Source organism: Musca autumnalis, unplaced genomic scaffold (assembly GCF_047663935.1).
Source record: "Musca autumnalis isolate F117 unplaced genomic scaffold, ASM4766393v1 scaffold_3, whole genome shotgun sequence".
Lineage (NCBI taxonomy): Eukaryota > Metazoa > Arthropoda > Insecta > Diptera > Muscidae > Musca > Musca autumnalis.
Window position 1 is genome coordinate 131,821,921 of NW_027411866.1, and position 144,179 is coordinate 131,966,099.

General features: G+C 36.9%; 1 protein-coding gene across 2 annotated transcripts; it reads right to left on the reverse strand.

The window, feature by feature from the left end:
• Positions 1-876: 876 nt before the first annotated feature.
• dy (transmembrane protein dusky) lies at positions 877-85,494 on the reverse strand. 2 transcript variants are annotated; one of them, XM_073979529.1, is made up of 4 exons: positions 84,748-85,494; positions 53,213-53,314; positions 2,525-2,708; positions 877-2,446 (listed from the first exon to the last, which is right to left on the reverse strand). In XM_073979529.1, the coding sequence occupies exons 2-4, from the start codon at positions 53,261-53,263 to the stop codon at positions 909-911; spliced, it is 1,773 nt and encodes a 590-aa protein (XP_073835630.1). In that variant the 5' UTR covers positions 53,264-53,314; positions 84,748-85,494; the 3' UTR covers positions 877-908. The 2 variants fall into 2 exon arrangements, with proteins under 2 accessions (XP_073835630.1, XP_073835629.1); XM_073979528.1 differs by having other exon boundaries at positions 877-2,467; positions 84,748-85,491.
• Between the last annotated feature and the right edge of the window lie 58,685 nt (positions 85,495-144,179).

Here is a 144,179-nt window from a genome sequence, read left to right on the forward strand (position 1 = left end):
ATTTTTTAATTAAAATAGACGTAATAATGTCCAGCAAAACATAGAATCCACATAAGCCGAATAACCCGAATAATAAATAACGTAAACAAGCTACATTCTGCATTACCATTAGGCACTCAAATAATAACATATTTCTTGACATTTTAGAAGGCAAAACTATCTTTTTTAATAATTACTAAGTGTCACCTCTCACATTTGGCAAATATTTCAATGCCTTCAATGTACACAATCATTACCAAGAGTATGTGTAAAATTGAACATAAACTCCCCTCAATAATTCTAAAAAAGAAAATTTTTTCAACTTATTTGTCGACTTGTAGTGACCATAGAATGAATAACTTCTTATTAAGGGGGATACGTCCTTGTCAAAATAATGTGTACGTAGGTTGATTTGTAAGTTGCTGTGTGAATTATTGGAAAATAAAACTTAAACTTTGTAATTTGGTAATAACACGTATAGAATAAAATTGCACTTAAGATAGTTGAACTGTGATATAAAAAATAGCAGAAGTTTTAAATGAATATTCTGTAATATTTAATTTGTGGCAATAATAACACATTTAAAAAGGAGTCTCATCAAACGGAAAATATAGCAGAGGTTTGAAATGCTTTTGAATAGCCAGGAAACATTTTTTTAATATTTTTGGAAGTGTATCTGCCCGAAACCGTATTCAGGATAAAATTAAATCGAAAGTCAATAGTAAAGACCTAATTTCTCTCGCTCACTTTAAATCACCCGCCCCAATCTAATTGCCATGCCCAAAAACTATTGTTTAAGACTATCAAAAAGGTGGCTGTCAATGGTAGCAACACAGTTGCTTCCCGCCACTTTTCTGACTATAAAAACACCTTGATTTCTCGGCTCAATTTCTTTCGTTTTTTTGTGTGTTTTGTTTTGTACTAAAAGTCTATGTATGCGTTCGAGTCTTTGATAGAGTACCATGATGACTTGGTGGTGGTGGAGGTATTTGTATTACGGGTAATGTTCCTGTCAACTGAGGATTTGTAAAGGCTACGGCACGTTCTTTCTTGGAAATTGAAGAGAACGGCCTTAGTCGTATATAAAGTACTGCTGAAATGAGACACGATGTTACCAAAATACCCAGAAGTATGACGAGAGTTATCGCAAAACCAGGTGTTGTCATACAAATTAGACCATCTTCCCGGGCAGGGAAGACCATTGTTTGGGCAGCAGCTGAGGCGGTGGCATTGGCATTTTCATCAATGGCAAATGTTAAATCGCCTGAGGACACCACTTTAATGATGCGATTCAGACCAACCTGAGGTTCATTAGGATCGACGGCACGAGCCCGACGTTGAACACGACGTTCATCTCTTCGTTTACCAATGGAACTGCCTACATGATAGGTATCGACATGGAGTTGTGGTGGTGGTGGGCCATATTGAGATTCTGGGCCAACTTGTAAATGATGGACTTCTTGGAGATTGGGATCAGAGCATTGGTCAGGACATTGGTAACGACAAATTTGTATGGTACATTGGAAGTGGACCTCCATGGAATCGGGGAATTTGAAGGCTTGGAAATGGGCATAGGACAGTACCGAAGCTGAGGCTCCAAAGTTTTTGATTTTTGTAAAGCGCGACATGAGCTTAGGTCTGGTGACACATCCTCGTTGATCCACCAGTTGTATGGGAGCACGCTTACCATCATGGGCCACACAATTTCTTACCAGCATATCGAACTTGGAGTCATCATCTTTAATGGCCAACACCATGGTCATAGTTTGACCAATCTTTACCAAACCAGATACCTCAGAGGCCCAAGGTCCTTTGCCAACTTGGATTTGCATCCAACATCCCACATTATCACCGGCAAAGTCTGCTCTTACCACATCCAACATATCGACAGGGAATGGACGGAATGTTACACTCTTCTCGTATTGATCGTGCCAGGTACAACGCAGTTTACGGGCCTGATCCCACACTTCTTGGACTTGAGGATCATATTGGATGACAATGATATTTTCGAAGTAGGTACCCGATCCCGACTCATGGCCATAACCGTAAAGTCCATTTTCCGTGTTACCTGAAGTGCCACATTCATGCAGACCAATATCGAAAGTGGCCGAGGCACGTCCCAATCCCGAGGGCAAATGGACACAGTTCATGTTACTGTAATGACCCTTGGAAAAGACAATGCCATAGAAGGGTTTATCGAATTGGACAAACACTTTCATGCCATTCTTTTCACATTTCACATCTAGGGAAATAATTTTGGCCATATCTTGGACTGGTGAAGCCCAAATTTCATTGGTACTCGATGCGCCAACACTTAAATCGGGCAAGGCCTGGGGCACATGGACAGGAGCTGGTGGAGGTCTCTGTGGCGGTAATGGTGGTGGTGGGCCCTGATAGGCCAATTGTGATGGAGGTGGTGGTGGGCCGAAGGGTTGTCCCAATGCCAAGGGAATACCTTGATTATTGCCTGTAATAACATAGAAAGTGGCTATTATTCACAAAATTATCACAGTTCCGGTTGCTTAATCTTAAACAAACTCCTTACTTCTGGCCGGTCCGGGTCCTTGTGGCTGAGCTTGTTGTTGTTTATTATGTTGATAGTGCACCTTTTGTGGTTGTTGCTGTTGTGGCTCTGGTTCCGATTCTAAGGCAACTTGATCAACTTCATTGTCGTGATCGGATATTTCTTCATTACCCTTGACAACGTCACCATCATCGGCCAAGGCAATCTGAAAGGAAAAAAGAAGACACAGGATTGAAATAAGATATTACTTTTGCCAAATATAAAAAAGTGTACTAAAAGTCAATAAGACATCATTACGAAAATTGGTATTGGTATTATCTAAATTCCAAATATTTGTTCAACAAATACTTAATAATTAAATAAATCACACTTTTAAATGAAGGAAATTGATATATTTGTGTTGGAATGTTACTTTCCCCATTTGAACACCCCATATCGAAAAATATTCGCATAATAATTGAATGGCCATCATTCTCATCATACTCATGTACCCGACCATTATTGATTATCAGGTTATAATCAAATTTTTACTTTCTCAAAAATTCCCACGCTGTTTGTGAAACCCTTTCATTTTTTAAGTTTGATTTTTTCCTTTTTTGTGTGTAAATGTCGGCATCAAAGAATCCCCATTGAAATTGAAAACTTGTTTCCTCATTTTCAACCCACAAGGAAAAATGCGACGAATAACTTTCATTTGTGCGATTCCTTGGAAGAGAACAAACACAGCAACTGACCAAACAACCTGTTTCCATGAAAGCTGTTAAAATGTCCAATTTTTTACACACAATGTCCTAAATTAGTTTCGCTCTTTGGCTCTTCTCCGCAGTAAAATCACCATCAAATAAATCAAACATGAAGAATTTTGTGACAGTAGGTTGGTGGATGCCACAAAAACAATATTGCAACTGGCAATTTAGCTGGCGGCGATAAGTGAATGGACAAAACATTTGTTATTCAGGTTCTTATAAATTACCACATACATATTTATGTACATCATCAGAGGAATCACACACAGTGAAATACCATGAAATAGTATGAATAAAATATTTGGTTATTGCGAAAATATAATATACTTGAAATATATCAGTATTCTTTGGTATCCATGGGTCTGAACAGGAGAAAAAGGTGGAAAACATACTTTTAAAGGGTTTTGACCTTGGAGAAACATTCTTAGAACAAGTAAAAAAGTATCAGTCAGCTATGCTGACAGAGGTATTCCCTCTGCCTGCAAAAAACACAATAACACGATCGATAGACCTAAGTATCATAGCAGTAGGCCTCAATAATCAACACAGGATACAATTATAGCATGCACAGTGGCAAATTTCCCAAAAAAAAAAACTGGCCAAAAATCTAAAACGAATAAATTTTCACCCAACTTCCGGTACTTATGTTTTTGGGTCGCTGATTACATTTTTCATATTATTAAACTCATGCGGCTCATTAAAGAGGTCTTTGTGCTCCCTTCTCCTATAAAATGATCAAAATATTCTACAAATATATTCGCCAAGAAATTTCGCTATGAAAACTCCTATATAAACTTCAGAAATATGGTAACATGGGGAGGCTGTGCCACGTTTTTGCTCAAAATGTTCAACACCGTAAAGTTTTTTCAAATATTATTTTTGGAAAAAAATATAAACATATCTTGGCTATAAGTTTTGATATATATGTAAATGTCTATAATTTTGTTTTTACAATATAATTTTAGAGAATTTACAAAATGTCTAAAATGTGGCAAAGCTGCCCCATTCCTTCCTTAAATATCAAAATGTTACAATAAAGGAACGTTTTATCTATTGTATAATCAAAAATTATACTAAAATTGACAAAAACAAACATATCCTAGCATTCAATTGAAGTTGGTTTGCTGAATTTAGATCCAAAAGATATAATATTACATCAATACGATACGTTTGGCATAATATTTGATTTTGACTTCACATTTTTGTGTGTTATATCTATAACATAAACAATATAAGTTAAACCCGACATATTTCTCACATTAACCCACCCAACGCCCATCCTGGCATAGGCGCCCCATCCCCACATATTTCATAATATGAATAATTTTGGCATTTATAATTATTTTTTTAATGCAAATTATTTAGATTTCTATTCTTTAGAATTTAACTTTTAACGGTATAAAATGTATTTTGGATATCACCAAAGGCAAACAAGATGTAACAATATATACCTTTCATGAACTTTTTTCGCAATACCCTACAAAACCCAAAACTGCTTGCATCCTCAATCATATCTTTGATACAAATGCCAGCTTTTGGGATATGATAGATCTTCGCTAAACTAACAATTTTCCTTTTAACGGTTTTTTGTAGCATAACCGTCCCATGTTACTTACTTACTCAGATGGCTTTTATATTAAACAGAACGTCTTTTTCCATAAGCCGAACTAAGAATAGATTTCCAAACGCACCGATCTTTTGCTTTACTTCTCCAATTTTGGACGCCATGTTTTGTGATATCTTCTTCAACATTGTCTTTCCATCGGAGTTTTGGCCTTCCCTTGGGGCGTATACCTTCGAGTGGCTCGTATTCAAATACCTTTCTGGCGGGGGCATCTTGGCCAAGCCAACGCAATCGTTGGAGATGTGGGTCGGCTAGTATAATTCGTGGTTCATACGACGCACAAAAGTGGACAAAAATAGAAAGAGTTGATCTAGGTTGATGAATTTTTCCACAAGTATGCAAATCTGAACCGATTTTTACGAAAATCGGTGAACCTATTCAGGGACTTAAGAAAATATCTCATATCAAATTTGAAGGTTATTCGATTAAAATTGACAGAGTTATAGCAAAATCGGGGAAAGATATATATGGGGGCTATATCCAAATCTGAACCGATTTTTGTGAAAATCGGTATCGCTACTCAGGGGATTAAGAAAATATTACGTATTACATTTGAAAGCTATTCGATCAAAATTGAACAAGTTGTAGAAAAAATATATATGGGGGCTATATAAAATCTGAACCGATATATCTCAGAAGGTTGCAGGGATGGGCAGAATGTTTTTACACATTTAGCTTCGGAAGAGATTTCCAATTAACGAAAATCAAGAGCCAAGGTGGCAATCAAAAGATATACTCTACGAAATATTAAGAATTTATACTTTGTTTATCAAATTTAAATTTTTAGTTCTTGATAACGGTACTTTGCCCATGTGCAGTTGATGTCAACTTTTTGTACTAAATTTTTTTATTTATAGCCCACCCATCAAATCTCCATCCAAAACTTTTAATATTACACTATGCAACACTGAAAATGCAAACATCTTCTAGTATCCATTTATTGAAAGTACATATTTAGACTACAAAAACCCTAGTAGGGATTTTATGGCCTCATCTAAACCGGGCTAAATCTACACTTTTTTGCATTTATCAGGCCTTTATCTCAGAAACGAATAGGAATTTGGCGTTGCTGTCTTTAGCAATATTGTAGCCCTAAACAAGTAGAACTTATCTTTTGAAAAAAAAAAAACACAAGAAAAACTCCATCTAGGGCATCAAAATCTATAAAATATAGAAAATTTTGCATAATTGCTGAAATTCTGGTCAGTATCGGCTAAACTATTGGGAGTTGAACCAAGTAGCCTTTTGCAAAAATCTTCCAAATAAAGTTCTCAACAATTCTTTGGATCATTCTGAAACTCTAAAATGCTTACTTCATGTTGTTTCAGCGGTGTCTTGCATCGTATCTTTTACAACACGTATTTCAAACACAGTTCACACCAACAGTTTATTCTCGCATTTCGGATGTCGCCACATAATTTACATTTTTTTTTTAAATCGTCGTTGAAAAATGTACTGAACACAACGTCATAGAGGCTTTTTACAACAATGACATGTTTTGAAGAGTTGTGTATTACATTCTAAAAGAAAATATTCAGAAAAATTAACGGTTTTGGAGATACGGTGCGAAATGTATAAAAATTGTGGAATTTTTGCATATATTTTGAAATTTGAGGCAATAAATGTAGTTTTTCGAGTTCATCATTTCTCCAAATATTTTATTCTTGTCCTTATCTACAAATTTGCTTCAGAGGTCAGCAAAAGATTCACATTGATTTCAGATATATAGCCCCGAATTTCTTTAAAAACTCAATATTTAACCATAATATCCGAGCTGGATCTGACACAACAAAACCCAACTAGGGCCTCTTGTCGTTTGGGTCTGTACTTTCAAAAAATTCTCAGTTCGAATTGTTTGCACAAGATCACCTTAAAAATGTTGCCAGTGTTATCAACAAACTTTTTAGAAAATGTTATTTTAAATGTCGTCTAATTTTCATATGATTATCGCTTTAGAATATCTGGGAAATATTTTTTCATATTTAAAGAGCTATAACTTCATTATGGATGCCCATATCGACAAAATTCTTTCAGATTCGTTGTATCTGATGTTTTTACTGTAAGAAAAAAACATAAACGTATGTAAAGTTAACATCACATTTTTTATTTTTGTCCAAGCGGCAACACTGTGCGACGTCGGTATTCACCGTGAATGCATATTGGTCCATAAATATTTCGAAGAATTTTTCTCTCAAACACGCCAAGTTCTGCCTCATCTGCTTTCGCAAGTACCCATGCTTTAGATCCATACATAAGTACGTGTAGTATCAGTGTTTGGTAGATTGTAAGATTGTAGGCCAGAAACATTATATTCTTATTGTATATAGTGCTATTTCTATCTCTATACGTATATACATTCGCTTCTCATATGACCTTTTCCAATATGAAATAGGTCACACGATAGACAGTCACCTTGTCTGAAACCTCGTTTTGTTTCAAAAGGTTCCGAGAGGTTCTTTCCAACTTTAATAGCTGATCTTGTATAAACCAATGTCATCCTGCATAATCGTATAAGTTTTGCAGGGATACCAAACTCAGACATGGCTTGGAACACCTTTGATCGAATTGGGCTGTCAAAGGCGGCCTTATAGTCGACGAACAGGTGATAAGTGTCGATCTGTCGTGGGTCTTCCCCAGTATTTTGCGCAGTGTGAACATTTGGTCAATTGTCGATTTAACAAAACAAACATTGTTCCACAACATCCCATACGGGACAAGGGAGACTTCTCTCATATCAATGAGTGCACTCCGATTCATATTTAGCTCAAATGACGTGTCTTAGGACACCAATTGTGGAGAAGTTTTCAAGGCTGAAATACTCAGGAAATGTCGCCAACATTACTGAGGGTATTTTATTTATTTATTTATTCATATTTGTATAACATAAAGCCTTAAAGGCCAAATAATTTGTATACATGACAAAGAATACCTGAGTTTATATATTATATAATTCAAAACTTATATAAAACTATAAATTTTCTAATAATTCTTTCAATTTACACGAAATACACTCGTAATCTTGGCTCCCCAGCCAAAAAACAAAATTCTTAGAACAAGATAAATTTTGTCCAATGAGCTATAACTCGATTTATGTAATATAATAATAAAAACAAAATTAGTTTTGAGATAGGGAATGGAAATGCCTCAAAATTTTTAAGCGGAATGCATTATTGCTGTGAGAGAAAATTTCGCAGTTCTAGCGGTAAAAAATTCCAGCAACGTGCTACTCTAACGATAAATGATTTTGAAAAAATATTCTTCCAAATCATAGGAATGAATATTTGAGGATTTCTAGAAGAACGCGTAAAGACGAAGGTTCTTCTTAATGCTGGAGGTTTTTCACTTTTTATCATTTTGTAAAACGAAAAAGGTAACGGAATTTTATGAACATATCAAAAGAACAACCAAGGAATTTTATAACGTAGGAAGAAACATGACTATCACGACTTACATTGTATATGAGGCGCGTGATAGTATTTACGTTACGCTTCAATCTAATAATATTCATGGCAGTAGACCCCGAGTAAACTTCGAGACCATACAATATTTGTGAAAACAAACGAGAATTTGCCAGTGTTATCTTGATTCGATAGGGTAAATATAAATTGGCACCATAAATTCTATGTAATGAACCCCATACTTTGCCGGTTAAAGTATCTATATGACTTTTAAAAGATAGTTCAGAATCGATTATTATGCCTAAGCATCTATGTTGTTGCACAAATTCTATACTATCATTACCTATGAAGAGATCAAATGAAGGTAAAACACGGTTAGTAATGCCAAAGTTCAACGCTTTAGTTTTCGACGAATTGACTTTTAATGAGTTTTGTGTTGCAAATTGAACAAATGAATTTAAATGAGAATTAATGTTAATTTCAAGTAAGTTTGGAAAATGACGATTGCCATTGAAAAGCAAAAAAATATCATCTTCGAATATATAAGTGGAGCAAGTCGTAGAATTTAAGAGACGCGGAAGATCATTCGAATATAGAATGAATAAGAGAGGCCCAAGGACAGACCCTTGTGGTACCCCAGACAAAAAAGCAATTTTGCCACCTTTGAAAAATGTTTGATGTTGCCTGGCCGGGGAATCGAACCACCGAACTTCTGCGTGCAAGGCGGGCGTGCATATCATTGCACCACGGTGGCACCCCAATTGTCGATTTACCACGTCTAAAATGACCCGATTGTGTTATTGACCATGAGTTTTAAACGTTCACACAGTAAGCTCGACAGCACTTTGTATTCGATTGGTAGCAGACTTATGCCTCTGTAGTTTGTACACACCGTCTTGTCTCCTTTCTTGTGTACGGGACATAGGAGGTTGAGGTTCCAATCGTTGGGTATGCTTTCTTCCTACCAAATTTCGGTAATTAACTGATGCATACTCCTTATCAGCATTTCGCCACCGGTCTTGAACAGTTCGGCGGGCAGCCCATCAGCTCCTGCTGCTTTATTGTTTTTCAGCCGATTAATTGCTGTCATGACCTCGCTTTGGCTAGGTGAAAGACATTCAACGTCGTCGTTTGCGATTTGTTCTGGTGTATCATCGATACTAAGAGCTTGATAAAATGCTCCTTCCAGATCCTCAGTACGCTATCTGTATCAGTTACCAGATTCCCTTATTGATCTTTGCAGGAGAATGTGCCTGAACCAGACTGAAGGGTAGTCTGGTGTTTTACAATCTGGTGAAATTTTCGGACTTCATTCTGACTCCTGAACATCTCGAGTTTCTCGCGCTCTCGTTTTTCTTGCTCTTTCTTTTTTCTTCTGAAATCTCTCTCCTCTTCTCTCGATATTTATCTTTCGCGATTAGTGTTGCTACTGAATGCAGGGTTGCTCTGTATGCCACTCCTAATTTTTAGGTGGTGGTTTTTGGTACCCAAGCACAGATTTTGCGGCAGTTTGAAGTGAGTGGGCTATTCTTTGCCATGTTTTTTTTTCCGCTGCAAAATCGATCAGCCTCATTCCGATTCCTTTGCCGGATGTTATCTCATGAAGGATGAACTTTCCGATCGTGGCACCAAAGATATTTTCTCTCCCAATTTTGGCAATAAAATCTTCTAGAACAATCTTAATGTCATAGCCAGGGCAGCGGTCATATGCTCCCTCTAGGCGCTCGTAGAATATATACTTGGCCTGTTCATCTTTCTCTTCGGTCGGGGCATGGGCCCACATGAGACTAATGTTAAAAAACATTGCTTTTATACGGATTGTTGCAATTCTCTCATTAACCGGGGTGAAGCTGGAGACGAGATTTTTGAGCCTCCGATTTACCATAAATCCAACACTTAGCTCATGTTTCGTTTCATGACAGCTATAATACAGTGCGTATTAGTTTGTTATTTGTATGTCTGCCCGGTTCCATCGCACTTCCTGTAAGGCGATAATATCAGCTTAGTACTTACCAAGTACATCCGCCAGTGCGCAAACTGCACCTGCTCTGTACAGAGTCCTGACATTCCATGTGCAGATTCGCAGATCATTGTCCTTAAAACGTATTGCGGGGTTCGTCAAGTTTAGAGGGGTTTGTTTTTCTTCTTTTTCTTTGTTTTTCATAGTAGGCGGTGTTTTTACGGGGTGAGTTACTAGCCAACGCCCAACCCAAGTTTTTTACGTTCTTATGGGTGAATGCGCGGCACATGTTAGCTCATTACCTTTGACGGGAAATAATAATCTTCGAATTAACGGTGTGGGATTACTCATATCTCCAAATGCCAGAAAAGCTCTCATTCAACATAAGGCGATCTCTGACCGAATTATTGCTGCCTGGTTTCGAGCAAAATTTCGAAACATCACTGTTCTACAGGTCTATGCTCCCACCGACCCTGATGATGAGGAAAATAAAAGAATGTTCTACGCCCAACTTGAGAACACTTTATAACATAAAAATTCTTATTGGCGACTTCAACGCGAAAGTTGGCAATAACAACTGCAACCTCAAAATTGTAATGGGCAACCACGGTCTTGGACCAACCAGAAACGACAATGGAAAGAGGCTAATAGACCTATGACATATAATAGACATACACCTGGAATGAAAATAGGCGCATGCCTAGAAGAGAGATCTCCACAGCCACACCTAAATTTTCAGAAGTACTTGAAACATTATCCAAACTGATAATGGCATACCTGCAGAATTACTGAAATACGGTGACGAACCCACAGCAAAAGCTCTCACACCGATTATTAAAAATATCTGGGAGCATGAGACTATTCCAAGTTGCTGGAAGGAGGGAGCAGTCGTAACAATGCCAAAAAATTGAGATCTGAGACTATGCAGTAATTGGAGAGGCATCACCTTATTAAAAGCGGTCAATAAAATTCTTGCGTCGATAATTCTACAACGCATTTCACCTGCCTTGGATAATATACTAAGGAAAGAGCAAGCAGGCTTCAGACCAGGGAGATGACCACATCTACACAGTACGCATAATCATCGAGTAGTCTATCGAATTTAACAGCAGTTTATACCTTCTGTTTGTGGACTCATTCGCGAATTATATACAGATGCGAAATCCAGAGTACGTTTTAAAGGCGAGGAAAGCCTGCCCTTCAAACTATACTCGGGGGTGAAGCAAGGATGTGTCCTTTCGCCCACACTGTTTCTCCTACTATTGGATTGGGTACTCTAACAAACCAACACCGAGGCTCCACCGGGAATACGTTGGTCCGTAAACGACTTTCTTCATGACGTCGACTACGCTGACGACATCTGCCTCCGATATCGCACAAAAGTTAGAGCAACTGTCAACTATTGCAAATTATGTTGGCCTGAAGATAAATTCGAAGAAACCCAAACTAATGCGGATCGCGTCTAATAACACAGCTCAGTTATCGCTCCATGGGCAGCTCATCGAAGATGTAGACCGCTTCTCTTACCTAGGAAGCACTATCTGCAAAGTCGGAGGTTTAAATGCCGTTATTACCGACAGAATCAATAAAGCCCGGACAGCTTTCCACTCTCTACACAAAATCTGGAGAGCAAACAACATATCAACAAAAACAAAGCTCAATATTTTCAATAGCTGTGTAAAAACTGTCCATTTGAATGGTTGCAGTACCTGGAGTACAACACAGGTCTCTTTTAGGAAGATTCAAGTCTTTTACAATAGATGCCTCAAACAAATCCTGCGAATTTTTTGGCCTAACTGGGTAACTAATGAGCAAATTTACGTGATGGCGAACTGCAATCCAATAGAACATGGAATTCGTAGACGCAAATGGACATGGATTGGCCACATTGTGAGGAAAACTCCTGGTGAAATCTCAAGGCAAGCTCTATATTGAAACCCACAAGGCCAACAAAATCCTGGCAGGCCTCGAAATTAATGGATCCGTGTTGTGAAGAAGGAATGTCTCTCTTGCAATCTTCTCTGGAACCAAGCAAAAATTCTAGCTAACGATCGACAAAGATGGAGAGAATTTGTAGGCGCCCTATTCCTCGTGAACTTTTATATAATTTACATATAGGTGTGAGAAAGTAAGTCCGTAGTCACACCTACAAATTATTCGGAAAAGTAAATTGTATTTTTATGTCCTTTTACTAAATAAAATCAATTGTTTTTTCTTATTTATATTTTGGTAAGTACTTGTACAAAATGTCAAAAAAAGCATAAGCATTTCCGCCATTTTTATTTCCAAATTAATGGTGCTGACAAATTAACGATAATATCGATAGCTATCGATATTTTGAAATGAAATATCGAAAATATCTAATGTTGGGAATATCGATAGCTCTAATTTATAGTCGGACACACACGCTCTGTGCCACCGTATTCATTAGTTAGTAAGGAGTAATATAAGCAGTTATTTCTGTTTACATTACTTTGTAATGGGTTACATAATGACTAACGGATCCGAGTTTTTGCTGGGATATGATTTGAAAATCAGTTTTCTTAATACAAGTTAATTCATAACAATTTAAATTCCTTAGTGGAGAAAAAATACAAATTAATATTCCCACTCTTCTTCCAACATTTCCCTCTCACTTGTTTCTGACACAAAAGAAAGGAATAACAATTTCGATTTCACCAAAGAAATCAAGAAGTGACAAAAATTGCAAACAAGAATTCCGCTGGGATGAAATTAAAAGTAAAAACGACGACAAAAACAGTCTCACTTACACACCATGCGAAAGTTGTGACCATGGCCGTGACGGTAACATAAAATGACTGTCGATCTTTCTTTGCAAAAAGAACACAACAAGCAGCAGCGTCAACAACAACAACAACAACAAAATAAGGGTACAACAGTGCGAACAAAAAGTGATCATAAATTTTCAAAAAGTTGTTGTCGGCACAGATACGACATTTTTATGGCAGATGCGTGCCATTTGTAAGGCATGTGCCGGTAATATCAACTACTCCAGTCCCGAGCAGCATAAAACTTGTTGCAGACTTTTAGAGTGTGTGCGCGTGAAGTTGTGATGATAACATGGTGGGGTCGGTAGGTGCGTCTGTTTGTTTGTTTGTCTGTCAGTCTTTTAGCCTGCTGCTTGTTAACATGAATGAAGCTGAAAAATAGGGCAACCACTTTTTGTAATGTTTCGTATTGCTTTTTTTCAACTGCGTCCGAGACCAAAGACAAAGTGTTTTGTCCGCATTTTGGGGTGCTCTCAATAGGCGACACAATCAATGTCTACGTATGTACATCCATGCGTACATTGCTCACGTTATCGCAGCATCAGCAAGCTGAAGCTGGAGCAGCAGCTCTTGACCAATGCAACAACAGACAGCCAACAAATATTATACATTTATGTCGCGAATTGTTGTAAACTCCTTGAGAAGAGGAGTGGTATGTCCAGTTGCAAAGTGCGTCGTCGAAGTTAGTTGTTCGCCAATTGTAGCAATGCTGAAATGTCCCCACATTGAAATATGCTGGCTAAAATGGCCAGGCACTTGATTATGCGGATTTATTTCAAATAAAAATTAAGGAAAGCAAAAAAAGAAGCTATGTTTACGATCGACCGCAACTTTTACTTAGTTGTCATACTTGTCTGAAGTTTTCAGTCTGGCCGTCCATCGACCATCCATTTTTGGTCAAATTTGGCAGTAAAAAAACTTGTTTACGGAAACGAAATTTATATGCGAAATTTCTTGAAAACTATCAACCAACCACCACCTTAGGATGAAAAGTAAAAAAAAACATGAAAATGACAAAGATAAGACCAAAGGATCGCCTTTTTTCTTGAGAAAGATCATCAGAGTATTTTCACTTTTTTGTTTTGTTGTTATTGTCCAGCAGCAGGCCTTCGAATATATCCTCCTTTCTTTAGTTTGGAGAAATTTAAAGTTTCTTTCGTTTCGTTTTAACTTTTGAGACTAATTTAATCGATAAACGTTGTTTTAATTAACCATCCTCAGATGGCGGCTGGCAAAGTTACATTCTTTATTTTGACCAGATCGAATTACATTCCCACGCTGGCTAATTTGTTTGGCTGTTTGGCATTTCAAGCTATGGATTAAGAAGAACAAGTTTTGCATTTCATTTCGGTTGACATTAATGAGAAGCTGCATATTTGGGTATGCGAAGGCTTTTTTACTATCGAAGTAATATTTCGCGCATATCATAACAGCAATTTCCGCGACAATTTTACGAAAGGAGGGAATGTTATGGTGTATGCATATTAATTTATTGCATTCTATTAAGGGTGGCATAACAAATTTGACGTTTTTTGTGAGAAGTTATGGCGTGGATATGAGGGTCTCAGTAAGTAGTTCTCTTAGACTAGAAATCCGATAAGGGGCCCTATATAAAAGAAAGACTTCAAAGAAGTCCAATACCGAAAGAAGATAGACGACTGTGAAAAGAAGGCTTCTTTTTTTCGGAATTCTGTGAAAGTTATTTAAGGTGATCCGTTTACATAGAAGACTTCTAAAGTTCCTGTAAAAATGCACTACATCTGAAGTTATTTTCCCATGAAAATCCTCAAAATTGAGTCCATTCTGTTCTATTTTTGGTTCTACTTATCGCCGAGAGCAAACGGCATGTATTAGTAGTTTGTAGAAGGCGCTCTAGTCCGGGAATGAAACACAGGTCTTCTGCGTTCGATCAGGCTTACCACTGCTTACCCTCTAAGTATAGAATATTTATTCAAAAAGACTTTTAAGGATGCTCTTTGCGTAGAAGTTCTACAAGGATTCGTCTGTGCAAAGAATACATCTACGAGGTCCCCTATGGATGAAATCAGTGTTTACCGCTGCTCCCCCGAATGGAGAGGAGGCACCTAAAAACTTCCCCTATGGATTTAACGTTTAAAATATGTTTGGTTTTTTTGTGAATTTCTATGGATTGGGAGATCGCTAAAATGTCCTATAGAAGACTTCTAAGAGGTCGTCTGTGAATAATAGAAGATTTTTAGGGGAAAGTTTAATACCAACGAAATTAGATACGAAATGTCAGTCATCATATCGGTATGGCTACGAGGTTAAATATTTGAAAATACCGAAAATAGAACATTGGTGGCGTTTTTTATAGGGATAGCTGTTTCAATTTTGTTTTTTTCAAAATAGTCTGGCTTAATCCCATTGTTGTTGTTTTAATATTTAAAACAACTAATTTATTAGTGGAGAAGGTTTGGCATTGTTCACCAAGAGGTAAAGCAGGGAAGACTAGTTCGATCCTTGCCACAGGATCTCATCAGTTCCCTTGTTTCTTGTTTGTGGATACTCTCCACCGAAGTTATTTTTCAATAACTTCTTCAACAAAAAAAAAACTTGTTATATCCAAACATCAATCGTCAGCTCGAAGTATAAAGGTGAACCAAGAAAAAACTTCAATGAGAAGTTTTTTTTGGCAACCTCACACAACCCCGACGAAAGTGTTTGCAAAATAGGTATTTCTGGTAAAAGCTTAAAACTTCCAACTAAATGCCAAATTTCAGCCAATTCGGTGTGATAATGAGTATAGAACCTTGAAAATACCGAAAATTGGGCGGTATAGTTCTGTGGGGGCTATATCAAAACGAAGACTTAATACGAAATTTCAGCCACTTAGGTTTGATAATGAAGCAAAAACCTTAAAAATACCGAAAACCTGGAGGGACCATTTCAAACTGTGCACCTATACTGACAAATTTCAGGTGCAAAGTTTTATAACCCCAACAAAGACTAAATATCAAATTTCAGTTATTTCGGTAAGATTATGTGGCGGAAAAATTCAGAATGCCGAAATTCGGGAGGTACCATTCTATGAGGGCTACATCAACACGCGGACATATACTGATTAATTTCTGGTGGACAGTTTTGTGGCCCCAATGAAGATTAAGGACCAAATTTCAGCCCTTTTATGAGATATTGGAGCTAAAACCTTGAAAAGACCTAAAATCGGGAAGTACCGTGCTATGGGGGCTACACCCATATATAGCCCATTTTCAATACCAAACATTCTAGGTGTAATATAAACTTCTGTACCAAATTATATGTGGATGGACGATTTTTAAGTAGTCCTCCGAAGAGTCAAAAAAGACTTCTCTTATATCAATGAGTTCAGTCCGATTCTATTTTTTAATTCTTTTAATCCCCGACAGGAAACGGAATGCCGAACTAGTACAAGTATTCTATGAATGGGAAGCTATTAAGTAGTTTCTGTGTATACTCGTAGAAGATCTCTAATAGGTCTTCTAGAATTGGAAGACTTCTAAGATGTATCAAATGTATAAAAGACATCTAAGGGGTCATCAATGCATTGAAGTCTTCCAAGAGAAGACTTTTAAGTAATGTTCTACGAATATAAGACTTCTAAGAGCTCCTCTGTACAAAGAATATCGATACAACATCACTTAGATGTCTAAGAAGTCCTATATGAATAAAAAGTTCCTATAAAATGCCCTATGTGTGGACGGCCACTCATGGTGGGAAAGACGATGCCCTCTATGGAAGAGGGCTATAAAAGGACCTCACTGAATTGAATACCATTAAGAGGCCTTGTGTGGTTGGAACTTCTCTTAGAGCTTTTCTGTCATGGAAGCGTCCTCTAGTAGATAGAAGGCCTAAAAAAGCTTCTCTATGAAAAGAAGAGATCTAAAGGGATCTTTTCTTTTTTTAGACCACTATTGACCCCAACAGGTCCTCTATAAAATATGATACTTCTAAGAGGTACTCTACCCTGATCGGGATTGAACTACAGACCTTTTGTGTGTGGGGATGCTAATCACTGGTCCACTGTACAGCCATTGTCATAGAAGGCTCCAAGAATGTCCCCTGTGAATGGAAAGTCCCTAAGAAGATCTCTATGAATATAAGATTCCTTTAAGAGATATTCTATGGAACTGTTCCTTTGTGCAACGAATACATGTAATAAGTCCTCTATTGGTGAAAGGTATCCCTCTATGAGTGGATGGTCTCTAAGAGGTCCTATAAGAGCAAAATACTTTTGTGAAGTCTTCTCGGCATGTCAAATCTCTGTGTTTCTTTCCTAAAAAGTTAAAACCATCCATGGATGGCTGAAAGAGGGTTTTTATAGACAGAGTACCTCTTAGAGATCCTCTGTTCATAGAATACCTACATATAAGATTTTCCATGAATAGAAGACTTCTAAGACGTCCTGTGATAAATAGAAGAAGAGGAGTTTTTACCTGAGGCTATATATGGACAGCCCTATGGACGGAGGTCTTTTAGAAGGTAACCCAACGGGTCCTCAGTAGGAGACCCGTAAGAGGTATTCTATGGATGGACGACCTTTATGGTCCTCTATAGATAAATAAAAAACCTCTAGGATGTCCACTGTGAATATAAGACTTCTAAGGGTTAGAGGATTTATAAGAAGTCTTCTATAGATTGAACACGTTTCAGAATTCATCTACAAATCCTCTGGGGATATAAGTCCTCTAGAAGACTTCTAAGAGGTCGTTTATGAATAATAGAAGATTTTTAGGGGAAAGTTTAATACCAACGAAATTGGATACGAAATGTCAGTCATCATATTGGTATGATAATGAGGCTAAATATTTGAAAATACCGAAAATCGGTAGAGTAATCGGTTAGAGGAATTATAAGAAGTCTTCTATTGATTGAACACGTTTCAGAATTTATCTACAAATCCTCTGCGGATATAAGACCTCTAAAAGATCCTCTGTGCAAAGAAGGCCTCTACGACACCCTCTTCCGATTAAAAACCTTTAAGATATATTTTATGGGTAGAATACCTCTAAAGCGCTCTCTATGGTTAGGAGATTTTCTTAGAGGACCTTTATCAATAAAAGACTTCTAAGGGGTATTTGTCAGACAGGGCAGGGAAAGATCGTGCATCGTATGCGTTCCGTCTAAAGTTTACTGACACATCTTCCGCAGCTTTGGTCTAGCGGGGGATCTCGTCATTCCTCACCAGCTTTAATTTTCCTCACAAATTAAATTTGCTATCATCCAGAGAATTTCAATTGGGCCACGCCTCTGCAGAATGTGGTCCAAGTTTTTTGGTTGACCATTTTCTCAATGATTTGCCCATGGTTTTTTGTAGCCTACAAGACCCTCTACTGGTATTAATCGCCGCATAACACAACAGCAAAGTTCGCATGCGGGACGGATGCAACATTAACGTGTCCCCATTCAACTCATTGCTGAAGATTTCAATTGTTGCAGGCCATTTCCTCAATAGTTTGCTGATGGTCTTTATGTTGCCTACCAGACTTCCTACTGTTGTCTGTCACCGCATAACACAGCTCGTTCCCGTATTGCCTCTTGACTATTTTGGCACAAGTTGATAGTGATAACTTTCCTGTCCCCACGACCTCCTTTCCCATCTGAAAGGTCCGGGATTTCCTATCTATGAATATAAGATTCCCCAGTCATTCAGAAGACTGAACGGTCGTGTTCACCTTCTTCATATCCAACCTATCTTGGATACTTAGAGTGATTTTCTTTCCGTGGATCTTGACGAGTTTTACTCGAAGCATTTGAAGGCGAGCAGATCCTTTTCTTGTTCGGTGGATTCTCGGGAATGGAGGTGGTGTTCTTGATCTTGATACTTTTTCAAGATCATGTTTTCTATAGATAGAAATCCTCATAAATGTATTCTATTCCTAAAATTCAAGGATTACTAAATGGTTATATGCAAATGAAGGTCCTCTGAAGATATTTCATAAATACAATACCTTATTATGGTAACCTATAGAATGGAGACATTCAAATGATCTTGGAGGTAGACCGAAATTCTCCTAAAGTTCTTGTAGAATACTACTTAGGTACATTCTAAAAGTTGTCTACAGACAGAAAGGAATAGCTACATAGAAGACCATCAAAAGGAGACCTAGAAGTGTTCTTAGTGATCTTCTCTAGACAAAAAAACTTTTTAGAAGAACTTTTCTATAGGTATATGAGTATATGAACTGTTCTGACCGGCTACCTCTTTCATCTCAAGTGGGCACTGACCTCCCCGTAGTGTCACCTGGTGAGCTAACTTTAACACGCGTCAAAGGTAGTGCGTTCACCCATAAGAACGTGAAACACTTGGGTTTCGGCGTCAGGTTAGTAACCTGAAAAGAAAAACAAACCCCTCTAAAGTTGGCGGACCATGTTTTAAGAGAAGGTGCACTCTTTATAGAGAAGGTGCAGGTTACGCATTGACAGATGTACTTGAAAAGTACAAGGCCGACATTACTGCCAACCTGGAAATACGATGGATTGGGAAAAGCGTCACAACAACACCCAAAGGTGACGCACTGTATTATAGCTGCCATGAAATAAAGCATGAGTTTGGCTGCGGATATGTAGTTAATCGGAAGTTCACACATATTATCTCCAGCTTCTCTACAGTGAAATAAAGACTTACTACAATACGGATAAAAGCAAAATTCTTCAACATAAGCTTTATCTGCCCTCATGCTCCAATTGAAGACAAAGACGAACAGACCAAAGATATATTCTATGAGCGCTTAGAAGAAATATACGATCGTTGTCCTATCCATGACATTAAAATTATTCTAGGCGATTGTAATGCAAAAATTGGAAAGGAGAATATCTTTGGCCCTACAGTCGGGAAATTCAGTCTCCACAGTGAAACATCTGACAACGGAATGAGACTGATAGACGTTGCTGCGGCAAAAAACATGGTAGCTAGCAGCAGCAGATTTAAGCATCTCGACATTCACAAGGGCACCTGGCTGCCTCCGGATCAGAAAACAAGAAATCAAATTGATCACGTTGTGATAGATGCGAGACATTCATCGAGCGTGTTGGATGTACGTTCGTTCCGAAGAGCAAACATAGACTCGGTACGTACCCGGTCAAACGTAGCGAATAAAGTACGAACAGACACAACACGAAAGATAGACATCGGATACCAGAGACTACCACAGAGGAATCCATGGTATGACCAGGAGTGTCGTGCTGCTACCGAAGAGAAAAATGCGGCATATAGGGCTTCTCTACAATCAGTACCAACGCGTAGAGCACCGGAGAGATATCGGTAGAAAAGGAGAGAGGAGAAAAGACTTTTCAGCAGAAGAGAGATATGACAAAGCGAAAGTGTGAAAAAATCGAGATGTACAGGAGCAATAGTGAAGTCCGAAAGTTCTACCAAAGAGTAAAACATCAAACTGATGTCTTTGGTACAGACACATCCTCCTGTAGAGACCATCCAGGTAATTTGGAAATTGATAAAGATAGTGTGCTCAGGATATGGAAGGAGCATTTTTCCAAACAGTTGGTGTCCAGCCCCAGAATATGGTATTGAATGTAACCGCCCAGCCAAGATGAGGTAAAGGCAACAATAAACCGGCTAAAGAATAATAAGGTAGCAGGAGGCGATGGCTTACCAGCCGAGCTGTTCAAAACCGGAGACGACACGCTGATAAAGCGTATGCATCAGCTAGTTAGCACCATCTGGCAGGAAGAATGCGTACCCAACGATTGGAACCTTAGTATCCTGTGTCCCGTTCACAAGAAAGGAGACAAGACTGTATGATCTAACTATAGAGGCATAAGTCTTCTCCCTATTGCCTATAAGATAGTGTCAGGGATATTATGCGAACGGCTAAAGCCTATGGTCAATAAAATAATTGGACCATACCAATGCGGCTTTGGACCTGGCAAGTCCACCATTGACCAGATATTTACCCTGCGGCAAACCAGAAGAAGAACCAAGAAATGCAGATCGACACCTACCACCTTTTTTTGTCGATCATAAGACAGCCTTCGACAGCCCCTACGTACAAAGGTATTCCAAGCCCGCAAAGCTCATTCGGCTTTGTAAGATGACTTTAACTGATACTAGGTCCTCAGTTAAAATATGAAAGAACCTCTCCAAATAATTCAGTACCAAAAGAGGTTTCAGACAAGAAGACAGCCTTTCGTGTGAGCTGTTTAACATCCTGCTGGGAAAAGGTAATACGAGATGCAAATGTCAAAAGAAATGACACAATATACAGCAACAGCCACATGTTACTTGCTTATGCTGATGACATTTTCATCATGGGACGATCAGTAAAGGAAGTAACTGATACCTTTAAGAAGGTCGAAGGAGAATCAGCGAAAGTGCGTCTGGCAGTAAAGGGCGAAAAGACAATGTTGATGGTGTCGACGCGCAATGCGTCCATAGAGGTAGGACCAACAGTGGAAGTTGGTTCCTATAATTTTGAGATAGTAAAAGACTTCGTCTACATCGGTACCGCCAAAAACACAACAAACAACATCAGTTGTAAAATAAAGAGAAGAATTGTGTTGGCCAACAGATGCTACTTTGGCTTAAGTAAGCACTTCAAAAACAAAGCAACAACTCGTCAAACAAAAATAACGCTTTACAAAACACTGCTACTACCTGTGCTAATGTATGGTTCCTAAGCCAGGGTACTTGCGCAAGCAGATAAGGTAGTATTGGCATTGGCTATGCCACATGTTAGAATGAGCGATGATGAACCCGCTAAAAAAGGCGTTTAAATACCAGTCACATTGCGGTACACGCAGAACTGGCAGGCCAAGGCTTCGATGGAGCGAACAAGTGGAAAAAGAGATAGAAAGTCGCGGTATTCCAAAAAGTGAAGCAACAAAGATAGGGAATTGGAGATCTTTTCTTAGGTCGGCTTATGGAACAAATGTTCTGTAACAGCCTTGATATCTTCCGCAAGATGTAAGCGTATTTTCGAGAATTGATTACAATAACAAATGTACGTTCTTGCGTGAAATTTAACTAAAATGGAAGAATAACTCTGAACTATTTTTCCTATATTTTCTTTAACTAACTCAAAAAAAATTAAAAAAAATATATTTTCTCTTATACAAATTTTAAAAATTTGCTCAATTATTTTTTTTTGTTTTTTTGCTATAATATGCAAACATAACAGAATTGTATAGTTTTGATTTCATTTGAGTCTTCGCAATGTTTAGATTATATACATATTTTTTAGTATTTATCAGATGCATAAACATCTTGAATTTTATTAAAACAAGTTACAAACTTCTAATTGTTTGAATTCTTTTTAATTTCCGCGAAAAATTACAATTTTTTAACGAAAGTTATGGGACCTCAGCAAACATATAGTATATAGGAAGCCATAAATTAACAATGTTTCCCAATATATTGAATAGAGTTTTTATATGATTTTTTTCTTATAATCTGAATTGAAACCGCCATAACTTTTGCGCGCAAGATTTCAGAATGGGAGTTTTTTCTCAATCCATATACCAAAAATCTTTCATCTAGCTTTAATTTTTTTCAAGTGGAATATTTAAAAATTTTGGCTTTTTCTCATATACGCATTACTTACATACATAGCTCATCTGACGTATAGAAAAACAAAAGTCCCTGTTAAATCTTTTCTGCAGAGGTAGTCTATAAATGCAAAACCTTCTGTAGATATGGAAGATGAAGTTTGGGGCCCTCTAATGTCTACAAATCCATACATTTCGACATTTATACATCAATAATCACAGCTGTTTGAAATTAAGCAGGCATCTTGATTTTTTGTCTTAATTCAATTTCAATTTGTTTTCAATTAAACATTTCAACTTTCTGTACAATTGCCAGGCAATTTCCTTTACCATTTGCGAGAAATGGGCCTGTCTAACAATTCTCGGGAAAAACAACGAACGAAGAAACCTGCACTCAATTTTCACTAGCACAGATAGCATCCATCTGCTATATTTGGACTAATTAAAGCAAATGAAAATCGTTTCAATGATGGAAGAAATTAAAATCCGTATTTCTAGTTTCCCCCTAAGCCTTGATTTTTTCAGCTTCTTCTTCGTACAATTCACTGACTGACTGCCTGAATGAATGAATGAGCATTGCTTGAATTCAATAAATGGTCCAAAAATGGTAACAATGACAAAGTCTAAAGTCATGGCATGGCAATATGAAGGCTTGCTGCTGCTGCAGTTTCTAAACAACTTTCCCGATATAGTTATATAAGTAAATGCAACTATTTGCTGCTATGCAATGCAATGATGCGACGACGAAGATAGTGGTGGCTGCGTTGCTGGGTTGGTGATGGGAGTTGGTGATATGCAAGACATTGACGACTGACTAACTGACAAACACCATGTATGGGCACAAAAAGAAAGTAAACTGTAAAGTAATCCGGTTTAGATACGGTTCCGTTTCAAATTAAGTTCAAGGCTAGAAAATAGAAATACACACAACGTGAAACGGTTCAGGCAGTATAAAGACAAAAGCAGCAGTAGTAATAGAAAAAAAAAGACATACAACAGCTTTTAATAACTTAACGTGAAAAACTGAAAAAGAATATTTTACCGCATGAATGAATGAATGAAAGAAGACGAAGTAGAAGAAGTAAAATATGAAAAGTAACCCTGGTGACATATATTTTCCCAACAGCTCTGCAAGTGTACAGCTACATAGCTGGTTATGTTTTTTACACTTTTTTCATTGTTGTTGTTATTGTTAGACTATGATCACCGAGAGTATTTACTACACCATACATATGTATATACATATATGAACTACATATTATAGTATGTATATAAATGTCATTGCAATTAACATTGTTTATTTTATATATAAAAGGGGAACGTATGGGAAACATTGTGACAGTTCCCAAAGAATACACCCAAAGAAAAATATACAAAAGAACCTTCTTTAAATATTGTTCATGAAGAAACTGCGGGGTTTTGACCTAACAAAAAACGTACGGGAAACATTAAGAAAATCTTCCTTCTATAGAACACGTAGGTCTTCTATCAATAAAAACTTCAAAAATATGTTCTAACTATAGAGGTCTTCAATTTGTAAAAGGTTTTTTGGGAGGTATTTTATCAAAAAAAAAAAAAAGACTTTTAGGAGGTCTGCAACAAGAAGAAATCGTTTAAGAGCCATTCTATCATTTTTATCCTTGAAAAAAGACCTATAGGAGGTCCTTTATCTATAGAAGACCCTTAAGTTGCCTTCGAGTTATAGAAAGCTTTAAGGAAGTTCTCCATCCATAGAAGACCTTTACAAGGTATCCAATCCATGGAACACTTTTAGGAGGTCTTCTATCCATAAAATACTGTTATGAGGTCTTCTGATCATAGCAGAACTTCAGAAGCTTTTCAATCCATAAAAGTCCTTTACGAGTTCTTCTATCCACGGAATATCGTTAAAATACCTTCAGGATGTCTTCTATCTATAAGAAGGTATTCCATATCTATATTTTCCATGCATAGAGTACCTGCTAGGTCCATAGCAAAACTTTAGGAGGTCCTCTGTAGAAGTCTTTTGGGAGGTCTTCTATTTGAAGAAGAGCTTAAGGACCCTGAGGGAGTCTTTTATCCATATCCGTAAAATACCATTAGGAGGTCTTCGATCCACAGAAGGCCATCGCAACGTCTTCTATTTACGGAAGACGTGAAGGTGGTTGTCTATTCGTAGCAGAAAGACGTTTACGAGGTCTTCTATCCACAGATGACCTTTAAGGAGCCTGTTCGTCCAAAAAAAGACTTTTAAGGGTCTTCTACACCAAAAAAAAACCCTAAGAAGCCTTCTTCCCATAGAGGGTCATCCATTCAAAGAAAGAGATCCTACGTCTAGAGGACCTTTAGGAGATTTCCTATTCGTAGTAGCCATATAGGAGGTCCTCAATCCGTGGAAGACTTTTAGAAGACCTTTATAAAATCATCTATACATTGAAGACCCTTAGGAGGTCTTCTGTCAGAAGAAGACATTTAAGGGGCCTTCTATACATTGAAGACCTTTAGGTGGTTTTCTACTCAAAGGTCTTTCGGAAGACTTTTAGGAAGCCTTCTATCGATAGAGGACTCTTAGAATGTATTCTAGTTATAGAAGTCCTTAATCAGGTTTTCAATCCCTAGAAGACCTTTAAGATTTCTTCCATATCTAGAAGACCTTTAGGAGATCTTCTATCCCTAAGAGTTCTTCCATCCCTAGAATACCCTTAAGAGATATTCTATCTATGGAAGACCTTTAGGAGGTCTTCTATCTATAAAAGACCTTTGGAAGGTCTTCTATCCTCAGAGGACTTTTAGAAGGTCTTCCATCTATAGATGACCTTCAAGAGGTCTTCTGTCCACAGAAAACCTTTACGATAGGAGGACTTCTATCCATAGAAGACCCCTCTTCATAGAATAACTGTCAGAACTCTAAAAGTGGACAATTCGGAAAACCTCTAGATGGTCTTTCTTATATAGATGACGTTCAAGGGATCTTCTGTCCGCAGAAGACCGTTATACCGGTAGGAATTCTTCATCAGCAGAAGAGGTCCTCTATCCATAGAAGACTTTTAGGAGGTCTTATTTGACCTTTGGGAGGTCTTCTATACTTAGAAGACATTTTGAAGGTCTTTTAGCCATGGAGGAACTTAGGAACTTCTATCCATAGAAGACCTTAAGGAGGTTTTCTATCCATAAAAGTCTTCTAAGAAGTCTTCTATACACAGAAGACCTTTATGCGATTTTCATAGAAGACGTTACGAGGTCTTCTATCCATGGAAGACCTTATGCAGGTATCCCATCCATAAAATAGAATGTCTTCTATCAATAAAAAAAACCTTTAGAGATCTTCTGTCCATACAATACCTTTAGGAAGACCTCTATCAGTAGAAGACATTAAAGTGGTCTTCTTCCATAGGAGACCTTTATGAGGTCTTCTGTACATAGAAGACCTTTAAAATGGTTTCTGTCCGTAGAAGATTTTTAGGATTACTTGTGTCCACGGAAAATCTTTAGGAAGTCTTCTATTCATAGAATTCCTTTAGGAGGTGTTATGTCCATAGAAGGCCCTTAGGAGGTCTTCCGTCCATAGAAAAATTTTAGGAGGTCTTCTATACCTAGAAGACCTTTTGGATGTCTACTATCCCTAGAAGACCGTTAAGAGGTCTTCTATCCATAGAATATCTCTAGAACACCTTTAACTGGTCTTCTATTCATAGATGACCTAAAGAAGATCTTCTATCCGTAGAAAACCCTTAGGAAGTCTTCTCTCCCTAGAAGACCTTAAGAAGATCTTCTATCCATAGAATACCCTTAGGAGGTCTTCTATCCATAGATGACCTTTCGAAGGTCGTCTATCCAGAGAATACCTCTATAAGGTTTTCTATCCATAGAAGTTCCATTGGAAGTCTTGTCTGCATAGAAGAGCTTAAGTAGATCATCTATCTATAGAATACCTTTAGGCGGTATTCTGCCTCTCCTCCTCTTCTGCCATAGAAGACCTTTAGGAGGTCGTCTGTCCATAGAAGACCTTTAGGAGTTCTTCTGTCCAGAAAAGACCTTTGGTTGGTCTTCCATCTATACAAAACCTTTAGAAGGTCTTCTCTCGATAGATGACAATTATGTGGTCTTCTATCCAGAGAAGACATGTAGGTGGTCTTCTTCTCTAATATCAATGAGTGCACGCTGATTCGTATTGGCTGAATGATATGGAGTCTGCTTTTTATCACCGAGTTTGAACGGCATGGTCTTACGACACCACTTGTGGATAAGTTTTTCAAGGCTGAAATACACAGGAAATGTAAGCCAAATTTAAGCTGAGGGCATATGCCTCTGCCGACATTTTTGATCTTCTGGTCAGGAATTGGACCGCAAACTTGCTTACCACTGCGCCACGGTGGCACCCGAAAAGGGAGTTATTACACTTAGAAGTCGTACAGAAGATCTTGATCTTGATGGAGTCTTCTACCCGTAAAAGATCTTTAGTAGGTCTAACATTCACAGAACCTCATGACCTGGAGGAGACATCTCTAGAAGAGCTTTAGCTGGTCTTTTCTTCCCAGAAGACTTTAAAGAGGTATTTATTCGATTCAGAGAAGACCTTTGGGTGGTTTTCTATATATATATCGAAGACCTTAAAAAGTATTCTCTAACATTTTTCTTTGGGTCTATTGACTTCTTGTCATAAGCCATATAACAGCATTTAATTTATGTAGCTGAGGAAAACACTTTAAACTCTGTTTCTTTTTTGTCACATCATTGTGTTGTGCCTGTTTGCAAGTCAAGTCTTTGGAACATAAACAATTCCTCAACGGCGTCATGACTTCGTTGTCATAACCCAAGACGTCAACATTTATTTTCCAATCATCAGCGAGAGATTGCAACCAACCAAAGCTACCAACAAAGTAGACTTAACCAATCTGTAACTTATTTTCTTTTCTTCAGAATGGAGACAATTTATCTTTTTTTCTGTCTTATTCAGGTTTCAGATGACAACTCTCTTATGACTCCTTTCCAACTCAGAATATATAGATTATGACCCATAATCCATCATAAGTTTAAAGAGTAACGCAAAACAAAAACAAAAAGAGACACATCAGAGGTAAATATTGTCTTGTGAATTAAGAAAAAAAAACGTGGAAAGAAAGCAAAACCCGTACACTTGACTTTGAGTTGGTCATGAACAACAACAGCTCAAAGGAGTCTGTTGTCTATTGGACTGACTGACAGACAATGATTGCAAAACTAAAGCAAGGAAAATAGACTTCTCTTTTTTTTCCTCTTCGTCTACTTCTTTTCTGAAAGATTATGAACAACAAAGTCCATAAGTCCGTGATGGATGTTAATGGCCACTCAGTCAATCAACAAAATGTTGTTGAGCTCAAAAGATAAACGATACGATGACGATGGCGAGCGACTACGACGATTGCCAATCACGTTGATAAGTAGTAATTGAAATACACTTTTATGGCATGAAAATGTGAACGAATAACAATTGCCCCGATCACGAATAACTATTTATCATACGGATATTGAATTCCGCATGCAATGATGAGAACTCAGCAACAACAACAATAACATTAATAACAACAAATGTGATTAGGAGAAATTAAAATTGCCCAAAGGATCATTTAGACGATAGTGTATGTAGCAGGTATAGTAAGAGTCCCCGATTTGGATTGAAATAGTTAATCAAGGACTATAAGAAGACCCGATAAGGACAATAAATGTAGACGTTTTACAGGGACCTGAACAAGATCTTCATTACATAACTCAGCCGTAGCTGGTCCCAAGCACGGTTGAGACAGCATATGGGATTTCAACGAGAGCGAAGGGGTGTACTTATGTACTGACTATTCGGCAGTCACCTTTGGTACAAGCGACATACATATACAATTTTAATATCAAGGTGGTAAAGGAGTTGTGCTGAGGATCTCAATACCCGACGAGTGTCTAAAGAAGTCTAAAGGACACGGGTCAGAAGTACTTGTAATTAGCCTAGTCTGCGCAAACCACTTCGTACGGCACACATATCAAAAATCATTGGTTGCAATCCGACAACAATTCTCAGGATGACCTCTTAGCAACTAGCCAGAAGCTAGAAAATTCACTGTAGTCATCACAGCTGACAGACTTCATCTGCAAAATACTAAAAAAAAGCAACGACTCTGTCCGTCCCGAATGTCCAAAAAAACAACAAGAAATGTCCGTACAATGTTCGTAAAGCCCTGTACCAAAAGTCAAAGTTCATTTTAGGCAAAATCACTGCTAACGGTACAGTGCACGAACGAAATGGGGCGGGCAAGCTCGCGTATACTAAAATTTTCAAGGATTATGAGAAACCCTTAATCTCTAAAATCAACAATCGCCCATCTAGGCCCACTAAACTAAAGCACAATACCACGGTCTCTTCAACAATAAAACTTCTCCTCAAGAAAGTCGTTAAAGACAACCTGGTTGTCGTGTCAAGAGACAAGAAGGGAAAGCTGTCTAAGCTTAGCGATGCTTGGGACGACAGCAGCCTTAGGCTGTCCAGGAAATCCCAATGAGACTTCGTTGTTGTTGTTGTAACAGTGTTTGTTATTATGTTTGTAACTTCGTTCTTCCGTTCAATCTGGCTCTGGGTCTATCTCCAGTTCCAGGAAAGTGGCTGCTTCGTTGGGATGTAACCACAGATCCACTGGAGTTAGATGAGTAGTTTTGGCTGGGCAGTTGAAAAGGTGTTTTGTGTCGTGTAGGCCCATGCCACATATGTCTTGCACGATGCGGTCGATTTCCGCTCAATAAGAATTTAGGCGACTGCAATATTCCGAGCGTAGTTGAGTCAAAACTACTCTAGTTTGTCGTAGCAGCTGACGCTCCTTAGCTCCAATAGATGGGGGATGTATTTCGAGGACTTTATTCACACTATAATTGCTGAAGGCCTTGGCAACTGCATCCGTGTGAATACTATTTAAACCTGCTTGATACGCTTGTTGATCTAGGAGTTCTCTCCTGTATCGTTGGACCTCTCCCTCTAGAGCATGTATATCCTTCCTGATCTGCCTGTATGTGTCGGGCCTACCCACAAGATGGTGATTGGGATGTCCCACACGGTAACAGCCAAACAGGTATTGCAACGAAAGCATCTCATTGTGTTGCTTTACTGGAAGAATCTTTGCCTCCTCATGTAGATGGTTCACTGAAGATTTGAGGAGGCACCCTGTAGCTGTTCTCAGGGCGTATCACATAATCTCGGGGACCAGACTGGCGCCGCATAGCTTACCACAGACTGACCTATCGCGTTATATGTGGTCAACAAGGTTTCTTTACCTGCACCCCAAGTACTGCCGGCTAGGGACTTGAGGAACTTGTTCCTACTTTTAAGTTTGTCGCAGATAGCTGTGGCGTGCGCGCATGACATGTGGTCGAAATTCTGCTACCGTCGACCACGACATTCAACTCACGTCCAAACTGCGCTGTCCATGTGGCGAACAGAGTGGCTGTTGATTTTGTGGCTGAAATCTGCATATTCCTCAAATGGAAAAAGGTGGTAAGATCGGTTAAATAGTTGTTCAGTCTCTCACAGATGTCATCAGGATAGGTACCCGACGCCAGGATCCTGCAATCATCCGCATACGTTACGATCTCGATGCCGCCTGGAGGGGGTGGAATACAGGAGAGGTAGAGGTTAAACAGTTCCGGAGATATCACCCCAGCTTGGGGAACTACCTGTTTCACTCTACGGGGTTTGGACTTCTTGTTCCTGAATTCCACGTACGACTGGCGTCCACACATATAATTGACTATCCAATGCTTCAAGCTTGGCCGGAGAGTTGTCTGCTCAATGTCCTCAAACAGCGTGGAGTACCTGACTGTATCAAAGGCTTTTGATAAGTCAAGCGCCACCATCACTGTTCTATCGCACGGCGGTCTCTGGTTGAGTCCTTGACAAATATGTGTGGTAATGGCGTGCAGCGCAGTTGTCGTGCTGTGCTGCTTACGGAATCCATGCTGATGATCGGAAACTTGATAGCTATTTCTTATAGTCCCTCACGTGGACAAGTCTAGAGCAACCCCTTAGATGCACCCATTCCTGACATCTATTGAATCTCACCGAAGGTTGGATGTGGGTGAAGATGCGGATGTGACAAACTAAGCACAGATATATTGGTCCTGGGTTTTCCTCCGTCCCGGCACGGACCAAAACAACCAACACAGAACAACGAAACAAATACAAACATATGTACTCTGAGGTGGCAGCCGCAGGTTGTGTTGTTTCGGGTCAATCCGGTACGAAAGAACCCGCTGCAGTGGGATTGAATGAGACTTCGTGGCACAGTTTGGTTGTCAGGATAGAGTTCAACAGCCTCACGCTGCTGAAAGGTTTGGCGAAGATAAACAAGGATATTACGACGAGCAAATGATTCGTTACTGCCACTGAGCCACCCAAAACCAACAGGACTAGTTTAGATGTCCATAAGGGAGACCAATGTTGAAATCCTACGCCCGTCTGGCCCAAATTGAGAAAACGACGTAGCCGAAAAGCCACACAAAAATTATGTTTAAGGTCGGGCATATCAATCCGAAGCACTATATAGTCGCTACAGATAACCTGTAGATCCTTCTGACTGAGGAGGATCTAGACATAGACATCATACAAGAACCCTACGTTTAGGAAAACGAAGTACACAGTTTGGATAACAGAGACTATAAAATCATATACAAACCTAGATCGTATTTAATTGTTAAAAATACCGTAAACGCTTTCGTATGTCCCCAGTTTAGCACAGCCGACTTCACAAGTGTGGTAAGTGTGGGCTTGGAAAACGGCATGTAGTTCTTTATCGAGTATTGCTACATGGCCCACTCGAGAGAAGGCCCACTAAGCGAGGTCTAGAATACTATGAAGGTCATCCAACCACAGAACACTATCAACATTGCCAAATACAATCTCATGGCGACCGGTACTATGCACCGGATTGACTTCGACCAGAGGCCGTCACCACAATAATTATGAGTTTGTGTTCGTATATTTTTTCATCCATGGCCGGATAGAGAAGAACTCCGGCCCATGAATCTGTTCCGTTTGCCAGATACACATTTCAACATCGGTGAGTTGTAACAGATGTACGGAATGGGTGCACTTCCGAGGCTGTTCTGGTCTAAGTCGCCTACAGGGTTACTGCGGTAGGAGTTATGTTGCTGATTGCTGCGCCAAATCATCTCCCAGCGTGTATCCAACTTCGTCGTTGTCAGATTACGAAATACCCATAAAGTCTGCCTAACAACAACAATAATCACCGCCGTATCTAATACGACATGCTGTTGTTCAGCGCCACGGATATGCATCGTTCTTGCCAGCGAAATTGTAGACTTTATGAGTCGGCGGAGATCCTGGAAACAAAGCTCACCGTCACTTGTAGCTTGCAACGTTGCGATGGTTACAACGTTCTGTGAAAGGATCGCACAAGAAACGGACGAGGAGGACTTACCTTCCTCATGCACCAGTCTGTCCGGTACAGACCAATCTCGCTTGAGCTTGTCTCTTGTTACCCATATATGGAATGTGTGAGGGTAGTGGTAAAGTGTGGGACTGTCGAGGTAAAGTTGCCTAATGTGTATATACCGCCGATGAGTTGTGCCGTGCGTTATATCCCTTTTGGAGGGCAACAGCCGTTTGGTGCTAGAGGACTTCATCCTCATTATGAGCTTTGGCATTCTGGCATAGGCAATGAACAGAGGGGTACAGCGCTGGCTGAGCAAATGCGTAGCTCCAGATTTAGCACGATGAAGGAAGACGCTGCTACGAGGATAAAGGCCTCGACACATAAGAAGTATTGCATTCTTCGTGAAGTCATATCTGATAAGTCCATATTTACATTAGGCAATTTTCCTTGCGGAGAGGCAAAGGCTTACGATATTCCTCACCCCACTCTCCATTAAACTGAAAATTGCCGCAAGGAAAATTGCCTAATGTAATAATGGACTAAAAGACTAAAGACCAAGTTCGACCTAATAAAAAGATTTCAGAATCATATTTGAATTAAGCCGAACTTGGTATTTTTTCATTTACCAGATATGACTTAAGCAAGAATGTCATGCTTCTTATGTGTCGAGGCCTTTAGAGGAGATTGCCACAGCTCTTTAGACATCACCATTATGGCACAGCGTGCCCTGATAAATGTCGTGACCTGGCAACCCGTCATTTCCCTTGGTTCAGAACGTCTCCTCGTTGTGCCCTGCATTACATGCCTGATATTAGTCCGCTTTTGGAGGGCAACAACCGTCTAGTGCTACGAGACTTCAGTGTTCAGATCGTCTTCCCCTCATCGTCTCCGAAAGCTGACCACCCGACTTCATAACCTCTGACCGCCGTTCTTTTCTAAACCTGATTGGCAAGGATTCATAGAATTTATCAATTGCCGTTTTAAAGAGCTGCACATTCTCTGAGATCCTCGAAATCATCACAGCTGCAGCCGCTCGCTACATACCTGCTGGTCGAATATCCGAAACTATACCAAATTTCCCAGCAGAGGCGACTGAACTAGAAAATGGGTATGTAGAGCTTCATCGTACGAACCCTAAAGATCCACGAGTTAGGGAAGTTGGTCTTCAAGTCAACTGGCTAATAGGCGAGGATAAGAGGAATAAGTGGATATACCACCTGAAGCAATTCAACGTTGATACAGGATTAAATGAATTGTAGGCAATGGTAAAATCACAGTCGGATCTGCTGTTATTTTCAAAGACGTTATAGTGCAATTTCTAGAGCACCCGAGAGTGATATGACGAAGAGGGACGTTCTACGCAGTAAAAGAGTCCTTCCAACCGAGGAGTTACAACCAAAATTTACAATGAGTAATGTTGCAGATGTCAACCGAAACGCGAAATCATCCAAAGAGATGGGACCACACGGAACTTCAATGGCAATGCTTAAGCACCTTGATGAACCAGGAGTTGTTTGACAAGAGACAAGGATGCCTGCTTGGATGAATGATACAGGCCGTCGCCAATAGCGACAATTCAAGAGGCACTACTCCTCCACATGATGAAAACCAGGTTCCCAGTTACCCATTGACCTATCGGAGGGCTTCGTTACCGTGAACCATGACAAGCTGTTCGAGACGTAGAGGAGATTTCCCACTAGCCGTGTTTGAAACGTTGGATAATCAACTATATGTGTCAACGCCAGTCATTTGTTGGAATCAGAAATAAGAAATCGAAGACCCATAGAGTGAAACAGGGAGTTCCCCAAGGAGGGGTAATATGTGCGGAACTATTTAACAGCTAGCTACCTTTCTGAAATTATACACCCTCCAGTCGTCATATAGATCGTAACGCATGAGGATGATTGTACGATATTGGCGTCGGGTGATTGGTTTAATACCTTCATAGCTGACTTAGTGCAGTTCGTCCATCTGAAGAATATGAAAATATGCGCCACCGAAGGCAGTCACTTTATTCAGCACGTGGACGATTGAATGGAACTCCCCCTGAATATATTGCTCGATGTTGTACTGATTCAAACCACAAACTTCGTTTAAATATTGGGGCTAACGTCCGACAGCATGTTTAAGTCGTCTGCTGAAGCCACATCATTTTCTGACAAGATCAGAATTATGCAAAAAAACCTTCTAGAACTCTTGTAAATTAATAAACCGGCTTGTGGCGAGCTATGCGGCACCAGTTTTGTATGTAAAGGCCTGGGTATATAAGCTGGCTCGCCTGATTGCCTTGCTTTCATGCTTCATTCTTGACATAAGCAAAATAAATGAATAAAGATGGCCGAGACAATTTCGACCTAGCCTTTTTTATTCTTTATCAGAAGCAAGCAAGGCAAGCAAGGGAGGCAGCTTATGCACCCAGGCCTTAAATGTTTGCACTACTCAATGGATGAGTATTTACACCTGCCAGAATGCCGCCCTGAAAACTACAACAGGGTGCCTCCTCTTGACACCAGAGGACCATCTATATAAGGAGACGAATATTCTTCTAGTGCAGCAAAACAATGGCATGTCCTCTTTGCAGAACGTGTTCGGGTCTTATCGTGTGACAAACTCATAAGCCATTTAGCTTTGACTGAGGACAACTACAAAACGGCATGGATGTTGCTTTAAGAGCGTTACAACAATAAGCGTATTCTTATATCAACACTGGTAGATCGTAATCAACTGTTAAGTTGTTTCTGCATCTCCATCGCCGTTGCTAAACTGTCGGATCCGCACGTGCCATCGTCAGCGTAGAAATTTTTTTGAAGTGCTGGTGCACCCAATCGCCTTTTAAGACATACGGTGCACTTGTTGTATCTGAACCGCAACAGCATTCCAAATAAATCTCCTAGAACCTTGGGACCTGAATGCGGAAATTCAACCAGATTAATCTTTAATCCGGTATCCAGAATCGCCTTAAACACATATGTAGCTCCTTACATTATTGGCCTTGATGGCTACTCGCGCGTTTGCTAGAAGTCTATTCGCCGATGCTGCTGTAGTTTGCTGCTGAGTTGACATTACTGCTGACTTCTCTTCGGCATGTGGCTTCGTGGAGATATGCAGAAGTGTATTGTGTTTTTGTTGACATTTCCTGATCCTGATCTTCCTTAAATCAATTCAGACACATTTTGTTTCTAGCAACCCATTTCTATCTTTCGGGCCAAGAATTGTTTGCAATGATAAATGCGATGGTGGCGTTTTTTTTTTTTAAGTTGCACTTGCTGTCAACTTCCACTGATGTTATGGACGAAACAGCCGTGTTTGAACCTTTCTGAGTTGTTGCCATCTTTCCAATCGATTTCATCGACTCAAATTGCAATTGCAAAACTGCCAACAGTTCTTTCATGGTAGGAACCTCCTTTGGCTTTGTTAATGATTGCATAAACCGTATGTACAGTGTATGATCCAACTTCTTCGTAATCAAGTGAATCAATAGAGCATCAAACGACGAGGTGTCGATATCCAGGTTATTCAGGGCTAGCATGCATTCTCTTGCCGTGTCATGCAGAGCCTTGATTGAAGCTGTGGAAGAGGTTCCATTTGGTTGAATTAGAATCCGACCTATCAGTGTTGAAACAAGAATGTGTTTTTTATTGTAACGCTCTTGAAGCAATATTCATGCCGTTTTGTAGTTGCCCTCAGTCAAAGCTAGATGGCTTATGAGTTTGTCAGCCTCGCCGAAAATAGAATAGTTTTGATGTTTCCGCTTCGATATTGTCCAAGCAGCCATTCTAACTTTTAACCTTCTGGCCAGTCCCTCAAATTGGGCAGATGCAGGTTCTTCAACCGGGGCCAATGCCTGGCTTTCTGAACCAGTTTCTGGCGATTTTGCTTTTGCGCTTTGACCTGGCTTGATCTTGACAGACTTCAGCTTTTCCAATTCCGCCCCGATATAGTCCAAAGTTGAACTCAACTTTTCTCCAATTGTTTTGTGTAGGTTCTCAGCTATGTATGGATCATCCTCTGGCAAAGACGGATAATTAAGGATATGGTTTTCCGCTTTTTCAAAAGTCTGCCAGAGTACCGTTAGCTCACTACGCTTGCCTATGTAGAACTCCTCCGTTCTTCTGTCCAGCGGAGCCTTCTTTATTGTCTCTCTTAAACCACTCCCTTCCACAAACAATAATTTAACAAAATATTCAATTAATTTAATTTCCTCTCTGTTCATTTGGATGGCAGACAAAATGATGGCAGATTTCGTTTTTCTCTCTACGTTTTTTTTTGCCACCTAACAATTCCAAGACAATGACATTGTTTTCTTGTGCCAGAAGGTAAATGGGTAACTTAACAAGCACAAGAAGAAAAAAATCATCATTAGATGAAAGCAAAAGTTGTCGAACATAATGACATCGAAAAAAAGGATGACCTCTACAGTATGCTGGCGAAGCCGAATGTCAATGCGCCAAAGGAAGCTTGAAGGAAATGAGAAAATTCCAGAAATTGCATTACAAAAGTTGGCCAAACAAAACTTGAATGGTTGTAAGCTGGGCAAAAAAAGCAACAACTGTTTTTTGTACCATCATCGGCAGCATCTTCATTTCTGGCATAAGGTGCTAGTGGTGGTGGTTAAATGCTGGCAAGGAAGCCATACCATAACAATGCTTAATAAACTATGATAACACCATGAACACTGCACCACACCACTTGCTTGTATGCATGAAGGAGAAAGTAACGACATTTGACGAAGAAGGAACGTGATCTTTAAGGCAATACTGTGCTTCATGTATTTGTGTGACTTGATGTCTGTCTGTGGTGGCATCTTCGTTTGTGTTTCTTTTTTGGTAACTGCAGCCATACCTCAATCCTTGTCTACTAGTTATTTCATGAAGGCTCTGAGACAAATTGTCTGTTTTCTTATTTCTTTAAAGTACCACATTAGGAAGATTATCAGAGGGTTAGAGCTAAAATCTTAACTAAGCTGTTGCACAGCATATCAGAAGAAAAATGTTACCAAAAGAAGTTATACTTAGTACCCGGTACTTGTTTAAACACCCACTCCACACTTGTGGCACTTTACTCCATAGCACACACATACACCACCACCACTCTAGACCTGGCTAAAGCGCCATTAACTCTTGTTCATTGACGTGTGTATTATAGCCTCTAGTTTTTATTTCTTTGTTTATGGTTTTATGAGTACCCACTTCATTTCTTTTTCCTCACTGAAATATACTTTGCCGTCTGCGAGGGATCTTAAGTTGTAATTTTAACTACAACTCCAATGTGAACTCTTAAGGTGGTTTGTACAGTGGTGTGTAGTTAAAGAAAATTTTTTTTTAAATGGTAAATATAATGCTTTGATTGAGTTAAAAAAGGCCTTATCTTGTGAGCAGCACGCTGCAACAAACATAATTTCAAAATAAGAAGTATTTTTTATATGACCAAAAAGTCTTTTTGAAAAGACCAAAAAGCAAGAGGTCTTTTTAATTGGAGACCAATAGGTCTTCCAACTAAAGATCAGTAAGAATTTTAGTAAAAGTAATAAATGTCATCTCGAGGAACTTATATTATTGAAGATCATTGGGATAGCTTACAGAAATGCCAAGGCCTTTCACAAAGGTTCCTACTAAAAGCTGATCCAATTAGAAGTTCTTACTTTCTTAAAAAAAACACAGAGAAATCAAATGGAATGGGGAATGTTTATTATCATTTGAAAGAACATTCGATGACATTTATTTTTTGCAGATTATGTCTAACAAATATTGACCGAGGCTACATCTCAGACGGTCCATCCGAGTTGAGTCCAATTTTCAATGACTCGTTCAAGTTTTTCAACTGGTAACTGGCGAATGGCACGTCTGATCTTTTCCCCAAGACAGGAATCGAAGCGGCTTTATCCGCCTACAATTTTTTGGCTTTACACAGGAAAAAGTCTAACGGCGTGATATGAGGCGATCTTTGTGGCCAATCGACTGGTCCAAAATGTGCTCACCGAACTGTTTTTTCATTAAATAGTCGGTTATCACGACGCAATAATGGTCGCCATTGACGAAGAAGTCCTAACCGGCATTATTTTGAAGAAATAGGGTCCGACGGTTCCACCTACCCACAAACCGTTATTTTTTCTGGATGTAGTGGCAGCTCTTGAAGTTATCTGGCTGGTTCCTCTATGTCCAGATTCAAAAGTTCTGCAACATGGACTGGCAGCATTCAGGAGACTGTTGCGTGGTTTTAGCTGGCCAGTTAAACAGATGCAGTGTATCGTGCGGTCCCAATCCACATGCAGGGCATGCGTTGGTAGTAGTGCTGACAATTCGGACTTAAAACTATTCCTGTTTGTTTTGGGGAGTGGTCTCCGAGTATGAATGATATTCAATCCTTCGAGTTAGTATCTTTGGACCTCTCTATCTCTCTAGATCACGAAGATATCTCCTGAAATGTCTGGGTGGGGGTAACCTGTCAACGAGAATGTGGCAAGGATGCTCGCGGCAATAAAGCAGGTACAGCATCAGCAACATCTTGTTGTGCCGATGTAGCTACTTCTGATCTTGTCGCATATAACTGTGGCTTGTGCGGACCACTTAAACATGTTGTCGAATGTCACACATATGTTAGGGTTGTTAGTGGTTGGAATCATGATACATACCATCGAACAATATGTTCAGGGGGTTCGGCGGATATTTTCATATTCCTCAGGTGGAAGTACTGCACTAAGTCAGCTATTTGGACAGTAAACCTACTATGTCATCAGCATTAGGACCTGACGCCAAGATTGTACAGTAAGGCGGACCAAAAAACGACAAAGGTTTTTTTGAAACGCCTTCTCCCAAATTTTTTTCCATTCCATCCAAAAACCTTATATTTGAAATTTTATGGCGATCGTTTAACATTAACTCGTGCCACCAGAGGGATCTTTGTTTCCATAGAAATTTGTATGGGGCCAATGGAGCATTTTAACAAAAATTTTCTAAAATCCGCATTTATGGCCCAATCGAGGAAAATTTTGTACCAGTTCATTGTTGTGTGTTAACCGATCGCCATAAAATTTCATATACGAGTATAAGCGTTTTGGATCAAATAGAAAAAATTTAGGGGGTAGGCGTTTCAAAAAAAAAAATATTGTCGTTTTTTGAGCCGCCCTATTGTACAGTCATCGATCTCTATGCCGCCTGTAGACTGTGACATTTTCGAAATTAAATAGTTGCGAAGATATCACCTGCCTTGGGGAACTCCCTCGGTTGCAAGGCCTATTCAGGTTCAGTCCTCTACTGATATCTGTAAATATGACGTGTAATGTTGTTGTTGTACTGTTCATTTTCAAGGGAGTAGTAGTTCCTCTAGAATCTTCGCTACTGGCGACAGGAGGGAAAACGGTCCTCTTCTGGCATCGCTACCTGGCTTTTGTAGCATGATTACCCTGCCAACTTTCTAGGCTTCTGGTGTAATATGGTTGGCTAACGATAGATTGAAGAGACTTGTGTTATACTCAACCCCGTGTTCATCAAGTTGCTTAAGCGTCACCATTGACAAATCGTGATGGCCCAATGCTTTGAATGCTTCCTGGTTTTCGAGGACATCTACAACATCGCTCATAGTAAATTTTGGCGGTACCTCCTCGGTTGAGAGGGCTGCTTTTCGTCCTATAACTCTCGGGTTACTTTATAAATTGCCGGTTAAAAAACACGATCTGTCACACCATTGAAAGAAACAGCCGTTCCATTCATTCATTCTTTTCCAGATTCGAAGGCGATTTAACCCTTGCCCGCAATTTAATCAATCCTGTACCAATGTTGTTGCATTACTTCAGGTGATATATCTACTTTTAACACTTATGCTCGCCTATTAGCCTGTTGACTTCAAGGGTAACTTTCCTATCTCTTGGGTCTTCGAGGCACGTACGATGAAGCTCATCACGCTCAGTTGCTAGTGCCGTCGCCTCTGCTGTGGTCTCATTTCGACCAGCTACATACCGGTGAGTTTCTGGGGGAAATAGGCAGCTCTCTGAAGCGGGGTAAATTCTCCTAACACTTGCCAATAAGTTTTTCAACTGTTAAAAAAAGTCGGAGGTTATGGAGTCTGGTGGTCTGTTAAAGGAGACGATGAGATTGGCCTGGGCCACGTCATTTATTAGACCGGGTGCTATGTGAAGGGAGCTGAGACAATGTGCATTTATTTTCTTAGGAGGGTCTTCATTCACCGTGCAAAATGTGGAGACATCAATTTGGTAGGCCTGTGCTGTACCACATTGGTCATGCCACACTATACGACAATCCCCATACAATGTATGGTTTAATAGCATCAAACTTAAGTGAGATAGGTCTATACTGAACAGATTTGTGTATAACGAAAAGAAGTCCCGATAATCCGCTTCTTGCAGGATCCTTTCCCAAAACATTGTAACCTTCGAAATGATGCATTCTGAAGGCGACGGTGGGCTTAGTTTTCTAGATCGCCTCGACCACAATGTTTCTCTTACTCATAAAGTCCACAATTTCGCTGACTATGTTGCGGAGAACAGGGCGCTAAACAACAACATGTGGTGTTAGATGTTATGTTTGTTGTTTGTTGGGGATACTGCGAAGACGGCGATTAATCCGACGACGAAGTTGAGACACGAAGGAAGATGTTCTGGCGCAGCAACATAACTCATATCGCAGTAGTCCTGGAGGCGGCTAGGACTAGAACAGCCTCGGAAGTACACCCATTCCCTGCATTAATTTCATCTCACCGACATTATCCGGATCTAGTAAACAGTACAAATCCATGGCCCGGGGTTCTTCTCTCTCCAAGCATGGACCAATAGGCATTCGGTCATCTGTCATGTTTAACAGATTGGTTATGGCAGGTCCGAAGATATCTTCATGAACTAGAGTGGGAGGTGCAAAGAGAACCTCTATATCAACAGGTATCTCAGGCAGGGTTGAGTGGTATTTATACTAATGCAGCGGAAGAACAATAGCTTCTTATTCTATTTTAGCCTGTGGTGTGTATGTCCAACTACAAAACCGCTTACTGTCTGCAAACACTTTTTAATTTAGAAAAAAAGAACTTTTAAACATCCCCTAATTTTTGCAAGAGTGCACAACGTGTTCAGTTAAACATCAGAAGTTCGCATGTTCAATCCCAGAGAACAAATAAAAATGTGCAGGTTGTGAACTTGAACATAAATATATTTCAACATTTCATAAAATATAAAGTACTAGGGGACCCGGCGAACTTCGTCTCGCGGTCAGTTAGAATTATTACTGAAGTCGATGGCTTTGTTGTCAAGTTCAATTGCAAATATTTCTTTGTTTTGAACTATTTAGGACGATCTTTGACGCAGATGCCCATTAGACAATTGTACTTTCTATAATTGTCAGTTTGTCGAAGAAAGAGGCTACTGAGAGGCAAAGTGCTTCTATTTTACTCGAATCTCTGTCCCATAAACTGACAATTGGGCAACTGTAAATCGGGACTAAGATATATTTATTAAGCAAATAACATATTTTGCGACACACATTTGAAACAAAGTAGTATAGTAACTCCCCTATTCGTTTCATAATCGATGGTTTTCTTCTTATCAGTACCTCCTACTGGCTGGTGTGTCTGGCTGGTGTGCACGATAACTCTCGAACGGATCAACCGAACCGAATTTTGAACTTCGAAAAACCTTGCCCAAACTTAGTTGGCCCATATTGGTCCATTCCTTCGGGTACCTCCCCCACAAAAGGGCGCAATCCATTTGGTCCAAACTTTGCAAATCGTATTACCCCTTCCGGATATAGATCGGGTTTGAATATGGACCATATCAATCTACTCCTTCGTGTACCTATCACACACCATAAATGAAGTTTAGAAGCTTCTATCGGATAGTTTTGCAATTTGTTTCAGCCGTCCATACTTCCTGAGATACTGGCCTAAAAACTCCAAGAAACCAAATCCTGAAGATAACTCTCTCAGGGAGTTTCTGATTGGTACAAACTTTGTACATCGTATTATTTCACCCAGTCCGGTCGGTCCAGTTCTTCGGGTACCTCCCACACAAAATTTGGGGAAAGTGGACTTTGAGGACTCTTCTCGGATCTATTTGATTTTTTTGCAGAAGGTTGTTTTCACGATTCCTATTACAACGGTAAAATTTTTTCCGGAGTAAGTCCATGACACCCTGTCGGCATATGCTTAAACTGCTAGTATGAAGGATAACTCTCAAATTTTTCAACAATTTTTTCCAAACTTGGTTTAAACTCGCTGTTTAAACTTGAGTTTACTTTTTTGTTTTGGTCAAAGGTTAAGGGAACAGCTGACTGATACTTTCTTACCTGTTTCTTTTCAATTTTGAATATCATACTTTTTCGATATACATACATACGTATGTATTTGCAATTGCGTTCCAGTTCTGCGGGAACTAAACTAATTTTCAGTGGGGGTAAAAATATATATCTGGTACTGCTCAAATTTTATACGACATAAATCGGTTGATCTTTCGAAGATGTTTTTACTTACGGTTCAAAAGTATACATATGTATGGTAATATGGGGCGGCTTTGCCACCGCAGATTTTCTTAAAAACTACAAATGCTACAAAAGTACCGTTGAAGGAAAATTGTGAGTTTAGCGAAGATCTATCATATTCCAAAAGCTGGCATTTGTATCAAATATATGATTGAGGATGCAGGCAGTATTGTGTTTTCAGGGTATTGCGAAAAAAGTTAATTGTAGGTATATTTTGTTACATCTGGTTTGCCTTAGGTGATATCCAAAATACATTTTATACCGTTAAAAGACAACTCCTACAGAATAGAAATACAATTAATTTGTATTAAAAAAAATTATAAATGCCAAGATTATTCATATTATGAACAGGTTGCCAGGGGCGCCTATGCCAGGATGGGATGGGGTGAGCTAATTTGAAAAAATTTTCGGGATTAACTTATATTGTTTATGTTATAGATATACCACACTATGTGAAATCAAAATCAAATATTATGCTAAATGTATCGTATCGACGTAATACTATTATATCTTTTGTATCGAAATTCAACATACCAACTTCAATTGAATTCTAGGATCTGTTTCTTGTTGTCAATTTTAGTATAATTTTTGATTTTTCAATAGATAAAACGTCCCTTTATTGTAAAATTTTGATATTTTAGGAAGAAGTATGGAAAATGAATATTTAGAGTCCCTTGGCGTAGATATCCACGTCGGTGACAAAGCTGTCCCTTGGGTGGGGCGGGGCGGCTTGGCCAATTTTTAGACATTTTGTAAATTCTCAAAAATTATATTTTAAAATCAAAATTATAAACATTTATATATCAAAACTTATAGCCAAGATATGCTTATATTTTTTCCAAAAATAATATTTGAAAAAACTTTTGGAAATTTTTGACCAAAACGTGGCACACCCTCCCCATGTTACTATATATGCCACAACCTCATTTCCAATTAAATTACCTCTGAGCTCTAGATTTTTCAAATAACCCACCAATTTTGTAGATTTTGTATTTTTTTCCCCAAAATTGTGGAAACCATTTCCAGCGTTTTCATCTTCATCTTTTTAATCGGAATCTGACCGAAGTCCCTACTAATCTCTACAAACTCTAAACTCTCTCTTTTTAACAAAGTTTTCGCTGTTAGTTTTCTAAAAAGACGCTTAAAAATAAATGAAAATCGATTTGATTGTTAATAAAAAATGTCTATACAACTTCTAGAAATTGACAAAACAGAGTAGTACAATGGACCCTGACTGTTGGTGAAAAAAAGTGTCACGGTATATTCCTAACACGAAGCTACATAGAAAGGTGTCAATTTTTTTTTTGCAAAATTTTCGCAGATTTTCGCGGTTTTTTTAGCTTTTATCCTTTTCTGCCGTGACACCATTCCGAATTGGTGCGAATTGTCAAAATCTGTTCAGCCGTTCTTGAGTTATAAGCGTAGTAACTAACATCATCCTTTTTTATATATATAGATTAGGCAGGGGCGATTTTAAAACCTTATTGAGCCCTTCGCGTTTCTGATTCCTGGGATTGAACTGAGCAAAAAAGTCCACTGGACCATATATCTACCGTGAAAATCGAGCCTCCCGATTTTAACTTTAAGTTATTTATTGACGTTTTTTAGATATTTTGGCATATAACAGCCAAACCATTGAGATTTTCGATCCAACACAAATACAAAAATTGTAGCCAAGACAGTAATTAAGAACTCTCTAATACATCGCGAAAGCATTGGAACGATCCTTCAGGCAGTTTTCGCCTTGAGAAGGTGCAAACTTTTCGAAAAATGTCGATAAATGACACTGTGCTATAAAAGTTGACCAGAAAAATATTCAAGTGTTCTAATGCAAATCTATATCGTGTTGGGATCCATGGACAACGACAATGCCTGTAGTTCGTTGGGGTCACTTCGTTTTATTTTTTTATAACGGTAAAAGTGGTGAAAATCTGGGTTTCTAACATTTTCAAATTTAAACGGGCATATCTTATTTTTCCAACAACGGATTTCTTTTGATCCTTCTTCCTCTTAAAGGGGTGAATAATGTCTTTTGAATAAGCTATTATTGTTTTAAATCGGTTAACAAATGACTAAGTTATAGTGGTTTATGTCTGAAATCCCCCACAAAAAACCTATAAAGGAATTTCTCATATTTTCAAAATAAATATTGAACAAAACAAAAAAACATTATATTTTTGAAAATTATGAGATATTCCTTTATAGGTTTTTTTGTGGGGGTTTTCAGACATAAACCACTATAACTTAGTCATTTGCTAACCGATTTAAAAAAATAATAGCTTATTCAAAAGACATTATTCACCCCTTTAAGAGGAAGAAGGATCAAAAGAAATCCGTTGTTGGAAAAATAAGATATGCCCGTTTAAATTTGAAAATGTTAGAAACCCAGATTTTCACCACTTTTACCGTTATACAAAAATAAAACGAAGTGACCCCAACGAACTACAGGCATTGTCGTTGTCCATGGATCCCAACACGATATAGATTTGCATTAGAACACTTGAATATTTTTCTGGTCAACTTTTATAGCACAGTGTCATTTATCGACATTTTTCGAAAAGTTTGCACCTTCTCAAGGCGAAAACTGCCTGAAGGATCGTTCCAATGCTCTCGCGATGTATTAGAGAGTTCTTAATTACTGTCTTGGCTACAATTTTTGTATTTGTGTTGGATCGAAAATCTCAATGGTTTGGCTGTTATATGCCAAAATATCTAAAAAACGTCAATAAATAACTTAAAGTCAAAATCGGGAGGCTCGATTTTCACGGTAGATATATGGTCCAGTGGACTTTTTTGCTCAGTTCAATCCCAGGAATCAGAAACGCGAAGGGCTCATTAAGGTTTTTTTGCTTCCACACAAATCGCCCCACCCTAATATAGATATGTGTTCAACTTATTTGTCAAATTTTAGGGGTCATAGAGAGCTATCATGACGTCACACGCATTTGTACCTGATGGGAACTTTGACATTTCTTTACAATAACATAACATTTCCTTTATTTCTCTGAATTCTGCATGAGTCGACATACATGCAAGTCCAGGTGTATGATATAAAAAGCTCAGCCCTTTGGAAGCTAAGCCGTTCCCCACATGTTTACTATATCTTCAATCTACTCATCGTTAGATTCTTCTGCAATACTCTACAATAATTCCGCAAATTCCTAATCAGATCCCAACAAACCAATATAATTTTCTACACAAGAAAAAAACGCTAACTTGTAAAAATCTCACACTAACTGGTTTTGGTGGGATTTTGGCCAAACAGAACCGAGTCGCCAAGAGGTCAAAAGTTATGGTGTACCACCAACCAGCCAAGGAAAAGAAATGAAAAGTTATGTTTATCAAAGATTTTGCCATCAGCTGCAGTAGCAGCAGCAACAAATGCAGCGGCAATAGAAGTGCGGTGTCTGAATCATCTCTTTAGCGTTGCAACATAGCGTCAACATCATTATCCTCCTAACGAAATGGAAAACATTAAGGAAGAGTTAGTTAGTCATGGTAGAGCTTTTGCTTTTTTCTTTTTTTTCTGATGTTGTTGATAACGAAGTTGTTGGTTGCCGGGATGCCAGGCAGACTAGGTGGCTGCCTGGCTGGCTGGATGACTGACTGACTGGCTGCTTGTGAAGAGTCTCATAAAAAGTGAAATTTCGTTTCCTTAATGAGTTGCAGAATGCTAAATGTGTAACCAAGGGTTACACTTATACACGATGAAGATGATGTTTTGCTGTATGACGGCAACATTTTTGCTGTTGCACAAAAAAAAAACAAGTAGAAATCCCAACATCGTACATACATACAGACACACAGAAGTTGCCAACATGATTTCCATCACAAGAAAAAAAAAACATATTGGTGGTTAAAGAGCGGCGCATGGCCTAACAACACAATGACTGGAAAATTGTGTCATTATTGTTGAAAAGTTAATGAACTTTTTCGAACAAAAATGTTTGCATTAGAAAATACGAAGTCAGCCGGCCAGCCAACCAACCACTAAGTCATCACAACAATAATGTTGGCATTTTTCTTTCTAATATAAAATGCAAATGAAAGCCATTTCAACGTCAAGGAGTTGAGGTTATTATGATGGGTAAAATATTTTTTTGATAAATTTTGTTGGCTAACTAGCTGGCTCTGGCTCTGACTGACTGACCGAATGAATGTATGATGAGGATGGCGAAAAGTGCTTGGATACCCTTTAAGGTCAGTTTTTTAACGTTGGCAAAATGTGCCAACAAAATGGTATTTTATTTTCTATTCGTGATGTTATAAATTATGCGGTCAAATTATTTTTGAAATTTAATTATTTTTTATGGCAGATTATTTTAAGGAATTACATTTTGAGGTGTTATGGAATTTTTAATTTTAGTAGCATTTAGGAATTTAAAAAAGGAAATAATTAATAATTAGTATGAATAAGTGCTTACGGCATATTGAATTGATATTTGGAGGATTAAAACTTAGATAAGTTGCTTCTGTCTCCATCCATCCATTTTACACCTGTTTCACATTAAGTGAACACTGACATCCTTTTGGTATCACCTAGAGAGCTGCTATCCTTGAAAAAACATAATCGATGGTTTAATTGGCGGGTTGTTTAAGACCGGAGGCGACAGTGCTGATAAGAGCAGCTCATGCCCGATAGTTGGAACTTGAGTATGCAAAGTCCTTGTAAAACAAGAGATATGACCATATCATTCACGTACAGGTTTATAAGTCTCTTCGCCATCGCTTTTTCACTAATTAAAGGTAATGATCGGTTTATAGCAATGTGGTTTTAGATCTGGTAAATTCCCAATCCACATTATTTTCACTTTTCATCAAATGCTTGGAAAGACTCAAGAAAAACAGTTCGTTTTATATTTATACCCTCAGCATTTATGCTAATGAGGGTATATACACTTTCATACATGCAAAATGTGCCTCAACGTAATAATGGTTTTAGACCCCAAGTATGTTTGGACGAAATCCGTTTCAGACAATTTGGAATTGCATTAGCCATGTCCATCCGTCTGTCTGACTGGAGCGCATGATAACACCTGAACGGATCAACTAATTCGCTCCAAAATTTGGCTTTCGTAATATTTTGCCCAAACTTCGTTTATGGGTTTATATTGGTCCACTCCTTCCGGTACCTCCCCCAAAATTTGTGCGCACGATAACCCTTGAAGGGAGCAACCAAATCGGTCCATATATTTCACATCATGAAACTTCTACCAGACTTATCCCCATTATTATAAGTCTTCTTTTGTTATAGTTTGGATTTTCGAACAGATTTATAGCGTTCCGGTTAACTTTAAGTTAAAAGTGATGAACAGATTTTAAGGAGGACCTTCTTGGCATTAATTTTTAATGTGAAAATTTTGTTTTTAATGGCGACAAATTGGTTTATTTTGCTTTAATATGCATCCAATAGTAAAAGAAGCATGTAATAATGGCCCTTAGATTCCAATATGGACTCAATCGGTTCACTCCTTCGGGTACCTACCACACAAAATGTTGGAAAAGTTCAGTTAAGGACCTGCTCTCGAATTCGTTTGATTTTTGTTGTAACAACTTGTATTCACTTTCCCACATATGACTGTACAAGTTACATCAGGGGCAAGAACAGACTACCTGAGAAAATAGCCGGAAAGGTGCTAAAAACCTCTACGACTTCGTATGTAGGTGTTGGAGCGCAAGATAACTCTCTAACGGATCTGCCGATTCATTCCAAATTTGGACCTACGTAATTTTTTTGTCCTAACTTAGTTTAATTTCGAATATAAGCCATATCAGTCCACTCATTCAGGTACCTCACCCACAAAAGTTACAAAATGTTCGGAAAAATTGTGCGCACAATAACTATTAAAGGGAGAGACCATACTTTACACTTCCTAATATATCTACCAGATATAGATCAGGTTCGAATATGAACTATATTTGTCCACTCCTTCGGGTACCTCCCACACATAATTTCGGATAACTTTACTTTAAGAATTGCTCTCGAATCACTTTGATTTTTCATTATTTTTTGAAGCAAAATGCATTCCCTGCCTCCATTACGCCGCCAAAATTTTTTCAGGGGCAAGTCCATAATTCTTCAGAAAACAACCCGAAACGTGTAGGAAAAGCCCTATGGCACCATTTGTAGTGGCTGGAGAGCACGGTAACTCGCGAACTGCTTAACCGATTTGGTCAAAAATTTGGCCTTCGTCATATTTTGTCTATACATAGTTTCAGTTCGAAAATGGACAATGTCTGACCACAACTTCCGGTACTTCCTCCCAATATTTAAAAATGTCACTAAATAGGTATATCTTGAACGGGCAACTAGTTTGGTCCAACTTTTGGATCTCCTAAGAATTTGTCCAAATTTTGTTTATATTCTAAAAAGGCCCATGACGGTCATCTCCTTACGGTACCTCCATCCGTCTGTTGAAACCAAGATACAGTACGTAATTTTTAAGATAGAGCTTTGTAATTTGTTATAGAAGTTTCTATTACACCTAGGATGTTTGGTAATGTAAGTGGGCTATATCGGTCCATGTTTTGATATAGCCCCATAGAACGGTATCACCCGATCTTCGGTATTTTGTAGGTTTTTAGCCTCATTATCATACCGAAATGGCAGAAATTTGGTACTTAGTCTTCGCTGGGGGTATAAAACTTTCCCTAGAAATTTGTCGGCCACGCCATCACATAGCCCCCATAGAACGGTACCTCCCGATTTTTCGTATTTTGAAGGTTGTGACCTGAATATTCGACCGAAATGGCTGATACGTGGCATTTGGTCTCCGTCGTGGGTATAAAACCTTCCCCCAGAAAATTGTCGGTACAGATCCACAACTTCATATAGCCCCCATAGAACGGTACCTCACAATTTTCGGTATTTTAAAGGTTGCGGCCTCAATATCACAACAAAATGGCTTGGTGTTTAGTCTTTGTTGATGGTATAAAACTTTCCACCTGAAATTTGTAGGTATAGCTCCACGCCTTCATATAGCCCCATAGAACGGTACTTCCCGATTTTCGTAGTTCTGAAGGTTGTAACATCAATATCCTACCGAAATTACTAAAAATTGTTATTTAGACTTCCAGGGGTTTATAACATTGACATTTACTCTGTTTTGGTTCAGAAATAAACTTTACTTTAAACTTTGTATTTGTATCCTTTTTCTGTGTTGTGAGTAGCATATCCCGGAATGCCTGGACCAGATTAGTTTATTTCATGCAGGGACGGACGAAACCCCAGGACCAATTTATATGTGCTCAGTCTGTCACACAGTCCCAGTGAGTTGTCATCGTCATCAGAATACGCTATTTCCCTGCACCCCCCAAATGCAGCCGCACACGTAACACATAACCCCAGTCGTTGTTGTTCAAATCCCTGAAAATTAATCCTTTTTACAATTTAATTGCAGTGGACTCCGAGGTAAAATCGAGGAAATAGAAGATTTCATGAGTCGGAAGAACACAAGGTCGCGGCGGTGCAGGAAACCAAGCTAAACAACAACAGCAGCTTACAAATGAGGAAGGATGGCACCAGAAGTGGAATTGGGGACTAGTTTTTCTGTTGCACTCAAATTCAAAACAGACCTACCACGCTTTAGCAGTAACGAGTGGAACTGCCGAGCTGTATTCCTGCTTAAAGGCCTAAAATAAGCCATCTTTTGATCATAACCTACTGACCTTGGGGGACTTTAATGCTCATCATGAATTATGGCATTCGGTTCTCGGAAATGACAAGAGGGGTATAGCGCTGGCTGAACAGATTTATTGATATACGTTTTACATGGTCAATGAGGGCGCCCCTATTTAAAATTGGGGAGAGTGCATCAGTTCGGCAGTTATAACCATTATGTCACCTGGCAAATGACGTCACTTAGCAACCGTTGTTGGGTCAGACCATTTCCCCATAATTGCCTTTATCAACATACCATCCAATGTCATCACTTCTGAACGCCGCACTATCATTAATCATGAGAAAGCTAATTGGTCTAGTTCTGAGAATTCACTAATCCCGGCCTCGTAGATTTACCCAATCCTGCTGATTTTGCGGTCGCGGAGAGGACGTTCCGAAACATCATCACCGCACGAAGTGTGACCAAATTTCCGAGTCGAGGCGACGGAATTAGCTAATGAGCGCGATGAGCTTCGTCGAGCCCACTCCAGTGACCCCAGGATCCGGGAGCTGACACTGGATGTTAACAAGTTGGTCTAGGTGAGCATAAGCGGCTAAATCAGTTGAAGTGTTGCAACTTTGGTGCAGGAATAAGTGAATTGGGGGCAAAGTTAGGTCACGCTCGAACCCTGGAAGAAGAATGATCACATTTGGCAACATTACGCTGACTGATCCGAAGATGTGCACAAATTATTTAATCGACCGTTTGTTAAACAATTCGATGTGGCAGGGCGAAGAGAAGAGTACTGCGGCGCATTACATCTCTACCTGCCGAGGAGGCAAACACAACAAATGGTGTGCGAATGTTATCAGGAACGCTAAATTGTCCAAAACGTTGAGTCTTGGAGAAAACTCTATGGTAAGGCTGAAAAACCTAGCGTCGAGTATACCACTAAAGTTCTCAAACTGTCGCTAGCCACCCACATCGTTCCCGAAGTGTTGAAAATCAAGGTGGTCCCGCTAATGAAGTCAGACAAGGATGCCAGTAAAGATGAATCGTATAGACCGATTTCACTTTTGTCACCCGTACCAAAGACCCTTGAGGCTTCAATCCGCAGCACAGCACGCTGAACGCCATATCCACACATATAACTCGAGGACTCAACCAGAACACGCCGTGGGTGAAGACTTTGTTGATTTATTAAAAAAACTATGATTGGTCGCCAGTCGTACGTGGAATTTAGAAGTCCAACCCTTGTAGAATAAAACAGGCAGTGCCTCAAGGTGTGGTTATATCTCCGGAACTGTTTGGCCGGTACTTCTCCAGTATTCTCCCCCTGTAGACGTCATTGAGATCGTAAGATATACCGATTATTGGACAATATTGGCACCAGGTACTTTCCTTGATGTCATTTGTGAAAGGCTGAACTTATATTTGACTTACTGCCTTTTTCCGTGCTAGAAATATGCAAATGTCAGTCACTAAATCTATGGCCACTTTGTTCACCATACGGACTGTAGAGGCGAGCGAGCACTGGGTTGAATGTCATCGTCGATAGTAGCAGAATTCCGAGCATCATCTACCCCAAGATTCTAGGGTTCACATTCGAAAGCATATTCATGCCGTCTGCGCATGCCATAGCTATCTGCGACAACCTGAGCTGTAGGAACAAGTCCTCAGGTCCCTATCCGTCACCACATGGGTGCCGACAAAGAAACCTTGATGGCCACATATAAAGTGATAGGTCGGTTTGGTGTAAGCTATAGAGTTGGGCAATTCAATGACCTAGTTCACTGTCCTAGTTCAAAAACGTATGAGTAACATCATACAAACTAACGTGAGATATTACGTATACGCATTTTTTTAAATAAACGACCGGTGTCCGTTGAACTAGATAGTGAACTAGGTACACGCAGAGAAAAAATTTTGTTGGAACAATCATATTCTAAGAGCAAAAAAGTGTTTTTTAAAATTCTTAAAATAGGTATTGTTGGTGCAACAATATATTTTGTGTCATCATGTTTCCTAATAAAAAAATATATGGTTGAAACAACAATATATATTTTCAGTTTTTTAAAATACACTATTTTGCTCTTAGAATATGATTGTTCCAACAATATCTCTTCTCTGTGTGTAGTTCAATTTGTACAACTCTAGTAAGCTATGCGGTGCCCCTAGATCCGTAGCCTGTCAGGCAGGTTTGAATAGCATTCATCGTCAGCTGCCACGATATACTCTGGTTTGTCTGCTTTTCGGTAGAGAAGTTTTCTGACAACTAATTTGTAGATAAAAACGTCAAAATACCTGAAATCAAATGGTACCTTTATATGGGAGCTATAACAAAACGTGGACCTATATAAATAATTTTTGTCATAAATGTCAACATACAGATAATTCGGCAAGAAAATGTAGCTAAAATACCTGTCCACAATTTTTCGTGGAGATGTTTTTGGACCACATCAAAAATTGTGGACAGATGTACACGTTATGGAATAGCCCCATATATAACAGTATCGCCTGATTTCAGGTTTATTTGACCTTTTTAGAAACATTTTCTTGCCGAAAGTTAACTTTAAGGACTCCCAGTAATGAGGAATACGTCAAAATACCTGAACTCGTGCAGTACCGTTTCTTCATCACTGGGAACCCTAAATGACAACTTATAGCTAATTTGATCTGAAAATATAGCTAAAAATTTCAAAATGCCTGAAATCGGGCGGTGCCGTTTTATGGGGGCTACTCCAAAAAACCAATATAGATCATCTTCGAATTTAATCTAGCTGCAGACGAAGGACACATGTGTAAAAGCTTTCTGAGCTCTATCTCAATTCATTCGGAAGATAGCACGATTACAACAGACGAGCAGACGAACATGGCTAAATCGACTTAGAATTTCACGCTGATCAAGAAAAATGTTTAATTGGATGAGTTACAAACGAAATGGCAAACTTAATATACCCTCCATCTTATGGTGGAGGGTAGAAAAATGAGGCTGGAAATATATCATATGCTGTTACAATTACAACAATAAATATAACCGTCCTCTTTTATATTTATATTAAGTATAATCTATACTAGTGTTTTTTAATCTAAATAAATAGTTTACACTTTCATTTAGCATCAATTAACCCAATTCCGTATTCCAAGATTCGTATGTATTCAAATACCAATATTCCAATTAACCCAACAAACAATGTATGTACCACTTTGGATCTTTATTCAAACTCACCTGCATTAGTAAACATAAAGCAATTGTTAATGACAATTTTTTCAATCTCATCTTTGATTGTTTCTTAAGTATCTGCCGGCACGCGAGTGTGTGAAGGAAAATCTACAAATAAACAAAAAAAAAAACGAAAAAAAATTAAATACATTATTGAATTATTTACAAGTGAAAGTTATTTATCTATTCATTATTTCCAGCAAATTTTGAGATTAGCATAAAACATAAATTGACACAGAAATTCTACACATACACATAAGTATATATGTTTGTTGTTATTGTGGTAAATGTAAATTTAAACAGTTTTTGCAGCAGCAACAACAAGATATAAGTTTATTTGATTTCAATTTAATTCGAACATGATTTTGCTATTAATTGCAGCACAAACAAGTGTCATGTGAAGATAATGAATGACAACAATAACAACAACAACGACAGTAAACAATAGCAGCATCATTGTAAACCTATTGTTGTTGTTGTCGTTGTTATTGTTGGCTATTTGTATTGTGCTTGGGTCAATAGTTATAATTGTGTGTTAATTTGCTTATTCATTTGTCTTTCCGCCCATTTATCCATCTTCTGTTGGAGTTTGTTTGGGTTTTGGTTTCGGAACAGAATGAGAGAATAAATTTCTATTATAACTCTTAAATGGACAACTACATGCATATATACTGTATGTCGGTATGATGCCTTGTTTTGAATTTCAATATTCATTGTTGTGTACTTGTAATTCTTCAGGCATCACTCCTACAAGTGTTCGGCTGTAGTAAATCTGAAAGACCTCATAAATAGGGTACACACATAATTGCAAACTTGTGTACATATACATATTCTTATTGCCACAAATTTTGCCAACTAACTCTAAGGGCATTGTGTGTCAATCAATTATTGTGACCACAAAGAAACATTATTACATTTTGATCAGGGAAATTACCATCAAACGAGTGATTTCACTTTCTATGTGTTAATATGATGGTCAGTTGGTCGGTCCATTGGCCATTGTTAATGGAATTCATCTCAAATTGAACAAATTGAAATTAGTACAAACAAGTAAAAAAAGTATCAGTCGGCTTGGCCGACAGAGATATACCCTCAGCCTGTGTATATTGAAACAATTTTTTCCCATAAAACGTTGGTATTTAGAGGGTTTTAAAAATTTTGAACGCAATGAACCGACAAATATGTTGATTAGATTAAAGAGCAGAAGTTTTGCGGGGGAATTACTTAAAAGAATGGATCGACATTGACCATTATGGAAGTCGATCTCCAGCCACTACATACGTTGCCATAGGGGGGTTTTACTCCCTTTGGGCTGTCTGCTTAAGAAGTGTGGATTTGCCCCTGAAACAACTTTTACCATCGTAATTGAGGCAGCGAATGCAAGTTGCTTCAACAAAAATAAAAGTGATTCGATAGCAGGTCTTAAAGTGAACTTATCCGAAATTTTGTTTGGGAGGTACTGGATGAAGTGGACAAATATAGTCCATATTTGGACCTGATCTATATCTCGTAGATATATTAAGATGTGTTAAGTATGGACCAATTCGGCCACTCTATTCAAAAGTTACCGTACGAATAATTTTTCCGAACATTTTTGAAATTTTGTGGGGGAGGTACCTGAAGGAGTGGACCGATATGGCTTATCTTCGAACTTAAACTATGTTTGGACAAAATATTACTAAGTCCAAAATTTGGACCCAATCAGCAGATCCGTTGGAGAGTTATCTTGCGCTCCAACCACCCCACACGGTGTCATAGGGGTTTTGTGAAACTTTCAAGCTATTTTCTCAGGAAGTTTGGACTTGCCCCTGCTGAAACTTGTACCGTCGTATGGGGGGCAGTGAATACAAGTTGCTAAAACAAAAACCAAAGCGATTCGAGAGCAGGTCCTAAACTGAACTTATCCGAAATTTTGTGTGGGAGGTACCCGATGGAGTAGACCTATTGAGTCCATATTGGAACCTCATCTAAGTCTGGTACATATTTGACGATGAGCAAAGTATGAATCAAATCGGTTACCCCCTTTAAGAGTTATCGTGCGCACAAATTTTCCGAACTTTTTCGAACTTTTGTGGGGGAGGTACCGGAAGGAGTGGACCGATATAGCCCATCTTCGAACTTAAACTAAGTTTGGGCAAAATATTACGAAAGCCAAAATTTGAACCGAATCGGTTCATCGGTTCGAGAGTTATCGTGCGCTCCAGCCAGCAGGACAGACAGACAGACAGACGGACGGACATGGCTAGATCGACTCCAAATTGTCTGAAACACATTTCGTCCAAACATACTTGGGGTCTAAAACCATTATTTCGATGAGGCACATTTTCATCGTATCAAAGTGTATATACCCTCCTTAGCCTAAAGGCTGAGGGTATAATAATGTAGAGTATTGTGTTAGAGATATAAACCCTTACATTGGTTAAGATGAGAGCTTTGAGACTAATTTTTCTAGCATTGTATGTATACGAAACACTTACAGCCTGTTGCACTATGTCGAACAAAAATGAAAACGATAGAAAGACTACTTAACTCGTTTAGGAATTTCAAATTTTGTAGTTGTTTCGAAGTAAACCCAATATAACCATGAAAAGCAAAGTTTAGGTGTTTTTCGTTCGCATTCATTATACCCTCATTATATACGCATCAATTATACACTTCCATATAGGCAAAATGTGCCTCATCGAAGTAATGGTTTTAGACCCAAGTATGTTTGGACGAAATGTGTTTCAGACAATTTGGAGTTGATTGAGCCATGTGCTTCCGTTTGTCTGTCTGGCTGGCTGGAGCGCACGATAATTCTCGAACGGATCAACCGATTCGGTCCAAAATTTGGCTTTCGTAATATTTTGTCCAAACCTAGTTTAAGTTCGAAGACGGGTTATATCAGTCCACTCCTTCCGGTACCTTCCCAACAGAAGTTCGAAAATGTTAGGAAAATTTGTGCGCACGATAACTCTTGAAGGAAGCAACCGAGTTGGTCCATACTTTGCACATCGTGAAACTTCTACCAGACTTAAATGAGGTTCCAATATGGACTCAATGGACCAAAAATTTTGGAAAAGTTCAGTTTAGGGCCTATTCTCGAATCGCTTTGATTTTTGTTGTAGCAACTTGTATTCACTGTCCCCTATACGACGGTACATGTTTCATCAGGGGCAAGTCCATACTTCCTGAGAAAATTGGTCCACTCTTTCTCACAAAAGTTCTAAGTTTTTCCCTAAAATGGTGTGTACGGTAACTCTCGAAGGTAGTAACCGAGTTGGTCCATAGTGTGTACATCGTAATATTTCTACGAGACATAGATTAGGTTCAAATATGGACTATAATGTATGTCAACTCTTTAGGGTACCTCCCACACAAGATTTCCGAAAGGTGCAGTTTAAGAGCTGTTCTCGAATCCCTTTGATTTCTGTTGTAGCAATTTGTATTCGTTGTCCCCATTACGACGGAACAAGTTTTTTTCAGGGGCAAGTCTTTAGTTCCTGAGAAAATTACCCCAATGCTGTAAAACCCCTACGACATCAGTAACTGGAGAGGACGGTTAGTTTCGAACGGATCAGCCGATTCGGTCCAAAGTTTCACCTTCGTAATATTTTGTCCAAACTTGGTTTAAGTGCGAAGGTGAGCCATATCTGTCCACTCCTTCGGGTACGTCCCCCACAAAAGTTTAAAAATGTCACTAAAATGGTACCCACTATATCTCTTAAAAAGGCATGCCGATTTGGTCCAGGGGAATCCAAAGTTCTCCTAATATTTTATCCAAATGTAGTTTAACTTCGAAAATGGTCCATATCGGTCTTCTCTTTAGGGTACCTTCACACAGCCTGAGGGTATATCTCTGTCGGCAAAGCCGACTGATACTTTTTACCGGTTTTCTTTCGACATAGTGAAACAGGCCCTTAGACTACTTGTGACCTAATATATTGGTGGCGTAGAAGATAACAAATACCAAGCAAAGTCCGTTTGACTTTAAGAAGAAATGGTATTACCTACATTCACCTTAGAAATTGCAAATTGAAATGTACCACGTATACTTCGATAAATACGATATATACCGCTAGAAAAAAACTTTTTCTATAAAGAAAAATTAAAGGGAATCAGTCGGTTTTGTCGGCAGTGAAATACCTCCAGCCTATCACTGTACACAAAACAATAAAATGAGTGGTGGACTGAATGTACTCCGAACACAAGATCCATAATTTTAAAAATAACATTATCGTAGGTGTCTATAGAAGTTTTGGAAGTTCCCAAAGTTCACTGACTGACCCAAGCCATACAGTCAACGAATACACAAAAAAAAACAAGTAAAAAGTCGTTAAGTTCGGCCGGGCCGAACTTTTTATAGTTAATTAAAATGGAATAATTAGTCTCCTTTCACAATTTTAGGTGGAACAATTTTTCGACCATGGATAGATATTCCAATTGCCTAAATTATCTAATCTAATCTTAATATGTGTTCAGTTAGGTGAAATGTACCACCTACGGGACTATATCAAAGAGTTAACCTATCTTCATAATTTTTGGTGGAAAAGTTTTATAACTACAGGGAACTCAAAAGTCAAATTGAGGGTAGCTCCATCAAACAATGTAGACCCTCAAAATACCGAAAATCGGGAATTACCGTTATATAGGAGCTATTCGAAAACATGGACCTATATTGACGAATTTTCATGACCATTGAAATTACAGCTAATTCGGTTAAAAATTTTAGCTAAAGTTCTCAAAATACTAAAAATCGTGAGATACCGTTATATGGGGTCTATACTAAAACATGAACCTATGTTGACGATTTTTGTTGAGTAGATTTCGTGGCCGCTGAGAACCTCAAATGTCAAATTACAGCTAGTTCGGTTAAAAACTGTAGCTAAAATTCTCAAGATATCGAAAATCGGGAGGTACCGTTATATGGGGGCTATATCAAAATATGGACCTATGTTAACGATTTCAATATGCAACAAAATGGAGGTGAAAGTCTGAGGAAGAGATAATTCCTTTTGGGGATGGATGTCCTTGGTGAGTATATTAAGAACCCCGAAGGACAGATCCGCCGTGAGTCGAACTTCCGCGTTATGGCGTAATGAAGTTTTTGTTAGAGACCCTGTAAGGCATCAGGAATTAGCGTTATATCTTGTTCACTATTGCTTTAGCTTATTTTTGAGATGACATGTCTTCAGTCGAATCGAATGAGGATTATTTTCGTAGAGCACTTCGATTTTCTAACTCGCTTCCTCCAATGTCCATTTCGTCCTTTATTTTAAGAGCCGCTATAAAAGTACCACAAGCTGACGTTTTTCAGCTTCGAAATGTTCCGCAAAAATGTCGCTCAGACAATTTTAGGTACGGCTCTCATTGACAACTAATCAATTTTGTCGCGTTTTCGCGGTCGTTTTGTGCATTTACCCTGTTTTTCTTCAGAAAAAGACTATATTTTGTTTTTTTTTTTTTTTGTATATTCGTTACAGAACATAAAAAACACAAAACACAGTTTTTTCTGAGCAAACAGGGGGAATGTCAAAACGCGACAAAATGGATTAGTTGTCAATGTGAGCTGTACCTAAAATTTTCTGAGCGGCAGTTTTGCAGAACATTTCGAAACTGAAAAACGTCATCTTGTGGTACTTTTATAGCGGCTCTTGAAATAAAGGACGAAATGGACGTTGAAGGAAGCGAGCTAGAAGGTCGAAGTGCTCTACGAAAATAATCCTCATTTGATTCGACTGAAGACATGTCATCTCAAAAATAAGCTAAAGCAACAGTGAACAAAGATATAACGCTAATTCCTGATGGTCTCTAGCAAAAACTTCATCACGTCATAACGCGGAAGTTCGACTCACGGCAAATCTGCCCTTTGGGATTATTAATATACTCTCCAAGGGCTTTCATCTCCAAAAGAAATTATCTCTGCCCCAAAATTTGTGTTCACAGTGATATTAGGAGATCCGAAATTTTGACTTTTTTAACTTTTGGGGAAGAAGTACCGGAGGGTGCACATTCATTGCCCAAATTATGATGAAGGCCAAATTTTGGACCGAATCGCCTGATCCGTTCGATAGTTATCGTGCGTTCCAGCCACTACACATGGTGCCATCGGTGATTTTTGCACTTTGGCGCTATTTTCTCAGGAAGTATGGACTTGTCCCTTATAAAACTTATACCGTTGTAATGGGGACAGCAAATGTAAGTGTTTACAACAAAAATCAAAGCGATTATAGAGCAGCTACTAAACTGAACTTCTCCGAAATTTTGTGTAGGAGGTACCCAAGGGAGTGGATCGATAGCGTCCATATTGGAACCAAAGCGATTATAGAGCAGCTACTAAACTGAACTTCTCCGAAATTTTGTGTAGGAGGTACCCAAGGGAGTGGATCGATAGCGTCCATATTGGAACCTCACCTATGTCTGGTAGAAATGTCACAAAGTACAATGTATGGACCAAATCGATCACTCCCTTCAAGAGTTATCGTGCGCACAATTTTTCGAAAATTTTTGAACTTTTGTGGGGGAGGTAACTGAAGAAGTTTACTGATATGGCTTATCTTCGAACATAAACTATGTTTGCACAAAACATTACTAATTTTGGACCAAATCGGCAGATCCGTTCGAGTATTATCTTGCGCTCCAACCACTACACACGATATCATAGGGGTTTTTTGCAACTTTCAGATTATTTTCTCAGGAAGAATGTACTTGCCCCCGATGAAAGTTGTACCGTCGTATGGAGGGCAGTGAATACAAGTTGTTACTACAAAAATCAAAGTGATTCGAGAGCAGGTCTTAAACTGAACTCTTCCGGAATTTTGTGTGGGAGGTACCCGAAGAAGTTGACCGATTGAGTTCATATTGGAACTTCATCTAAGTCTAGTAGAAACTTCACGATGTGCAAAGTATGGATCAAATCGGTTACTCCCTTCAAGAGTTATCGTGCGTGTAAATTTTCCGAACATTTTTGAACGTTGTGGGGGAGGTACCGGAAGGAGTCGACTGATATAACCCATCTTCGAACTTAAACTAAGTTTGGACAAAATATTACGAAAGCCAAATTTTGGACAGAATCGGTTGATCCATTCGAGAGCTATCGATGAACACATTTTTTATCATATCAAATTGTGTATACCCTCGTTAGCCTAAAGGCTTATGAAGAAGGTGAAGGTAAAATTTGTGACAGAAAATCCAATAGAAGTTACTATCATTAAACAAAGTCTTCCAAACTGGTGTTCAGTTAATGAATCATATATTCGGTTCGGAGCAACCTGTACATATATTAAAAAAATATATAAAAAAGTTCTCCGAGAAACGTTTTTGGTGTAAAGGGCTTCGAAATAAGAATACTGGAATGATGCTCACTACCTATGAAAATGGAAAATATTGTTTATTTTAGTATCGAGAAGTGAAGCCATTAGATTTCAAGACTTTCAGTCAATAAATCTCCTTTGATGTGATGCAGAATTAATTTTTAATCCTTGCGCCAATCTTCTTTTTAAGTAAAAACTTTTAAATAATCCAATTTTAAAATGCAAATAGTTAATAAAATAAAATGCAATTAATAAACTAATTGTCGAGATATCAACTACATTGAAATCTAAGCAAATATGTGTTGGCATTATTTTTATCCTTAGGTTTCTTTTTTTCTTTTTCGTATACATACTTTTAAAAATGTTTTAAATTATGTGTCCATTGTGAAGATATTAGTCTGATTCGTATTGTGTGTTTGCCTTTCTTTAGTTATCATTGTTTACTTGACTTTTATTTTCATTAAATAATTACCTAATAATTTCTTTCACCCACTTTGTCAAAAGTGACAACAATGGGACAATATTTATAAAGAAAATAAATATAGTAACGATTTCATTGTGTCCACCTTCGATTGCGATGCGGTAAGTGCTATACACATGTCTAAACAATTTGAATACAATAGAAAAAATTGTGTTATAAAAACACTTATAACTTTTAACTTCACTTAATTATGTATTATATTTATATAAGTTAAAGTAATATTTAATAATGCTGACTCTATGACCTTAATCATATGAAGAAGAAAACAAATAATAAATCGTTACCAAGCTGTTGCAGTAAGTTATTCACAATGCAAAAGAAAGTTTTGTAAAGTGCAAAAATTCCAAATTTATTAGCATTAGATTTTTGAACTTTTTAAAGCTGTAGTAAAATATGAATTGGCCAAGTAAACACAAAAATAAACATAAATTATTTAATATTTATATTTTAGTCAAATTATAAATTTGTAAAACAAATTACTAACACCTCTTGTATTTTTGGTGGAACGATAGCTTAAAATTCAGTTCATCTCTTAAACTTTACAACCACAAATGTATAAAAGTAAAAGTTTTATTCTCCAATCAATGTTTGTCTGTATAAGTGTCATATTGAAATACGATAAAGAATAACCAAAGTGTTATAAATGTTTTAATACACGTGTGGTTTACTTTTATTTGTATGTTAATTGTTTGACGTTAATTAATTTAAAAAATAAAACAAACGACTTAAGACACAAGTAAATTCACGTGTGGTCCGTTAGACTTTTTAGCGATCTCGTACACTGTTGAGTGATATGCATATCAACTGATTAATCACAAAACAAGTAAAAAAGTATCAGTCGGCTATGCCGACAGAGATATACCCTCAGCCTGTGTATATTGAAACAATTTTTCCCAAAATACGCATGTATTTAGGGGGTTTTAAAAATTTTGGGCATTTGAACCGACAAAAATTTTGATTAGGATTAAAGATCAAAAGTTTTGCGAAGGAGATACTAAAAGGATTGGATCGACATTGACCGTTATGGAAGTGGATCTCCAGCCACAACATATGGTGCCATAGGGGGTATTTACACTCTTCGGGCTGTTTGCTCAAGAAGTATGGACTTGCCCCTAAAAAACTTTTACCATCGTAATTGAAGCAGCGAATACAAGTTGCTTCAACAAAAATCAAAGTGATTCGATAGCAGGTCCTAAAGTGAACTTATCCGAAATTTTGTGTGGGAGGTACCAGATGGAGTGGACAAATATAGTCCAAATATAGTGTGTATAATATGGACCAATTCGGCCACTCCCTTCAAGAGTTACCGTATGAACATATTTTCCGAACATTTTTGAACTTTTGTGGGGGAGGTACCTGAAGGAGTGGACCGATATGGCATCTTTTCAAACTTAAACCATGTTTGGACAAAATATTACTAAGGCCAAATTTTGGACCGAATCGGCAGATCCGTTCTAGAGTTATCTTGCGCTCCAACGACCTCACACGGTGTCATAGGGTTTTTTTGCAACTTTCAGGCTATTTTCTCAGGAAGTATGGACTTGCCCCAGATGGAACTTGTACCGTCGCATGAAGGGCAGTGAATACAAGTTGCTAAAACAAAAATCAAAGCGATTCGACAGATGGCCCTAAACTGAACTTTTCCGAAATTTTGTGTGGGAGATACCCGAAGGAGTGGACCTATTGAGACCATATTGGAACCTCATATTACTCTGGTAGAAAGTTTACGCTGTACAAAGTATGGACAAAATCGGTCACTCCCTTCAAGAGTTATCGTGCGCACAAACTTTCCGAACATTTTCGAACTTTTATGGGGGAGGTATCGGAAGGAGTGGACCGATGTAGCTCATCTTCGAACTTAAACTAAGTTTGGGCAAAATATTACGAAAGCCAAAATTTGAACCGAATCGGTTCATCCATTCGAGAGTTATCGTGCGCTCCAGCCAGCAGGACAGACAGACAGACGGACAGACAGACGGACGGACATGGCTAGATCGTCTCCAAATTGTCTGAAACACATTTCGTCCAAACATACTTGGGGTCTAAAACCATTATTTCGATGAGGCACATTTTCATCGTATCAAAGTGTATATACCCTCCTTAGCCTAAAGGCTGAGGGTATAATTATAATGTAATTATAAGTCCTTTAAAAAGATTTCCTAATGGGATAAAAGTGCACATTTTAGTAAAAATGTTTTTAATATATGAAATGAATTATTCATAACTTAATAACAAATAAGTAAGGCGGGCGTTAAGTTCGGCCAAGCCGTACTTGTATACCCTCCTTTCGTTTATGAAAAAAACTAATGGCCTGTTTCTCTAAGACGATTCGAAACCAAATTTGTTCGAAATACTTCCAAACTTCTGTTATTGTGAAAATTTTTGGTTTCATTGAAAACAAATTTGAAATAATTATTTTTCAAAAAACAGAAGTTTGGTCGTATTTCGAACGAATTTGTTTTCGAACCTCTTAGTCAAACTGGGGGTAAATACTAAACTTCAGCAAGTTCGGTAAAAAAATGTGGCTAACCTTCAAAATACCGAAATCGAAACGTTTAACGTTTGAAGACCCAATACAAAATTTCAACCATTTCGGTGGCCATAACCTTCAAAATACCGAAAATCGGATGGTACCGTTCTATGGGTGCTATATGAAGACGTGGACCTATACCGACAAATTTCTGGGGGAAAGTTTTATACCCGCAACGGAGACTAAATACCAAATTTCAACTCTGGAATAAGTTCGAACATATTAACTGTTATACCATCAGTCTTTAAGCTAACGAGGGTATATAGAGCTTTGATACGATCAAAATATTTACCACATTGCACAGTGGTTCCGCCCGTGGACAAAAATCGAAAAATTGATGGCGACAAATTTTATTGCGATTGAATTAAATATTCTCTAAACATATCAAATTTTAAACATCCAGCCTTATTTTTGTAAATTTACAGCGGTTATACGCCAAGTTAAGTCAAAAAAGTTGTGATTTGTATGTGAAGCCTTAAAAACGAAATATACATCCGCAAAGCATTCGTAGGTTATGAGTAAAATTATAAAAAATTGGAGAGGTAAATGTGCAATTTTCAAAATGAAACTTATAGGTGATGGTATTGGCAATGTTTTTACGAAAAAACAAATTCATAATTCGTTTCCTAACTTCATTAAAAATAAATTCTTAATAATTGACCTTTTCTGCTATTTTTAATATAATTACTTTAAATTTATGTTGAGTTTTACTAATGTTGTGAGCATTTGTGAGTCTCGAAATTTTGTGTAAAATGCAGGGGAAAGTCTCTAGTTTACGATTAAAAAAAGTCCAGCTGCCCCCATCTGCCACCCGCTAATTTATTCCTCTTACACCACGCCCGTAAATTCGTCAAAATTCCGAAAATCGGGAGGTACGTTTATATGGGAGCTATGCCTAAGCTTGGACCTACACTGAACATTTTGGGCAGGGAAGTATTTTGCTCACTCAGAACTCAAAATGCCAAGTTACAGCCAAAACGGTTGCAAAATATGGGTAAAATCGTCAAAATTTCGAAAATCGGGAGGTACGTTTATATGGGGGCTATACCTAAACGTAGACCGATATTGACCATTTTTTTGCATGGAAGTATTTGGTTAACTCAGAACTCAAAATGCCAAATTACAGCCAAATCAGTTGGAAAATTTCGCTAAAATTGTCAAAATACCGAAAATCTGAGGGTACATTTATATGGTGGCTATACCTAAACGTGGACCTATATTGAATATTTTTTGCAAGGAGGTAGTTTATTCACTCGGAACTCAAAATGCCAAAAAACATCCAAATCGGTTGGTTAATTTGGCCAAAATCGTCAAAATACCACAAATCGGGCGGTACCTTCCTATGGGAGCTATACCCAAATATGGACCTACATCCACTAAAAATGGTTTTTCTATCTTTTTGGCTTGTTATAAAGCTACGTTTAAAATTTGAAGGCGGTAGCTCGATTAGAACCATTTTTGGCACTCTTTTCCATACAAGTGGGACCACTGTGCATTGAAATAATGGTCTGTTTGAATAATGTCAGTTTCCGACAATGTGGAGACGATGCTGATAATAAGTTCTGAATGGTCAACCCATTTTATACAACCAACGCCCAGTAAAGTTTTGCCCAAACTTAAATCAAGTTCGAAGATGGTCCATATCGGTCCACAACTTCCGTAATCTTTCACAAAACCATCAAAGCATGTCTCTGATCATTTTAATTTTTTTACACAAACTTTGTTCATGTTCAGATATTTCCTTCGCAAAAGTGCTTAAAAGCTAACACCACCTGAGATATGGGCCCCGAAATATGTCAATATTAGTTAGTCGGTGTCATGCTTAAGTTTTTGTCATACGGCACACGGCAAAGTTCAAAGGTGTTTTGTTCCATACGCCAGGCTTTATGGATATGGAAAAAAATACAAGATTTTTTGGGCCACAAAGCGGACATGGAGCATATTGACATCTGGTATTGAAAATTACATATATTGATCCAAATCCCCCATAAAGCGGTACCGCACAATTTTCGATATATTTTTTAGCCTCGTTATGGATTCGAAACGGCTGGAATTTGGTATTTGTTGGGGGTATAAAATATTCCAGGTAGAATAGTCTGTACAGGATCACCGGACCGGTAAATACCAAATTTCGATTGTCCAACCGAAATGACTACAATTTGGATTTGAGTCTTCGTTAGGGGTATTAAATATTTCTGCAGAGAATTGTTGATATACGTCGGCGTTTTGATATAGCCCTCAAAGGACGGTATCTCCCTATATTGGTTATTTTTTTAGACCTTTCCGAAATTGCTATAATTTGGTATTTAGTCTTCGTTGGGGCTACACAACTTTTTCTCTGAAATATTTCGGTACAGGTCCATGTTTTGGTATAGATCACATAGAACGCTACAGAACAATTTTCGTTCTGGGAGCAGCATATCCCGGAATGCCTGCTCCGAATTCTTTTGGTCCGTACCGGGACGGAGGGAAACCCAGGATCAATATATTTGTGTTCGGTTTCTCAAATCCGCATCTTCACCCACATCCAACCTTCGCTGAGATGCAATAGACGTCAGGAGTGGGTGCATCTAAGGGGTTGCTCTGGACCTTTCCACTTGTTCAAGGTCGCGGCAGTGTAAGAAACCAAGCTCAACAACAACTGTAGCTTACAACGTTGTGATGGTTACAACGTGCTAAGGAAGGGTCGCACCAGAAGTCCCCAGTGAGTAGTCATCGGATTACGAAACTCCCTCGTCGTCTAATTATGAGACTCCACGCAGTCCCCTCGCATCATGAGATGTGGCATTCGGCCCTCGGAAACGACCACAGGGGTACAGCGCTGGATGAGCAGATTGATAGCTCTACGTTTTGCACGGCCAATGAGGAAGCACCCACCAGAATTAGAGGATAGTGTCACAGTTCGCCACCTGGTCTGACAAATGACGTTACCTGGCAACCCGTCATTTCCCTTGGATCATACCATATCCCCATAACACTGTGCAACACTGAAAATGCAAACAACTTCTAATGGGCATTTTCTGAAAGTACATATTAAGACTACAAAACCCCTATTTGGGTTTCGGGTTTTTAGATCGGGTTTGGATTTTATGGCCTCATCTAAACCGGGCTAAAACGACACTTTTTTCCATTGGTCTGGGTTTTATCTCAGAAAATAATAAGAATTTTACTTTGCAGTCTTTAGCACTATTGTAGCCGTAAAGTAGTAGAATTTATGTGTAAAGTAGGTAATCTTCGAAAAACTGCATCTAGCGCATCAAAATCGTTAAAATATAGAAAAGTTTACACAATTTCTGAAATTCTGGTCAGTAGCAGCTAAAGTGTTGGGAGTTGAACCAAGTAACCTTTCGCAAAATATTTCAAATAATGTGCCCACCAATTCTTTAGAACATTCTGAAACTCTAAAATGATTATTTCACGTTGTTTACGCGTTATTTAATAACATACCTTCTACAAAACATATTTCAAACAATGTTCACACAACCAGTTTATTCTCATATTTGAGATTTCAATGTATTGTTGAAATATTTATCAAATTGTAGTTGTAAACTATGCAAGAAAGAACGCAATAGAAGCATTTTACAACAATGAAATGTTTTGAAGAGTTGTGTATTACATTTCAGCGAATATTTTTCCCAAAGATAACATTTAGAAAAATTTAACAGTTTTGGAGATACGCTGCGAAATATATACAAATGATGTAATTTTTAGATATATTATAAAATTTGAGGCAATAAATGCAGTTTTTGGAGTTGTTTATTCCTCCAAATATTTTCTTCCTGCTCTTATCTACGAGTTTGCTGCAGTGGTCAAAACAAGATTCGTATTGGTTTCTGAGATACAGCCGCGATTTGCGTTAAAAAGTCGATATTTAACCATGTTTAGATGAGGCCATAAAATCCGAACCCGATCTAAGAATACAAAACCCAAATATGGTTTCTGCCTATTGCTCCTCTACTTTCAAAAAATTCTCGACAGAAGTTGTTTGCACGCGATTAGCTCAACAATGTTGCACAGTGTAATTGTCTCCATTAGCAGACCACCCGATTTCATTACCTCTGAACGTGATGAGCTTCGTCGAGCCAACCCCAATGACCCCAGCGTCAGGGAACTGACACTGGAGGTTAACAGGCTGGTCGGCGAGCATAAGCGGAACAAGTGGTCAAATCATCTGAAGAGTTGCAACATTATAGCCGGTGTAGGTGAATTGAAGAAGGGAAGATAGTACCGCAGTCACGTTTGGCGACGTTACATTGCCTGACCCGAAGAGGTGCTCAGTTATTTCAATCGACAGTTTGTCGAGCACCCCGAGAGTGACAGGGCGAAGAGAAGAGTATTACGTCGCATTAGATCTCTTCCTGCCGAGGATGAACCACCACAGTTTACAATGAATGAGGTTGCCAATGCCATCAGGAACGCTAAATCATCCAAAGCGTTGGGCCTTATAGAGTATCCCGGGAGTGGAGTATCTCACTAAAGTTCTCAACTTGTCGCTAGCCACCCTCATTGTTCCCGAAGTCTGGAAAATGGACAGGGTGGTCCCACTACGGAAGCCCGGCAAGGATGCCAGCAAAAATTAATCATACAGGCCCATTACGCTTTTGTCGCCCGTAGCAAAGACTCTTGAGGTCTTAGTCCTTAGTCCCAGTATGAGAGATAGCTATCAAGTTGCCGATCATCAGCATGGATTCCGTAAGCAGTACAGCACGACAACAGCGCTGCACGCCATTACCACATATATTTGTCAAGGACTAAACCAGAGACCGCCGTGTGATAGAACAGTGATGGTGGCGCTTGACTTATCAAAAGCTTTTGATACAGTCAGGCACTCCACGCTTTTTGAGGGCATTGAACAGACAACGCTCCGGTCAAACTTGAAACGTTGGATAGTCAATTATATGTGTGGACGCCAGTCGTACATGGAATTCAGGAGCAAGAAGTCCAAATCCCGTAAAGTGGAACAGGGAGTTCCCCACGGTGGGGTGATATCTCCGGAACTACTTAACCTCTACCTCTCTATTCAACACTACATTCAAGTCATGCGCACACGCCACAGCTGTCTGCGACAAACTGAAAAGCAGGAACACAATCCTCAAGTCCTTAGCCGGCAGCACTTGGGGTGCAGATAATGAAACCTTGTTGACCACATATAACGCGATAGGTCGGTCCGTTATAGGCTATGCGGCTCCAGTTTGGTCCCCGAGATTATGGGATACGAATTGCCAAAAGATTCAAACCAACAGTGTGCCTCCTCAAGTCTTCAGTGGACCATCTGCATGAGGAGGCAAAGATTCTTCCAGTAAAGCAACATAATGAGATGCATTCGTTGCAGTACTTGCTTGGGTGTTCCCGTGATAGCCATCCCAATCACCATCTGCTGGCTAGGCCCGACACATTCAGGCCTATCAGGAAGGATATTCATGCTCTAGAGAGGGAGGTGCAACAATATATGAGAAAACCCCTAGATCAACAGGCATATCAAGCAGGCTTAAATAGTATTCACACGGGTGCAGTTGCTAAGGCCATAGGCAAATATAGTGTGAATAAAGTTCTCGGAGTACATCCCCCATCTATCGCAGTTGAGAAGCGTCAGCGACAAACCAGAGTAGTTTTGGCTCAACTACGCTCAGGATATTACAGTCGACTAAATTCTTATTGGGCGGAAATCAATCGAGCCGTGCAAGACATCTGTCCAGTATGCGGCATGGGGCCGCACGACACAAATCACCTTTTCAACTGCCCCGCCGAAACTACTCATCTAACTCCAGCCATTTTCCTGGAACTGGAGATAGACCCAGAGCCAGATTGAACAGAAGAACGAACATACAAACATAATTAATAAACACTGTTACAACAACAACCACTCCTATTTTTTGCACTCCTCAACTTTTAGTAATTCGCCCACAAAAAATCAACATTATTCAACTCGAATCATTTACCGCAGGTATACCTTGGGGAGCACGATAATTTTTTATGATGGTACCGATTTGGTGCAAACAAATGCAATTTTTAATTACAATTGAAGTGTTTCGAATTACGAACGGAATCCTTGAATTACAATGAATTACACCTTAAAAGGTGTAGTAATAAGATCAGTATATACTCTACGATACGATTAAAAATGTGCCACATTGAAATGATATGTTAACAGGTTTTTTTGTGGTATCATTAAGTACCAAATAATTTTATGTTGAAACGATGGATTTTAAAAATATCAATTTTTAAAAAATTCTGACGCAAAAGTTGGAATTTGAATTTTTTAAACAGAATTTTTAGGTATAAAACTGTACATTTTTGTTAGTTTAGGTCATATCAATCCACGGAGAACCCGCAAGAAGGTTACAAAACTTCAAAACCCTCTTAAATAAATAATTTTGTTAGTGTTATCGGAATTCGATCTTCCGTCTATATTTACCATAACTCAAAAGAAGTTTATTATTAATCACCTGATAGTTTAGAGTAAAATATGTTTTTAACATCATAACTATTTTTTCTGCGCTACTATAATTTTGTTGATTTGTTTTATTTTATTTTTTTAGTCAAAAAAAAAAATGTTTCACAAAATACCTGAGAACTTATTTCTTCTTGAAATATTGCCACAATTGACCTTAAAAATAATGCATTTCGTGATGTGAGTAATAATTCAACATGTTCATGCCACCAACAACTAAAATCTGCAAATATTATGAAAACTGAAAGTTTGTGTCTTAAGTCTTTCGTTTCGTTTTAGTTTGGGAATTTCACCCAAATACAATTTTTATCCTTATAATCCAAATAAGTTACTAAAAATAATAATTTAAAAAACAACAATAAATAATAACCACCATTTATCTTTACTACAATGTCTGCAAATAATATATAATAAGCTTTTCTTATGTGGACGGGCGTCTTAAGAAGGAAGTTGATGGCTCTTAACTACACCTGTCTGTCTGCGAGTTTGGCTATCTGCCTTTCAATCTGTCAGGCCTTTCATCGTTGGCCCGCTGGTCCATTCGTCGTTCATATCAAAATGCTTAATGATTTGTTAAGTACTTTATTATATGGCTGATTCGTGTTCAACATTTCTTTTTGCCTCAGAAATGTAAAGAATAGACTTCAAGTCCGTCAGGGGAAAAGGTGAATAAAGGAGAGAGGGGGGCAATGGTGTGATAAATCAACCATGGAAGAAAGAAAGATAACGTGACTTTGTAAGCCATGTTTATAAATCATTATGGTCAACACCTTTTTTTGTTGCTGCTTGATTATTTACCTTGTGATTTTACTCTTACTCTCGTTTGGGAATTTTAGTTTTTACGATCGACAAGCTTTTGTACTGTGTGTGATATAACTTTGGCTGATTGTGATCAGAAAATATCTCAATTGCTTATTGTGTGGGGTTTTTATTGTTTTTGTTCAAATTTGTGAGTACCAATGATTTGTGGTATTATTTGTTTTATTTCTTGAAGCTTTTTTGCTTATTTCTTTAAGCCGGCTCCATATGTTGGGGTCACACAAAAAGAAAACCTACAATTTGTTGTTTGCCACATTCGAACGAACATTGGTCTCTGGGGTGCGGCAGTGTTAAAGTGGCATGATCACATGAAGACATTGATGCTGATGGTCAGTTAGTTAGGAGAAATGAATGAATGACTGAATGTTTGAATGAAATTGCTGGTATTGTGGTAAATGACAAGTGCTTGGGCGTTGTTGATGTTTTTGTTTTAAAACAGTGAATTTGATAGCTGTGGGAATTTTGATTTTAGGCAACTCTTTTTTCTTATGCGATGAGTAAATTTGAATTAATTTAATGTAAACCCATAAATTTAAAGTATTTATGAGAAGTGCTGAGAATTTGTTTGGTCTCTTGTAAATAATAAAACTGTGTTTTCACTTTTGTTTGGTGGTATGTATGACGAATTAATTTCGAGAAGGAAGTTAGCAATAAATTTTTACATCGTTAATTTGATAATAAATGGAAGATGAGAGTGTTTGGTATAATGAGAATTAATTTAATGATTATTATTTACACGGCCAAATTCCTATGAGGATATTTGGATTTTATTGAAACCGAATATACTGTGGTTGGTTTTCGGCACAGACACAGGTTTTAAGTCTATGAGCGAATTTCTTCGACTACAGTTAATGAAAATTTTATTGTCACCAAGAATGTGAGAAGTGAGTCATGAATATTTTTGTCCTAAAATGTTATATATTTATCAATTGATGAAGCAAGACCCACATGTGACCTATGATAATTTATTACACATTATTTCCAATTCTCCGTGATTTATAGCAAACTAGATACTAAAGAACAGTACGTAATACTTAAACAAGACAATGTCCAGTATTACCTGGAGAGGCATAACGGTGCAAATCCAAACGGTTACCCTTCAAAACTGTAAAACACGTTGGTTATTCTGTTGACTTAGTTATTCAAAATGCGTTCCTAGGAAGGAAACATGTATTCGATTGTGGCTTTATGATAAGCCGATTTATTAAATAAAAACATAATTAATTCTTCTATATAAGTCTTATAATTGCATAAATTGACAGAAAAAATTGTAGAGAAAATTTTTGTTATGTACAATCTTCCGACAATTGTCATTAGATCTTTAATATACCTCAATCCAAACCAACCAGAATAAGTGCAAGAGAGGAAAAAGCAGCAGGATTAATCATCAAAAAAAGAGAATTAACTTAATGTTCATATTAGAGAGACATATGTCCCTCCTCGTGGCCTGAAAATCGTACCCCGTTCAACGCCTGTTCAATGTAACACTTGGGTCAGATTTTCAATTTCCTTCAAATTTGTAGAAGACTCAAGAGAAGCAAGATCGATATCTACAATAATGAAACTCCTCAGACAATAAATTAATTTCCTCAGAGCTGGGAATGAACTGCTTAGTCGCAAACAATGTTTCCGAAAAGTTAACAGCCTTTGGTGATCTTTTCAACATTCCACTGTGGTCGGACTTGTATGGGAGGAGTGGCCAAAAATACTTCCTTTGCAGACATCAATAAGAAAATTTCGATAGAGGTTACTGTAGCAACACAAATAATTAAAAAACAAACAAAAATCTAGAGATATGCCAACGAAGATGAAAAAGGCGAGCGGCTCTACCAATGGTCAGAAAATCATGGTTTCCATCTATTGTTCGATGCCAAGGACCCCGGCAGCTTTCGCTCTGCCAAATGGCACCATGATTACAATCCCGACCTATGATTTGTTTCTGGTCTCAACGACAACCCCGTCCCTGCCTCAAGACGCATACTGCCTCACTTTCCTCAAAGCCAACATCGTCCGGCAATCGTAAACATTGGCATAACTGTTCCGATTATAAGATCTACCCCTAAACCGAGGTGGAACTTTCGCAAAGCTGACTGGCCCAAACTCGACGGGGACGTTAGAGTTATATCCCCTAAGTCCAACAACTTCGAACGATTCTCTGGACTTATAATTGCCACAGCCAAAAAGTGCATCCCAAGAGGTTTCCGAAAAGACTATATCCCATTGAATGAGGACAGTGAAAGACTTCTCGAAGAATTCCGTACAAGCCAAAGCCCAGCGGTAGCAGATGAGCTCATTGATCAAGCACTGTCAAAAATGAAAAATGGAACAGCGGCAGGGTGGATTGCATTTACCCAGAGTTCATTAAGCATAGTGGTCCCCGTACTAGGAAATGGCTCGCCAGATTTTACACTGATATCCTTTACTCAGACCATATCCCGGGTCTCTTTAAGAAGTCAAAAGTCATTGTGCTTCTCAAACTAGGCAAGAACCCCGCTGAAGCTTCGAGTTACCAACCGATTGCCCTCGTCTCAGTGTGCCTAAAGTTATTTGAAAGGCTTATACTGAGCCGAATTGATGAAGAAATGGAGAAGTGTATCCCACTTTAGGAATTGCACCGATCAAGTACTTGCGTTAACAAATTTCATAGATGCAAAGTAAAGCGGTGTCATTCGTTGATTTGTCGGCTGCCTGTGTCGCAGTATGGAAAAAAGGACTCCTGCTAAACTTAAATAAGATCATTCCGTGCAGTAGAACTTGCAATATTATATCAACTCTCCTCAGCGACCGCCTTTTCAGAGTTCATCTAAACAACAACCATAGCAGAACGAGAAAACTCAACAACGGCTTGCCACAGGGCTCAGTACTAGCTTCTACACTCTTCAATCTGTACATCCACGACCTTCTTGAGACTGCTTCACGCAAGTTTATCTACGCCGACGATATGGCGTTCGCAGTTCAAAACTCTAAGTTTCATATCTTGGATAGGGTTTTAGAGAATGATCTTTCAATAATCTCATCCTATTGCCTTAGATGGAGACCTCCACCTCACGCATATTGATGCAGGAAAAAACTTACAGTTCGCCTAAATGGGTCTATTCTCTCGCACAACTTCAATCCAAAATACCTGGGTATAACCCTTGACAGAACCCTTTCGTTCCAACAACAACAACTAGATAGAACAGGCCAAAAAATCCAATCTAGGAACTACATCATCCAGAAACTCGCAGGAACGAATTGGGGTGCCTCGGCCAATTGCCTTTGAGCATTTGCCTTGTCTCTTGAATACTCAACAGCCGAATACGGAGCACCTGTGTGGCTCAACAGTCACCACGTAAAACGAATTGACACCCAGCTAAACTCCACCATGAGACTGATAATAGGGAACCTAACATCAACACCGACAGAATGGCTTCCAATGTTATCAAATATTTCACCTCCAAACTTAAGAGGAAAACATGCTCTTCTCCAGGAATATAACAAAATCGACGAAAATACCAGTATCCTCCTCAATCTAGATCTATCAATAGCATATGAATCCAGGCTGAAATCCAGAAAACCGCCTTTGTTACTAGCTAAACAGCTGCAAAGCGACCCAGACCCTTGGGTCGCAGCAGTCCTCTTTTCAACTCACAAAACGGAACAACTGGATTTGATCTACCACGCAAATCATGGTGTAATTTAAATCGCCTCCGCTCTTCCACAGGCCGCACAATGGAAAACCTACACAGATGGGATCTCGCCGACGATGCCAGCTGTGTGTGCGGTGCCCAAAACCAGTCAATCGACCACATAATTTACAACTGTCCGGTGCTATCTTTTCCAGAAAATATTGAGGAAGTACAGTCCTTTTCAACAGACGCAATACCCGCTGAACCAGTAGATACCTAAAATAAAAATTAACTCTGTAATTTTTAAGAAATCCATACGCTAAATAAATAGATAATTTACAAAAATTTCGGGGTAGGTCCATATTTTGATAGGGTCCCCATATAACTATACCTCCCGATATTCTGAATTTTGAAGGTTTTATATACATTATTTGTTCAAAATAACCGAAATGGCACTTGATCTTTCCTGATGGTAGGTAACCCCTACAAATTTGTCGATATATGCATGTCCACACTTTGATCTTGTCCCCATAGATCGGTACCGCCCAATATTCGGTATTTTGAAGTTTCTAGTCATAACATACAATCAAAATGGCACAATTTTGAAAATGTTACATTGAAGACCGTAGTTTACATTCCCTCCGTATAACTGCACCAAGCAATTCCTCTACTTTGTATTTAAAAAGCTGAAATGTACATTTGAAACGTCCTTCGTATTTTGGGAACAAGTTCAAAAAATGCAAAAGGAAACAGCTAATATTTTGAAAATACAATCTTAAGACCTCTACTGATTTTTTAACAAAAATTTCGTTAGGGGAAAAGATGATAACTAAAACCTTACATGAATCTCAATTACACTAAAAAGAAACTCTACAAAGGGCCAGCAGAAACACATACTAAATAATGGGTGCAAGTTGACATACACAAAACTGCATAACAATTAAGTTAATACCTTATTTTTCAATATTCATATTAAGTTTCATCAATATACACTTTATTTAATTTCATAATAATATTTTACTTTCATTTGACTTTTGCACTGTTCTTACAACAAAAATCAACTAATTATATGTTCTTCTTTGGTGTTATTCTTGAATTTTACTGTTAGAGTTATTCAATGATACTTTTATTTTTGAGAAGCTTAACCCCTTAGGAGTACATTTGAACATATTTGGTATCAAAAATTAGACTTTAATTATTTTTAATTTTGGCCAATGGCCACTGTGCAAAAGTTTATGCAAGACGAAAAGATGAAGACACAGCATAATAGACACTCAAAATCACATTGGCAATATAGATATATTCTTGTATGAATATTCCCTTAAAAATATACCAGTAAGCAAGTCGAAAATATCGGCTAAAATGACCTTAGTAGGAATGGACTAAAGAGCATGCATATGTTTTCGACGCTCAAGACATCTATTATACTCGAATAAAATGTAGAAGTTTAAAAATACCGTGGTCCAATCATATACACACACCTTCCTTGCACACTAAATGCTCACTTTCGATTTAAATCGAGACGTTGCACAGTGTTGCCGCAGCGGACAAAAATCGAAAAATGTGATGTTAACTTTTATATATGTTTACGTTTCTTTTTTAGAGTAGACACATCAGATACATCGAATCTGAAAGAATTTTGTCGATATGTGTATCCATAATGAAGTTTTAGCTCTTTAAATATGAAAAATATTTCCTAGGTAATCTAAAGCAATAATCATAGGACGACCTTTAAATTAACTATTTCCGAAATTTTTTTGATAATAAGTAAAGTTTTGGATGGGGATTTATTTGATGGGTTGGCTATAAATATGAAATTTTAGTAAAACAAAGTACCGTTATCAAGAAATAAAAAATTTAAATATAATAAAAAATATAATTGGATATCTCTTCCGAAGCGAAATGTGTAAAAACTTTCTGCCCTGCAATCTTCTGAGATATATCGACATTTTAATGAATGGTCAATTTGATATTTATGAAAAAAAACTTCAATACTCCGTTGCAATAGCTTAAAGCACCACCTCTGTGATACTAGTTTTAATTTAATTTTACATTTGATTATTTATTATTTATTTATTGATTATACAAAATGTGTGTTCGTGAAGTCCAGTTTTTTATAATTATAAGTGAATTAATAATGATTAATTGTAAGTTAAAAACTTAAACTTGTATGCATTGGAAAAATTTGTAATGAAACAAAACTTTGTTAACAGGAAATTCAAATAAAATATCCCCTGAAGAAGTCGGAAACAAGCCGACGAAACGTTGGGAAAAATAATGAATTTAAATTAACTTTTTATTCATTCACAAAAGTCGACCAAATAGCCCAAAAGTAGCAGATAGTACATAATTACCATTGGTCAACAACAACAAATGAAAAACCATTTCTTTTATTTAATGACTGTGTTGCAGCTTCGTTTTAAAATAGAAGGAGTTGACCTAGTTTGACGAATTTGTGTACAAGTACTTACGAGGGCATAGGAATGAAAAAAATAAAATTTTAGTCCATATCGGTTCAGATTTGGATATAACCCCCATATATATCATTCGCCGATTTTCCTATAACTCGGCCAATTTTTATTGAATAGTCTTGAAGTTTAGTATGTAATATTTGCTTAGGCCCCTGATCAGTTTTACCAATTTTGACATTTAGATATAGCTCCCATATATATCGGTTAATTTTAGATCAATAGCTTTCAAATTTAACGTATGATATTTTCTTAGGCCCTTGTTCAGTTTTACCTATTTTGAATTTCTAATTTAATTTTGAATAATTACGTCAAATTTTTCAAATTGAATATTTCACATGTATTGCGTGTTTGGTGGATCAGATACATAAAGTATATGTACATATGTATATGAGAGATATATCCAAAGCCAAATCGATTTTTGTCAATATCGGTAAAACTGAAAATATCCCATGTTGAATTCGAAGGCTATTTATCAAAAAATGGCCGATTTATAGCAAAATCGGGGAAAGCTATTTTGGTTTTTGTGAAGATCGGTAAAACTCAGGGGCTTAAAAAATATCACATATTAAATTTGATGGCTATTCGATTAAAATGGACAGAGTTATATATATCTTATATACATATGTGGACTATATCCAAATCTGAACCGATATGGACCAAAGTTGAAATGTTTCAGTCCCATGCCATCATAAGTACTTGGGAAAAATTGCATCAACCTAAGTCAGTTCCTTCTATTTTTGTCCACTTTTGTATGGGAGTAGCAACGCAGCACGTTGTGCTGTATGAGGGCTATACCATAACGTAGATCTATATAAACCATTCTTGATAGAAATATTTTCTAACCTCTGCAAATACAAAATTCCAAATCCCACAAAACTTGTTAAAATGTGTCTATCTGGACAATAACAAATCCATATTCTCAATACCGGAAGTTGTACGGACCTACAATACATTTCACAAACGTTTTATCCACACTTTTTCGAAGAGAACATTTGAGTCCACTGAGAACGCTTTATGCAAAATTATGGCCAATTCAATAAGAAGTTGACGTAAAAACCTTCCCAATGCCTGAACTAGAGACAATTTTTTTAATTATTCAGTGACCACTTTACCGAATTTGATGGAATATTACGAAGGTCAGATTAGATTTTCGCCTATCGGTCAATAAAATTATGTATTAAAATATTTCTATTCGATCAAAAGTTACATCATTTTATGCCGTAAACAAAACGTTTCAGAATCTGTCTGCGAAAGTCGTTTTTATGACCCTAATTACAAAGAACAAAAGGATTTTAATAATAACTCTTGGAGTTAGTGTGCGTTTTTGTCCAAACTTCATAACATTTATTTCAAACTCACATAAAGCTCTATGACGGGCTATATCCGTCCAAAACTAACAAGAAGACATTCTCCGCTTAGTGGGGTAGGGAGAACAAATTTGCTATTAAACGTAAACTATATTTTGACAAAATATTACAAAGGACAAAATTTTCGTACCCTCCAGCCAGAATTCGCCCAAACATACTTGGGGTCTAAAACTATTATTTCGAAGAACCATATTTTGGCCTTTTGAAACTGTATATACCCTTTAAATCCTCAAGGCGGATGGTATAAAAATATTACTTCGAATTCCAAGTAGATAGTATAATTAGATAGTATAATTATTTTCGTGGTCAAATCCATACTTGCTGAGTTAATGATCCAAACATTCTAAAACCCTCCGACCACAAATTAAAATTACTGATGTGCACGATGGAAACCGCTTTGGTCCAAATCGTTATACACGCAGAGTGGAGATATTATAGGAACAATCGTATTGCAAGAACAAAATAGGGTATTTTAAAAATCAGAAAATATATATTGTTGATTCAACAATATATTTTGTGTAATTATGATGCCTACAACAAAATATATGGTTGAAGTAACAATATATTTTTTCAGATGTTTAAAATAACATATTTTGTACTTAGAACATGATTATTCCTACAATAACTCTTTTTTGCGTGTATCTCTTTCAAATTTAAATCTTGGTAGGGGTAGCTCTCCCACAAAAGTTCAAAAAAAAGTTGATTAATTGCAGTTTAAGTTCTGTTCTGTTTTAAAGTTATAACCTAAGACAGTCCTGGATGTCCTAATTAAAATGCTATAGTTTTTAAATGGGCAAGTCCCAACTTCCGGACATAAAATGTCAGGAAAGCTCTAGACGGTGATCAACACAAATAGCTGCTGCGCACAAGTTAAATTAAAAGTTTGAATATGGAATATAATGACCAATTTTCACTTAAATTTTGTTAACTATCGTCCAAGACATTGCAACGACATTTTTTTGTGGGCCAAACTTCGGAAAATTATGGATCGAATGAACTAAATGATGAAACACGATTAACTTAAATGATAACTATTGAGAGGAGTGACTGATATTGATGCAAATTTAGATCAAGATAGAAGATGGACTATATGGGACCACTCCTTCAATCAAGTACCTCTCCAATCAAGTTATAGTCAATTTAGCGGATCGTGTTGGTACTTTAATAGCCGGTAGTAGTTTTGATCATGACTACAAAAGAACAATTTTTTTACATTCTGATATGTGGACCCTGAAATGTTACAAAAACCCAACTGGTGCAATTTTAAAATGGAGTTCGTTTTTATTTTGTTTAAAAAAATTGTAAATTTGAAACTGGAAAGTGTGGAAGCTATCCAAACACAATTTCCAATGTGAACTAATTTGGTTCTCAAAACAGAATAACAAACTTCAATTGATTTGAAGTCAGGAGAATTGCAGATTTTCACACAAATTAATACACACTAGAGTTGTTTTAAACAAGTAAGAAAGTATCAGTCAGCTGTGCTGACAGAGACATACCCTCAGCCCCTGAAAAAAAAAAAAACAAAACCAAACACAATAATTTTACGGTATATAAAAAATATTGATTTTGTATCAGCAGTTTGCTTTAAAATCTGTATGTACCGTAATGTGAGGCTATACCAAATCATTGACACATACCAAACATTTTTAGTAATCAAATTTCTTTATAAAGGACTCGAAATATTGAATTACGTTAAACTATGTTTGGAAGAAATTTTTGAAAAAGTTTTAGTGTTATCTTCTACAATAGCAATTTAAGTACGTGCCGGCAGTGTTTTGGAGCCTTTGTTCCGTTATCTTAGGAAGTATTGACTTTCTCCGGAGAAAAATTATACCGTTGTAAACGAGGCCGATAGATCAACCTGCTGAAAAAAGAATCAAAACGTCCATAGTCCATATTCTAACGTGATACATGACTGGATGGACTGATACGTGACTGGTACCCGTAGGAGTTGACCGACATAGTCCATATACTAACCTGATACATGACTGGATGAAATAATACGATGTGCAAAGTCTGTACTAATAAGAAACTGCCTGCGAGAATTACCTTGCGGATTTGCATTATGGTTGGAGCCGTCAGGCTTTCATAGAGCTTTTAGCCTAATATCCGTCGTAAAAGAAGCCGCAAGAACAACCTGCAGAAACAAACGATCCAAAAGAAGCTATTAAAATTCACTTTATCCGAATTTGGTGTTGGGGGTACCCGAAAAAGTGGATCAATATATTCCATATTTGAGCCCAATATATATGTGGAAAAATGTATAGAAGAACTTTTGTGGGGGAGGTACCCGAAGGACAAAATATTACGATACCCAAAATTTGGTTCCAATCGCTTGATACATTGGAGAGTTATCGTGCGCCAGCCAAACAGACGTACAGACAGACGGACGGACATGGCTAAATTGACTCCAAATTGTCTGAAACGAGTTTAGTCCAAACATATTTGGGGTCTAAAACCGTTATTTCGATGAGACACATTTTTGGTCGTGTCAGAGTGTATATACCTTTTCTAGTCTAAAGGCTGAGGGTATAAGAAGATGGACTATATCGGAGCACTCCTTTATGTACCTCTTCTATTAAGTTTAAGTCCATTTTTCGGAGTGTGTTGGAACTTTAATTGCCGGTAGTAGTTTTGATTTACAAAAGAACCATTTTTTGTAGTCAAGATCACAACTACTATTGGCTATTAAAATTCCACTCCGAAAGTGGCCTGAAATGTTCCAAAAACCCCACTGGAGCCATTATGAAATGCAGTTCGTTTTTCTATTAAAAAATTGGGATATTGGAAACTGGAAATTTTTGAAGCTTTCGAGATACAATTTGCATTGTGAACTAATTTGGTTTTCAAAAAAATGGATGACAAACTTGTATTGTTTTGAAGTCAGGAAAATTGAAGATCACACTTCAAAAAATAAAACTATGAATTTAATTTACCTACAAATTAATACATACATTTAAAAGCGACCCAAAAAACAAAAAGAATATTATTTTTAATTGAAAATTTTGCCTTTTTAGGCGAAGATCATTTTAAGTATTAATTATACCCTCAGTCTTTAGGCTATAGAGGGTATATACACTTTGATACGACAAAAAATGTGCCTTAACCAAATAATGGTTTTAGACCCCAAGTATGTTTGTTAGGGTTATGACTTTTTGACATTTTTCCTCAAAAATGATTTCCTGTAGGAGGGATGAATGAACTTTTGCCTATTAATCACTATGCTATCGTTTATTCCATTGAAATATAAAAAAAGTTCACGCACAAATCGATTTTAAAAAAATATTTTTTTTGAAAAAATATATGAAATGAAAAAAAAAATATTTTGGAAAAATTATTTTTTGTTGCACGAATGAATAAATATAAGCCTATTAATAACTATAATAACGTTTATTTCATTAAAATATTAAAAAAGTCGCAAAAAAAGTCACTTTGAAAAAATTTTAAATTTTTTGTTTTTGTTAAAAAATTATATTTTTGAATAAAAGCGTTTACGACATTTTTACGATTCTCAGAATTGAAGAAAAATAGTGAGAAATAAATTGTATGTCATTTTAATTATCTCATGTGGCTCTAAAGTTTATTTTCAATTACATATCTGTTTTCAGTGACTTCAAAAAATTTTCCATAATTTTGATAAATTCAAATTTTAAAATGATTTTGTGCTTGAGGTTTTTTCACCGAATCACCTTATAATTAAGATTTTATGTAATCTTATGGCAAAACTCATCACGCTAGGATACAGGGATATGAGGTTGTAAAAAAGTCATAACCCTAATGTTTGTACGATATCCGTTTCAGACAATTTTGAGTAGATCTAGAAATGTCCGTATGTCTGTCTGCCTGTCTGGCTGGTGCGCACGATAACTCTCGAAAGGATCAATCGATTCGGTTCAAATTTTGGGTATCGAAATATTTGGTAAAGATTTGATTTAAGTTCGAAGATGGGCCATATAGGTCCACTACTTCAGGTACCTCCCCCACAAATGTTCAAAAATTGTCGCACAACTTGTGCGCACGATAACTCGCGAAGGGAGTAACCGAATTGAACCAAACTTTGCATATGGTAAAACTACCTTTAGGCATACATCAGGCTCGAATATGGATTATATCGGTCCGCTCCTTCAGGTACCTCCCACACAAAATTTGAAATAGGTGCAGTTTAGTGACACCTCACGAATCGTTATGAAATTTTTTGTAGCAGGATGTTCGAGCGGCCTCCGTTACGTCATTGTAATTTTTTTCGAGGGCAAGTCCATAGTTCCCGAGATAATGGCACACAACCTCAAAAAACGCTGCACTATGCTGCGAGTTCAAATAAACGGTGGCCAAATATAAAAGGTGTTGGCGTTGGCAGATGAATTTTGGTATAAATACTTATAGTTCACTGCCAATGTCGAGAGCAAAAAATTGGGAAGGTCGGTCTACGTTTTGGGATAGTCCCCATGCAACGGTACTCCTTAATGTTTCGGTATTTTGATTATTTTAGCTAAACTTATCAACCAAATTGGTTGAATTTTGATATGCGGGACGGTTCAACATTTGGCTTTCGAAATATTTTGTCCAAACTTACTTTAAGTTCGAAGATGGGTTATATCGGCCCACCATACGACGCTATAAGTTTCATCGGGGGCAAGTCCATACTTCCTGAGAAAATAGCCTGAAAGTTACAAAAAAAAACCTATAACACCGTGTGTAGTGGTTATAGCGCAAGAAAACTCCCGATCGGATCTTCCGATTCGGTCCAAAATTTGTCTTTCGTAATATTTTGTCCAAACATAGTTCATGTTTGAAGATGAATTATATCGGTCCACTCTTTGAAGGGAGTAACCGATTTGGTCCATACTTTGCACATCGTAAATCTTCTACCAGACTTAGATGAGGTTACAATATGGACTCAATCGGTAAACTCCTTCGGGTACCTCCCACACAAAATTTCGGAAATGTCCAGTTTAGGACCTGCTCTAGAATCGCCTTGGCAACTTGTATTCACAGTCCCCCATACGAAGGTACAAGTATCATCAGGGACAAATCCATTCTTCCTGAGAAAATAGCCTGAATGTTCAATGTTTTCCAAGTCATTTGTATGAGGCCAAAGTTAAATTTTCACGAAAATTCTCTAAAGTATTTATGGTCCAATCGATTAAAAAACTTTACCAGTTTTTTTGGGGTTCGCCCTATTACATTTCGCTCATTTACTCAAAATGAGTTTTTTGAGTTAGTAATTTATATTTTTGTCTACGATTTCTACATTATCTTGTATCCAATTTTCATGTTGATAAGTCTAAAACTCAACGAGTTACATCTTTTCTCTAAGAGTTTGGCATAGATCAACAAAAACGTTTTTTTGAGTTTATTAAACACTAAAACATTACAAATCATGATCGATCTTGCACAGAAATTTAGCACTGATATCTGGCTAGCCCAAGTAGTGATTTTAACCAAGTAGTGATTTTATTTTTTGTGTAATATTCTGTTTTTAGTTGATAAGTCAAATTTGAATCGGCAACTTAAAACGAGTTTTTTTTTCTAGAAACTTGATTTTTTCAGATGTCGTTCTCTTATCTTAGGACAAACTTCCAGGAAGGGGTAAGGGAGACTTATCTCATACCAATGACTGCACCCTATTTATATTATCTCAATGATATGGGGTCTACGTTTTAAAACCGAGTCCGTAAGGCGTTTGTTGCGACACTACTTGTACAAAAGTTTTACATATCTGTAATAGTCAGAAAATATTGTCAACATTACGCTGAGAGGTTTTTTTACCACCTTTGAAGATGTGAAGTTGCCTGGCCTGGAAGTCGAACCAGGACATACAGAGTGCAAAGCGGGGGTGCCTACCATTGCACCACAGTGTCACAACCTCAAATTAACTAAACGAACGGAAATATCTGTATCCAAAAAGCCAAATGTTAATTAAGAGGAGGACAATTCTTAAAAAATTGCTCATGTCACAGGAACAATGGCCTTTTTTTGAAAATTGAATACGATCTTTAAACTAAAATTTCTACATAATCATTTAGAGTATGAAATATTCGGATCCGCCCGACTAACAGACTTCCACATGATTTTTATTACCATTACGATGAAAAAAACTATAACCCACAAAATCAGTAGACCATAAAACCGTATCAATTAAATGGACAATGTGGAAGCAACAACAGCAGCGGCAGCAGCATGGAAACTAACCAACTAAACGGATAGAAATAGACAAACAACGATCGAGGCAAAGCAGACAACATAAAGTAATAACTAAGTTTTAAAATCCAATAAAATACAATTAAATGGAACATTTATTGGAAAACCGCCAAACTTGCAATAACACCGTCATTCAGTCATTCAATATAAAAAGAAAAATTGAGAGTTATAAAAATGAAAGTAAGCAATTTATTACAGAAAGAAGGAAAGACAGAAGAAAAGCCTAGTCTACTAGGCTAAGGCTAAAGGAAAGAAAGCCTAAATGAAAAAAAATACTGAAATCAAATAAAGTCATAAACGACAAAAGAAAACACCCACCTGCGTTCAAGAAAAAACCACCAAACTCAATGGGGGGTTCAATCCAAATTCAATTGAAATGTTGCAGAGATTTTTTGGAGATGTGGTGCTGGTGGCAGGCAATAAATGACAACCTCAGCCAACCGAACAGCAAGTCAGTCAGTGGTGGTGTTATAATAAATGCAGCGGCAGCAGTTAACGTTTGTTACAAATGAAGGAGGCACACGCGCGTGGGTGTTTCACAAAATATGATTGAAATTTACAGTAACAATTTGTTTGCTTTTAAGGAATTTCACTGGAATCCGGCACTTAATCCAATTTCTTTAAGATGAAGGATGCGATAAGGAGTCCTTCTTTGAGCAGAATTCACAAATCACACTTTTTTAACTTCTCTTGAAAACACTTTTTGTATTTGTAATATTTTCACCAATATCCTTTTAAAGTCCTTGGTAGAGGTTTGTTTGTAGTTTTCTTTTCAAATAAACTTATTTCAAATTCATTTCTTGGTTGTTTTTTCTTTTTTTATTTCAAACACTTGTTTGTTTTTCTTTTTATATGCAAAACAACTGAATCAAATTTAAATTTCAAAACTTAATTTTGAAAATTTTCAAAATCGTTACTTTTTTCCTTAGAGGGTCTTGCGCTTTAGTTTTTTTCTTTCTTTCGTTTGTTTCTTGTTTATTTCAATTGATTTGCTTTTCATGAAATAACGTCGTGTGTGAATGCGCGCGCGCGTCTATTTCGTGCCATGGGTAACCGCAGAATGTTCAATACACCTGCTTTCTCAACGCGAATTACTTCGCATGCAGGCAAGCGATAAAAAACACAACTGAAAATTTCTTCTTTCTCCACTGGGCCAAAAACACGAAGCGCGCAAACGAAATGGAAAAAAAGCACATAAAACTCTCACACACACGAGCAGTAAAGCTGCGTTAAGCGTTACTGCTTTAACTGGTGGCTGGATGGTTGGCTGGCTGGGTAGTTGGGTGGTTGGTGCTACATCTGCTGCCACTGCTGCTGTTGAACAAAGTTACCTTCAAAGCTTAACCATCATCATGACCAACGATGATCATGATGTTGGTGTTATTTGCTCTTCGTGCTGACTATGATTGTGATGTGCCGTTAATGAGCAGCATATTGGCGCAAATAATGATGACGTTCATTTGTTCGGTTTTAGTTGGTTGCTTGGTTAGTAATGCCAATGCCATCATCAATGACCATCACAATGTGGTTTTCTTATTGCTTACCCCCATTCAATGGAGAGGCACGCATATTGCAGTGTAGCGACAAAGCAAGCCCCCTCTTTACGAATGCAATTTCAACATGCAACAAAGATCTGTGGTAGACAATAAAAATTGATTGCAATTTGATTGGAAATACAAAAATGCGAAGTTTGATTTAGGACTTTTAATAAGGTAGGGAGGGAGGGAGGCAGTCACTAACATTCACTATTACCATGAAGAGCAAAAAAAATTAAGTTTTGAATTTGAATTAAAGGACCAAAATACCACAAAACTGGACAAGTGTTTTTCTACCACAAAAAAGTGCATATTTAATCATCATGATGAATATTTTTTAACAAGTAAAAACTGAGTTAAGTTTTGCCGGGCGAACTTTTTATACCCTCCACCATAACTTATATTGAAACCAGATTTCAGCAATTTCGATTTAATGATGTTTCTGAAACTTAATACCGAAAACCGAACTGGGAACCTGTAACGACAATTCTCTATCGGAATGTTTTATATCCTCAACCGGGAGGTACGGTTTAAACGGAGCTATATAAAATCGCTTACCTATACCGACCATTATTTGCAGGAATGTTTTATACCTCTAACGAAGTCTTAATACCGAATCCCCGCTATTTCGGTTGGATAATGTGGCCAAGACGTAGGGGATGGAAGATACGAAGGAACTGTCCTGACCGGCAAACGTTTTAAGGACCATGATCTGCGAATCTGCACCTGGAATGTTCGCACTCTTTATAGAGAAGGAGCAGTTTACGCATTGGCAGATGTACTTGAAAAATACAAGGCCGACATTACTGCCATACAGGAAATACGATGGAACGGGAAAGGCGTCACAACAACACCTAAAGGTGACGCAATGTATTATAGCTGCCATGACACAAGGCATGAGTTTGGTTGCGGATTTGTAGTTGGTCCAAGGTTAAAACACCTGGTCTCCAGCTTCACCTGAGTGAATGAAAGACTCGCTTCAATTCGATTAAAAGCAAAACTCTTCAACATCAGCTTTATTTGCGCACATGCTCCCACTGAAGACAAGGACGAACAGACCAAAGATACATTTTACGAGCGCTTAGAAGAAACCTATGACAGTTGCCCTGCTCATGACATTAAAATTATATTAGGCGATTTTAATGCCAAAATTGGAAAGGAAAATATCTTTGGCCCAACAGTCGGGAAATTCAGTCTCCACAGTGAAACATCTGACAATGGTATGAGGCTGATAGACTTTACAGCTGCAAGAAACATGGTAGTTAGCAGTACCAGATTTAAGCATCTCGATATTCATAAGGGCACCTGACTCTCTCCGGATCAGAAAACAAGAAATCAAACAGCCGCAAAATCAGTACTTAGATACCAAAGACCTCCACCAAGGAATCCATGGTATGACCAGGAGTGTCGTGCTGCTACCGAAGAGAAAAATGCGGCATATAGGGATACTTTACAATCAGTAGCAACGCGTAGCGCACGGGAGAGGTATCGGGAGAAAAGGAGAGAGGAGAAACGTCTTTTCCGCAAGAAAAAGAGAGAAATGGAAAAGCGGGAGTGTGAACAAATCGAGATGTACAAGAGACAGAATAAAGTCTTAAAATTCTACCAAAGAGTGAAACATCAAACTGATGGCTTTGGCACATCCTACTGTAGAGACCAGCAAGGTAATCTGGTAACTGATACAGATAGTGTGCTAAGGATAAGGAAAGAACATTTTTCCAAACTGCTGGTATCCAATAGTAGCGAAGTCGACGAATATACCGCAGATGCAATCCCAGAAGATGGTATTGAATGAATACCACCCGGCCAAGATGACGTAAGGACAGCAATAAACTACCAGCCGAGCTGTTTAAAACCGGAGGCGACACGGTGATAAGGTGTATGCATCAGCTAGTTAGCTCCATCTGGCAGGGAGAACGCATACCCGACGATTGGAACCTGAGCATCCTGTGTCCCGTCCATAAGAAAGGGGATAAAACTTTATGCTCCAACTATAGGGGCATAGGTCTTCTCCATATCGCCTACAAGATAGTGTCAGGGATATTGTGCGAACGACTAAAGCCCATGGTCAAGGAAGTAATTGGACCATACCAATGCGACTTTAGACCTGGCAAGTTCACCATTCACCAGATATTTACCCTGCGGCAAATCCTGGAGAAGACCCAAGAGATGCAAATCGACACCAACTACCTTTTTGTCCGTTAAAAAGCAGCCTTCGACAGCTCGCTATGCTCAAATGTATTCCAAGCCATGTCTGAATTTGATATCCCCGCAAACCTCATTCGGCTTTGTAAAATGACTTTAACTGACACAAGATCTCCAGTTAAAATAGGAAAGAACTTCTCCGAAGGGTTTGTACCAAAAGAGGTTTCAGGCAAGGAGACAGCCTTTCGTGTGACCTCTGCAACATCCTGCTAGAAAAGGTTATACGAGAGGCAAACGTCAAAAGAAGTGGCACAATCTACACGAGTAGCCACATGTTACATGCTTATGCTGATGATATAGACATCATGGACGATCAGTAAAAGAAGTACCGATATCTTTGTGAAGGTCAAAGGAGAATCTGATAAGGTGGATCTGGCGGTAAACGGAGAGAAGACCAAGTTGATGGTGTCGACGCGCAATGCGTCCATTGAGATCGGAATAACTGTTAATGTTGGTTCCTATAATTTTGAGGTGTAAAAGACTTCGTCTACCTCGGCACCTCCGTAGACACAAACGACATTAGTTGTGAAATAAAAAGAAGAATTGTATTGGCCAACAGATGCTACTTTGGCTTAAGCAAGCACTTCAAAAACAAACAAAAACAAAAATAACGCTTTACAAAACACTGATACTACCCGTGCTGATGTACGGTTTCGAAGCCCGGGTACTAGGACAAGCAGATGAGGCAGTGCTTGGTGTGTTTGAGAGAAAAATTCTTCGAAAGATCTACGGACCGATCTGCGTTGACGGTGAATATCGACGTCATATGAACCACAAGCTGTACCTGCTAAACACCGACATCAATATAGTTAAATGTACCAAGATGCAGCGATTGCGTTGGCTAGGCCAATTAATAAGAATGAGCTATGATGAACCCGCTAAAAAGGCGTATAAATTCGGGCCACATTGCTTTGCACGCAGAATTGGCAGGCCAAAGAATCGATGACGGAAACAAGTGGGTGAAGAGATGACAAGGCGCGGTATTCCAGAAAGCGAATCACTAAACAGAGAGAATTGGAGATCCTTTCTTAGTTCGGTCTATGGAACAAATGTTCTGTAATGGGCCAGCTAAGTAAGTAAGTAAGTAATGTGGCCAAGACATTCAAAATTCCCAAACTCGGGAGGTACAGTTCAATGGGACCGATATAGCCCATTTTCAGATGGAATTATATAAATTTCTGTATCAAATAATACAAACGGAATGACAAAGTTAATATACCCTCCATCTTGTGGTGCGGAGCATAAAAACCAACAAACCACCAACTTGGAATGAGGCTGATAGACTTCGCAGCGACAGAAATCGGATTTAAGCATCTCGACATTCATAAATGCACCTGGCTGTCACTAGATCACAAGACAAGAAACTAGAAGGCATTCATCGAACATGTTGGATGTACAATCGTTAGAGGAGGAGCACATAAAGTACGAACAGACAAAACATGGATATTGGACGTCGCTAAGCTGCAATAACAACACATTGTCTCAGCATATTCCACTCAACTAGCCCAATTGCTTAACGAAAAGACTCCTCGTTCCGATAACTTATAGGCACAGTGGGAAACAAACAACTGCAGAATCCATGCTTTGATACCAGAGATCCTCATCAAAGAACACATGGTATAACCAAGAGTGTATATGATTACTCTTCAATCAGTGGCAACGCGTAGCGCACGAGAGTGGTATTGGGATAAAACAGGAGGAGAAAGAAGGAGAAAGATATGAAAAAAGGAATGGGAAGAAATTGACAGAAAGGAAACCAAGCTTTCCTGTTGCTCAAGTTTGTTCAATACACATATATCATACTTGAGCCTATCTCCAATGACCGTACATGGAATGTATAGGAACTGCCAAGATGGGCCGAAAATTAACCCGATATTGGAAGGTCATAACCAACTGGCCTTAGGAGACTTTAAAGCCCATCATGAGTTGTAACATTCAATTCTAGGTGATGACCAGAGGAGCAGAATGATAGTTCTATGCTTTGCTCGGTCAATGAGGGCGTCCCTACCAGAATTAGGGTAGAGAGCCAAATCTTTCCAGACATAGTAGTCACCGGACAACCCGTCGGTTATCTTGAGTCAGACCATACCAATGCTTCTGCTTTTTGGGTAGAAGAAAGGATGTTCCGGGACATTATCGCAACTGCAGCCACTCGCCATATACATGCTGATCGAATCCCGAAGTGAGATCAACTTTCTCAGCAAAGACGGCGGGACTAGCAAATTAGCGTGGTGAGCTTCGTCGAGCCATCACTAATGACCCCAGAGTTAAGAGCTGCCACCGCAGGTTAATAGGCACAAACAAACAAGTGGCTAGATCGTCTGAAGAGCAGCAACATTATAAGTGACATGAACACTCTCGAAAATGGAAACATAGGACCTAAGCTGCGCAAGTTATTTTTATCGACAATCTGGCGTACACCCCGGAAGTTAGAGGGCGTAGAAAAGAGTACTGCGTCGCATTAGATCTCTTCTTGTCGAGGAAGAACTACCACCGTTTACAAAGGATGATGGTAACGGCTAAGTAGATTGATAACTCTACATTTTACATGTCTATGTCTGTCTGTCCCTTCCAGAATTAGTGGACCATGTCATAGCTCGTCTAACAAATGGCAACTCGTCGTTCCTCTTAGTACCATCTCCCTATAATTGTCCCCATAAGCAAATAGCCCAAATTCATTATCTCTGAGCGTCGCACTTTCATCAATCATGGGAAAGCTAATGTTCTGATACATCATCACAGCTGTAAGTGAGACCAAATTTCCCACCAGATGCAGCGGGACTAGTATATGGGCGTGATGGGCTTCGTTGAACCAACCATAAACGGTTTACTAACCTTTGAACTCTGAAAGGAAGGTCGTAGGACCTCAGCCACGTTTGGCGACTTTTCGTTGACTGATCTAGGGAGGTGCGCAACTTTATTTTAATCGACATTTTGTCGCACAACCTGGGAGTGACATGACGTAGAGAAAGTACTATGTCTTCCTGTCGATAAGGAACCACCACAATTTACAATGGATGATGTTGCAAATACCATCAGGAACGCTAAATCATTGGAAGCGTTAGGTCCTGACGGCATCTCTATGTAATGCTGAAACAGCTGAATAAAACGAGAGTTCAGTATATTACGAAAGTTCTTAAACTGCCGGTAGCCACACACATCGTGTCCAAAGTCTGAAAAATGGACGGAGTGGTACCGCTACTGAAGCCAGACAATGATGCCAGCAAATGTGAATCGTATAGATCGATTTCGATTTTCGGCCCAGCATCAGAAATAGCTATCCATTTGTCGATCATTAGCATGCGTTTCGCTATCTCTACACATATTTGCCGTGGACTCACTCATAACAACCAGTGACGTCACACGACTTATGAAAAGTTTTCGATCCTGTCAAGTTCTCCACGCTATTTGAGGACATTGAGCAGACTACCCTCTAGAGGAACCCAGTCGTACGAAGAATTCAGGACAAGCAGTCCAAGCCCCGTAACGTGAAACATGGAGTTCCCTAAGGTGGGATGATATCTCTGGAACTGCTTAACCTCTACCTTTCCTGTATTCCAACCCCGACAGACGACACTGAGATCGTTACGTATGCGGATACTTGTAAGATCTTGGCGCTAGGTACATTACCAAATGTCATTTGTGAAAGGCTGAATTTATATTCGTACAATGTCATCTGTAGACCATCTGCATGGGGCAACACATTGGCATGATTTCGTTGCATTAGATGCTCAGGTGTTGTCGTGAGAGTCATCCCAATCACCAAATGGTGGATAGGACCTACACCCAGGCAGTTCAAGAGGGATCTTCATAATCTAGAGAGAAAGGTCCAACGATATAAGAGATCAGCAAGCTTATCAGGCAGGCTTGGACATCATTCACACAGATGCAGCCGCAACTATCGTGCAAAATCGTTCCTTAGAGTACATCGCACACCTATATTAGCTGAAGAACGTCAGCTGTCACAACATAACAGAATTGTTTTGGCTCAACTACGTTCGGACTAGTTCAGTAATCTAAATTCCTATAGGACCAGGATTGATTGCATCGGTCATGCAGTACAGGCCCATTGGCAACTGCTAAACTGCATTGCGCAACACGCATTACGTCCGCAGAACACAGACCAACTTTGGACATTGGTAACTAAAATTATGAGATATTTAAAGACGCCCTCAACCTCGGTACCGCCATAACCACCTTATGTAACTGGACTTGGTGTGTAAGCGGCAAACCGATATTGGATCCGAAATCGAAGGTTCCTTCCAATTATGACAAACATTCTCCCGTCAAAAGGATTTTCAACAGAGTGGGACCTTTTGTGCGGACAAATGTCAACCAATGACGTTAGTGATGGTAGTGGTAATTATGATGATCACAATCATCATAATGATAAACGCAGTCTGTTCACATTTAAATGCCGGTAGTGTTTATTTGATTTTCTCATTGTCAAGTTGTACTTGTTTTTTCTCATCTTAACTCGTGCTGGCACACAGCATGAATGTGAATGTGGATCCGTTTGAAAGAATTCCGAGAGTTATAAGACATACAAACATATGCGCTCGTGTACCATACAATTGTCATTGTCTTTGCATTACCATAGGTATGATAATGATCATTTTCAGCACATGATCAACAAGCAGCATATTTACCTTAACTTTTCTCGGCTCGGCTGCTTCTTCATTTACAACTGCGCCAACAACAGTAGTAGCAGCAGCAACATCAGCATGTTTACACTGCTGATGCTTTAACTCATAATGATGTCTGCAAAATGCAAGTTGTTTTCTATTTACCTCACCTCATCAAGAAAATAACAGCAGCGAACAAGTACTCCTCAATGTGACTTGTGTACTGCTGGTGGTTGCATTTCTACCCGCAGCCACAGCGGCTATGGTAACAACAAGTTTTTGGCCAAAAGGAAACCAAAACAAGCCTTCCTTGTCGCCTATACAAACTAATGCCACTGGCTGACTGGCTGCAGTAACGAAGAGACGACAATGTCAACTGGATACGGTCTCCACCATCAACCACCTCCTCCCTTGAATGTTAGACATACGTTACCATTAGAGGCCGTAGCACCAACACCATAACCTGACTGACTGACTAACTAACGGTGTGTTTGTCTCCGTAAGAGTGATGCTATATTGCCTCGTTTCTCTGACATTGCATCTATGCTTTACCCCTTGCCGTAAACTAATCCAAATTCGATGTCTGTCCAGACATCTTACTGCCTGTTTAGACTACCAGCAAAAATACTTGCTGTTGTTGTTATACATGTCTCGTTTTTAGTGTGTCATTGCAACGGCAGTAAAAATAAACTTCACTTGCACAAATCGAGAAGCAGATGAAGAAGAACTAACGAATGAACAACAACCCCAGCACCACTAACAAAAAATGAAAACTACTTTCAGTTGAACAGTTTCGAGAGTAAAATCATTTTCAACAACATTGACATCCTCTCCATGCCAAACTTAGACATAACAACAAAAACAATACCAGCAACATACAAATCAATAAAGTTTAGCTTTATTGGCAATTCTGCGTAATGGTCCAGATGAGATCGTCAGTCATTGTGACGCACAGTCAGCTAGAAATCGACATCAAGGATTCCAATAAACACACGAAACTCAGACCAATAAACACGGATATTTTAAAGAATATTTTTCACACTCCTTCACAACAATTAACTTTTATCTTTTAAAGAACATTTCTCAACAACCCTCAGACGAATAAACGTGTTTTTTTTAATAACATTTATCAACGACCCTCAGACCAATAAACATGGATTTTTTAATGAATAAATTTCACCCTCCTTCACAACATTAAACGTGGATATTTTTAAAGAATATTATTCAACGACCCTCAGAACAATAACGGGGATTATCTAAAGATTATTTTCAGGGGCATTCAGAACAAAAAACCTTGATTTTTAAAGAAAAATTTTCAGAGACATTTAAACCAAAAAATGTTGATTTTTATAAAGAATCGTTTTCAGAAACAAACGAGTTATTTTTAAGGACATTTTTCAGAAAAAAACGTGGATTTTTTAAATAATTTAAAAAAACGTAGATTTTTTTAAAAATTTTTTTCAGAAAAAACGTGAAAAGGACCTAAATTTTTTAAAGAATATTTTTCAGAAAAAAAGTGGATTTTTTTAAAGAATATTTTTCAGAAATTTTTAGAGATTTTTTAAATGATATTTCTCAAGACATTTAGACCAAAAAGCGTGGATTTTTTAAAAAATATGTTTCAGAAACGGTTAGATGAAAAAGCGTAGATTTTTTAAAGAATATTTTTCAGAGACATTTAGACCAAAAAACGTGGATTTTTTAAAGAATATTTTTCAGAGACATTTAGACCAAAAAACGTGGATTTTTTAAAGAATATTTTTCAGAGACATTTAGACCAAAAAACCAGGATTTTTTAAAGAATATTTTTAAGAGACATTTAGACCAAAAAACGTGGATTTTTTTAAAGAATATTTTTCAGGGACATTTAGACCAAAAAACGTGGATTTTTTAAAGAATATTTTTCAGAGCCATTTAGACCAACAAACGTGGATTTTTTAAAGAATATTTTTCAGAGACATTTAGACCAAAAAACGTGGATTTTTTAAAGAATATTTTTCAGAGACATTTAGACCAAAAAACGTGGATTTTTTAAAGAATATTTTTCAGAGACATTTAGACCAAAAAACGTGGATTTTTTAAAGAATATTTTTCAGAGACATTTAGACCAAAAAACGTGAATTTTTTAAAGAATATTTTTCAGAAATATTTAGACCAAACACGTGGATTTTTTAAAGAATATTTTTCAGAAACATTTAGACCAAAAAAACGTGGATTTTTTAAAGAATATTTTTAAGAGACATTTAGACCAAAAAAACGTGAATTTTTTAAAGAATATTTTTCAGAGACATTTAGACCAAAAAACGTGGATTTTTTTAAGAATGTTTTTCAGAGACCAAAAAACGTGGATTTTTTAAAGAATATTTTTCAGAGACATTTAGACCAAAAAACGTGGATTTTTTTAAAGAATATTTTTCAGAGACATTTAGACCAAAAACGTGGATTTTTAAAGAATATTTTTCAGTGATTCCTAGACCAAAAAACCTGGATTTTTTAAAGAATATTTTTCAGAGACATTTAGACCAAAAAACGTGGATTTTTTAAAGAATATTTTTCAGAGACATTTAGACCGAAAAACGTGGATTTTTTAAAAGAATATTTTTCAGAGACATTTAGACCAAAAATCGTGGATTTTTTAAATAATATTTTTCAGAGACATTTAAACCAAAAACGTGGATTTTTTAAAGAATATTTTTCAGAGACATTTAGACCAAAAAAAAACGTAGATTTTTTAAAGAATATTTTTCACAGACATTTAGACCAAAAAACGTGGATTTTTTTTAGAAAATTTCTTTGCAGAGACATTTAGACCAAAAAACGTGGATTTTTAAAGAATATTTTTCAGAGACATTTAGACCAAAAAACGTGGATTTTTTAAATAATATTTGTCAGAGATATTTAGACCAAAAAACGTGGATTTTTTAAAGAATATTTTTCAGAGATATTTAGACCAAAAAACGTGGATTTTTTAAATAATATTTGTCAGAGATATTTAGACCAAAAAACGTGGATTTTTTAAAGAATATTTTTCAGAGCCATTTAGACCAAAAAACGTGGATTTTTTAAAGAATATTTTTCAGAGACATTTAGACCAAAAAACGTGGATTTTTTAAAGAATATTTTTCAGAGACATTTAGACCAAAAAACGTGAATTTTTTAAAGAATATTTTTCAGAGACATTTAGACCAAAAAACGTGAATTTTTTAAAGAATATTTTTCAGAGACATTTAGACCAAAAAACGTGGATTTTTTAAAGAATATTTTTCAGAGACATTTAGACCAAAAAACGTGGATTTTTTAAAGAATATTTTTCAGAGACATTTAGACCAAAAAACGTGGATTTTTTAAAGAATATTTTTCAGAGACATTTAGACCAAAAAACGTGGATTTTTTAAAGAATATTTTTCAGAGACATTTAGACCAAAAAACGTGGATTTTTTAAAGAATATTTTTCAGAGACATTTAGACCAAAAAACGTGGATTTTTTAAAGAATATTTTTCAGAGACATTTAGACCAAAAAACGTGGATTTTTTAAAGAATATTTTTCAGAGACATTTAGACCAAAAAACGTGGATTTTTTAAAGAATATTTTTCAGAGACATTTAGACCAAAAAACGTGGATTTTTTAAAGAATATTTTGCAGAGACATTTAGACCAAAAAACGTGGATTTTTTAAAGAATATTTTTCAGAGACATTTAGACCAAAAAACGTGGATTTTTTAAAGAATATTTTTCAGAGACATTTAGACCAAAAAACGTGGATTTTTTAAAGAATATTTTTCAGAGACATTTAGACCAAAAAACGTGGATTTTTTAAAGAATATTTTGCAGAGACATTTAGACCAAAAAACGTGGATTTTTTAAAGAATATTTTTCAGAGACATTTAGACCAAAAAACGTGGATTTTTTAAAGAATATTTTTCAGAGACATTTAGACCAAAAAACGTGGATTTTTTAAAGAATATTTTTCAGAGACATTTAGACCAAAAAACGTGGATTTTTTAAAGAATATTTTGCAGAGACATTTAGACCAAAAAACGTGGATTTTTTAAAGAATATTTTTCAGAGACATTTAGACCAAAAAACGTGGATTTTTTAAAGAATATTTTTCAGAGACATTTAGACCAAAAAACGTGGATTTTTTAAAGAATATTTTTCAGAGACATTTAGACCAAAAAACGTGGATTTTTTAAAGAATATTTTTCAGAGACATTTAGACCAAAAAACGTGGATTTTTTAAAGAATATTTTTCAGAGACATTTAGACCAAAAAACGTGGATTTTTTAAAGAATATTTTTCAGAGACATTTAGACCAAAAAAACGTGGATTTTTTAAAGAATATTTTTCAGAGACATTTAGACCAAAAAACGTGGATTTTTTAAAGAATATTTTTCAGAGACATTTAGACCAAAAAACGTGGATTTTTTAAAGAATATTTTTCAGAGACATTTAGACCAAAAAACGTGGATTTTTTAAAGAATATTTTTCAGAGACATTTAGACCAAAAAACGTGGATTTTTTAAAGAATATTTTGCAGAGACATTTAGACCAAAAAACGTGGATTTTTTAAAGAATGTTTTTCAGAGACATTTAGACCAAAAAACGTGGATTTTTTAAAGAATATTTTTCAGAGACATTTAGACCAAAAAACGTGGATTTTTTAAAGAATATTTTTCAGAGACATTTAGACCAAAAAACGTGGATTTTTTAAAGAATATTTTTCAGAGACATTTAGACCAAAAAACGTGGATTTTTTAAAGAATATTTTGCAGAGACATTTAGACCAAAAAACGTGGATTTTTTAAAGAATATTTTTCAGAGACATTTAGACCAAAAAACGTGGATTTTTTAAAGAATATTTTTCAGAGACATTTAGACCAAAAAACGTGGATTTTTTAAAGAATATTTTTCAGAGACATTTAGACCAAAAAACGTGGATTTTTTAAAGAATATTTTTCAGAGACATTTAGACCAAAAAACGTGGATTTTTTAAAGAATATTTTTCAGAGACATTTAGACCAAAAAACGTGGATTTTTTAAAGAATATTTTTCAGAGACATTTAGACCAAAAAACGTGGATTTTTTAAAGAATATTTTTCAGAGACATTTAGACCAAAAAACGTGGATTTTTTAAAGAATATTTTTCAGAGACATTTAGACCAAAAAACGTGGATTTTTTAAAGAATATTTTTCAGAGACATTTAGACCAAAAAACGTGGATTTTTTAAAGAATATTTTGCAGAGACATTTAGACCAAAAAACGTGGATTTTTTAAAGAATATTTTGCAGAGACATTTAGACCAAAAAACGTGGATTTTTTAAAGAATATTTTTCAGAGACATTTAGACCAAAGAACGTGGATTTTTTAAAGAATATTTTGCAGAGACATTTAGACCAAAAAACGTGGATTTTTTAAAGAATATTTTTCAGAGACATTTAGACCAAAAAACGTGGATTTTTTAAAGAATATTTTTCAGAGACATTTAGACCAAAAAACGTGGATTTTTTAAAGAATATTTTTCAGAGACATTTAGACCAAAAAACGTGGATTTTTTAAAGAATATTTTGCAGAGACATTTAGACCAAAAAACGTGGATTTTTTAAAGAATATTTTTCAGAGACATTTAGACCAAAAAACGTGGATTTTTTAAAGAATATTTTTCAGAGACATTTAGACCAAAAAACGTGGATTTTTTAAAGAATATTTTTCAGAGACATTTAGACCAAAAAACGTGGATTTTTTAAAGAATATTTTTCAGAGACATTTAGACCAAAAAACGTGGATTTTTTAAAGAATATTTTTCAGAGACATTTAGACCAAAAAACGTGGATTTTTTAAAGAATATTTTTCAGAGACATTTAGACCAAAAAACGTGGATTTTTTAAAGAATATTTTTCAGAGACATTTAGACCAAAAAACGTGGATTTTTTAAAGAATATTTTTCAGAGACATTTAGACCAAAAAACGTGGATTTTTTAAAGAATATTTTTCAGAGACATTTAGACCAAAAAACGTGGATTTTTTAAAGAATATTTTTCAGAGACATTTAGACCAAAAAACGTGGATTTTTTAAAGAATATTTTTCAGAGACATTTAGACAAAAAACGTGGATTTTTTAAAGAATATTTTGCAGAGACATTTAGACCAAAAAACGTGGATTTTTTAAAGAATATTTTTCAGAGACATTTAGACCAAAAAACGTGGATTTTTTAAAGAATATTTTGCAGAGACATTTAGACCAAAAAACGTGGATTTTTTAAAGAATATTTTTCAGAGACATTTAGACCAAAAAACGTGGATTTTTTAAAGAATATTTTTCAGAGACATTTAGACCAAAAAACGTGGATTTTTTAAAGAATATTTTTCAGAGACATTTAGACCAAAAAACGTGGATTTTTTAAAGAATATTTTTCAGAGACATTTAGACCAAAAAACGTGGATTTTTTAAAGAATATTTTTCAGAGACATTTAGACCAAAAAACGTGGATTTTTTAAAGAATATTTTTCAGAGACATTTAGACCAAAAAACGTGGATTTTTTAAAGAATATTTTTCAGAGACATTTAGACCAAAAAACGTGGATTTTTTAAAGAATATTTTTCAGAGACATTTAGACCAAAAAACGTGCATTTTTTAAAGAATATTTATTATATAAATTTATTTTTAATATTAGACCAAAAATATGGATTTTTAAAGAATTATTTTCAAAGGCATTTAAATCAAAAAACGTTGATTTGTTTAAAGAATATTTTTCAGAGACATTTAGGGACATTATTATATGTGTTCTTTTACTATCTAATGGATTTCAAAACGCAAAATAAACCAATTTGGAGGCTTTAAAAATATAATTTTTACATTGATAGTTAATGTTAAGAAGCTCCTCCTTGAAATTCAAGCATCACTTTTAACTTTAAGTTAACCGGAACGATATAAATCTGTTCGGTAAATCCAAATTATAACAAAAGAAGACTTATAATAATGGAGGTTAGACCAAAAAACTTGGATTTTTTTAAAGAATATTTTTCAGAGACATTTAGACCAAAAAACGAGGATTTTTTAAAGAATATTTTTCAGAGACATTTAGACCAAAAAACGTGGATTTTTTAAAGTATATTTTTCCCAAAAACGTGGATTTTTTAAAGTATATTTTTCCCAAAAACGTGGATTTTTTAAAGTATATTTTTCCAAAAACGTGGATTTTTTAAAGTATATTTTTCCCAAAAACGTGGATTTTTTAAGTATATTTTTCCCAAAAACGTGGATTTTTTAAGGTATATTTTTCCAAAAACGTGGATTTTTTAAAGTATGTTTTTCCAAAAACGTGGATTTTTTAAAGTATATTTTTCCCAAAAACGTGGATTTTTAAAGTATATTTTTCCCAAAAACGTGGATTTTTTTAAAGTATATTTTTCCCAAAAACGTGGATTTTTTAAAGTATATTTTTCCCAAAAACGTGGATTTTTTAAAGTATATTTTTCCCAAAAACGTGGATTTTTTAAAGTATATTTTTCCCAAAAACGTGGATTTTTTAAAGTATATTTTTCCCAAAAACGTGGATTTTTTAAAGTATATTTTTCCCAAAAACGTGGATTTTTTAAAGTATATTTTTCCCAAAAACGTGGATTTTTTAAAGTATATTTTTCCCAAAAACGTGGATTTTTTAAAGTATATTTTTCAGAGACATTTAGACCAAAAAACGTGGATTTTTTTAAGGATATTTTTCAGAGACATTTAGACCAAAAAACGTGGATTTTTTAAAGAATATTTTTCAGAGACATTTAGACCAAAAAACGTGGATTTTTTAAAGAATATTTTGCAGAGACATTTAGACCAAAAAACGTGGATTTTTTAAAGAATATTTTGCAGAGACATTTAGACCAAAAAACGTGGATTTTTTAAAGAATATTTTTCAGAGACATTTAGACCAAAAAACGTGGATTTTTTAAAGAATATTTTTCAGAGACATTTAGACCAAAAAACGTGGATTTTTTAAAGAATATTTTGCAGAGACATTTAGACCAAAAAACGTGGATTTTTTAAAGAATATTTTTCAGAGACATTTAGACCAAAAAACGTGGATTTTTTAAAGAATATTTTTCAGAGACATTTAGACCAAAAAACGTGGATTTTTTAAAGAATATTTTCCAAACACATTTAGACCAAAAAACGTGGATTTTTAAAAGAATATTTCTTTAGAAACATTTAGACCAATAAACATGGATTTTATCCTAATATCTTAAAAAAATAAAATTTTTGAGGAGAGACAAAAATGATAATTTTTGGATACATCGGGGAAAGAGTATAAAAGCAATTATTAGAAGGTTGAGTACATCTAATTTCCTAATAATTACATATAAACATTTTCTAAAACCTCGATGTTTTAAGGTTGAGGAATATTTCTTTGTAGTCTATGCGTAAATATCGACATTGGCTGTAAACGTTTTTAGGCTTAGTTTTTGTCACAAGCTTGTTTTTGTTTTTCCACTTGACAGATATCGTTCATATACAGCCTATTTCTAAAACAATCAAAGATAGAAGGAAAAAAGTTGCCTATTGATTTTTTCTTCTTTTTTCTAATTTTCATTTTGTCATCCATGTCCATGGCAGTTGCTTCACTCTTGTTATTGTCTATTCTGTGTGTGTTTTCTTTCCTGATGTTAATAATAGTGGCGTATGCGATGTTGCGCGATGCGCTTCGTTGTGCTGCTGCACTGCAATTTCAATTCATTGCAATGCGATGAAATGCGAAATTGCCGTTGCCATCGATTTTATTCCGATCATTTATGTGATTCAAGTTAATTTTGAATTTTCTATTGTTTTATTGCTGATGGCCGCGAATTGCCGTTTTGTAAAATTACTTATTTTGCAATGTAACAATAACAACAACAACAACAATAGAAAAAAAGAAATTGTCCAAATGACTTTATTTTGTTGATTGTAATGTCTAATAATGAGATAGACATGTCATCAATGTCTGTTGACATTTTAGTCGTGTCAACATCCATAGAATAAAGAGAAGAATGGGACGAAGCGAAACGATATCAATGATTGTCAATATAATAAGGGAGTAACTGTAATAGCCCATTTTTTGAATTGATTTATGAAAGTCATTTTGAAAATTAATGCATACATATGTAGGACACTTTCAGATTTTTGTTTGATTGCTTTGGCGAATAATGTGAATAACATAAGACATTAATATATTGTTTATTAAACACTAATTTAAAATGGTTCCCACGAATATCACAAAAGGAGAAGAGGCGGGCCTCACTCATATCGAAAACTATTCCATTCATGTGGGACAATTTTCTTATGGCAGATAACTAACTGCCTGTTCAACGTAGAATTACAACTCCGATTACAGAGAAGAACACAGCCGATAAACTATGAAAACACGACAGTATTTATACCCTTATCATTTATGCTAACGAGGGTATATACACTTTCATACGGGCAAAATGTGCCTCGTGGAAATAATGGTTTTAGACACCAAGTATGTTTGGACGAAATCCGTTTAAGACAATTTGGAGTCGATTTAGCAATGTCCGTCCGTCAGTCTGTTTGGCTGCAGCGCACGATAACTCTCGAACGGATCAACCGATTATGTCCAAAACTTGGCTTTCGTAATATTTTTTCCAAACACAGTTTAAGTTCGAAGATGGGTTATATCGGTCCACTCCTTCCGCTACCTCCCCTACAAAAGTTCGATAATGTTCGGAAAATTTGTGCGCACGATAACTCTTGAAGGGAGTAACCGATTTGGTCCATACTTTGCACATCGTAAAACTTCTACCAGACTTAGATGAGGTTCCAATATGGACTTAATCGGCCTACTCCTTCGGGTACCTCCCACACAAAATTTCGGAAAAGTGCAGTTTAGAACCTGCTCTTGAATCGCTTTGATTTTTTTCTGTAGCAACTTGTATTCACTGCCCCCCAAACGAGGGTACAAGTTTCATCAGGGGCAAGTCCATACTTCCTGAGAAAATAGCCTGAAAGGTGCAAAAACCCCATTGACACCGTGTGTAGTGGTTGGAGCGCAAGATAACTCTCGAACGGATCTGTCGATTCGGTCCAAAATTTGGCCTTCATAATAGTTTGTCCAAACTTAATTTAAGTTCGATGATAAGCTATATCGGTCCACTCCTTCAGGTACGTCCCCCACAAGAGTTCAAAAATGTTCGGAAAAAGTGTGAGCACGATAACTTTTGAATGGAGTGACCGATTTGGTCCATACTTTACACATCCTAATATGTCTAACAGATATAGATCAGGTTTGAATATGAACTATATTTATCCACTCCTTCGGGTACGTCGTACTCAAAATTTCGGATAAATTCACTTTAAGGCCCGCTCTCGAATCACTTTGATTTCTGTTGAAGCAACTTGCATACGCTGTCTCCTTTACGTCGGCAAGAGTTTTTTCAGAGGCAAGTCAATATTTCTTGAGAAAATAGCCTGAAAGGCTATGACACCGTGTATAGTGGTTGGAGCGCAAGATAACTCTCGAACTGATCAACTGATTTGGTCCACAATTTGGTCTTCGTCATATTTTGTCCAAATTTAGTTTCAGTTCGAAGTTGGGCAATATCGGTATTTCCCCCAATATTTAAAAATGTCACTAAAATGTTATGCACGATATATCTTGAACGGGCCAATTTGGTCCAAACTTTTGATCTCCTAATATTTTGTCCACATTTAGTTTAACTTCTAAAATGTTCTATATCCGTCCTCTACTTAGTGTACCTCCCCCACAAAAGTTCAACATTTATGTCTAAGTGCAGTTTAGGGTCTGTTTGAAGATCCTTGGGAAATGTATACCGATGCTGTTCGTTGTTTACAGCGAGATTATGTTTTCCGTGGACATGTCCATGCTTCCTGGCATACTGATCCAAAAGTTATACTATGACCCACTAAAATGACTATGTCGGACCATTCCTTCAAGTACCTCCTCCGCAACATTTTGAACTTTAATCCTATTCCACATTTTTGTCGGCAAGTTTAAATGTGCAAAACGAGCCACAAAATTCTGTACGTAGATGAAAGTTTCTATTTATATAGGCTGAGCGTATATCTCTGTCGGCAAAGCCGACTGATACTTTTTCACATGTTTTTGTAGCGGTTAAAAACAATTGAAAAATTAAATGCTGTCTTGGCCAAGATTTGAAGCCTCGTGCAAATAATTTTTCAAGCTCAGTACGATTCATTGTAGTCCTGATTAAAAAATCCTACGTTGATTGGTTCAAACTTTACATACTTACATAGTTTGCCCTCTACAGAACATTTGTCCTATAAGCCGAACTAAGAAAAGATTTTCATTCCTCTCTATTTGTTGCTTTAATTTTTCAATTTCAATGTCGTGTTTTTCGATTTCGCCTTACACTTGTTCACTCCATCGGAGCCTTGGTCTTTCAGTTCTGTGTGTACCGCCATGCGGCCCGTATTTATACGCCTTTTTAACGGGTTCAACATCGCTCATTCTTATGGCATGGCCTAACCAACGCAATCGTTGTATCTCGACACGTTGAACTATGCCATTGTCGTTGCATAGCCGATTCAGTTCGTGGTTCATACGACGTCGAAATTCACCGTCAACACACGTGTGTGTACACTGTCGCTGGCCACTCACATCGTTCCCGAAGTCTGGAAATTGGGAAGAGTGGTACCGCTACGGAAGCCAGGCAAGGATGCCAGCAAAAGTGAATCATATAGACTGATTTAGCGAATATATGATCATCAGCATGGGTTCCTTAAGCAGCACTGAACGATAACAGCGCTGTACGCCATCTCCACACATATTAGTCGAGGACTCAACCAAAGCTAGTAGTGCGATAGGCACTCGACTTGACAAACTTCGTTGATACTGTCTAGCACAAAATATTAGGTGTGGGCGTGGCGTGTTCCTAAAGGCGAAAATTGTTTCCCAATTTCGGAAAATACGTAATTTTTGCAAATTTCGGGAGAAAGAAATTTGTAAAAAAACAGTTTTAATAAATTACCGTAGCGTTTACACGAAGTGAGCTATTTTATTTTTCCTCAGGTACTAAATTTTAGTGAAATTCCATGTTTAGTGGACTAGAACTTTTAGGGAACAGCTTAGAACAAAGTTCCGTTTTCACAGAATGATGCCCAAAAGTGGTATCTTTGGAAAAAAACGTTTTAATTTTTTTTCATTTTTTTTTTGATTTGTTTGTAATTTTATGGTTTGTTTATGGGGGTTTGACATTTTTTAACTAGTTAGAAGATATGAAAAACGCAAAAACACTCATATTTTGGTACCAAATATGAAAAAAAACTCAAATTTTTAACTTTGATGTGTCGGAAAGCTAGAAGCGTTATCTGTCGAACAAAAAAAGGATTATGAAAATATCTCTATCCGTTGAAAAGTTACAGAGTTTTGAACAGGAAAAACTGATTCTTAACCACTGTGCGGCGGAGGTGAGAACAGAGTTGAATGTCATGACCAAAGGTAGCAGACTTCCGACCACCACTCGACAGCATGTTAACATCGTCCGCGTATGCCACAGCTATCTTCGACAAGTTGAAATGGAAAACAAGGTGCTCAAATCCCTAGCCGGCAGGCCTTGTAACTCTATAGATTGGTATGTGTTAGCTTTGCGGCTCCAGTGTGGTCCTCGAATATAAGTGCAACGCCAAATTGATAACTGCAACGGGGTGCCTCCTCATATCTTCAGTGGGCCATCTACATACATGAGGAGACAAAAATTCTGTCAATACAAAAACACAATGTTGTCACATTTACGTGTTGTTGTGATGCCTTTCCCAATCCATCGTATGTCCTATATGACAGTAATATAGGCCTTACACCTTATTTAAAGAGTCTGAACATTCGTAGTACGATGTTTTTTGTAGGGATGAGTTACTGCCGATTGCCCAACCCAGGTTTTTTACGGTTCTTATGTGTGAACGTGCGGCACAAGTTAGCCCACTACATTAACGGGTCCTAAAGCAGCTCCCCAGGTGACACAGGCGTCCAACCTTCGAACATCGTACTATTTTTCTCAAACTTAAATCTAGTTCGTAGATGGGCAATATGACAACTCCTTCCCGTATCTCCTCCTCATCTAACGTGCAGTTAAAGGGCTGTTCGAAGATTGTAATTACAAGATTACAACAATATATATTTTTTCGTGGGCATATCTATGTATGTCCCAAAATGTAGAGCCACTTCTTCATACTCCTCTTGCACTGAAGATTTTAGCAGTATTTGTAGACTCTATATAGAATGCCTATACCTACACCATATCTATTATATGTACGTAGGACTTTTGGCATTGCAAGCGGGCTATGTAAGTCCACGTTTTCGTATAGCCCCCATACACTGACATACATATACCAAACATTTTTAGTAACCAAACATCTTCATAAAGCACTCGAACTATTAAATTACGTTAAACTAACGTTGAAAGAAATTTTTGAAAAAGTTTTAGAGTTATCTTGCACAATAGCCATTATCTCAGGACGTATTGACTTACTCCGGAAAAAGATTGTACCCTATAGCGGCGCTAGGATGGCTTCCGGCAGCTCTCAGGAGCTTCCAACCCTTCCAATCCTAGCCCAGGGAATGAACACTAAATTGAGATAGTATAGAAGAAACAACTACAAATACACTAATACAACACACCACGCACCATTCTTTCAGGAGGCTTGCTGTAGATGCCCCCCCACTAGCCCTCCCAGCCATTATCCAAAAAAATATCATATATTACAAGGACCCCGTATCGACCACACTTATAGGACTTACCGACCTATGTCATCATCTTAAAATTGACATTTTTCGAATTTTGTGTGGGAGGTACCCGAAGGAGTGGACCGATATAGCCCATATTCCAACCTGATACATGACTGAATAACATAGTATGCAAAGCCTGCACCAATCAGAAACTTGTGCGAGAATTATCTTGCGGATTTGCCATTTTGGTTGGTGCCGCCAGGGTTTCTTGGAACATTAGGGCCAATATCTCAGGTAGTATGGACTTGCGCAAGAAAAAAAATTACCTTCATAAAGGGAGTCGCAAGGAAAACCTGCTGAAAAGAATCAAAACGATGCGAGAGGATCTCTGAAACTTCACTTTTTTCGAATTTTGTGTTGGAGGTACCCGAAGAAGTGGACCGATATAGCCCATATTCCAACCTGATACATGACAGGAAAAAATAATATGATGTGCAAAGTCTGCTTCAATCAGAATTATCTTGCGGATTTGCCATTTTGGTTGGTGCCGTCAGGGTTTCTTGAAACTTTTAAGCCAATATCTCAGGAAGTATGGACATGCGAAAGTAAAAATTGTACCGTCGTAAAGGGAGCCGCAAGGACAACTTACTGAAGCAAATTTCAAAACAATCCAGAGGAGCTCTAAAACTTCACTTTAACCGAATTTTGTGTGGGAGGTACCCGAAGGGGTGGACAAATATACTCCATATTTGAACCCGATCTATATCTAGAAGGAATAATACGATATGCAAAGTTTGGACCAAATCGATTGCTCCCTTCAAGAGTTATCGTTCACACCATTTTACAGACAAATTTTGAACTTTTGTGGGGAAGGTACCAGAAGGAGTGGACCGATATGGCCCATCTTCGAACTGAAACTAAATTTGGACAAAATATTACGATATCCAAAATTTTCGAATCAGTTGATCCGTTCGAGAGTTATCGTGAGCTCCAGCCAGAGAGACAGACGGACGGACATGGCTAAATCAACTCCAAATTGTGTGCAACTAATTTCGTCTAAACATACTTGGGGTCTAAAACCGTAATTTCGATGAGACGCATTATTGGTCGTATCAAAGTGTATATACCCTTTCTAGCCTAAAGGCTAAGGGTATACAAATGTTCGCCCTTATTACAATGTGTATGTGAACAGCCGTTGAAAATGTGATTTTGCTAGGCCGGAAGCAAGATCTTAGCGGGTATTCCCTCAATATATATTATTGATCTGATTTAATATATAATATATTTTCAACCTGAGGCAAAAGTACTATACTTACCAGTCTACTTCGATAGTCATATATCTCTTATAAGTTACTTCCAAATTATGTAGACACTTTCAGTCGTTCTTATTGCATTAAATCCTGAAATTACAAAAAATGTATATGATTTCGTTTTAAACAGGATATAACATTACAAATCTCGTCTCGCCACAACAAATAAGTTGATATTTTTAGCAAACAGGAACAAATGTTGCATATATGAGCAAAATTGCCGATAATGGCGATGAAATCGTGTTCGCATGCACAAACACATGCGCAGACAAAACAAACAAAATGTCTGAGCACCCAAGGAGACACTGGCGGACATATCCCCCTCAAATGGTAACAACTAGCTAGCCATCCAGTCAGACAGGATGACTGACTGCCTTTCACACCGCCCATACTGGCCGTTTGCAATGAAGCCATCAGCACGAGAAATACCAACAACAAACACACAATCAAGTAATCAACTATTTTAACGTCACTTTCTTATTGTAGAAGTAAAACCTCTAACCTTTTATAAACAGTCTGGGCGAGAGTTTTGTTTCTTATACATTTTGTTACCCCTCAGATGCGGGTGAGGCTGCTGTTTACTGTCTCATACACCACTTGCGTATTTTGATAAGAGTTTTTTATTGTGTGGTTAAACATATACCGCCACGGAAGCTAAAGTCATTGTTGGCTTATCAATCAAAGATCTCAGATGAGAAGGAATAGAAACAAAAACGCAGGATTATTCGTGAAAAGGTATTACACAGTGGGTTGAAAAGTAAATTGGGTATATTCATTTTGATAAGAACAAGAATGGGCCTCGTCTGCCTATCTGGTTGAGATTCACCAATTTGGTGCAAACTTTCCTCTCGTAATATTTTAGATCAAGTTCCAAGATTAGGCATATTGGTCCACTCCCTCAGATACCAAAATAAAAAAGTTCAACATGTTTTCGCTTTAATAATTCTCGAAATGAGTAACCGATTTGGTCCAAACTATGCACGTGCTAATATTTCTACCAGGCATAGGTCAAATTTGTATATACACTCGAATTCAATAAGAGTTTCACTCGCGAGTGGAATTCGAGCAAATTAGAGCGAGTAGTCGGAGCTTTGATACCGGTCAACTTCTTAGGGTACCTTCCACACATAATTTCAACAGTTTAGTATAAAGTTTTGACAGCAGGTAGCCTTCCTAGACCCAATTATTCGGGAGCACGGGGCTTTCACAAAGCGTCGGCATCTTACACGATTCGTTTCGTCTTAGTTCTTGGAATATTGTTCGTGGCCAGGTGTTTCTTGGTCGGCCATGACTTCGTGATATTAAGGTGTAATCAATCCATATCCACTTCCTACGTTTAATCTGCTTCTGTACGCCTTTCTAGTTCTTTTGGTTCGACAGCCCTATATAATTTATAGTGTTGGGCCGAAATATACCGAATATGGTACCGGCCTCAATTAAGAAAATACAAATTATTTCGAAAAAATACATAAAACTGTAAAAAGCCTACGATCACCAACTAAATTAGTTAGTGCATGCAACCTGCATGGTAATGGTTATTCCGACCTTACTCAAATTCGAAAATGGAATATATCGTCAACTGCTTCCGATACCTCCCACCCCCACAGAAGTTCAAATATTTTGGATTAAGTACCAGAGGAGGTCTGTTCGCGGATAAATAAGCTGTAATTTGATATAAGGCTCTAGTTTGTCGATCCAGCTCTTCTTCATCAGTATGAACACTATTCATACTTCATCAGTATGAATGTTATTCAAACCTGCTCGGTATAATTGTTGGTCTATACTTCTGGACCTCTTTCTGACTTATGTACCTGTACGGGTGGTACCTATCCACAAGATAATGATTTGAATGGTCTCGGTTTTCCATAGCACTCAAGCAGATACTACATGGCCAACATTTAGTTTACGTTTACATACCAGACTGATGCTGCACAGCTTACGATAGACTAACCTATTGATTGGTATAAGTTTCTTTACCTGGTTCCCATTTGCTGCCGGCTAAGAACTTTCTACTTCTTATAGTATCGCAAAAGGCTGTGGCATACGCGGACGATAACTTTGAGGTAATAAGTGGTCGAAATTAAGGAACCACCCTTCTTTGGGATCTCTGTTCCACTCTATGGGGTTCAGACTTCTTGTTCATGAATTCCAAGGACGTTACTTATCAAAGGCTCAACACTTTTCAGTGACACGCCCTGTTTTAATTGAGACCTCGACTATGGTACTATGCTACTTCCGTAAATCGTCTTAATGGTCTGCTGGTTCCTCCTCGGCTGAAAGAGATCGCAAAGGACGAAAAACAGTTATCTTCGCCCGGAGGCTATCGAAGTGTTCAATAAATTGTCGGCACCTCTCCAGATCCGTCACAATCAAGCCCATAAACACAACAGAAATTCGATAACGTCCAAACCATACTCCACAATTTAATACAAATTCACAACGGTCGGTTCTATGCACCGACTTGACTCGGAGGATTCTTCGACTAGAGGACGTCACCTTTACCCCGGTTACACTTAACCGGATTAACCCAGTGGGTTTGGATTTAAAATGTCAATTCCATAGCGCAAACGTCAAATAAATCCTCTCAAAGTAGATTAACCCAGCAAACAACTGTAGTGTAACCGCACTATTAGCAATCATATGTTTGTGTTTGTATATCCTTTTGCCCATAGGAGCGTTTGCCTGTTCGGAGCTCTTTTATTTGATGCAGGAATAGAAAGAAATAGAAAATAACTCCGGCCCATGGAAATGTTCCATTTACCAGATCCGCATCTACATCCTGTCAGTTTCGGTGAGATGAATTTAGGGAATGGGTGCACTTCCTTGGCTGCACTGGTCTTTTCTGCATCCAAGACTACTGCGGCAGGAGTTACGTTGCTGGCTTGCTGTGCCAGAACATCTCCCACCGTCTCACGGTGGTCGAAAGCACTGATCTAGCGGCGCGAAATTCATAACTTGCAAACGAATTGAGATACGTCACTGAAATTTTGCAAATTTTGAACAATATCGGCTAATGTTTTGGTATAGCCCCCATATAACGGTACCTTCCGATTTTCGGTATTTTGAGGATTTAAGCCACAATATCGTAGAAAATTAGCTGTAATTTGGTACTTAGGGTTCCTAGTGGTCACAAAATATTTCCACCAAAAATAATGAACATAGGTCTACGCTTTGATATAGCCCCCATGTAACCGTACCTTCCAATTTAAGGTATTTTGAATATCATGACCACATTTTTAATTCAACTTGGCTCTAATTTTGCATTCCGTGTTCTCACTGTGTATAAAATCTTCTTGTAAAACATTTTCAATACGGATTTATGTTTCGATATAGCCCCTTTTAGGGTATCCCCGATTCGTTGAATTTTTACTTGTTATCCCATATTTAATAACATATTTAGCTATAATATGGTATTATAGCGTCTCCGGGGGTAGAACTCCTCCTTGCAAACATTTCTCAAGATAGGTCCATATTTTGATTTAGTTCCCATACGAATGCACAGCTAAATTTGTATGAATTTCATGCAAAATCCCTTATTTTAAAAGTTTAGTCATTAAAAGATTTGCAAATATTTGCAGCCCGAATGTGGTTATTCAATATCCATAGAGTCCAATTTCAGTCCCCAAAAAATAATCGGACCTAATATCGGCCAAGTGTACAAGATGCACTCTATGGAACAAGCGCGAACAACCCATAAAAACACTAAAAAATTGATTTTTTTTAAAAATTTATTGCTATATAACTAAGTACCTCCAGACCCCAAACTAATTTTTATAATTTAAATCACGCCCTCTGCTATATATATAAAAATATGTATATCTTGTCCATTTTCATTACGAATTTGTTTAACATTTAAACAAATATGAAGTTAATTTTTTTGCAACAATTTGTTAAAATCTGATGCAACAAAAACTCTGGTATTTGATAGTGAATAACTGAGTGAATATTTACAACAACAAAAATGAAAAATCAAAATCGTTGTCTGCAAAGTGTCTGTAATCGACACAATGGAAAATATTTCGCATATTTATAGTTCGATTTTTTGACATTCGCGCCGCTAGATCAGTGGTTTCGTCTCTCCAATATGTCGACGGATTCATCATCGTCGTCGAAATAAGAGACACCCCCAACAAACAGCAACGCCCCTGTCTGCGTAACAGAATCAGCGAAATTGTAGACATTATGAGTCAGGGGAACTTTATGAACGTGGATTTTTTTATGAATGATTTTCTAGGACCACCTGACAAATAAATGTAGTTTTTTAACAATAATTTTTGATTTGATTTTTTAAGAATGTCTTTTTCTAGGGCCATCTGACCAATAAACGTGCTTTTTTTTGGGAATATTTTTTCTAGGACCACTTGAACAATAAACATGCATTGTTCTAAGAATATTTTTTAAATACCCCCTGATAAATAAACGTAGATTTTTTAAATATATTTTTTCTAAAACCACCTGACCAATAAATGCGGATTTTTAAAAACATTTTTCTGGGACAAACTTGACCAATAAACGTGGATTTTGTTAAGAATATTTTTTCTAGGACCACCTGACCAATAAACGTGAATTTTTTAAGAATATTTTTTCTAGGACCATCTGGCCAATAAACTTGAATTTTTTTAAGAATATTTTTTCTAGGACCACCTGACCAATAAACGTGGATGTTTTAAGAATATTTTTTTCTAGGACCACCCGACCAATAAACGTGGATTTTTTTAAGAATATTTTTTCTAGGACCACCTGACCAATGAACGTAGATATTTTATGAATGTTTTTCTAGGACCACCTGACCAATAAACGTAATTTTTATAAGAATATTTTTTCTAGGACCCCCTTACCAATAAACGTTGATGTTTTTAAGAATATTTTTTCTACGACCACCTGACCAATAAGCGTGTATTTTTTATGAATATTTTTTCTAAGACCCCCTGACCAATAAACGTGGATTTTTTTAAAAATATTTTTTCTACTACCAGCTGACCAATAAACGTGTTTTTTTAAGATTATTTTTCTACTACCACCTGACCAATAAACGTGGATTTTTTTAAGAATATTTTTCTACTACCACCTGACCAATAAAGGTGGATTTTTCTAAGAATAATTTTTCTAAGACCACCTGACCAATAAACGTGGATTTTTCATGAATACTTTTTCTAGGACCACATGACCAATAAACGTGAATTTTTTAAAAATATTTTTTCTAGGACCACCTGACTAATAAACTTTGATTTTTATACCCTACACCACTATGTGGGGAGGGTATTATAAGTTGGTTTTGGCCAAAAAGTTTGTAACGCATCGAAATAATGGTCGTAGACCCATACTTATATATACCAAAATGAATGTCTCGACGAGCTGAGTCGATCTGGCTATGTGTGTCCGTCCGTCCGTCAGTCCGTCCGTCCGTCTGTCCATCTAAACCTTGTAATCACGCTACAGGTCGCAATTTTGATCGGATCGTCACCAAATTTTGGATGTTGATGAGGATCCCGGAGGGGAAGAAACCTATTGATTTTGGTGATGGTCGGATAATATTTAGAAGTCGGTATGGGCAAAAAACTTATTTGCGGAAAAAGTCAACGTTTTATTTCAAAGCGAATATATCCGTATCTATAGGGGGTATATTAAAGGCAAAGCCTGCATATGAAAGCCTAAAAAATCACCTTTACAGCGATGTATGATAGGTTGTCGTAGGTGGTCAAACAACGAAGATATCGCAATAGTCGCTTATAGAACCCAACTTTTCATTTATTCGATTTTAATTCTAATGACGAATAACACAGCTTTTGTTGGATACTTCCCAAAAACAAAACCTGGCTATGAAAGTAGAAAATCCTGTCTTTACAATGATGCAAAGTAGGTTTGCGTAGGTGGCCAAATAACGTAGATATCACAATAGTCGGTAATACATCCCATTTTTCCACTTTTAAAGAAATCACGCTACAGGTCGTAATTTTGATCGGATCGTCACCAAATTTTGGCTGTTGATGGGGGTCCCGCAGGGGAAAAAGCCTATTTATTTTGGTGATGGTCGGATAATATTCAGGGGTCGGAATGGGCAAACAATTTATTTGGAGAAAAAGTCAACGTTTTATTTCAAAGCAAATATGTCCGCTTCTATAAGGGGTATATCAAAAGCAAAACCTGCTGATGAAAGTAGAAAATATCGCCTTTGCAACGAGGTAACGTAGGTTGTCGTAGGTGGTAAAACAATGAAGATATCGCAATAGCCGCTATTAAAACACAACTTCTCATTTTTGCGATTTTAATAATAATGACGAATAGCACAGCATTGGTTGAGGACCTTCCAAAAGCAAAGTCCGACTATGAAAGTAGAAAATCCCATTTTTACAATGATGTAAAGCATGTTGGCGTATGTGGCCAAATAACGGAGATATAGCAATTGTCGGTAATACGTTCTATTTTTTAATTTTTTGTAATTTTGATTGTCACGAAATTTTGGGTGTTAATGGGTGTTCTACAGAGGAATAAACCTATTGATTTTGGTAATGGTCGGATATTATTCTGGGGTCGGAATGTGATGGTTGATGGTTGGCATACATCCCACTTTTCTATTTTTATACCCTACACCAGTATGTGGGGAGGGTATTATACGTTGGTTTTGACCAAAAAGTTTCTAACGCATCGAAATAATGGTCGTAGACCCAAACTTATGTATACCAAAATGAATGTCTCGACGAGCTGAGTCGATCTGGCTATGTGTGTCCGTCCGTCCGTCTGTCCGTCTGTCCAGCTAAACCTTGTAATCACGCTACAGGTCGCAATTTTGATCGGATCGTCATGAAATTTTGGATGTTGATGGGGGTCCCGGAGGGGAAGAAGCCTATTGATTTTGGTGATGGTCGGATAATATTTAGGGGTCGGAATGGGCAAAAAACGTCTGTGGATAAAAAGACAACGTTTTTTTCCAAAGCGAATATCTCAGCTTCTATACGGGGTATGCCAAAAGCAAAACCTGACAGTAAAAGTAAAAAATATCACCTTTCTAATGATCTAAAGTAGGTTCTCGTAAACAACGAAGATATCACAATAGTCGCAAATAAAACCCAAATTTTCATTTTTGTGATTTTAATTATAATGACGATTATCACAGCTTTGGTTGGGGACTTTCCAAAAGTAAAGCCTGCCTATGAAAGTAGAAGATCCCATCTTTACAATGATGCAAACTGGGTCGGCGTAGGTGACCAAATAACGGAGATTTCGCAATAATCGGTAATACATCCATTTTTCCACTTTCCGCTACAGGTCGCAATTTTGATCTGATCGTCACGAAATTTTGAGGGTTAATGGGGGTCACACAGTGAAGAAGCCTATTGATCTTGGTGATGGTTGGATAATATTTAGGGACCGTAATGGGGAAAAAACTTATTTGGAGAAAAGTCAACATTTTATTTCAAAGCCAATATCTCTGTATCTTTAAGAGGTATATCAAAGGCAAAACCTGTCGCGGAAAGTAGAAAATATCACCTTTAAAACGATGTAAATTAGGTTGTTGTAGCTGCTCAAACAACAGAGATTTCGCAATATTCGGTAATGCATCCCATTTTCCGATTTGTTTGTAAACACGCTACAGGTCGCAATTTTGATCGGATCGTCACGAATTTTTTGGGAGTTGATGCGGGTCCCAAAGAGGAAGAAGCCTATTTAGTTTAGTGATGGTCGGATAATATTCAGGAGTCGGAATAAGCGAAAAGCTTATGTGGAGAAAAGTCAACGTTTTCTCCTTATGCGAATATATCCGCTTCTGGTTGGAGTATTCAAAAAGGAATACCCGTCAATGGAAGAAGAAAAGATCTCGTTTATATTGATGCAAAGTATGTTGGCGTAAGTGAGCAAACCGAGATATTGCAAAATTCAGTAATATACCCAATTTTTTGTAATCACGCTACAAGTTGGAATTTTCATCGGATAGTGACGAAATTTTGGTGGTAGATGGGGCCCCACAGAGGAAGAAGCCTATTGATTTTGGTCGGAATGGGGAAAACTCATTTGGAGACAAATTCAAAGTTTTATACTTTGTGAATATATCGGCTTCTAGTAGGGGTATTAAAACTACAAAGCTTGTTAATGGAAAAAGAAAATATTACCTTTACATTGGTGTAAAGCAGGTTGGCGAAGGTGGTCAAACAAGGGAGATACCACAATAATCGGTAATGCATCCAATTCTTCCATTTTTTGCAATCGTAATTTTGATCGGAAGGTCACGAAATTTTGGTTGCTTATGGGGGTCCCAGAGAGAAAGAGGCATATTATTTTTGGTGGTAGTCGGATTATATTCGCTAAAAGAAATGTTTACCAGTGAAAAGCTTATGCACAGGGGTAGTGGTGTAGGTATCGCATGGTCGGCCCCATCCCGACTATAGCCTTTGCTCACTTGTTTTATTTGAGTTATTCTGACGATGCACCTAAACGCGTTTCAATAAGATTGACCTGAATTAATGAAGAGCAAAGGCGCTAAGCTATCCCAATTTTAATATTTTGAATTTTACCAGTCAAAAGCTTATGCACAGGGGAAGTGGTGTAGGGTATCACATAGTCGGCCCCGACCCGTCTATAGCCTTGGCTAACTTGTTTAGAAATATATTTGTGGGACCCCCTGACACCTAAACGTTGATTTTTTTAGGAATAGTTTTGCTAGAACCACGTGACCACTAAACGTAGATGTTTCAATTTCTAGAACCACTTGACCAACAAAATTGGATTTTTTAAGAATATTTTTTCTAGAACCACTTGACCAATAAACTTAGATGTTTTTTAGGAATATTTTTTCTAGGACCCCCTGACCAATAAACGTGGATTTTTTAAGAATATTTTTTTTAGGACCTCCTGACCAATAAACGTGGATTTTTTTAAAAATATTTTTTCTAGGAACACCTGACAAATAAACTTTGATTTTTTTAAGAATATTTTTCTGAGACCCCCTGACACATAAACGTTGATTTCTTTAGGAATATTTTTGCTAGAACCACCTGACCAATAAACGTGGATTTTATAAGAATATTTTTTCTAGGACCATCTGACCCATAAACGTGGATTTTTTAAGAATATTTTTCTACTACCACGTGACCAATAAACGTAGCTTTTTCCAACAATATTTTTTTCTAGGACCCCCTGACCAATAAACGTAGCTTTTTCCAACAATATTTTTTCTAGGACCCCCTGACCAATAAACGTGGATTTTTTAAGAATATTTTTTCTAGGATTTTTTTAAGAATATTTTTCCGGGACCCCCTGACACATAAACGTTGATTTCTTTAGGAATATTTTTGCTAGAACCACCTGACCAATAAACGTAGATTTTTCAATTTCTAGAACCACTTGACCAACAAACGTGGCTTTTTTAAGAATATTTTTCTAGAACCACTTGACCAATAAACTTGAATGTTTTTTAGGAATATTTTTTTCTAGGACCACCTGACCAATAAACGTGGATTTTTTTAAGAATATTTTTTCTAGGACTCCTGACCAATAAACGTGGATTTGTTAAGAATATTTTTTCTAGGACCTCGTGACCAATAAATGCGGATTCTTTAAAAATATTTTTTCTTGTAGCTGATGGCCTAAGTTGCTGATGCTATTCTCCCAATTTATCTTATATTTATATAATAAATAATAATAATTTTTTTCTAGGATCCCCTGACGAAAAAACGTTGATGTTTTTAAGAACATCTTTGAGTTTATTTCAGCTTGAGTCCATATTTTGTTGTATACAAGTATGTATTTGAATAACAACAAAATGTTTTACAGTGGATATGAAATTGATTAATTGAGGGCAGAGGGTAGGGAATACTATAGTTTCAGCTGTCACCAAACAACTTCATCAGTTCCCTTTTTCGCCGACTCTGTATCGATAAACCGGTCAATAAGCCCATCCAGCAAATTAAACAAAATGAGAAATTTGCTGTATGGCCCTAAAGCTTATTACCCTACAATTTGAGTCGAACTAAAGAAGATTTTTCTGGGACCCCCTGACCAATAAACGTTGATTTTTTAGGAATATTTTTCTAGAACAACTTGACCAATAAACGTGGATTTTTTTAAGAATATTTTTTCTAGGACCACTTGACCAATAAATGTCGATTTGTGAAGAATTTTTTTTTTCTAGAATTTTGTGACCAATAAACGTGGATTTTTTAAGAATATTTTTCTAGGACCACCTGACCAATAAATGTCGATTTGTGCAGAATATTTTTTTCTAGAATCTTCTAACCAATAAACGTGGATTTTTTAAGAATAGTTTTTCTAGGACCACCTGACCAATCGACGTGGATTTTTTAAGAATATTTTTGCTAGAACAATTTGACCAACAAACTTGGATTTTTTATGAATATTTTTTTAGGACCACCTGAACAATAAACGTGGATTTTTTTAAGAATATTTTTCTTAGACCACCTGACCAATAAATGTGGATTTGTTAAGAATATTTTTTCTAGAATTTTCTGACTAATAAACGTGCATTTTTTAGGAATGTTTTTACGGATCACCTGACCAATAAACGTGGATTTTTTAAGAATATTTTTTCTAGGACCACCTGACCAATAAACGTGGATTTTTTAAGAACGTTTTTCTTAGACCACCTGACCAACAAATGTGGATTTGTTAAGAATATTTTTTCTAGAATTTTCTGACTAATAAACGTGCATTTTTTAGGAATGTTTTTAAGGATCACCTGACCAAGAAAAGTCGATTTTTTTCAAGATGTTCCCTAATGTTTCAACATTTTCGGAATGCACTGTGCACATTTTGTCACACAATGTGAACTAAAAAAGCTCCTCTCAAAAAAGGTTCAATTCATTGACAGGTTGTAAATGATGCTTCAGACCGCGTTGCTGCCTTATGTTGTTGTCGATAATGATGTTGTTGGCAATGCTTTTTCAGTCACTGTTGTTAAGTTGATACTCGTACTTGTAGGTAGCGGCGGCATATTGAAACAAAAGCGTCGACAACAAATAAAGCGTCAACTAACATTGGTTGTGTCTAAATGTGGTTAAAAACGTTTTGCAAATAGTTTATGGAAAAGTGGGACATTTACAAAACGATATGTGTGTAAGGCAACAACAACAAAAGTAAAACTGAGAAAAAACTTGGCAACTTCTTACAATTGCAAAGACAACGACGGCAATGACTTTGATTATTTGTTCCATTGTTGTTGAGTGACAAACCAAACAACCAACCCCAAACGTTTTGCTGTTTGGTCCTCCTGCCTTCAGTTTACAATAACATCCTCATTGGTGATTATATTTTGTTTTCAGGGGCGTAGTCCTGGGACATTATATTTGTCACTTACATGGACTACAAAAATGACTGAGTCAACATATATACTTTTATACGCCGTTCTTAGGTTGGAACTTATATTTTGTCATCTTCAGGACATGTGTTCATAATGTCATTTAAATCCCTCATGAAAACTAGGATAGCTACTCTAATGTCCTTCTCTTATAGGAAAAAAAACTTGTGTGAATGTCTTTACAATTTTCGAAAGAATCAATGAATGAATGTGATCAACGCTTGCTTTGACAATGAATAAGTGAATGAATGATCGACACTTTTTTCTGGTTACCTCTTTTATTTTCTCCATCTCCCACTTTTTTCCTTACATTGCATTTCTTTACTTTCCTGCTTCAAGAAATTGAAGATGGCAAAGATAGATTGTCCAATTCAAAGCAAATCCATCATAGGCATTGACCATGTTTGTTCGATATTGTTGTAAGAAAGCCCCCAGAAGCCAAAGCATCATCAACACAGCAGACAGTCGTCGTTCAACACAAAAGGAACTGTTAGTTTTTGCCTCCTGCTTCTGTAATAATGGTTGGCTGGTTGACTGGCTGGCTAGCTGACATACAAACAATCGAAATGGGATGATTGGTTTCATTTATCGATCTATTTAAAGTGTCTCAGTTGGGGTATAAAAATAAATACTTTTTCCTCATTGTTGTTGCTGTTGATTTTAAAGAGTTGATAGTTAGCCTGAAAGGGAATTGTTTTCGTCTTGTTTGACGTTTGGGTTGAAAGTGAAATTTATCAATCAGAGAATAAATAGTATGTGGGCAAGCACGACATACATATGTGGAAGATAAACTTCGAAAACATTTTTTCATGGACAATTAGGACCCCTAATGTGGATTTTTTAATCACTTCAAGAGCACAACACCTGGATTTTTAAAAAATTATTTTTTCAATCACTTCAAGAGCAATAAACGTGGATTGTTTAAAGAATATTTTTTTTCCAATTACTTCAAGGCCAATAAACGGGATTTTTTAAAGAATATTTTTTTCAGCTACTTCAAGACCAATAAACGGGGTTTTTTTAAAGAATATTTTTTTCAGCCACTTCAAGACCAATTAACGTGGATTTTTTAAAGAATATTTTTTCCAGCCACTTCAAGACCAATTAACGTGGATTTTTTAAAGAATATTTTTTTCAGCCACTTCAAGACGAGTAAACGTGGATTTTTTAAAGAATATTTTTTCAGCGACTTTAAGACCAATAAACGTGGATTTTTAAAGAATATTTTTTCAGCGACTTTAAGACCAATAAACGTGGATTTTTAAAGAATATTTTTCAGCGACTTCAAGACCAATAACGCGGATTTTTTAAAGAATAATTTTTCAGTGACTTCAAGACCAATAAACGCGGATTTTTTAAAGAATAATTTTTCAGCCACTTTAAGACCAATAAACGTGGATTTTTAAAGAATATTTTTTCAGCGACTTCAAGACCAACAAACGTGGATTTTTAAAGAATATTTTTTCAGCGACTTCAAGACCAATAAACCTGGATTTTTAAAGAATATTTTTTCAGCGACTTCAAGACCAATAAACGTGGATTTTTAAAGAATATTTTTTCAGCGACTTCAAGACCAATAAACGTGGATTTTTAAAGAACATTTTTTCAGCGACTTCAAGACCAATAAATGTGGATTTTTTAAGAATATTTTTTCAGCGACTTCAAGACCAATAAATGTGGATTTTTTAAGAATATTTTTTCAGCGACTTCAATGCCAATAAACGTGGATTTTTTAAATAATATTTTTTCAGCGACTTCAAGACCAATAAACGTGGATTTTTAAGGAATATTTTTTCAGCGACTTCAAGACCAATAAATGTGGATTTTTTAAGAATATTTTTCAGCGACTTCAATACCAATAAACTTGGATTTTTTAAATAATATTTTTTCAGCGACTTCAAGCCAATAAACGTGGATTTTTAAAGAATATTTTTCAGCGACTTCAAGACCAATAAATGTGGATTTTTTAAGAATATTTTTTCAGCGACTTAAAGACCAATAAACGTGGATTTTTTAAATAATATTTTTTCAGCGACTTCAAGACCAATAAACGTGGATTTTTTAAAGAATATTTTTTCAGTGACTTCAAGACCAATAAACGTGGATTTTTTAAAGAATATTTTTTCAGAGACTTCAAGACCAATATTTTTTCAGAGACTTCAAGACCAATAAACGTGGATTTTTTAAAGAATATTTTTTCAGGGACTTCGAGGCCAATAAACGTGGATTTTTTAAAGAATATTTTTTCAGGGACTTCAAGACCAATAAACGTGGATTTTTTAAAGAATATTTTTTCAGGGACTTCAAGACCAATAAACGTGGATTTTTTAAAGAATATTTTTTCAGGGACTTCAAGACCAATAAACGTGGATTTTTTAAAGAATATTTTTTCAGGGACTTCAAGACCAATAAACGTGGATTTTTTAAAGAATATTTTTTCAGCGACCAATAAACGTGGATTTTTTAAAGAATATTTTTTCAGCGACCAATAAACGTGGATTTTTTAAAGAATATTTTTTCAGCGACCAATAAACGTGGATTTTTTAAAGAATATTTTTTCAGTGACTTCAAGACCAATAAACGTGGATTTTTAAAGAACATTTTTTTCAGCGACTTCAAGACCAATAAACGTGGATTTTTTAAAGAATATTTTTTCAGCGACTTCAAGACCAATAAACGTGGATTTTTTAAAGAATATTTTTTCAGCGACTTCAAGACCAATAAACGTGGATTTTTTAAAGAATATTTTTTCAGTGACTTCAAGACCAATAAACGTGGATTTTTTAAAGAATATTTTTTCAGAGACTTCAAGACCAATATTTTTTCAGAGACTTCAAGACCAATAAACGTGGATTTTTTAAAGAATATTTTTTCAGGGACTTCAAGACCAATAAACGTGGATTTTTTAAAGAATATTTTTTCAGGGACTTCAAGACCAATAAACGTGGATTTTTTAAAGAATATTTTTTCAGGGACTTCAAGACCAATAAACGTGGATTTTTTAAAGAATATTTTTTCAGGGACTTCAAGACCAATAAACGTGGATTTTTTAAAGAATATTTTTTCAGGGACTTCAAGACCAATAAACGTGGATTTTTTAAAGAATATTTTTTCAGCGACCAATAAACGTGGATTTTTTAAAGAATATTTTTTCAGCGACCAATAAACGTGGATTTTTTAAAGAATATTTTTTCAGCGACTCCAAGAATATTTTTTCAGCGACATCAAGACCAATAAACGTGGATTTTTTAAAGAATATTTTTTCAAGGACTTCAAGGCCAATAAACCTGGATTTTTTAAAGAATATTTTTTCAGCGACATCAAGACCAATAAACGTGGATTTTTTAAAGAATATTTTTTCAGCGACTTCAAGACCAATAAACGTGGATTTTTTAAAGAATATTTTTTCAGCGACTTCATGACCAATAAACATGGATTGTTTAAAGAATAGTTTTTCCAATTACTTCAAGGCCAATAAAAGTGGATTTTTTAAAGAAATTTTTTTTTAACTACTTCAATACCAATAAACGTGGATTTTTAAAGAATATTTTTTCAGCGACTTCAAGACTCAGACGTAGCTGATGTTAGTTTGTATGAACATTTTTAACTTTTTTTTTGTCTAAAAGTTTCAGACATTAACAGATCTATAATCTTTCAAAATTGCCCAATTCATTTGTATTTGATTACAAACTTTGTTCGCAAACTTATCCATTAAATTCTTGTGGTTATTAAAATACTCACGGTTTCATTACTTCCATTAATTCTCGGAAATGCTGCAAGCGTGATCTCTTTAATAACCCAGACACGATTATCTGTTTTTCGCTTAATTAAGAATTTGCATTCAAGCCTATCGGCGATAAACGCTATAAACGAAAAGCGAAAAAAAATTAAAACGAAAACAACAATATGAGTGGTCAAACAAAGTCATACACACATGTACTCGTATGTCTGTCTGTCTGCACGTAAATATGTAAATTCATTCGATACCAGATTGATACAAGAGTGAAGAAAAACAACAACATAACGACCTGAAATAAATCGATTTTCTTGTGACGTCGTCGTCATTGTTGGTAGCGGTTGTCGTTGTCCGTCTCAGCTCAAAAAAAAGAAGTGTTTAAAAATAAATTCAATTAAAATTCCGTTTCAAAAGTAGATCAATTTCATCAAAATAGAAAAATTGTTTAATCGATATTCAGACTCATACTTCGTGGTAGGTGATTAAACAGCTGACAGACACGACCATCACAATGATGATGGTTAGCTGCTGCTGGTTTGCCAAATGTTGTTGATCCACGCGAAAAAAACAATGTTGATGATTCGCTTTTATTTTTAGCCATCAACTGCTGCTACAAATCAGCGGAAAAACAGAAAATTACCTCTATTAGGTGCCAAGTTTTGCATAGCCAACAAAGAAACAACAGCAACAATATTTATTATTTACGTCCAGTAATTGCATTGTTGCACATCGAACGTACGCTCGGGTTTGAGGTAATTAAGTCAAAGTTTATTTTTAGTTATAAAATTGCAATATTAAATCGCTAACCGGGGAAAACAAGTATTTCAAAAAAATGTAATAATTGTTTAGGTATATTTGACTGCATTCCTTTGTATATAAAAATAGATTTATAGATTTTGCATTGAAATACAGTCAACCAAAAAAGTCTACATACACCCTATAAATCTCGAGTTTTAAGGGTAAGGAAATATTTTTATGAAAATCCAAGTACATAGATCTATTTCATATCCCTAATGAACAATATTACATACAACAAAAATATATTCCATAATACAAATAACGGTAAATTCTATAAACATTAACAAATTAATAGAGAAAAAGTGTACATACACCCAATGAAATATTAAGATTACCGTAAAATTTATAGAATAAGCAATACAAATTTTACATTTTATTGCTTTATCGAATGTCTCTGGTTGTCTATGATATATTTTGGACAAAATAGGAACATATTTGTGCTTTAATTGACGTTATTTAAGGTCAGACTTCGCGTATAGCTCGTTAAGGCGGACCCTTGCAGATTTCTTTGAGTTTTTCAGTCTGATAGTTTATGAAACCCCAGGAAATACAGTGGGACTAATTATTTTGAGATCCTTTGAAGTTGTTCTTTTGGATAATTTATGCTCCTGAGCTTCGCTAAATATGCGAATCCATGAGTTTTTTTTATAAATTTTATAGTTTTCACAGCATTCCAAGGGTCAAATTACAAGCAAGAACCTTGGAATTACTTTGTAATACATTTTTGGACCTTAACTCAATCAGAAATGTACAACATTATTCTCCAAACCCGCTCCTAAAGTTTCCAAAGCATCAAAATAAAAGCACCACCAAAGAATGCATGCAATTTGTATGAAATTTACACAGTTAACTAGTATGCCCTCGTATTATGACCGTTAGGGTCACTTGAAGTGCAACAAATGTCGGATACTTTTACATTGCTGATTCAAGGCATGCTCGAGGATTGTACCAGACCTTATTACAAGGTAATTCGAAGGCTTCTGCATGTAATTTGCACCTTGGAATGTTGTGAAATCTTTAAAATTTATAAAAAAACTCAGGAATTTACATATTTATCGAAGCTCAGGAGCATATATTATCCATAAGAACAACTTCAAAGCTCTTTAGGGTCTCAAAATAATTAGTCCCACTGTATTTCCTAGGGTTTCATAAACTACCAGTCTGAAAAACTCAAAGAAATCTGCAAGGGTCCGCCTTAACGAGCTATACGCGAAGTCTGGCATTAAATAACGGCAATTAATACACAAATATGTTCCTATTTTGTCTAAAATATATCATAGACAACCTGAGACATTCGATAAAACAATAAAATGTAAACTTTGTATTGCTTATTCCATAAATTTTACGGTAATCTTAATATTTCATTGGGTGTATGTACACTTTTTCCCTATTAATTTTTTTGTTTTTATAGAATTTACCGTTATTCGTATTATGGAATATATTTTTGTTGTATGTAATATTGTTTATTAGGGATATGAGATAAAACTATGTACTTGGATTTTCATAAAAATGATCCCTTACCCATAAAACCCGAGATTTATAGGGTGTATGTAGACTTTTTTGGTTGACTGTATATTTAATAGTAATCTACTCTAGAAGAAGCAAGATTTTTCTCATGATGATGTGTGCTGATTCCCACTTGACCCTGGCTCTAATTAATCACCCGTATATGTAATGTATGGATGTAGCAGTCAGATGTAAAACTGCCAAGTTACAGTTGTAAAGTATACATTCCTTCGATTAATGGCTTTACTCCAGGTAATAAGGCCAACATTACCTGGACTTCTAGGCCAATGAACGTGGATTTTTAAAAAAATATTTTTTTCAAGGGCTGCAGCGGGTATACGTAAGGAACGTTTTTTTCAGGGACATCAAGGCCAATAAACGCAATATTTTTAAAGAATATTTTTCAGGAAGTCAAGGCCAATAATCGGGGATTTTTTAAAGAATATTTTTTCAAAGACTTTAAGGCCAATAAACATGGATTTTTTTAAGATTATTTTTTTCATGGTCTTCCGGGCCAATAAACGTGGATTTTTAAGGAATATTTTTCTCAGGGACTCCAAGGTAAATAAATATTAATTTCCTAAAAATAGGGGCTTCAGAACCAATAAACGTGGATTTTTTAAAGAATATTTTTTCAGCGACTTCAAGGCCAATAAACGTGGATTTTTTAAAGAATATTTTTTTCAGGGACTTCAAGGCCAATAAACGTGGATTTTTTAAAGAATATTTTTTTCAGAGACTTCAAGGCCAATAAGCGTGGATTTTTTTAAAGAATATTTTTTCAGTGACTTCAAGGTCAATAAATGTGGATTTTTTAAAGAATATTTTTTAGGAACTTCAGTACCAATAAACATGGATTTTTAAAGAATATTTTTTCAGGGACTTCAAGGTCAATAAACGTGGATTTTTTAAAGAATATTTTTTCAGGGACTTCAAGGCCAATAAACGTGGGGTTTTTAAAGAATATTTTTTCAGGGACTTCAAGGCCAATAAACGTGGGGTTTTTAAAGATCATTTTTCAGGGACTTTAACACCAATAAAGGTGGATTTTTTAAAGAATATTTTTTCAGGGACTTCAAGGCCAATAAACGTGGGGTTTTTAAAGAATATTTTTTCAGGGACTTCAAGGCCAATAAACGTGGATTTTTAAAGATCATTTTTTCAGGGACTTCAACACCAATAAAGGTGGATTTTTTAAAGAATATTTTTTCAGGGACTTCAAGTTCAATAACCGTGGATTTTTTAAAGAATATTTTTTAGGAACTTCAGTACCAATAAACATGGATTTTTAAAGAAAATTTTTCAAGGACTTCAAGGCCAATAAACGTGGATTTTTAAAGATCATTTTTTCAGGGACTTCAAGGCCAATAAACGTGGATTTTTTAAACAATTTTTGTTCAGGGACTTCAAGGCCAATAAACGTGGATTTTTTAAAGAATATTTTTTCAGGGACTTCAAACCAATAAACGTGGATTTTTTAAAGAATATTTTTTCAGGGACTTCAAGGCCAATAAACGTGGATTTTTTAAAGAATATTTTTTCAGGGACTTCAAGGCCAATAAACGTGGATTTTTTAAAGAATACTTTTTGAGAGACTTCAAGGCCAATAAACGTGGATTTGTTAAAGAATACTTTTTGAGAGACTTCAAGGCCAATAAACGTGGATTTTTTAAAGAATACTTTTTGAGAGACTTCAAGGCCAATAAACGTGGATTTTTTAAAGAATATTTTTTTAAGGACTTCAAGGCCAATAAACGTGGATTTTTTAAAGAATATTTTTTTAAGGACTTCAAGGCCAATAAACGTGGATTTTTTAAAGAATATTTTTTTAAGGACTTCAAGGCCAATAAACGTGGATTTTTTAAAGAATATTTTTTCAAGGACTTCAAGGCCAGAATATTTTTTAAGGACTTCAAGGCCAATAAACGTGGATTTTTTAAAGAATATTTTTTTAAGGACTTCAAGGCCAATAAACGTGGATTTTTTAAAGAATATTTTTTCAAGGACTTCAAGGCCAGAATATTTTTTCAGGGACTTCAAGGCCAATAAACGTGGATTTTTTAAAGAATTTTTTTCAGGGACTTCAAGGCCAATAAACGTGGATTTTTTAAAGAATATTTTTTCAGGGACTTCAAGGCCAATAAACGTGGATTTTTAAAGAATATTTTTTCAGGGACTTCAAGGCCAATAAACGGGGATTTTTAAAGAATATTTTTTCAGGGACTTCAAGGTCAATAAACGGGGATTTTTAAAGAATATTTTTTCAGGGACTTCAAGGGCAATAAACGTGGACTTTTTTTAAAGAATATTTTTTCAGGGACTTCAAGGGCAATAAACGTGGACTTTTTATAAAGAATATTTTTTCAGGGACTTCAAGGCCAATAAACGTGGATTTTTTAAAGAATATTTTTTCAGGGACTTTAAAGCCAATAAACGTGGATTTGTTAAAGAATATTTTTTCAGGGACTTCAAGGACAATAAACGTGGATTTTTTTAAGAATATTTTTTCAAGGACTTCAAGGCCAATAAACGTGGGTTTTTAAAGAATATTTTTTCAGGGACTTCAAGGACAATAAACGTGGATTTTTTTAAGAATATTTTTTCAAGGACTTCAAGGCCAATAAACGTGGATTTTTTAAAGAATATTTTTTTTAAGGACTTCAAGGCCAATAAACTTGGATTTTTTAAAGAATATTTTTTCAAGGACTTCAAGGCCAATAAATTTGGATTTTTTAAAGAATATTTTTTCAAGGACTTCAAGGCCAATAAACGTGGATTTTTTAAATAATATTTTTTCAAGGACTTCAAGGCCAATAAACGTGGATTTTTTAAAGAATATTTTTAAGAATTGTGGATTGTTTGTATTTTTACAGTGTTTTATTTAAAGAATATTTTTTGAGAGACTTCAAGGCCAATAAATGTAGAATTAGCATGCTTTTTGAAGTTCATCACCGACTGGTCTTAGGGGACTTTAATACTCGCCATGAGTTGTGGCATTCAGTCCTAAGAATGACCAGAGGGGTATAGCATTGGCTGGACAGATTTATAGCCCCAAATTTTTCACGTTCTATGTGGACTCCCCTTACCACAATAAGCGGAGACTGCCATAGTTCGCTAGACATTACCATCGTGACAAATGCCAAATGACGCCACCTGGCAACCAGTCGTTTCTTTTGTGTCAGACCATATCCCTATAATCGTCTCCGTCCTAACTTTCATCAACCATGGGAAAGCTGATTGGCCTCATTTCAGAGAGTTCTGTTGAACTTCACCGCTTCAGATAACTGCCATTCCCTTTTGAATCTCGGGTAACAAAAAGGATGTTCCGAGACATCATCCAAATTTCAAAGAAGAGTCTGCGGGACTAGCAGGTAAGCAAGTAAACGATAGTATCTTCAATCTTACAACGAAAAGGATGCAGTGGTCAGGGTTTCAACGACGAATATTTTACGAACGAATTTTTGACACAGGGCATCTTCTGTAATGACCCGAAACTCAGAAAAGAACTCTAGGACTTTCCAAAAGAGAAAGATGACCGCAGAGACAGAAGGGGGCCACCATCTACGTATGCCAAGGAAGCCAAAAGGCACTAAACGGACGACCGGTGCTACCCAAAGATAATCAGAAGGCATCGGCAAAATAGTCAAGGACAAAATATTGGAACACTTTCTTCAAGGACGTGGACCAATAAAAATGTACAGCAATAAGCTCAAGGGGGACCTACTTCGAACCCGGTCGCAAGTCGGACTTTTGTGAGGGAATTAGGGAGTAAACAGGTAGGAGGTAGGGAATGGACCGATATGACCCATTTTGAAACTTAAACTAAACAAAACACTACAAGATCAAAGGGTGGACCATATCGGTTGCTACTTTCAAGAGATATCGCGTGTACCATTCTAGCGAATTTCAACATAAATTGTATACGAATGTCGCTTGTTTGTCATTACACAGATATTTAGTTAATATTTTCACAGTTCCACTCTCCCTCCATATTTTATTATTATTTTCCTATAACAATTTTTATGGAATTTTCTCTGAAAACCGCACACACGCATGTCATGTGGAAGGCAACGCATAAATAAATGATGGAATGACTGACTGACTGCCTCTGTAGCTGGCAGACAAGTTGCTTGACTGACTAACTAACCGACCAACCAACCATCCAAACTCAACATAAACACATGAACGATATGATGATGAACAAGCCCATGTCTAAAAAAAGTAAAAACACAAATCACAATCAATAACAAGCTCTTCAAGGAAAAGCCTCATCATTCTGAGCATGATGATGACGACGATGATCTTGCTATGCTGGTGGCTGGCTATGTTGGTCATTATTACCATCATGATTTTCCTCAACGCAACGCGTCTGCGTTGCTGTTCGCGGTGAAAGTAACAAGATACTTTATACCCAACATCATTGCAATCGGATACTTTTAATAATGAAATAAGAAGAACCCATATCAGACAAAGAGGCAAACAGAAACGCAGTGCCTAGACTTGGCTGCTCGGTAAACAAACTTCTTTCTTCTTGGCATTAACATTTTGAACAAGTCGACAACTGAGCATCCAAGAAATACTACTTACACACACCTCTTTCCCATTCTCTGGGCCATTGTGCGCAAAAGCTGGGTTACGTTCTTTAGTTCCGACCAGACAGACAACGAGCTTACCATTTGGGATGCGTAACGCGTCTTCTACTCGTATGAATGAAAATCAATTTTTGCTTTTAAAAATGAGATGCTTTTTCGGACTCAACCAGCTTCGCTGAGTCGCGTACGCACACATTTCCATTTCTTATGTTTTTTTGTTAATGTTCTCTTTTTCGTTGTAGTTCGTCGCATCGCTGTCAAGCGGAATTAGAAATCGAAAGGACATGTTAAGAATTTTAAATTTGTCTTGGATGTTATTTTGTCTTCAATGCCAAAGCAAAGCTAAGCCAGATAACGAAAGAGAAATGTCTGCTGGCATGGAATTTAAGAGGAAATTTCACTTATTCAAATGAGATGAAGAAACAAATCAGTGAATGAAGAAATGAATGGCATTCTTGGGAAACGCAAAAACCCAAAAATGCGGTGCAAGTATTTAAAGAACATGCAATCAGATGAGTTATAAGTAAAAAAATGTGTTTGTTTAAAGATCGTAGGTTTACTATATATGTAATTTTGGAATTTTATTTATTTACTAGCAGACCCCGATCCGCGCTGCTGGCCCGTGTTAATGGGTTTTAATGACAACTTTTTATGGACTTTATGCTTGACAATTAAAACTTGGTATTTTCTACCTGCGAATCTGCACCTGGAATGTTCGCACTCTTTATAGATAAGGTGCAGTTTACGCATTGGCAGATGTACTTGAAAAGTACAAGGCCGACATTATGCCATGCAGGAAATACGATGGAACGGGAAAGGCGTCACAACAACACCTAAAGGTGACGCACTATATATAGCTGCCACGACACAAAGCATGGGTTTGGTTGCGGATTTGTAGCTGGTCGGAGGTTAAAACATCTTGTCTCCAGCTTCACCCCAGTGAATGAAAGACTCGCTGCAATTCGATTAAAAGATAAATTCTTCAACATCAGCTTTATTTGCGCTCATGGTCCCACTGAAGACAAGAACGAACAGACCAAATATATATTTTGCGAGCGCTTAGAAAAAACTTATGACCCTGCCCATGACATTAAAATAATTCTAGGCGATTTTAATGCCAAAATTGGAAAGGTGAATATTTTTGGCCCACCAGTCGGGAAATTCAGTCTACACAGTGAAACATCTGACAACGGTATGAGACTGATAGACTTTGCAGCTGCAAGAAACATGGTAGTTTGCAGAAGATGGTAATGAATGTATAACACCCGGGCAAGATGAGGTAAAGACAGCAATTAACCGGCTGAAGAATAATAACGCAGCAGGAGCTGATGGCCTACCAGCCGAGCTGTTTAAAACCGGAGGCGACACGCTGATAAGGTGTATGCATCAGCTAGTTAGCTCCCTCTGGCAGGAAGAACGCGTACCCGACGATTGGAACCTGAGCATCCTGTGTCCCGTTCATAAGAAAGGAGATAAGATTTTATGCTCCAACTATAGTGGCATAAGTCTTCTCCCTATCGCCTACAAGATAGTGTCAGGGATATTGTGCAAGTCGTTCGCATTGACAGATTTACTTGTACTTCGCCCATGGTCAACGAAATAATTGGACCATACCAATGCGGCTTTAGACCTGGCAAGTTCACCATTGACCAGATATTTACCCTGCAAGAGATGCATATTGACACCAACCACCTTTTTGTCGATTACAAAGCCGCCTTCCACAGCCCGCTACGTTCAAAGGTATTCCAAGCCATGTCTGAATTTGGTATCCCCGCAAAGCTCATTCGGCTTTGTAAAATATCTCTAAGATCTTCAGTTAAAATAGGAAAGAACCTCTACGAAGAGTTTTGTACCAAAAGAGGTTTCAGGCTGTCTTCTTGCCTTTCGTGTGATCTTTTCAACATTATACGAGAGGCAAACGTCAAAAGCAGTGGCACAATCTACACCAATAGCCACATGTTACTTGCTTATGCTGATGATATAGACATCATGGGACAATCAGTGAAAGAAGTAACCGATACCTTTATGAAGGTCGAAGGAGAATCTGCTAAAGTGGGTCTGACGGTAAAAGGCGAGAAGTCCAAGTTGATGGCGTCGACGCGCAATGCGTCCTTTGAGATCGGACCAACTCACACTGGTCGAAACCACTGATCTAGCGGCGCAAAAGTCAAAAAATCGAACTATAAAATTGCGAAATATTTTCCATTGTATCGATTACAGACACTTTGCAGACAAAGATTTTGTTTTTTCATTTTTGTTGTTGTAAATATTCACTCAGTTATTCGCTATAAAATACAAGAGTTTTTGTCGCATCAGATTTTAAAAAATTGTTGCAAAAAAGTTAACTTCATATTTGTTTAAATGTTAAATAAATTCGTAATGAAAATGGACAAGATGTATTTTTAATTAATAACAGTGGGTGTGATTTAAATTATAAAAATTAGTTTGGGGTCTGGAGGTACTTAGTTATATAGCAATAAATTTTCAAAAAATTTAATATTTTAGTGTTTTTTATGGATTGTACGCGCTTGTTCCATAGAGTGCATCTTGTAAACTTGGCCGAACTTAGGTCCGACTATTTCTTGGGGAATGAAATTGGACTGTCTGGATACTGAATAACCACATTCGGGCTGCAAATATTTGCAAATCTTTTGATGACTGCACTTTTAAAATAAGGGATCTTGCATGAAATTAATACAAATTTAGCTGTGCATTTGTATGGGAGCTAAATCAAAATATGGACATATCTTGAGAAATGTTTGCAAGGAGGAGTTCTACCCCCGGAGACACTATAATACCATATTATAGCTAAATACATATGTTATTAAATATGGGATAACAAGCAAAAATTCAGCGAATCGGGGGTACCATCAAGGGGCTACATCGAAACATAAATCCGTATTGAAAATGTTTTGGAAGAAGATTTTATACGCAGTGAGAACACGGAATGCAAAATTACAGCCAAGTTGAATTAAAAATGTGGTCATGATACTCAAAATACCTTAAATTGGGAGGTACGGTTACAAGGGGGCTATATCAAAACGTGGACCTATGTTCATAATTTTTGGTGGAAATATTTTATGACCACTAGGAACCCTAAGTACCAAATTACAGCTAATTTGCTACGAAATTGTGGCTTAAATCCTCAAAATACCGAAAATCGGAAGGTACCGTTATATGGGGGCTATACCAAAACATTAGCCGATATTGTTCATATTTGGCCCATTATTACCCACAGGTTCAAGATGAGTTTATGTAAAATTTAACTGACGTATCTCAATTCGTTTGCAAGTTATGAATTTCGCGCCGCTAGATCAGTGCATTCGACCACCGTGCAACTGTTGAAGTTGTTTCCTATAATTTTAAGAAAGTAAAAGACTTCGTATACCTCGGCACCGCCGTAAACACAACAAACGACATCAGTTGTGAAATAAAAAGAAGAATTGTATTGGCCAACAGATGCTACTTTGGCTTAAGTAAGCACTTTAAAAACAAAGCCACAACTCGTCAAACAAAAATAACGCTTTAGAAAACACTGATACTACCCGTGCTGATGTATGGTTCCGAAGCCTGGGTACTTGCGCAAGCAGATAAGGCAGTGCTTGGCGTGTTTGAGAGAAAAATTCTTCGAAAGATCTACGGACCGATCTGCGTTGACGGTGAATATCGACGTCATATGAAGCACGAGCTGTATCTGCTATACAACGACATCAATATAGTTAAACGTATCAAGATGCAGCGATTGCGTTGGCTAGGCCATATAAGAATGAGCTATGATGAACCCGCTAAAAAGGCTTATAAATTCGAGCCACATGGCGGTGCACGCAGAATTGGCAGGCCAAAGAATAGATGGCGCAAGCAAGTGGATGAAGAGATGACAAGGCGCGGTATTCCAAAAAGCGAAGCACTAAACAGAGAGAATTGGAAATCTTTTCTTAGTTCGGTCTATGGAACAAATGTTCTGTAATGGGCCAGCTAAGTAAGTAAGTATTGGAGATATAACATATTAACAAGTAAAAAGTATCAGTCGGCTTTGCCAACAGAGGTATACCCTCAGCCTGTAAGATGTGAAACTTAGGTACATCTATAGGCAGATCAACTACCATTTACTCAATCAAAATCATTTTCAGATTTTTTGGCCCGTTTTGGACGTACGAACTTGGCAATGAAAGTGTATACTTCGATTAAAGATCAAAAGTGTTGCGGAGGAGGTACCTGAAGGAGTAAATCGACATGGTCATTTTGGAAGTGGATCTTATTTTGGGAGTCATTTCATTTCCATTTAGCTGGTCACCGCATAACTTACAAGTTTTGGACCACTACGTTAGGAAGCATGGATTTGCGCATGAAAATCGTAGTATCGCTGTAAATGGGACCACAAAGAGGTACCCGAAGAAGTGGACCGATGTGGCTCATCTTCGAATTTATACTAAATTTGGTCAAAATATTACAAAGGACAACTGGACCGAAACGGATTATCCGTTCAAAAATTATTGTGCTCTCTAGCCACTGTACATGGTGCAATTGGGGTTTTTAGAACTTTAGGGCCATTTTCTCAGGAAGTATGGACTTGCCCCTGAAAAATCTTGTATCTTTGTCATGGGGGTAGAGAATTCAAGTGGCTGCAACAAAAATCAAAACGCTTCGAGATCAGGTCTTTAACGGAACTTATCCGAAATTTTGCGTGGGAGATACCCAAAGGAGTGGCAGATCCGTTTGAGAATTATCTTGCGCTCCAACCACTACACACGGTGTCATAGGTTTTTTTTTTTGCACATTTTAGGCTATTTTTTCAGGAATTATGGAGGGCTGTGTGTGAGTTGTCGTGCGCACCAGCCAGTCAGCCAAACACACAGACGGTCGGACATTGCTAAACCGACTCGAAATTGTCTGAAATGGATTTCGTCCAAACATACTTGGGGTCTAAAATCATTCCATGAGGCACATTTTGCTCGTATGAAAGTCGTTAGCATAACAGCTGAGGGTATCAAAAAGGCAAACGTGGTCGGGTCTTTAGGCCACAAAGAAGTACCTAGATTGTAGATTAATTCGTAAAATTTTAAACCGTTTAAAAAAAAAATTTCAGGAAAACCGTTTTAGTAGATTTGGTGATGTAACGTATTTTAAAAAGTGGGCGTGGTCAAGTTTTTGGGTCCAAAATAAGTAGGTAAGGTCGGAGACACAACCATAATTGACGCGAACATGAAGTTCCAAACCGAAATAGGGTATAGGGGAAGTTCCCCACCCCTCCGAAATTCAACACTTTGAAATAACGGTTTTAGAACCCAATTTGGAGTAGAATTAGCCTATTTTGTACCTCTGTATCGAACGGATCAATCGTTTTGGTACTCGAATGATGTTGTCCAAAGTACATCAAGTTCGGAGATGAGTCACATTGGCCCGCTCAAACAAAAGGTTCAAAGTTTTTCACTGAAATGGACGAACGGATCAATCAATATGGTTCAAACTTCGTTGTTACTATGTTCGGGTAAAACAGAAGGTATTCCAAGGCTTCATCAGCCGCTCGTTATATATTCGAAGTGAAGCCAAATTTCCGAGTGGAGGCAGCGGGATTAGCAAATGACCTTGTTGAGCTGAATCAAGCCCCCAGGGTCAGGTAGCTGTCATTGGAAGTTAACAGATTGGTAGGTGAGCATAAGCGGTTAAATCATTTGAAGATTGCAACATAGGATCCGGAATAGGTGAATTGTGGGCAACGGCTAAGCCTCTCTCGAACCCTACAAAGAAGGAAGATAATGCCTCAGTTACGTTTGGCGTCTTTACGCTGACTGATCCAAAGTGGTGCGCCAATTATTTTAATCGACGATTTGTCAAGCATTCCGGGGTGACTTGGCAAACAGAAGAGTTCTACGTCGCATTAAATTTCTTCCTGCTGAGGAGGAACCACGACAATTTATAATGGATGATGTTGCAAATGCCACCATCTAAAGCGTTGGGCCCTGATGGGATCTCTGAATGCTGAATGCAGACTAATTACGCTGTTGTCAAAGACCCTTGAAGTTTTACTCCTCCCCAGCATCAAAAAATAGCAGACAAAAAAACCTTGTTGACCACCTATAGCGCGATAGGTCGATCTGTGGTAATATAAGCGGCGCCATCGTGCTATGCAAATAAGTGCAACGTGATGCGAACATATTCAAACCAGTCAGAATGCCTTCGGGATTCTTCCTCTCGTTTTCTTCAACCGCAGCAACACAATGGCATCCTCTCGTTGCAGTACTTGCTTGAATGATACCATTAGGGCCATCCCAATCAGGTGGAAGGACCCCCAACTCAACTCCATTAAAAATTTTTCTTCTCATAAATTACAGCAAAAATGTTCGCAAACTATTTTATTTTATAAACATTTTTTGGAAATGTTAACACGCTTTTCTGTTTTTGGTAGAATTGATGCCGGAACACTGTAGGGATATAAAAACTGACTTATGTACTTGTAGGGACCTCTAGCAACTGCTCATAAAATGTAACGAACGGAGTGCATTTTTCACGACTCCGTTTGAACTGCATGCGGATGCTATTAAAATGTGAGAAATGCATGTCAATCGTTGGATTGCATCCGAATGCGGTTAAAGTTTACGGAATTGGAGTGCATTTTTTTACGATTCTGATTGAACTGCATCCGGATGCAGTTAAAATGTGAGAAATGGATGTCATTCGTTGGATCGCATCCGAATGCGCATAAAAAGTGGGGAATTGCCTTTTTCACGACTCCGTAAGAACTGTATCAAAACATGCCGTGAAAGAACTAGTCTAGAACTAGAGCAATAAAAATCAAACCGGTCGAATACATATATTTAAACTGCACTTTTACGAAATTTATACCTGAAGGAGTGGACCGATATAGTACACAGCCTACTTTGAACTTATTTTAAACTCTGCAGGTCTTCTGTTATTGACAGGTTGCAAGTTTTAATTCACTTGATCCTAAAATATGATGAGAATGCAGCTTGTCGATGTTCTACATGCGATCTGTGTCATATGGTACTCTTATCACTTTTTTCAGGCTATTGCTTTAATTGAACCAACTCAGCTTTCCATCTATCTATCTATTTAACATAAAATACCTCTTTTAAAACACTCAACACTATCCCTAATAATTACCAGATGTCCAAACAACATAATTACAAGATGTTCATTTCCACCCATTTAATGTTGCAACAAGCGGCGAACATTTAAAACACTAACAAGTGGAGAAGATACTTCAACACTGAACCAGCCATTTAAACAATATACTCGTACTTTCCCATCATCAAGAGTTCTACACCAATACTAAGCTTATCTACGTATATACCAATTTACGTCTGGACTTGAATGAATTGCACAATTTTTATGACAAATGATTTAAGCTGACACAACAATGACTGGACAACAACAAAGTTCAATATTATCGATAAAACTATCCGTTTTCAATTAAGGTACTGGCTGTAACACACAACCAGTGTAATCTTCCGATTGCATGCAATCAACAGCAGCAATCATAATTTGTCCCAAAAGAATCAGAAATATTTTCGATTTTAACCTACATTTCGATTCCATAAAACAAACGAAGAAAAGACCCTACTTCCGTAACAAAATTTCTTAAGTAAAGAAATTAAATAGTTTACCCGACGAGTCTTTTGTTGTTATTATTACAGCAGTCATGATGATAGTTGTTGCTACTTTTTGTTGCTTTTATTGTTATAAAATTTGTTGCATCTCGAACATCCTAGGCAGGCAGCCACAATGACTGCAGCAAAAGTCAAATACCGCCGCCCCGCCGACTTGCCAATGAGAAGAAGAAGAATGAAGATAATGACATTTGTAATGACGATGCCGTTGAGTCTGTAAATGAAATAATGTTGTAGCTGCCTGGCTTTGGTTTTATGTACCAGTAACAACAAGAACAAGAGCCAACAATTGACGATGTTGAGAAATTTCCCCGCGAAGTTCTCAGGTGCTTAATGGCAATTGTTTTCATTTGAAAATGATATTGTTTGTGTTCTGTCTGTCTGGCTGTCATCTCGCTTGTAGCTTCTGTTAGCTCCATCGCCGTCATCATCATAATAATCTTTGGTGGTTTACTCGTTACACTTGTGCTACCACTGCCAAATGAGATGAGAATGCTACTGTTTGCAACAATGAAGAAATGCCTATTTGGCGTTACAGTGTTTAAATCGGACTATGCAACACAAATAATTATTTCAAGAAAAATGTGTAAGACATACTATCTCCACATATTTTAACAGAGGTTAAACCAGAACAAGCATTGAGCTGGATTTTTGAAGAATATTTTTTCAAGAACCCTCAGACCAATAAACGTGGAATTTTAAAGAATAATTTTTCAAGAACCATCAGACCTATAAACGTGGATTTTTAAAAAAAAAATATTTTTTGGAGAACCCCTCAGAACAGTAAACGTGGATTTTTAAAGTACAATTTCCCAAGGACCCTCACGCCAGTAAATTTGAATTTTTAAAGAGTAATTTTTCAAGGACCTTCATACCAATAAACCTGAATTTTTAAAGAATAATTTCTCAAGGGCCCTCATGCCAATTAACGTGGACTTTTAAAAAATAATATTTTAAAGACCCTCAGGCCAATAAACGTGGATTTTTAAAGAATATTTTTCTGAGGATCCTCAGACCAATAAACGTGGATTTTTAAAGAATATTTTTCTGAGGATCCTCAGACCAATAAACGTGGATTTTTAAAGAATATTTTTCTGAGGATCCTCAGACCAATAAACGTGGATTTTTAAAGAATATTTTTCTGAGAACCCTCAGACAAATAAACGTGGATTTTTAAAGAATATTTTTCTGAGAACCCTCACACAAATAAACGTGGATTTTTAAAGAATATTTTTCTGAGAACCCTCAGACAAATAAACGTGGATTTTTAAAGAATATTTTTCTGAGAAACCTCAGTCAAATAAACGTGGATTTTTAAAGAATATTTTTCTGAGAACCCTCAGTCAAATAAACGTGGATTTTTAAAGAATATTTTTCTGAGAACCCTCAGTCAAATAAACGTGGATTTTTAAAGAATATTTTTCTGAGAACCCTCAGACAACTAAACGTGGATTTTTAAAGAATATTTTTCTGAGAACCCTCAGTCAAATAAACGTGGATTTTTAAAGAATATTTTTCTGAAGATCCTCGGACAAATAAATGTGGATTTTTAAAGAATATTTTTCTGAGAACCCTCAGACAACTAAACGTGGATTTTTAAAGAATATTTTTCGGAGAACCCTCAGACAACTAAACGTCGATTTTTAAAGAATATTTTTCGGAGAACCCTCAGACAACTAAACGTGGATTTTTAAAGAATATTTTTCGGAGAACCCTCAGACAACTAAACGTGGATTTTTAAGGAATATTTTTCGGAGAACCCTTAGACAACTAAACGTGGATTTTTAAAGAATATTTTTCGGAGAACCCTCAGACAACTAAACGTGGATTTTTAAAGAATATTTTTCGGAGAACCCTCAGACAAATAAACGTGGATTTTTAAAGAATATTTTTCGGAGAACCTTCAGACAAATAAACGTGGATTTTTAAAGAATATTTTTCTGAGAACCCTCAGACAACTAAACGTGGATTTTTAAAGAATATTTTTTTGAGAACCCTCAGACAAATAAACGTGGATTTTTAAAGAATATTTTTCTGAGAACCCTCAGACAAATAAACGTGGATTTTTAAAGAATATTTTTCTGAGAACCCTCAGACAAATAAACGTGGATTTTTAAAGAATATTTTTTTGAGAACACTCAGACAAATAAACGTGGATTTTTAAAGAATATTTTTCTGAGAACCCTCAGACAAATAAACGTGGATTTTTAAAGAATATTTTTCTGAGAACCCTCAGACAAATAAACGTGGATTTTTAAAGAATATTTTTCTGAGAACCCTCAGACAAATAAACGTGGATTTTTAAAGAATATTTTTCTGAGAACCCTCAGACAAACAAACGTGGATTTTTAAAGAATATTTTTCTGAGAACCCTCACACAAATAAACGTGGATTTTTAAAGAATATTTTTCTGAGAACCCCCAGACAAATAAACGTGGATTTTTAAAGAATATTTTTCTGAGAACCCCCAGACAAATAAACGTGGATTTTTAAAGAATATTTTTCTGAGAACCCTCACACAAATAAACGTGGATTTTTAAAGAATATTTTTCTGAGAACCCTCAGAAAAAAATAAACGTGGATTTTTTAAAGAATATTTTTCTGAGAACCCTCAGAAAAAAATAAACGTGGATTTTTAAAGAATATTTTTCTGAGAACCCTCAGACAAAAAAACGTGGATTTTTAAAGAATATTTTTCTGAGAACCCTCAGACAAATAAACGTGGATTTTTAAAGAATATTTTTCTGAGAACCCTCAGACAAATAAACGTGGATTTTAAAAGAATATTTTTCTGAGAACCCTCAGACAAATAAACGTGGATTTTTAAAGAATATTTTTCTGAGAACCCTCAGACAAATAAACGTGGATTTTAAAAGAATATTTTTCTGAGAACCCTCAGACAAATAAACGTGGATTTTTAAAGAATATTTTTCTGAGAACCCTCAGACAAATAAACGTGGATTTTTAAAGAATATTTTTCTGAGAACCCTCAGACAAATAAACGTGGATTCTTAAAGAATATTTTTCTGAGAACCCTCAGACAAATAAACGTGGATTTTTAAAGAATATTTTTCTGAGAACCCTCAGACAAATAAACGTGGATTTTTAAAGAATATTTTTCTGAGAACCCTCAGACAAATAAACGTGGATTTTTAAAGAATATTTTTCTGAGAACCCTCAGACAAATAAACGTGGATTTTTAAAGAATATTTTTCTGAGAACCCTCAGACAAATAAACGTGGATTTTTAAAGAATATTTTTCTGAGAACCCTCAGACAAATAAACGTGGATTTTTAAAGAATATTTTTCTGAGAACCCTCAGACAAATAAACGTGGATTTTTAAAGAATATTTTTCTGAGAACCCTCAGACAAATAAACGTGGATTTTTAAAGAATATTTTTCTGAGAACCCTCAGACAAATAAACGTGGATTTTTAAAGAATATTTTTCTGAGAACCCTCAGACAAATAAACGTGGATTTTTAAAGAATATTTTTCAGACAAATAAACGTGGATTTTTATAGAATATTTTTCAGACAAATAAACGTGGATTTTTAAAGAATATTTTTCTGAGAACCCTCACACAAATAAACGTGGATTTTTAAAGAATATTTTTCTGAGAACCCCCAGACAAATAAACGTGGATTTTTAAAGAATATTTTTCTGAGAACCCCCAGACAAATAAACGTGGATTTTTAAAGAATATTTTTCTGAGAACCCTCAGACAACTAAACGTGGATTTTTAAAGAATATTTTTCTGAGAACCCCCAGACAAATAAACGTGGATTTTTAAAGAATATTTTTCTGAGAACCCTCAGACAAATAAACGTGGATTTTTAAAGAATATTTTTCTGAGAACCCCCAGACAAATAAACGTGGATTTTTAAAGAATATTTTTCTGAGAACCCTCAGACAAATAAACGTGGATTTTTAAAGAATATTTTTCTGAGAACCCCCAGACAAATAAACGTGGATTTTTAAAGAATATTTTTCTGAGAACCCTCAGACAAATAAACGTGGATTTTTAAAGAATATTTTTCTGAGAACCCTCAGACAACTAAACGTGGATTTTTAAAGAATATTTTTCTGAGAACCCCCAGACAAATAAACGTGGATTTTTAAAGAATATTTTCTTAGAACCCTCACACAAATAAACGTGGATTTTTAAAGAATATTTTTCTGAGAACCCCCAGACAAATAAACGTGGATTTTTAAAGAATATTTTTCTGAGAACCCTCAGACAAATAAACGTGGATTTTTAAAGAATATTTTTCTGAGAACCCTCAGACAACTAAACGTGGATTTTTAAAGAATATTTTTCTGAGAACCCCCAGACAAATAAACGTGGATTTTTAAAGAATATTTTCTTAGAACCCTCACACAAATAAACGTGGATTTTTAAAGAATATTTTTCTGAGAACCCCCAGACAAATAAACGTGGATTTTTAAAGAATATTTTTCTGAGAACCCTCAGACAAATAAACGTGGATTTTTAAAGAATATTTTTCTGAGAACCCTCAGACAACTAAACGTGGATTTTTAAAGAATATTTTTCTGAGAACCCTCAGACAAATAAACGTGGATTTTTAAAGAATATTTTTCTGAGAACCCTCACACAAATAAACGTGGATTTTTAAAGAATATTTTTCTGAGAACCCCCAGACAAATAAACGTGGATTTTTAAAGAATATTTTCTTAGAACCCTCACACAAATAAACGTGGATTTTTAAAGAATATTTTTCTGAGAACCCCCAGACAAATAAACGTGGATTTTTAAAGAATATTTTTCTGAGAACCCTCAGACAAATAAACGTGGATTTTTAAAGAATATTTTTCTGAGAACCCTCAGACAACTAAACGTGGATTTTTAAAGAATATTTTTCTGAGAACCCCCAGACAAATAAACGTGGATTTTTAAAGAATATTTTTCTGAGAACCCTCACACAAATAAACGTGGATTTTTAAAGAATATTTTTCTGAGAACCCCCAGACAAATAAACGTGGATTTTTAAAGAATATTTTTCTGAGAACCCCCAGACAAATAAACGTGGATTTTTAAAGAATATTTTTCTGAGAACCCCCAGACAAATAAACGTGGATTTTAAAGAATATTTTTCGGAGAACCCTCAGACAACTAAACGTGGATTTTTAAGGAATATTTTTCGGAGAACCCTCAGACAAATAAACGTGGATTTTTAAAGAATATTTTTCTGAGAACCCTCAGACAAATAAACGTGGATTTTTAAAGAATATTTTTCTGAGAACCCCCAGACAAATAAACGTGGATTTTTAAAGAATATTTTTCTGAGAACCCTCAGACAAATAAACGTGGATTTTTAAAGAATATTTTTCTGAGAACCCTCAGACAACTAAACGTGGATTTTTAAAGAATATTTTTCTGAGAACCCTCAGACAAATAAACGTGGATTTTTAAGGAATATTTTTCGGAGAACCCTCAGACAAATAAACGTGGATTTTTAAAGAATATTTTTCTGAGAACCCTCAGACAAATAAACGTGGATTTTTAAAGAATATTTTTCTGAGAACCCTCAGACAACTAAACGTGGATTTTTAAAGAATATTTTTCTGAGAACCCTCAGACAAATAAACGTGGATTTTTAAAGAATATTTTTCTGAGAACCCTCAGACAAATAAAGGTGGATTTTTAAAGAATATTTTTCTGAGAACCCTCAGACAACTAAACGTGGATTTTTAAAGAATATTTTTCTGAGAACCCTCAGACAAATAAACGTGGATTTTTAAAGAATATTTTTCTGAGAACCCCCAGACAAATAAACGTGGATTTTTAAAGAATATTTTTCTGAGAACCCTCAGACAAATAAACGTGGATTTTTAAAGAATATTTTTCTGAGAACCCTCAGACAACTAAACGTGGATTTTTAAAGAATATTTTTCTGAGAACCCTCAGACAAATAAACGTGGATTTTTAAGGAATATTTTTCTGAGAACCCTCAGACAAATAAACGTGGATTTTTAAAGAATATTTTTCTGAGAACCCTCAGACAAATAAACGTGGATTTTTAAAGAATATTTTTCTGAGAACCCCCAGACAAATAAACGTGGATTTTTAAAGAATATTTTTCTGAGAACCCTCAGACAACTAAACGTGGATTTTTAAAGAATATTTTTCGGAGAACCCTCAGACAACTAAACGTGGATTTTTAAGGAATATTTTTCGGAGAACCCTCAGACAACTAAACGTGGATTTTTAAAGAATATTTTTCGGAGAACCCTCAGACAACTAAACGTGGATTTTTAAAGAATATTTTTCGGAGAACCCTCAGACAACTAAACGTGGATTTTTAAAGAATATTTTTCGGAGAACCTTCAGACAAATAAACGTGGATTTTTAAAGAATATTTTTCTGAGAACCCTCAGACAAATAAACGTGGATTTTTAAAGAATATTTTTCTGAGAACCCCCAGACAAATAAACGTGGATTTTTAAAGAATATTTTTCGGAGAACCCTCAGACAACTAAACGTGGATTTTTAAGGAATATTTTTCGGAGAACCCTCAGACAAATAAACGTGGATTTTTAAGGAATATTTTTCGGAGAACCCTCAGACAAATAAACGTGGATTTTTAAAGAATATTTTTCTGAGAACCCTCAGACAAATAAACGTGGATTTTTAAAAGAATATTTTTCTGAGAACCCTCAGACAAATAAACGTGGATTTTTAAAGAATATTTTTCTGAGAACCCTCAGACAAATAAACGTGGATTTTTAAAGAATATTTTTCTGAGAACCCCCAGACAAATAAACGTGGATTTTTAAAGAATATTTTTCTGAG

Coding starts and splice junctions, on each gene's coding strand:
- dy (XM_073979528.1), bottom strand. CDS start 53,263: ATGAGATTGAAAAAATTGTCATTAACAATTGCTTTATGTTTACTAATG. Junction 2,709..53,212: donor CTTTATGTTTACTAATGCAG/GTGAGTTTGAAT, acceptor TTTTCCTTTCAG/ATTGCCTTGGCCGATGATGG. Junction 2,468..2,524: donor AGGACCCGGACCGGCCAGAA/GTAAGGAGTTTG, acceptor TGTGAATAATAG/CCACTTTCTATGTTATTACA.